This window comes from Rhipicephalus microplus, chromosome 6 (assembly GCF_043290135.1).
Source record: "Rhipicephalus microplus isolate Deutch F79 chromosome 6, USDA_Rmic, whole genome shotgun sequence".
Taxonomy (NCBI): Eukaryota; Metazoa; Arthropoda; class Arachnida; order Ixodida; family Ixodidae; genus Rhipicephalus; species Rhipicephalus microplus.
In genome coordinates, this window is record NC_134705.1 from 35,401,301 (window position 1) to 35,545,479 (window position 144,179).

The 144,179-nt window shown below is 46.1% G+C and overlaps 1 protein-coding gene across 1 annotated transcript; it reads left to right on the forward strand.

Moving 5' to 3' along the window:
* Positions 1–15,380: 15,380 nt before the first annotated feature.
* LOC119185740 (cystatin-2) lies at positions 15,381–74,517 on the forward strand. Its single transcript, XM_037434630.2, has 3 exons — positions 15,381–15,658; positions 70,625–70,732; positions 74,172–74,517. The coding sequence occupies exons 1-3, from the start codon at positions 15,458–15,460 to the stop codon at positions 74,250–74,252; spliced, it is 390 nt and encodes a 129-aa protein (XP_037290527.1). The 5' UTR covers positions 15,381–15,457; the 3' UTR covers positions 74,253–74,517.
* The last annotated feature ends 69,662 nt before the right edge of the window (positions 74,518–144,179 follow it).

A 144,179-nucleotide genomic window follows, 5' to 3' on the forward strand; every position in this document is an offset into this window, starting at 1 on the left:
GTATTGCTCAGCGACCGTGGAAGGGCCTTCCTTTCACAACTAGTGAACGAACTTCTTCGCGCCTCTGGCACAACTCACAAGACTGCCTCTAGTTATCATCCCCAAACTAACGGCCTCACTGAACGATTCCACCGCACTCTTGCTGACATGATCGCCGCCTACATTCAACCAGACCACAAGAACTGGGATGTAGTTCTACCATTCGTCACTTTCGCCTACAATACGGCTATTCAGCGGACAACCGGCTACTCACCATTTTACCTAGTTTATGGATGCTCCCCTACTTCTTTGCTGGACGTCTCCTTCTTTACCTGCCATGCGGATTCATCTCCATCCTCTTCAGAGGAATACGTTTTGCGGCTCGCAGAGAGCCGCCAACGTGCTCGTATAAACACTGAAGCCCGACAGCAAGACAGAAAGCTGGTTTATGATGAATCGCATCGTGCTGTATCCTTTCAACCTGGAGACGAAGTGCTCCTTTTGACGCCTATTCGCACACCTGGTTTGTGCGACAAGTTCCAGCCACGATTTATCGGGCCGTACACAGTTCTTGAAGAAACTTCACCAGTAAATTATCGCGTGACGCCAATTGTAGCCCCAGCAGATCGCCGTTATCGAACTACTGAAGTCGTCCATGTCTCCCGTATGAAGCCCTTCATGTGACGTTCTTTGTCCCCTTGACTTGCCGCGGCCAGGCTGGCCGCTCTCACGTGGGGGGAATCAGTGTGGGCACTTAGTATACCAATCCTCTTCATCTGTACATTATCATCATTATCATGTATTGCTTATGCATCCTCATCGTTGTCACGTATTGGTTCGTGCATCTCCGCTGTCGGCTGCCGGTTCCTCGGGCCTAATAAAGGTCTTCTAAACCAAGACTTCATAATATATATATATATATATATATATATATATATATATATATATATATATATATATATATATAAGCACAAAATGAATACGTTCAATGTAGCGCTTCACTTCATCTCGTCTATTTTCGTTTGTCGCGGTGTTTTCTTCGCTTCGTTTGTAATGTTTTTTTTAAACAGCGCATAATCGACACTTCGCTATTTCTTATAAACAGACGTACAAGATGCACCATTTTTAAGGTTATCATTGCCCCATGTCAAGCCACACCTAGGTTTCCGGCTACCACTTTCTGAGAAAGTGGGGGGAGGGGGGGCGAGCGGCTGTTCTCACCTCTCAAAAATTTTTTGCAGTACAATGTCTTTAATAGGGAGGAAGGGGTGTTGAGATGAACCGTCTGCCCCCCTCCTCCCTGGACGGGAAACCCTGCGCAGGCCTATGCGCACAAAGGACGGAGAATTATAGAGAAAATTGGGGCAATGATTGTTTCTGCACCGAACGAAATGTGACTGCAAGTTTACGGCCTCAGATTTGGCTGAAACGTCGAAAACACCGTATAGCGCTGCCAACATGTAAACATCTCAAGTCCTGTTTGAGGCGCTACGCATGTCGCTATATATATCAGACGCTCAGCGTATCGACGTACACCAGCGGGAAGTGTAAAAAAAAAGTCATACTCCGCATCGCGGGACGTTACAAAGAACCTGTAATTTAATACCTCTTGAGACGTTATGCGGACCCCAGTATCATTACATTCCTCATATCCTCGGGCGTTGCAAGCTATTTGTTCCCATTTTTCGAATAAAAATCACGTTTTCAGCAACGTTCATTCGCTGCTGCGGAACTCTTCGGCATCTATGCATACCTGGCCTCACGCAGAAATCGTATGCTTAAAGACATAACGTAGACACATACTGCAACGAAACATCGAAAAAGGTGTGATATCTCTCCGAGATATTCTGTTTAAATTAACATGTTATTTTTTAAAACAGGCGCGAATGTCAGAGAAGGTGGGTTCTGGAATCGAAAACTAAGCCAATTTAGTTTGGTCCTATTTATAATACAAAAACGATATGGAGTACTAAAAGAATGTCTGCGCCATACGCCAGTTCAAAAAAAAATTTTCCCGTGAGGGACAGGTAAAACCCTTATGCAGTGAACATGGCCTTGGAAAGACAACGTTCTTAGCGTGTTGTTAAACGTTCATAAGAGCAAGTAAATGCCGGAAACTAGAGCGTATACCAGAAGGTAATAAGAAAAAAAAAACGCTGACTCTAAAAGGAAAGGTTGTTGAATAGAAAGTACACTAAATTTGTATGAGCCCGCACAGGCACGTGGCTTTAGCTGTCTGTAGCATAGCCATGGTGTGCGCATAGCAGCGCCGGACCAGCAATGTGTCAACGTAGTCAGCAGAATGAAAATAACGTTTATTCAAAAGTGTATGACGTATTTATAGGCAGCGTAGTGTTAGCCAGATAAGGATGCGCACGTGGTAGTAGCAAAAGTCCGATGTGGTGCAGGCGGCCAGCTGAGGCGTCAACAGGTGCGCGCGCGCACACACACAGAAACCGCGAAGACACAACATTCCTTCCCCCTTAGAACTGAAAGCGTTGTACTGTCTTGCGTTCTCTTGTTTAACGCCTGAGGGCTTGTTGGGCGACACCGGTACTCATCGGGACGACCGTGATCTTCGGTGATGCACGTTGTGCAGAACCAGCATCATTAGGGATGAGCCGAGAAGACATGCCTGCATTCGAGCTTACCGCTTCCGGAGGCGATGGTTCCGTTGCTTGGTCTGACTCGCTGGGACTTGTGGCAGTTGTTACTGGTGGCGAGTCCTGTCGCGAGCGAAGTTGATCAACATGCCGCTGGACGACCCCGTCCGGAGTGTTCACGGTCACCATTCTCGCTCCAGACGTCGCCTTCACATTGCCAGGCGTCCATTTGCTCCCCGCACCATAATTGCGGGCGATTAAGTCACTTCCTGGTAGCGGCAGCCAGTCCTCTTGGTCTTCTTTTGATCCTGTAAGGGCTGGAGGAAAACATGCGTCCTGCCGTGAGCGTATTTGGTAACCCAAGAGCAACTCTGCTGGGGATTTACCGCACTTTTGTGGCGTCCTCCGATAGTTAAACAGCAAGCGTATCAGATTCTCCTCTAGCTTTCCTCTCCTCATTTTTCGAAGGCCATCTTTTATAGTACGCACTGCCCTTTCCGCTGCACCATTAGACTGGGGGTGGTAGGGCGCAGATTGGAGGTGCACTATGTTGTTGTTTGCTACGAATTCCTCAAAATCATGGCTGGAAAACTGAGTCCCGTTGTCGGACACGATTGTGCGTGGTACCCCAAACCTGCTGAAAATGGCACGTAAGCAGTTAATGGTGGTTTCCGTTGAAGCATGTGACAGAGGCACGGCTTCGAGCCATTTCGTGTGGGCGTCAACTATGACGAGTATCATTTTTCCGCCGATCGGCCCCGCGTAGTCAATGTGAATGCGGGACCACCTTTCGCTGGTTTCCGGCCACTTGACAACGGGCGTTGCGGTTGGCATCGGCAAATTTTTAACACAGTTCTGGCACTGAGTAGACACCTCTTCAATATTTCTGTCTAGGCCTGGCCACCAAAACAAAGAGCGCGCGACAGATTTCATTGCCGGCGAACCCTGGTGAGTCTCATGTAAAAGCTGCAGCACTTGCACTCTTGCTTCGGCTGGTATTATGACCCTATTGCCCCAATAAACAAGGTCATGTGCAACGGATAGCTCTAGCTTACGGTCAAAAAATGGCAGTATGTCCCTTGCCAGCCCGTTGGCGTGTCTGGGCCACCCATGTAATATGTACCGTTTGACTTCTGCCAGGACAGGATCCGAAGCGGTGAAAGCCTTCAGCTCACGCGTTGTCACGACACCGTCGTTCAGCTGGTTTAGCGAGAGTACATATTCGGGTGGCTCACCGTCTTCGTCAGTTTCCGTAGTTTGCAGCGGCAGGCGGCTTAAGGCATCAGCATTCAGCATCTGTCGTCCTGGGGCGTACTGCAGCTGGTACCGGTAGGCCCCCAGCTGAAGCGTCCAACGTTGGATCCGGGCAGCGGCTATTGTGGGCGTCTGCCTGTCTGACCTCAACAGGCCCAGCAACGGTTGGTGGTCAGTCACCAAGGTAAATTCCCGACCTAGAAGGTAGTCGCGGAATTTAGTTACGCCAAATACCAGTGCCAGTGCCTCTCGCTCGAGCTGTGAATAGTTGCGCTCCGCCTGTGTTAACGTACGCGAGCGAAAGCCGATCGGCCTGTGGACGTTTCCTATCGTGTGAAACAAGACCGCGCCCACTCCGTATGGTGACGCGTCGCACTCAAGTTTTAGTTCCTTCGAAGGGTCGAAATGGACGAGAACCTTGGCTGCTTTGAGGCTTTGCTTAGCAACCTTAAACGCAAGCTCTTGAGGCTGTTCCCAGTGCCAGCGCGCATTCTTTTCCAGCAACTGATACAAAGGAAAAAGTGTGGTCGACATGTTAGGCAGAAACCTCGCGTAGAACGTGATCATTCCCAAAAAAGACCGCAGTTCACTGACATTACGGGGGCTCTGCGCCTGCATGATAGCATCGAGGTTTTTCTCTGTCGGATGAAGCCCATCTCGTTCGATGCGATGCCCGAGATAGGTAACTGCTGGGCTGCGCAGCTTGCACTTTTCGTGTCTCAACTTTACGCCTCTCTCTCGAAACCGCTCCAAAACGTTTTTCAGCCTTTCACCACTGTCGCTTGATTTTTCAGAAAGGAGCACGTCGTCAAGGTAAGCTTGTGCACCTACCAGACCAGCTAGAACCTCATTCATTTTTCTTTGGAATATCGCGGGTGCAGAGGCTATTCCGAAAGGCAGTTGGTTGTAGCAAAAGAGCCCTTTTGGTGTGTTAATGACGCAAATTTTCTTTGCCGACTCATCCAGTGCCACTTGATTGTATGCGTCCCGTAAATCCAGTGTGCTGAAACAATCCCCATCGTGTAGTTGCGCAAACATATCTTCATTGATAGGCAAGGGATATTGTTCAGTGGCGCATGCGGGATTCACTGTGGCCTTGAAATCACCGCAGGTTCTCACTGCGCCGTCTTTCTTAAGAACTACGACTATAGGTGACGCCCATTCCGAGTGTGCCACCGGTGACAACACGCCTAAGGACACTAACCGATCAAGTTCAAGTGACACGCGGTCGCGTAGCGCATATGGAATGGGTCTGGACTTACAGAACTTAGGTACGGCGCCTTCTTTTAGGTGCAGACTGACCGGAGGGCCTGTGATGAGCCCCAGTTCCTCGGAAAACACGTCGTTGAAGTCGTTGAATATGCTATTCACACTGGACTTGCCCGTTTGTTCTGTGGGCTCAGAGTCTCCTGCAACGCGAACCACCGGAGCACCAGCGGCGTTCAGCAGCTGAATTGAATCTCGACCACAGAGGCTTGGTCCCGCACAGTCTAACACGGTCAGCGCACACTCCGCCGTCACTCCCTTATGAGAAACACTGAGCGCAAGCTCCCCAAGCACTGGCAGTTGTCCTGTGTAGCAGGATAATTTCACACTGGATGGTCTCAGTTTCGGTCATTGGTCGCGGTGGTTCTCGTACAGTTGACGTGGGATAACACAAACGGGCGACCCAGTATCAACTTCCATGGTAAGCTGCACACCACACCAAGAGAACGTTCGGCGAATTGGTGGCACCAGACAACTCTTCCGTTCCGAGGCCAAGGCCCAGATGTGCGCTGCTTCGTGTTCGTCGTCTGTCGAACCTTCCGTCCCCGTGAGAATGTTTGGTTTGTGCCCTGCTTGCTGTTCCTTGCTCGTGAGGACCGCGGCTTCGGCATTTCCTCGCAAGGTGACCGAGTCCTCCACAGCGATAACAGCGAGCGTTAGACCAGGTGCAACCGCTCTCATTGTGCTTTGCACTACCGCACCTTGAGCATTCTTGACGTGTAGCCCTCGGTCTCTCGTCCTGCGGTGTTTTCTGCTGATACGCTTGTACTTTTAACCCTGGTGTCAATCCAGATCCGTTCATGTTTTTCACGCCACTATCTGCAGCTTCAGCTGAAAGGACCATCGCTTCAGCGTCATCTAATGTTAATTCCCGCTTCGCAAGTAGCTGCTTCTGTAGTGCACTTGACCGGACACCACACACAATGCGATCTCGTAGCATGCGATTTAATGCACTGCCAAAATTGCAATTATCAGCTATTCGGCGAATGTCAACCAGGAATTCATTAATGGGCTTACGCTCCGCTTGACACCGACTGAAAAACCTGTAACTTTCTGTGATTTCGTGTCGCTTGGGGTCGTAGTGCTCACTCAACACTGCCACGACTTCATAAGTCAGCGCATTCCGCTTGCGTGGAGCCACCTTCCCTGCCAGCACTTGTATCGTGTGCGTGCTTAAGGCAGCAACCAGCAATGCTCTTTTCTTAGTCGAGTCTTCAATGGCATTCGCTTCAAAGTATGCTTAGACTTTGATAAGGTATGGCGTCCACTTATCTTTGCTCTCTTCGAAGTCCGGAAGCTGGTGGTGAGCCATGATCGCCTTCGTTGCTCGATTTTCGTAGTGTCAGGTTCAGGGTCGTCTTTCACTGCATGGGTGGTGAACATCCTCGTCGCCACTGTAGCATAGCCATGGTGTGCGCATAGCAGCGCCGGACCAGCAATGTGTCAACGTAGTCAGCAGAATGAAAAGAACGTTTATTCAAAAGTGTATAACGTACTTATAGGCAGCGTAGTGTTAGCCAGATAACGATGCGCACGTGGTAGTAGCAAAAGTCCGATGTGGTGCAGGCGGCCAGCTGAGGCGTCAACAGGTGCGCGCGCACACACACACAGAAACCGCGAAGACACAACATAATTTGTGCTGTCTTCGACCAATTTAATTTGGTCTTATTTATATTACAGAAACGATATGGAGTACTAAAAGAATGTCTGCGCCATACGTCACTTCAAAGAAAATTTTTCCCGTGAGGGACAGGTAAAACCCTTATGCAGTGAACATGGCCTTGGAAAGACAACGTTCTTAGCGTGTTGTTAAACGTTCATAAGAGCAAGTAAATGCCGGAAACATGAGCGTATACCAGAAGGTAACAAGAAAAAAAAAACGCTGACTCTAAAAGGAAAGGTTGTTGAATAGAAAGTATACTAAATTTGTATGAGCCCGCACAGGCACGTGGCTTTAGCTGTCCATGCGAGGTTTTACGCTAGAGATCACTGTTTATGCATTCAATTTCTTGTTCACATAAATATGTGCGCTTTAACGTCCCAAAACCGTCATATGATTATGAGAGACGCTGTATTGGAGGACGCCGGAAATCTCCACCACTTGGGGTTCTTCAACATGCGCCCAAATCTGAGCACACGGGCCTACAGCATTTCCACCTCCATCGGAAATGCAGCCGCCGCAGCTGGGATTTGATCCCGCGACCTGCGGGTCAGCAGCCGAGAACCTTAGCCTCTGGACCACCGCGGCGGAGCTTTCTTGTTCACATAAGTGTAATGGAATGAGTGGTTACAGTGCTCGGTTGCTGACTTGAACGGTGGGGTCTCGGTACTGGCCGCAGCAGTTTAAATGCAATGAACGCGTAATGTCAGAGTGCCGTGCACTGTGTGATGTCCTAAAGAAGACTAGATGGCCGGAATTTTCAGGGCCTTCCGCCACGACGTCTCTCGTAATCATGGGACGTAAAATCTCCGTCAATATTATCATTCTTTTTGTAAGAGAAATGCATGCTGACTCGCGCATATGTTTTTCCTAATTTGTATATGCCAGGTTTCAGCCTCTAAAAGTGCTCATTCATGTCTGCGTCTGCATTAAACTGCACGGTCATTGAATTTCGGTATGAATGTACTCTCCTGACAATGTTAAAAAGGATTAGATGCTGAGCCTCTGGCAAACGACCTCTTCAATAGGCTCTGAAACGCTCAGTGTCAAATCTGAAATTGTTAAAACTTATAGTGTTAGCTTAGTTTTCGTGCGCTTAACCACACCGGAAAAAAATTGTGAACAGGAGGTGTTAATGTCACTGGAGTAATCGTTTCGACAAATGATCCTCTCTTCTTATCAAGACCCCCTTTTGACCAGCGGTATCGGCAACCGCTTGTCAAAGAGATGGCTGCAGCAGCACCCCGTGTTCACAAAAAGTTTCATGCCTTCTAGCTTCCATCTTTCTCTGGAGGTTTGTGAATTTCGGGTTTTCACATGTTTAAGAAGGACTGCCTGGAAGCCCCACTGCGTTTACAAATAAGTTACATATCTTTTTTAGCAACCGGCGGCATCTCTATCTATATAGCTTGATACGTACCTCGTGCCCGGTCTGAAAACATCATGCAACCACTTCTGTTTGGATAACCATCAACTATAGGGCAGAGTCGTCTGGCAAACTATTGAAACAATCAGTTGCACAAGCACGAAAGTAACGGCAACTATACAAAGCGCAAGTTTTGAATACAGGGGTTGTGATTTTGCAAGGTTGTACTAGCTAGAAAGTCAACGCATATCATGTTGCTGAATGAACAGCTCGAATAGACCAGTTAGGCGCGGTCTTAGTTTCTTCAAGCAACATGTTGAAAACTCACTGCTTGAGGAGTTGCAAATAATGGTATTTTTATTATTTTTATTAGTGCTTTATAGAACGCGATGACTTGAGCAGAATTTTCCAGTGCACTGCAAGCCACAACGAAAACACTGCACATGTGCTCATGAGAAAAGCACGTAGTGGTGGTATTAAAATTATTGAAATGTGGCTTAGAAAGCCACCCGAACACCAGTATGGCTACTCGCGAAAGGCATGATAACACTCTCTGACGAGGACATGAAAGCGTATGTATTCTCTGATCTCGTGATCTGAGCATCCTTTTCCCCACCTTTTGTGAGGGAACAAGCAATAGTGATTCATTAGCTTAACATGAAAACATAATTTAACAAGACATATTGCTGCTAAAACGGGTGTTGATCGATGTCCGTGCGGCAGCGAATTTCGCTCACACTGATAGGCACGCGCTGTAAAGAGATTTCTGTTCCGTGAACAAAATTACGCCCACTCGGCGCCTTCGTGGTGAAAGATTTTTATGGGGCAAACAAACTTACGAAAACTAAAGTCGAACTGTGAGACATGTGTACGGACGCAAGAACGCGTGATGTTGCTTTCTCCAGGTCCAATTAGAACAAGTATTAACTTTCATTGTTTCCTTTTATTTTATGTACATCTTCCCATTTCCTGACAGGTAGATGTATACAATCTACCTGTCATGTATGTTTGTCTCTTCTCTTCGCCTCGCAATTTTGTGCGCTGTTACTGCCCCTAATGTATCACCAACTAGCCCAACTATCAGTCCTGCTTCAACATCTTCCATGTTGTATAAATGAACGGATATAATTCCACACAAACATACGCGCGTGTTATGGGAGCAGTGATTTACGTAAGTAACGTGACACAGACTGACTGATGTCTTTGCTCTACTCGCACTAGTTAGTCTTATTAGTTCACTTCTTTCTCAAACTATGTCATGTTTCGAAGTAGCTCATCTGAGGCGCAAGCAGGCAAAACTAAAAACGTACCTGGGATCCACGTGCAAACAGTGTGTGGTTCAAATGAAAGATGCAGGTTCTCATGTTAAATATTGGAAACTTTTACGAATTGCTTACGATTTATTTTTTTGTCTTTGTGACCATGCACAGTATTACTATACTGTGAAGTCACATCTAAATGCTTTCGAAGTGTTCATGCCTGAGAAATTTTCCTAGCAATATATGCTTGAGACGAACAAATGTCATTGTGCGGCACATTATACACCAATGATAACTGCGGGCAGCCCAGGCACGTGTGCTTCGCCTGTACTGGCTAAGATTTGGGTCACCATAATCATAAGGCATAATCGTCTACCTCATGGATCCTTGCGGAAGCTGATCGAGCCGGCATCTACGCAAGATACGACGACGCAGCAAGCACTAAGCAGCAGCGCCGAAGCGACAAGAGCGACACCGTCTGGCCAGCACCTGGTTATATAAGCAGGTCGTTACTGGATCTCGGCATAACTGCGGGCAGCCCAGGCACATGTGCATCGCCAGCAATGGCTAAGATTTTGGTCATCGCTATTGCAGGTACGTGCATTGCACATTAACTCTAGTTAGTTTAGTGTCTGGGCTGCCCTGCGGTGTGTGCATTTTATAGAAATGACGACAGTCAAAGAAGTTGCTAAGATGTTGGCGGAACTAAGTAGTAAGTTTGACACATTCAGCTCGAAAGTGTATGCAGATATACAAGAAATCAACAATTCAGTGTCATTTATGAACACACAGTTAGAAGAATTTAAAGCGACACTAGAGAGAGTGAAACATGAACAAACGACACTTAAGGAAGAAAACGGTTACCTAAAAGAGCAGCTACAAAAAACGCGGACTGAGCTTCTTGAAATTAAGCAATACAGTCGTCAACAGAACCTTGAAATCAAAAGCCTTCCCAGGAAGCCTAATGAAAAACTAGCTGATGCAATTGTCGAAGTTGCCAAGAAACTAGATGTTCCACTGACATGCGCAGATGTAGCCGTAATTCACCGGGTAACGAGCAAGGACAGGGAAAGGCCAAACGTGGTCGTAAAGTTTGTATCTCGCTCAGTGCGAGATAACGTTTTGAAAGCTGCTAAAAGGCATAGGCTTGTTCCGTCAGACTTTGGGCATGAAGGAAATGAAACAGTCTATATCAATGAACATCTGTGCATTGAAAACAAGGTGCTTCTTGGTAACGCTACTGCACGCAAAAAGGAGAAAAAATGAAGTATACCTGGGTTGCAAACGGGAAAATTCTTGCAAGGAAAGCAGATAATTCAAGCGTTCTACATATTAAAACTGAGGAAGATCTTTTGAAGATCTGCTAACGCCCACGACGGTGGCTACGAATCAATTATCGAGTGATAACGGTGAAACTTCTATTTGTTCTCTGATGCAATGCAACGTGCGCAGCCTGAACAGAAATATTGACGCACTATGCTCTTTTCTAGAGGTGAATTCTTTTCGATTCAATTTCATAGCTGTTTCGGAGAGCTGGATTAAATCAGGTGAAGTCCAGAATATCCCAGGTTATTCATTCACTTCTATTGCTAGAAATTCTCGCGCACGAGGAGGAGGCATTGGCCTATTTAAGAGAGCAAACATCCAATGCGAACTCGTCCCTCAGTTTTCTTACTCTTATCTCCAGGAATTTGACTTTCTTGTTGTGAATTCAACCTCCATTTTTATTGCTGTTATCTATCGTGCTCCGAACCAAAACATGCAAACTTTCATGCAACATTTCGAGGCATTACTAGCATATTTTACCAGCATCAACTCACAAATAATCATATGTGGTGACTTTAACATTGACTCCTTGAAAAATGAAAACAATGAGTACTTCCATCTTGTGAACTCTTATGGCTTCCATAATGTAATTACAAGACCCACCAGGGCAACTCGTAATTCATCAATTTCAATTGACCATATACTTTGCAATTTCGACCCTACAACCAGTCAGTGCAACATCTATCATACAGTCATCTCAGATCATTATCCAACCGCCATTTTCTTTCCCTTATCTGAAAATATTAGGAACACACCCACGATGTACCGCAATAGGATTAATCTTTGCAGTTTAAAACAACGCTTATTAGAAATTGATGACAGTACACTAGACTCTGGTGACTCTCATCAGCAATATGCCGCACTAAGTGATAAGATAAGGGAAGCGATTACACAATCCAAAATCCCGTACAAAAAAAAAGGTATCACGAAGAGCCAATTTGTCCTTGAATGACCAAGCATATTTTACAATTGGTAAAGAAAAAAACTTCTACTATGAAGAAAAAGTTCGGGTGGCCCGCAACATGGTAACGCAGCTTACCCGTAATCGTAAAAAACAATATTATTCCGAGCTAATTACAAAAAACTCGTGAAATTCAAAGATAACGTGGAAAATTATAAACTCTGTTATAAAACCTATTCCTAATCAATACGTTATGGCTGATACAGATATAATGGGAATATCAGCAGAATTTTCGGTATCGACTTTTACTCAGTTCTTTTGTAACATTGGTAAAGAAATTGCGAATTCCTGCCGTGATGTGTTAGTCGATACGGTTCCGGATAGAGTTGTCAATTCCTTTGGATACATCGACATAACTCCTGCGGAAATCGTAGCTCTCGTTAAAGCTATGCCATGCAAACATAGTGCGGGGTGTGATGAGATATCACCATTCATACTTAAAAACTTCATAGACATTCTATGTACCCCTCTAGCAAAAATTTTTAATCACGCAGTTCACACGTCAACTTACCCAGATTTGCTAAAAATCGCAAAGGTTGTTCCAATTCACAAAAATGGAGACCGTAGCCTTCCCGAAAACTACCGCCCCATACCTGTATTAAGTTCCATAAATATAGTGTTCGAAAAACTTATCTCGAAACGGCTTCTAAATTTTCTCGATCGAGAGTCTGCACTAACAAATAACCAACATGGCTTTCGGAGCAATCGATCCACTTCCACTGCAGTGCTATTTCTTTCAGATAGGGTCAATTCCTACCTAAACAACAACATGATAGTGATTGGTGTCTTCATTGACGTTAGAAAAGCTTTCGACACCGTACATCATGATATACTACTCAACAAATTAGAACGGTATGGCATACGAGGGGGAAGTCTGGAATTTTTTAGAAGCTACCTTACGAACCGACAACAAACGGTTCATTTTTGTAACACTAATTCAGGATTTTTGCCCATTACATCGGGAGTACCGCAGGGATCGGTATTGGGACCTATTTTATTCTCTCTGTACATGAATGACTTCCCTTCAATATTACATAACTTCCCCCCAGTCATGTACGCTGATGACACTGCTCTCATTTGCGCACACGAGTCCATCGATGGAGCCTTAAGCATGGCAAACAAAGAATTGAAACAAATCTGTGATTGTTTTCAAGCCAATAAATTGGCTTTAAACGTAAGTAAAACAAAATATATGGTAATTCATTCCCCATACAAAGTTATTGCTTTGTATTCGTGTGTGCTTCAGGCTGAGGGCGAAACAATAGAAAGAGTAAGTAGCTTAACATACCTTGGAATTGTGTTGGATCATCATTTTAGCTGGAAAATGCATATAGACTCTCTCTGCGAAAAACTCGCGACAGTCTGCTATACTCTGTTCAAATGTCGCCAGTACTTCGATGCGGAAACTTTAAGAACAATATATTTTGCCCTATTTCACAGCCAACTCTCATATTGTATTTAGTCTTGGGGCCATACATACGATTCATACCTAAAGCCACTTATAGTCCTGCAAAAACGTGCTATCCGATTTATATCAAACGCAAACTATATGGCCTCATCTAAACCACTCTTTCGACAGTACCAGGTAATGCCTCTACAACTAGTAATACATTATAAAACAACAATAATGGTGTACAAGTCTCTAACATGCAATATCCCTCTTCACCGCTCCCTTTTTATTCCCTCACAATTGCAAACAAGAGCCCGTCATTGTGGTAACTTCCTAAAACCACTGGTTAAAAATGTTTATGGCAAAAGACGACTTTATAGTGTTGGAACGTCATTGTGGAATAACCTACCAGTGGAAGTGAAACAACATAATGCTTTCACATTAATGCTCAAACGTCATTACAAAGAGCTCTATTAGACTACTGATAAGTTTCGTGAAATGATGAAAAGTGACATGATTTTAAACTAATGTTTTGTATGCTGACCAGGAATGCTATTACCAGATGTACAGAAATATTAGATGTATTACATTAAGTATGCAAACCAAAAACGTGTTCAAAGTGTAGTGTATAAGTTGGATTTTTCCTCTTCAATGTGTTCGGTATCTGTGTATAAGTGATATGTTTATCAAAACAATCTGCATCTTAAACTAAAATGTCGTTCATTATACAACTCTTTCTCCTGCCTCTAATTAATGTATGTTATAATTGCATGGATCCATACTAGCATTCTGCTAAGGATCCAGATGTTGCTAACATGTTTTTCTTTACTGTATGTTGTTTATTCATAATAAAGTTCAAAGTTCAATTGAGAAAACGAAGGGCATTGCTCATAGTAAGACGTCATGCTGGAATGTCTCAGTGCTGAGCACTCAACAACACCATACAAAACTCGATAATGTGCTTGCAGGTGTTCAACAACTGCTGCGTATCTGCTACGAGAGTACAGCACGTGCTCCAATGCAGTACAGCAAAAACAGTATGTCTCGTCAAATCAATCCCGTGACCCGTAAAAGATAGCGAATGAGTATAAAACAAAGGATGTGTCCACTGCTACCTATCTACTGGCAGGGTTCCAATCACGTTATTATGTTCGCAGCTTTATTGGTGCCTGATTTCATGGCTTTCCGCATGCTTGTAATAAAGCTGCTGGGAAGCATTGTGAGCCAAGGGCACCGGAGGCGTAGACATGCTACGCTGCATGCCGACGTACGGCACTGCGTAACTCATAGTAAACGTATAGTTTACAGCACCCGCTGAAACACCAGAAATTGAACCCTGTAGAAGAATTGCATTTTACAAATTGATTAGCCCATATTTTGCTCAGCAACAAGTCAAGTGATTAGCTTATAGCACTGCAAAAATCCTGGTGGCAGCTTGATTCGTAACCATGGCAACCGCACTTGCAATGTGAATAGCAAAAAAAAAACTCACGAATTTAAATTTAGGGACTAATACAATTCATGAATAGTTATAATCATTCCTGAAACTATTGCTAAAGTAAGTGAGGTAATAATGTTATAATTCGCACTTGAGCTGCCTTAGACACAGTTCGCGCTAAACAGAACATCACGTGTTGCGTGCACCACAGACATGAAACCTTTCTCTGCAGCTCGTCGCTGCAGAGAAACTTGTTTTATACCAAAAGTTTTTACTAGAATCTTCCCAAATGCTTCCTGATAATGTACTTACCATGATATGTCAACTTTTCACCATCTCCCCTTTTAACGCTGTAATACCACAGCATAAGTCAATAACAATAATTCATAATAAGGTAAACGGCCACAAAGAAAGGCCATCTTACTAAAAAAAATCGGTACCGCTAGATTGTGGCGCTCTGAGTAGCTTTCAAAATCTATGTTCAGCAATATCTTCTCAGTGTTTTTGGTAATTTACAGTGTACTCAAGTTTCTCGTGTATACCTCGATTATTTTGACTGCATGATTACACCCTTACTAGGGTACGATAAAATTTACTACGAGCGTTCATATTACACAGTAACTCCAAAAACTGCATCGAAATTCAACAGCCGTGAACTCGACGTAGAAAGCTGCGGCTGTTCCTCGTATCACCTGGCAATATCACCAGTTTTGCCTTATCTTGATATCGCTGCGTTTGCCTTTTGTTTTTGCTTTTATGTTCATATCTCTCTTCCGGTCGGCTTATCACCTCTCTGATCGTGGCCTTGTCGTTGTATTATCGAGGTATTGACAAAGCCTGGTAAGTCCCGGCTGATGATAAAAAGGAAGAAGTCTCTGTGCCCACAACAGAGCTGCCACTGGCAGAAACACGCACGGTTGTTGCCTACGAATTTGAAGCTTTGCGCAGAGTAACCATGGCTCGTATGGCAGTTAGCATTGCACTTCTCGTAACAGCACTCATCGCTGTTTCCTTAGCGATTCCTGGAGGTTGGTCGACAAAAGAACCCTCGTCGAGCCCTAAGTATAAGGAACTCGCCCACTTCGTTGTCGCTCAGCGTGTAGAGGGGCTGCAGAAATACGACACGGTTCTCAAATTAACCAAAGTGGAGACTCAGGTAAGCAATATGCTTTGAAATATGCAATTCGAAAACGCTATTAATGTAACTTTTATGCAGCACAAGCGGAGTACATTTAATTTGTTTATACATCTCTTGTAAGCGATTCACAAAGCCACAACAATCGTTCCTTATATTTGAATGAGTTCATCCCAGTTTTTGAATTCTTGGTATGCTGTAATGTAATTGTTAGTTTGCATCAGTTATTGTAGATATATGTTATAAAAGGTTATAGACAGCATACAAAATTACATGCTACCAGACACACGGTACAATAAAGCTGTGTCGTAGAATTCAGCAAGCATAATGTAAAAATGTACGAAGCGTTACTGCAGGACTTCAAATATTTACCCTGCAGGCTTATCGAACATAGCCTGCTTTTCGAGCAAATGCGAAATGGCAGTATAAAGGCAATGTGCGCATTAAGGAAAGACAGTACATTGTATGAATACGTAAAGTTTAGCGAAGCTCCATGGGGCATGATATTTACATTGTCGCGATAACCGCACGGCACTACAGCTTTTCTCTTATGCTTTGTGAAAGATATTGGTTAGTGGTACAACAGAGCATGCGTAATATTAGGCGTTTTTTTTCTAAAAGAGCCAGATTCACTTTTACTAAAACTAAGAAAAACGCACTTTTTTGTACTGACAAAATGGTCGGGCCTGCTCGAACTACTTTTTGCGAGTATGATACTCGCTCTAAATACCACAAATATGCATTGTGGCTGAAACCCACATGGCCCAGTATTGTCAGTATGAAAGAGAAAAATTTGCATTTGGAGGATATATATTGCGCCTTTCCATTCAGGGATGAATTAGCTCAGAATAAAGTGTAAAGTGATTCCAATGTAAGAAGTAGCAATGCTTTGCGATAGAATTAACGTCATCCTTGAGCATCCGTCGGTGCTTCGTCGCATGGGCGTAATGGCGAATACTATACTTAAAGAGCGACAGGACCTTCCTGGAACAAACGCACTATTCTGAACTGTAATCAGTGTTTTATTGTTATTGGCATCTATTGAAGGCCTTAAAAAGTGTTCAAATTTGTTTTAAGCCTTGCTGTTTCGGACACCTTCTTCGGGGAATACATAAATGCGCAATATCTTCGTTTTATGGGTATTTTGTTTCAAATTTATTGTGTTAGAGCAAATGGAGGGCACGATATTGTAGCGCTGAATTCAAAAAGAATCAGTAAGAAACAAAAATAAGTAGAAAAGTCAGCCTTTTATTTTTGAAACCTAGTTATGTTCGGTCATTGAATATCACGCGCTCCAGGAAGTGCCATCTCACCCTTCGAAAACCTAATTGTGGAATGTGAACACGATAACAACGACACTAGGGCACAAATGAAACATTTTGGGCGTGATCATATTGGTTGTCTTGGTCACTATTTTAGGCGTAGTGATCATTTATTGAATGTGACTCAGTTTTATTGAAATAGTTGTAGTACTTGGCTCATTTTGATTAGACACTGCGGTTTGGGTTTATGGTACAATAAGTAATTGCCCCATTTTGATTAAAACTGTAAGAGAATTGAATATACTTAGGCGTGCTTTTCGTTCCCGTGAAATTTAGCCTGAATTATGTCTGTGCATTTGGCTCTTTAAAAAAAACGCCTGATATTTAATTGAGGTGAGAAGTTCACATATATAGTTGTTATCCCAAGAAATAGAGTACAAGAAAATTCAAATTGTGCTGTAATAGTCAGCACTGATAAAAAAGGCTCTCCTCTTCATCCGAAGCTGCCCGAATGCTGTCACTTTGTATTTCAGGCTCGCTAGTATTGCAGAATGGGCCTTTTTGTAATTCGTAAGTGTGCTTTCTAGCACTGCATATTTGCCCAAGCGTCAGAATGTTGCAAAAGAGTACGTCTACTTAGGACAGGTATTAACCGCTGATGCGAACCGCAACACTGAAGTAACTGGATGAATAAGAACGGGGTGAAGCACATTTGGCAAACATTTTTAAATCATGACTAGTAGATTGTCACTATCTCTCTAGAGGTAGGTATTTAACAACTGCATCTGGACGGTACTTACCGATGAAGCAGAAACATGGAGGCTTACAAAGAGGGTTCACCCTAAATTTGGACAAGGCAGCGAGAGATGGAAAGAAAAATGATAGGTGCAACCTTAAAAGACAATAAGAGGGCAGAGTTGGTCTGGAAACAAACAAGGATTAAGGATGTCATAGTGAGAAATCAGAAAGCACATTTGAACATGGGCTGGACACTTAGTGCATAGGCAGGACAACCGCTCGTCACAAAGGTTAAATGACTGGATTCCAAGAGAAAGCAACTGGCTGAGTGGAGACAGAAAGTCAAGTGGGCAGATGACATGAATAGGCTTCAGCACGATTTTGGCGAAGACGAAGGAGAAACACAGACGAGCGCTGTGTTCTGTGTGTCTCCCTGGTCTTCCTCTAAATCGCTCTGAAGCCTATCGAAATATGTACCAACTTGCCCAAGTCAAAGTGCTATTGAGATAAGGAAGCTTGCGGGTATGATGTGGCAGCAGCAAGCACAGGACCGAGTTGCCTGCGTAACATGGGATAGGCCTTTGCCCTGCTGTGGGCGTAGTCACGCTGATGATGAAGCTTTGCCCAAGTAATGGCGGTCCCAGTCATCTTTCGATTAGAGACACGGTTCTGGTTAATCGTGCTGGAGCTTGTCAATTATGAGCGTTTATATCAAGCGAGCCGAACTACGTGTTGGACGCCATTGCGCAAGCTAACCGCGCTAGATAAGGCAGTAAGGAACTAGCCACCATTACTTGTTCAAACTGCATAGCAGAAAAGCTTACTTTGCAATTTCGAAAGCGTCTATCGATTCCTGCACGGGCTCGCACCGGGTACACTGTAAAAGCACATTTGATTTGCTGTTACTTCACTGCAATAAATGTAAGAGAGTAAAATGTTCTTAGTTTGAACTCGAAAGGGGCTATAAAATGTTCTAATGAAGCGGACTTTCCATTACTCGGTTGGCCTTAGAAATATTTGGCATTGTGTGCCGCACAGTGCAGGCAGAATCCAGAGATGTCACCTCGACATATTGGTAGTTTACTTCAGAGAAATACACAGGACTATACAGGTACGAGGACGTCAGTTTTAGGTGACTGTAAGTTCGAATTAGCGGAGTGAAAATTACCGCGTGTTTCGGTGATGTATTGATGTAATAAATTTATATTGTATAGACGCCAGATAAGGACGACGTTCATGTTTCGCGCTCTCGCACTCCTGTTTTTTGTGCTGCAAATGTTCTACTTGCCTTCGCGCGTCTCTTGCTGAAACTCTGCCGAAGAACATGCTTGTGACAATACCTATAACTTATTGCAACAGTGATCACAACCTTAAAAAGTAGGCCAACCATCCTTGAAAGCTCCCACAGTCCACTGAAATGAAAGGCTTGCGGGGAATGTCGTCGCACAGAATCGCTACAAAAACGACTACTTTTGTCGTGGCTCCGTCACCGCTCCAAGTGGTCATGTAGCGTGTCTTGGACACGCACAGCCTAGTTTGTGTAGCCACATTGTTAACGTCTGAGCTTTTGGCGTGTTTCGGTATATTGTGCGAGAACAATACGATAATGCCGCAACGTCATTAGATTGTGCAGAAACAGCATAGGTTCATACAACGAGGTGCGGAGCATAGTATATTGAATGGACGAAATATCTGACTTAAAAAAAACGACACGAAGTCCACTTCAGTGGATAAGGTGCTCGGCTGCCAACCCGAAAATCACGGGTTCGATCCGGACGTGGTGGTTGCGTTTCGATGAAGGCGAATTGGTAGAATCCGCGTACTGTACGATGTCAGTGCACGTTAACCTTTTAGGCCCTGGCGTCCTATAAAAAGCAAATGAAGAACTTTTGCTGCTGAACGTGACAAAATTTAGTCATGACGTGTGGAAACTTAAGCGCGTTGGTAGGACATAACTCAATGTACGGACAGCGCAACCAAAGCCAGCGCTCATTTTTATTCTTGATTTTTGCTTGCATGGTTATGCTCTAACTACTTTCAGGTTGCGTGGTTCCTATATTCATAATTAAATCACAAATTGAAAAACGTGTGTGAACTATGTGCAATGCACCTGCGCAAGCATAGGTAGTTGTTTTCTGGTCGTCGCCTGCTTTCGACCTCTGCGAAGTGGAAAATCACATAGCAAAATGCGATAACAAGGACACTCACCAGAACTAAATGATTAATGACACCTTACTGGTTAACTGTTATATAAGTAGCTATCGTATTTTTTCAAGTTATTTCTAAGACGATTAACTTGCTATTTGCAAAGTGGATATTCCATAACACTAACGTATCACTTGCAGCAGTGGTCGATCTTCATGTCCTAAATATAGAACGTCAAGGCTCAGGGGCTGTCAGATGCCTGAATGGACGCCTGCGGTGGTCTAGTGGCCAAGGTATACTCGGCTGCTGACCCGCAGGTCGTGGGATCAAATTCCGGCTGCGGCGGCTGTAATTTTGGTGGAGGCGAAAATGCTGTAGGCCCGTGCGCTCCAATTTGGGTGCACGTAAAGAACCCCTTGGTGGTAGAAATTTCCGGAGTTCTCCGCTACAGCATCTCTCATAGCCATAGGCTAGTTTTGGGTCGTTAAACATTACATATAAATCAGTCAATCAGACCTCTGAACGTTTTCCGGCTAATCCAGATGTGTATCTCTTGTAACAGCTCCCAATGTCTTGTTATTGTAGTCGAGAAACCTGACCAAATCACTTAGTTATTGTGTAAGGGGTGTCTAATAGCGAAATAGTAAGTATTGCATTTTAACCGTTTTATGAAATTTAGTAATGGTGCGTGAGAAAGATAAAAAATGACGACAGTGAACTTGAAGTGCACTTCGATCAGCTTGCCTTTTTAAATGTGGTAGGAATTAATTCTGGAGCTGCAAAGCAGGTTTCCGCTATCTTTTATGGTGTTGTTTCTTCCAAAGCGTTCAATAATTAGACGATGGCCATTCAATTGCAATGAAGAGCTTTGTATTAAGAGCACAAACACTTGCTATTGGGAAGTTTAGGCTCTGCAGCTAAAACGTGATTGCTGTATGTTAGTTTCCCAATGATAACTTGCACTAACGTAATAAAAATAAATATAAGTACTTAAATTTACCATACTTCACTTCATAACAACTAAGCCCTGGTGTCCTATATATAGGACATGAAGGCATTTTTCTTGTATACTGAAGGGGTTCTAAAAAATCACAGCATGTCTATGGAGGGAATGATGATGGGTGGGGCGAAAAGGCCTTCAGCCTGTCCATTCGTTCGTTCTTGCTTCCGTGCGTCCGCGCGACCATCCGTGCGTCCGTTCGTTTGTCCGCGCGTTCGTCCCTCTGTGCGTACGTTCATCCGTCCGTCCGTCCATTCATGCGTCCATCCTTCCACCCGTACACGCGTCCATCCATGCATCCATTCATCCATCCATCCATCTGTCTGCTAATCTGTCTGTCCATCCGTCAATGTGTCCATCTGTGCGTCCATCTAATGAACGCTCCAAGTAACGCCATCTCGCATACCTTGTCGCACATACCCACTCCGCGCGTCCATCCATCCATCCGTACATCTGGTAGCCTGTCTGTCCGTCCGTTCATGCGTCCATCCGTGCGTTAACTTAGTACCGCCATCTCCCATTTCGCATTCCCTGTTGCACATACCCGTTCCAGAGCGGGTATGCGCCACCAGTGGCTACGTACGACAAAGGAGCATGGACAGACCCATGCCTTAAAGGGCAACTCACCAGGTTTGAGAATTTTGGGCTGGCAAGCACAATGCGTATACGAGGCGTTCATGATCGCGTCTGCCAAAATTTCCAACGCTACGCCCCGCGGAAACGGGTCAAACTTTAAGATGAACGCTGCTCTCCTTTCCTCTGCCGGCACGCGCCCAGAGAATGAGGGCATGACGTGGTCGTATGAATGGCCCTACGTACACGGGAATGCAGAAACGTTGGTTCTCTACGTAGACGACTCTGCTCTTACGTTGCAAACAGGAGCACGTCACATGGCGAAAATTTTTTAACACGGCATGCGTAGTTTATGTAATTGTTGCTTGAAAAGATAAATAAAACTCTAGATAAATAATAAGACGCAATAAGGGAATATGAGCGTCGTTTTTCCATTTTTTCTCAACGAGATGCGGGGTTAATGTGCCAGCGTTTCGCATGCGTTCGTGTCCCCGCGGTCAGCGCATCGAGCAGACAACTGCCGTGGAGCAGGAGGAGGAGAAGGAGAAAAACTTTATTTAGCTCAAGAGGGAAAGGTGCGATGGTGGAGTCTCAGAGAAGCCGTGGAACGCTCCTACGCATTCGCGCAATCATTGTGCCCATCTATTCTACCACGCCTAAGCCAGCGTTTCCAAACCATCCTGCAGAAACAGGCAGAACACCACAAAATAACGCTGGTCAACAAAGCAATGCCGCTGCGTGCTCGGTGGGCTTATTTGGGCACGTCATGCGCACGTGGACTCTTGGTCAGATGCTGGAGAAGGTGGGGAAGCGATTTGACTTGCAAATGCTACGTGGAGCAGCGGCAAGGGTGTCGAGCCCGCCCCCTCTCATCCTCGTTCCGCGCCGCTTCAAAAAACCTGTTTTCTCCATTCGTGATGAACCGATTCAAAAATTTTGTGTGACAAAATTGTCCTCATCAGACATCCAACAACTTCCACTGTTTACCTGAAACTTGGTATGGGGCCTGGTGAGTGGCCCATTAAGGAGCTTTGCCCCTAAAAATTATTTTCATGCTCTTCAAAGTGTAATAACTCCAAATGAAGAAGAAATGAAAATTTCTGTCATTAAAAAATTCAGGGCTGAAAGGGTTGAAGAACACCCGGTGTTCCACATTTCCACAGCCCTCCAGCCGCCACTACGGCGTCTCTCATATTCATATCGTGGTTTTATGGCGCAAAAGTCCAGTTAATAATATTAATATAGTTATTATTACTAAAATAATGATTACTTTAATGATGCCAGGCTGGTGCGGAATGCGCATCACAGTCACAGCAAATGCTCAATAAGCGGCCTTTCACAGCATTTTTAAACATTCTTTAGGTAAATGCAAGAAGCACACTTGCTGGGTACCCAGTACGCCATAAATTTTCCGTATTTTTGTGAAGTAGGCTGGCATTCATTATGCGATCCTTCGACATCCTTCGGAGAAACGTGGTATCCGTTAAAAACCTGCAATAAATTTCATGTTTCGTGCATTAGCTCACGACGTGGAACAATTACGCCTGAAGTGGGTATGTACCGCAGGTAATAGGTGATGAACAACAAGCATTTGTCAGGGGTTGAAGCATTGGGCGACGCACTCGTCACGCAATTCGCATTATGTGACCAGGGTTGTTTTTGCTGTTCTAAAACAATTTATTCCTCATAATAACGTGACTCTTTTCCGACATCAAGCCTGCCAAAGGCAAGCTTGCGAAAGAGTTCCAAGCACCGGCGTGGCTCAGTGGTAGAATACTGGGCTGGCACGCAGTGGACCCGGGTTCAGTTGTCCTTGGTGTTTTTTATTTGAGTTGTTTTTTTATTTCGTGTGGTACTGGTCACACACACAAGTGGTGGTGGTGGTGGCAGCGGACAACCACGGGCCGCGCGTGACTTACGTTGTCATATCATAACAGCTTTTGCTGTAATATAATAAGAATTTTGTTCCGGATGATGTTCCCTTCCCCTATAACATATGCAAGCAATGTGTAAGCTTCGAGAAGCTTATTCACATCTGAATGAGAAAACATAGAAAATAGAACAATATCCGCTGGTCCGCATTCCTCCAGTCTTACGATCGCCACCGACAGCCTGTACGACATCCTGTAGAAAAACATCTAGCATTAGAGTATCAAGAAAAAAAAAAATATGGCATATTGCAAAGCATGCATAGCAACCATGCAACCTGCAACCCACAACTCAGAAACCCTCAAAGTGGAGTTTTATTCTGCAGAAGCCCACATAGACGTCCGAAATTGGCTCGACTGGCGAAGTCCGAAAACCAGGAATGTCGACGCCTTCGATTCGCAAGGCACATTGCGGGTGCCACTGTGACTAGCACAATCAGTTATAGAAACTGCAGGGTGTTAAGATACCGAATACAAGAGAGCATGGTATTCTAAAAGCTCGAATATTTTGATAATATTGTTAGTGGGTCGAGTAAAGCGAAGGAGGAGTTGCGACAACAGCGACACAGGTTTAAAAAAGAGAAGAACGACATGCACTACTGGCTGACACTCGCCGTCCAGCTCATTGTAAATAGACTTCTCTTACAAACCCCATAACAGAGAGGTAGAGGTGCTTTACATTGTACATCCAAGAGGAGAGACAGGGACATTGTACACCGAAGAGATTCTGAAGATGTGCACACCCGTGAAGCCAAGCATATCCGAAGATGTTAAGGCGGCACATCTCCTTGACGGTATAGCCGAAGATGTCTATCAGTTTCTAAGTGTTAAAGAAAACTTGACATCTGCGTCCGTGGTAAAGCAACACTGCCGCACGTTTGGAGCACTCAAAATGCGCAGCACAGCACCGAAAAATTTTCGTCTGTCTGATGCACAAATAGTGGCCAGCGTTAACGCTAGTCCACCGTTCGACCTTTCATCAACAATATGGCAGCTTTTACGGCAGGAACTGATCTGCTGCTATGAAATCAGTCGCTTTGGTGGGTATCACTCCCAAGGTAATGAGCGCGGACTACCACCGGTGTCATGGCAACCATCCGTTTACGCGGCGAACGTGAACAATTACCAGGCCGTGCCCGAAGCCAGAACCCGTAGGCTGACCTCATTTAAACAATGAGTGGCAGCGTCACAACTCTTACTTGACGCCACGTTTTCACCCAGCGGATTCAACGTATCGCAATGTTCATAGACTGTTGCGCCGCCTAGTGGAATTCAGGAACGTCCTCTCAAAGATGATGAGTAGGCAGATGCTCCCAATGCTGCCGTGTTCCACGGTGCTAGCTGCAGTGTTAACGCGTTAGCAAGAAACAAGCACAAACCACTTTGTCTGCTTCGTGCATAAGTGATAATACCGGACCGTCTGTGACACGATAAATCTGATTCGTTCTTGCGAGACGCTAAGCTTTTGTAAAAATACGTGGCAACTCGCGCTTTCGATTATAGCTCACAGAATACACCTCTCAGCTTCGCGAGATTTTCTGCTGCCACTTTGAATATTTAAATGTAATTTTTTAAACTCGCCTTGTTTTACGTGCGTATAGCATTCGCCAGTGATTTTGTAGTGCATGAATCTCATAACATTCATTGTACGCGGAAAGTAGCGCAGGCTCGTGATTTGCGCTTACGAACCTTGGCTTACGGTGCGTCGCTAGTTTTGTACGTTCGTTGATAGATGGCAGCACACTGTGAGCAATCTCTTTCTTGCCGAGTATCGGAGCGAAATGATCTTCGCACCCCCAGATAAACGTTGTGAGTGACGCCACGTGGGTGTTGTGCGTGGTGAATGATGCGTTGTTGGTGCTATTGAAGTCATTTGGTGGAGAGAAATCCCCAGATTACTTTCAGCAGTGATGTTCAAAAAACCGTCTCGACGTCGAAGATTTTTCACTGGACGTCCATAATTGTCGACGCCAGTGACGATGAACGATCAGCTGCTAGCTCACGAGCAGAGAGTTGCACGTCACGTCCCGTCGTGCGCTAATGTTTTTTCACGCTCGTAAGCCACTTTGATTGTATTTGTTGTATACCATCCTTCAGTGAGCTGAAAATAAAAGCATACTTTTTCTTATGCATTGAATTTATCCCAATTGAAGTGGATGTTACAAAGTGCCGCATGCCGCCAACACGCTCGAGCTTGACCAGCGAAGCGAAATGCTTAGAGCACTGAAATATGCATTTACGACTACAGTTCACTCCTAACTTCTCCTGCATTCCACTGGTGCCATCCAAACAACGTTGTTGTTCAACAAACTTTTGCAATTTAGACGTTGCGAAAAGCGTACGCGTGTATTCGTTTCGATATCCTTGTTTCAATCGCGCTGATCAAACCTGCTACATCCAAGTGCAGTGAATTGCGCACTGTTAGAGTCTGATCATGCGTTGACACAAGTGCTACCTAATGTGAAGTTAAATGCTTGTGTTACGTTGCAGAAGCAGCTACACGATGCTTACAACCCAAGTAATGACGACATATTATGTTTCCAAACCATCGTCACGTTAAACATTCGTTCCTGTGCAGCCGCGACGGCGCGCTATTCGCTAGTGGCCTACTACAGCGGCATATCTGCCATACAGGTTCGGCACAAATAATCTCGGAGTGCCGTTCAGTTCATACTTGAATTCTGGTTCGCACCGTTTTCTGTAGCACAGGATTACACAAAGCATCGTTGATACACCGTCGATCATCTGACACCACCACTCTTTGCGCTGCGGCGAGAAATGAGGTAGTGAACATTCAGCAGTTCCTATGGGTTGGGAAAGCACTTTGGTTCGATATACATTCATTTGACGATCAAGAGTTCATCCGGTGAAAGCTGCACAGGGAGTACGTCCGTGCGTCCTATCTTTTCTTATACGAGTTCACGGGTAGATCATTCTTCCGCAGGCATCTTGAATAGCACAGTGTGCCACCTATAGGCCGTGGGCAGTGCGAATGCAGAGATCATGCCAATTGAGATAGATATCTAGCGCTCGCTGACAGAAGTGATGGGTTTCAGCCGCATAGCGCTTTTCGGCCTTTTCCTCGTGTGTGCCATAGTTGTGGCCTCACAGGTCACATCGCCAGGTTTTGCAACCGTCGATGACTATTCCGACAAGGGCCCTCATCAGCATCCTTCTAAACTAATTCTGGGCACTTCACTACGTCGTGGCCAACCAGTCCGCCTACTAGTCGTGGACTCCGTCAAGGTAAATTCCGGAACCCGTCGCCAGCCTCTGACCGCAGCTTAATGCCTCCGCCTGCCCCTCGTACTCCGCGTGCTTCATCGCCACAGCATCGCCTCCCATCACCACCTCCAGAAAACTAAGTAGTGCGGCCGATGAAAGTGAGGTCGCAGGATACTGTGCGCTACCAAACGATATGCTTTCAACTGCCTTCATGCTTAAAGAAAAGTACATATGTGCGTGGAGGGTGTGCCTATGATGGCTCTTGTGAATACTGGGGCATCAATTTCGGTGATGAACCTTAGTTTCAAGGCTCTACTGAGGCAAAAAGTCTTGTTTCATTGAAACAATATATCGACATTTTGTAGTGTTAGGGGTGATACGTTGTGCCCAGTTGGCGTTTGCACTGCTAACGTTTCTTTGTGTGGCAAAGTATTCTGTACTGAATAAGCAGTTGCTCCTAGATCTTCGCACGATGTCATTTTAAATATGCGTAGTTTTCTTGCAAGAGATTGGTGCCACTGTTGACAGTCGAAGTGAGGAGCTGTCACTACACAGCGAAGTTATGGCGGACTCGTGGAGAACTCACCACGTCACCAAGAGTGTACCTTTTGTGTAGCCAAGGATGTCGTCGTGCTCTGACATTGTAGCACCTGTGTCTCGGTCAGTTGCTAAGAGAAAACTACCACACCATTTGATGCCCCAGAGGAACCCCCATTTTCGGCCTGTTTGACGAAGAATGTTTTCATGCCGCATCACCTCGTGTCGGTCATGGAAGGACATTCCGGCTTATGGAGCATAAACTACATGGTCAGCCCATACTTCTGCCGTCCAGCATGAAGCTCGCGTGATGCTGAGAAGAAACCCCGACTTTCCCGGCTGCACTCGAAGATCCTGCAGATCAGTGCCTCAATGCCTACCCTTCGTACTTTAAGCTACTGCAGATCGTCAGCAAGTCAATAAGCACGACAGAGAGCCACACCTTACTGGATATTTTATCGCGCAAGCACGCGCAAGTGTTTGCCTTCTTTCAAAACGACAAAACTACCGCTATTTCAATCTCTCGAGTCCACTATCGTATAAACATAGCGTAAGCGCCCCATATGCGACAAAAGCCATACGGCGTGTTACCTGATGAACGTAAGTTAATTGGTGAGAAACTCCAAGAAATGCTACAAAAAATAACCCACTAGTCCGCGATCCCTTGTGCCGCTCCTGTCATTCTCATCAAAAAGAAAGACGGCAGTTGGCGATTTTGTTTAGATTACCAGCGGCTGAACGACACTACTAAGAAAGATGCCTACACACTGCCGCGTATAGACAGCGCTCTAGGCTGTTTTCATTCGGCATCTTATTTTTTTCTTTTGATCTGAAATACGGATTCTGGAAACTCCCAACGTGTGACAACGACAAAGGAAGAACAGTGTTTGGAACACTCGATAGACTTTTTGATTTAAGGTTTTGCCGTTCGGCTAGTGTAACGGGCCCGCCACCTTCGAACGTTTCATGGACACCATTCTGTGAGGTTTAAAATGAGAGCTAAGTGCTTTCTCGACGATGTTGTGATCTTTGGTAGTACCTTTGACGAGCACAATACGCGTATCTACGCTGTCCTTAGCTGCATGCAGAAGAGTTGTCTTGTGCTGAACTGCAAAAAGTTTCATTTCGGTGAACGTCAAGCTTTGGTGTAGGGACATCTCGTGGACAATGATGGCGGAAAGCCCGATCCTGCAAAAACAGGGGTTGCTGAAGCATTTGAGCCACCTCTGTCCACCAAAGAACTTTGAAGCTTTTTGAGGCTATGCTCCTACTTCAGGTGATTCATTCCTCGCTTCGCTGACGTGGCTTATCCTTCGACAAGCCTCCTGCACAAGAAAGCCAAACTCCAGTTGACACCCAAATGTTCCGATTCCTTTCGACAACTGAAGTTTGTGATGACGTCGCGACCAACTCTCCGACACTTCTATCACTCTGCAGCTAACAGAGGTCCACAAGGGTGCGAGTGGTGTAGGCCTTGGTGCTGTTCTTGTTCAGCCCATCAACAACAAAGAACATGTCATCGCCTGATCAAGCTCGTGGTTAAGCCAACCCAAACAGAAGTACGTGGTTACTGAACAGGAATGTCTAAACATTATTTTCACCGTGCGGTGGTTTTGGTCGTGCCTGCATGAGCGCGAGCTCGCTGTCACCGACCATCACTCTCTATGCTGGCTCGATCTTCGTAATTCGCCTGGATGCCTTGCACGACGGGCGTTATGTTTGCAAGAGTAAAGTTTCACTATCTCCTACAAAAACTGGTGGCGTCTCTTATAATCATATAGTGGTTTTGGGACGTTAAACCCCACAAATCAATCAATCAAATCAATTACAAGAGCTGGTGGAAACTTGCTGACGCCGACTGCCTTTCCAGGATGCCTCTCGATGAATCGATATGCGACGCTGACAATTTTGACCATGTAATTGCAGCCGTGCACCAGGATTTTTCAGATATTGTAGTCTTCACAAAAGAACAGCGTGAAGATCCGAATATAGACCCACTTTTCTCTGCCGCAGAAGAGCTAATAGTGTGCCATTTTTGTGTTCGAGATGGGCTGCAGGTGCACAGTTCCTTCTCGTGGTGCCAGAAAGCCTTCGCTCTTCTGTTTTGAACATCGGGTACAATGACCCAACATCAGGTCCCCTAGGATCTACGTGGTCACTTCATTGTGTTAAAGAAAGATTTTACTAGCCGCATATGCGCAAAGCAATGGAGTCGTATGTAACCAGCTGTTCCTAATGCCAAAGCCACAAGAGGCCTGTAGTTGCCCCAGCCGGTTGCCCAAAGCGTTCGGTGCCACCAAGATCACCTTTATAACTAGTAGGCGTTGATATGATAGGACCGTTTACACGATCATCCAAAAAGAATTGTTGAATCATAGTATGTGCCCACTACCTGATTCGGTCCCGCGAAACGGCGGCGCTACCTCCTGCAACAGCAACAGAAGTGTCGAAGTTTGTGCTGCATTTGATAATACTACGTCATGACCCCCTCGTGTGATCATGAGTGATCGTGGCCGCCAGTTCACAGTTGATATTGTTGAAGAGCTCCTACGTCTGTCTGCTTCAAACCTGCGACAATACACGCCCTATCTCCATCAAAACAATGCTTTGGCTGAGCGTACAATCATAACCCTCATGAACATGATGTCCATGTACACTAGCTCAGACCACAAAAACTGGGACAAAGTACTGCCATTCGTAACTTGCGCATATAATACGGCGCAGTATGAGACGACTGGATACAGTCCGTTTTGTCTTCTGTACGCTCGTCCACCTCGACACATTTTGGACACTATTTCCGCTTTGTCCAGGCACAATGATGCTTGTATCACGGATACGCTGTGCCGCGCGGAGGAGGCTCGGCGCTTCTCCCGATCGTGCACTCTGGCTTCACAGGAGCGCTATCAATCCCGGTATGACAGCCGACACCGGCAGGTCACATACAATCCTGGTGACCTAGTGTGGGTATGGACTGCGGTAAGAAAACGTGGACCCAGTCAAAACTTTGATTTATTATGTGGGGTTTAACGTCCCAAAACCACTATATGATTATGAGAGACGCCGTAGTGGAGGGCTCCGGAAATTTAGACCACCTGGGGTTCTTTAACGTGCACCCAAATCTGAGCACACGGGCCTACAACATGACCCAGTCAAAACTTGATCACTGACTATGCTTCCGTGGTGATAGAGCGTCTCAACGAGCTGAACTATACAATCGCACGCCTCACTACCAGTGGAAGACGGTCATCTAAGACCGACGTCACACATGATGCACACCTGAAGTCTTTTGCTCATCGACGTCTCAACTAACTTCTCCCCTCGTGGGCTTCGTCTGAAAGGGGAGCAATGTTAGTGGGTCTAGTCCATGAGCAGGAGCAGTGACAGCAGCGACAGAGTTTGAAGAAGGAGACGAACGACGTGCAGTACTGGCTGGCACTTGCCGTTCAGCTCATTGTAGATAAACCTCTCTTACAAACCTTGTAAAAATATAACTTTTTGCACAGTAACATATCAAATAGTGCCACAAAAACTAATTTGATACCGTAGCGAATGTGCGACCTTGGAGACCAACAGGATCTCGGTTTTCCCAGAGAAAGAGAATGAGCCCGACACGACCACTGTGATTAGAAGTATTTTATTGACTATCTCAAACGCCCAGAGTGCGCAGGCCTGTGGCAGCGTTTCCTGCCTCGTGCAAGAGCGAGCCTTTCCTCGTCTTCTCCCTGTGACGCCGATGCAGCTGCCGCTACATTACCCTCAAGTTTATTTTATTTGAATATACTGAAGGCTCACTCGGCTCTTGCAGGAGTGGTTACATTAGGCGAAAAAACAGTCATAAACATAAATCAATGGCTTTATAATGAGGCGTTTTAGAGTGGCACTCTTTTATAAAACAGGAGAGCGGTCACGACACGTCAAGTGGTAATGGCGGAACTAGCCTGAGTCCCCAGCCAACCAAACGTCGTCTTCTTCACAACCTGAGTCATACCCCCTGCCTTTCTGAGTAGCCTCATCTTCTGCACTACATTTGCCTCCCCTCCGGAAAAGAGCCATCCTGGCGACTCATGGGCAGGAGACAATAGAGGGATCGTAATACGGTTTTAGGCAGTCTATGTGGATGGTCTCACGTCCACGGCGTCGTTGATCATGGGGCTGCTCCAGCGGCTCCACGATGTAATTGACGGGTGAAGTTTGTTTAACCACACGGTAAGGTCCGTCATACTTGTACGTCAGTTTCGTTGAGAGACCAGGGCTGGTTGAAGGGATGTGAAGCCAGACAAGGTCATCTGATGCTTAAGAAGGTGGAGGCGTCGGGCTATCGCGGTGGTGTTTCTGGCGTTGCTGTTCACTACTTTTGAAGGAACGGGCAAGCTGACGACACTCTTCCGCGTATTTAGCAGCCTGTGACATCGTCGTCGACTCGGAAACATTTGGGTGGTAAGGAAGGATGGTGTCTAGCGTGCAAGAGGGCTCGCGACCGTAAAGGAGGAAATATGGAGAGAAAGCAGTGGTTGTCTGGACAGCAGTATTATGCGCGTAGGTTACAAAAGGGAGAATACTGTCCCAATTGGTGTGATCGGTTGCGACGTACATTGACAGCATATCTCCTAGTGTATGATTGAATCGTTCTGTAATGCCATTAGTTTGAGGCTGATACGCGGTGGTGGTGCAATGAATGACTTGGCGTTGTTTGAGAAGCGATTCGACAGCATCCGACAAAAACGCACGCCCTTGGTCACTCAAGAGTTCACGTGGTGCACCGTGACGTAAAATGATCTGATGCAGTATGAAACGACCGACGTCACTGGCTGACGCAGAAGAGAGTGGTGAAGTTTCTGCGTAGCGCGTAAGGTGATCGATAGCGACAATTACCCAGCGATTTCCAGCCGGTGTAATCGGAAGAGGTCCATACAGATCAATACCAACACGGTCAAACGGTGGAGCAGGACAAGGTAAGGGTTTTAGTGGAGCTGGAGAACTTGGAGTGGTAATCTTCCGGCGTTGACAAGCGAGACAGGAACGTACGTAGCGACGAATGAAGCGATACATTCCACGCCAGTAGTAGCGGTGGGACAGGCGGGTGTAGGTTTTTAACACTCCCGCATGGGCGCATTGTGGGTCGGCGTGAAAGGAGGCGCATATGTCTGAGCGGAGATGTCTGGGAATGACTAGGAGCCATTGGCGTCCTTCGGAGAGATAATTCCGTCTATATAGCAAACCATCTCTGATAACGAAGTGTTGTATTTGACGGCGCATACCTCTAGGGATATTTTGCGAGGGAGTTCGACTCAACAAGTTAATAAGTGAAGCGATCCAAGGATCTTTTCGTTGCTCCTGTAGCATGTCGCTGACACTAAGTGCAGACACGTCGGGGGCAGGCGAAGACGGCGACTTGTCACTACATCGTAGAGGTGATCGGGACAAAGCGTCTGCGTCGGAATGTTTTCAGCCAGATCGGTAAACGACGTGGATGTCGTACTCTTGTAGCCGAAGCGCCCAACGGGCGAGCCGGCTGGTGGGATCTTTTAACGATGAGAGCCAACATAATGCATGATGATCAGTAACGACGCTGAATGGTCGCCCGTAAAGATAGGGTCGAAACTTGCCTATGGCCCATATGATGGCTAGGCACTCTTTTTCGGTGACTGTATAGTTGGCTTCTGCTTTTGTGAGTGCACGGCTGGCGTAAGAGACGACGTACTCATCAAATCCAGGTTTACGCTGGGCGAGCACAGCACCGAGGCCAACTCCGCTAGCATCCGTGCGTATTTCCGTCGGGGCAAGAGGATCAAAATGTCGCAGTATAGGAGGTGACGTAAGAAGGTGGCGGAGTGTGGCAAACGCATCATCACAAGCTGACGACCAACTAGAAAGGTCGTTGTTGCCGGCAAGAAGGTCAGTCAAGGGCGATATGACGGAGGCGAAGTTGCGAATAAAACGACGAAAATAAGAACATAAACCGAGGAAGCTGCGAAGTTGTTTTAAGGTCTTTGGCTTAGGAAATTTGGCAACGGCACGGAGTTTCGTCGGATCCGGAAGAATGCCATCTCTAGATACAACATGGCCCAAAATTAGGACTTTTCGAGCGCCGAAGCAGCACTTCTTCAAGTTGAGCTGTAGACCGGCGGCGGCGAGGCAAGTAAGCACTGTCTCGAGCCGCTGAAGATGCGTTGAAAAGTCGCTTGAAAATATCACGACATCGTCTAAATAAAACAGACATGTCTGCCATTTCAGGCCACGGAGGATGTTGTCGATCATGCGCTCGAAAGTGGCAGGCGCATCGCAGAGCCCGAATGGCATGACGTTAAATTCGTATAAGCCATCAGGTGTAACAAAAGCCGTCTTAGGGCGATCAGCCTCAGCCATGGCAACCTGCCAATAACCTGAACGCAGATCTAGTGACGAGAAGAATTCCGCGCCTTGTAAGCAGTCAAGGGCATCGTCTATGCGAGGTAGCGGGTAAACATCTTTGCGCGTGATCTTATTCAACCGGCGGTAGTCGACGCAGAATCTTATTGAGCCATCCTTTTTCTTGACTAGAACAACTGGGGAGGCCCACGGGCTGTTAGAGGGCTCAATAACACCTCGCTTCAACATGTCAACTTGTTCCGCGATTATGCGACGCTCAGATGCGGATACCCGATACGGACGCTGACGTAAAGGAGCGTGAAGGCCAGTGTCGATTTCGTGAGATACTGTGGAAGCACGGCCCAAGGTCAGTTGCTGGTGGTCGAAGCTGGCGCGGAAGCGCTCGAGGACGGCGATGATGTCGGTGCGCTGCTGAGCCGTAAGGTTGGTGTCGATGCAGCGCGAAATTGCGTCGGTGAATGATGGGGAAGAGGATGACGTGCAACAATCAACAGCGTCAATAGGTAGCGTAGTCGAGTGGTCAGAAACTACACGTGCACTCGAGGGATCAATGTCATCGGCAAAGCCCAGGCAGTCTCCGCACAGTAACTTGGAAGGCGAGGGAAACGGATTTGAAACATAAATTGCACTTGATCCATCGTGAACATTCAGAACGGCGAAAGGAATCAGGAAGCACTTGCGGCGAACAGCGGTTTCATAAGGCGTAAAAAGAACAGTTGAGCTACTAGAGACGTCACAGGAAAGCGGAACTAGAGCGGACGAGAACGGGGGTATTGAAGTGTCGGCGGCAACGAAAACTTTTGCAGGTGAAAGGGACGAGTCGAGTGAAGCAGCGTCGCATAACGGCGCGAATTCCACTTCGGTGCGAGCACAGTCGATGACGGCATGATGAGTGCAGAGAAAGTCCCAGCCCAATATAATGTCATGGGAACACTGCGGGAGCACTACAAACTCGACGACATAAATATTGTCAGCAATAACGACACGTGCTGTGCATGCAGCAAAAGGGCGAATTCGTTGCTCACTCACAGTGCTCAAAACAAAGTCGCGAAGAGGCATTGTGACTTTTTTTAGTCGACGGCAAAGTTTCTCAGTCATTACACACACTGCGGCGCCAGTATCGACCAATGCAAAAACAGGTATACCTTCAACGGAGACAGCAACGACGTTGGACGGCGAAAAACAAGGTCTTGCGGAGTTCGAAAGATCCGCAGTTCTTGCCCCCGGAACTGCAGCTCCTAGTTTTCCTCAGGGACAGGGCGAGGTCGACGTAGCATAGGGGAAAGGGAACGGCGTCGGGGTGAAGGCGACCGGTGTCTGTTGAAGTTCCGGCGAGGTGAAAATGTGTCCATGGTGGCAGTGTCGCCATATACAGCGGGCTCCGATCGTGCTGGGAAATCGTAATTGTTGGGCCTGACGTCGCCACGCAGGAAAAACTCGCGCCGTCGACAAAATCGTGCCACGTGACCCGCAATTCCTCAGGCGAAGCATATGGGGCGGTTGTCTTGAGTGCGCCAAGGGTTCTGAAAGCGTGGAGGTGGTTGTCGGGAGAAAGGATGGGCAGTCTGGTACATAGGTTCAGTCGGTACGACAAAAGGGTGCGTGGACGTAGGCGTTCGTGACAAAGAAACGTGGCCGTTCGTGACAGGCGGACGTCGGGTTCCGTTCAGTGCTTCGGCATAGGTCAATGGAGCAGCCACCAGTGGTGCGTGAGCTGTTGGTAGCGCCTCGGACACTTAGTCCTGGACTACTCGCTGTATTGATGGCGCTAAAGTAGATGGGGCACCTTCGGAGGTATAAGGCACGAGGGACAACTGGCGTGCGACCTCCTCTCGTACAAATTGCTTGATCTCGAGAAGCAAAGTGGTGAGGTCTATAGCAGTGCCAGCCGACGTTAAAGCGGAGATTTTGCACATGGCGTGCTGGCACGACAAGTGGTGTCACGCTGTTTCCAGAGCTCATCATAGCTCTGACAAAGTTGGACCACTTCCGCTACCGTTTGCGGGCTTTTGGCGACAAGCATCTGAAATGCGTCGTCAGTCAAGCCTTTCAAGATGTGTTTGATCTTCTCGGCTTCTGTCATGGCCGAGTTGACACGCCGGCAAAGGTGGACCACATCTTCAATATAACTGGTGTAATTCTCACCATTCTGCTGAGCCCTAGTACTCAAACGCTGTTCGGCCTGTAGTTTGCGAAGCGCTGGACGGCCAAACAAGTCCGCAAACGCCGTTCGGAAGGCCGACCAGGTGGGGAGGTCTCTCTCGTGATTACGGTACCACAGACTGGCGACGTCGGTCAAATAAAATTGGACGACAGTAAGCTTGTGTGCATCGTCCCACTTGTTGTGCTTGCTAACCCGGTCGTATTCGTCAAGCCAGTCTTCCACGTCTTTGTCATCGGTTCCACTGAAGGTAGGCGGATCGCGTTGCCGAAAGGAGCCGAGACAGACAGGAGCTGCAGTAGTTGGAGCCGAGGCGGCCGCCTGCTGATCGTCGTTCGTGGACATCGTAGCAACTGGAGGCAACGTGCGGTTTCGCAATTCCAGGATTAGGCGTTACCCAGCACTCTCCACCAATTATAATGAGGCGTTTTAGAGTGGCACTCTTTTATAAAACAGGAGAGCGGTCACGACACGTCAAGTGGTAATGGCGGAACTAGCCGGAGTCCCCAGCCAACCAAACGTTGTCTTCTTCACCGACTGAGTCATACCCCCTGCCTTTCTGAGTAGCCTCATCTTCTTCACTACAGTTTGTACTTCAGAAACAAAGGATACCACTGTGCTACTTTGCACAACACGATCAGGCAACTTGTTCCACCGAGAAATTGCTGAGGGAAAGAGCGGATGTTTATGTAGGTGGACGCGACTAGAATGCTGTCGAATTGTTTTGCTGTGGTTTGTTCTTGATGATGCAAATAACGTGACTTCGGAATTTCGAAATGGTCGTTGTACAGGAGATAAATGGATTTAATCTTTGAAACAGTTCTTCGTTTTGAAAGTGGTTCAAGCGTTGCTCTCGCTAATAGCTCATAGACGCTAGATTGTCTAGAATAGACAGAATATATGAATCTCGCCGCTAGTTTTTGTATGCGCTCAATTTTTTCTGTTAGATATTTTTGGTAAGGGCTCCAGATTAAGTAGACATACTCTAATGATGGTCTGATGAGTGTTTTATAGGCATTTAATTTGACATTTAATGGAGTGCTGCTCAACGTCCTTCATAAGAATGATAGCTTGCGTTCGGTAGTCTGACAGATGGAGGAGATGTGAGGATCCCAGCTAAGAGTGGAGGTGAGGATAAGGCCCAAGTATTTTACCTGATGACATTTTTCGAGTGCAGTGTTGCCAAGAGTGTTAGTTAAAATAATGGGAATTTTCTTCATGGTGAATGTGATGCACTTAGTTTTTGACGCATTAAGTCTCATACCCCATGTATTGCACCACGAACAGGTAGACTGTAAGGAGTTGTTCAGTTGGATTTGGTCATTCCGATGGCGGGCGACACTATATACAACGCAGTAATCAGCAAACAGACGCATTTGAGTCGTTCCATGAACCTTGAAATGAATATCATTAATGTACATGAGCAACTAAATTGAAGCGAGAAGGGACCCCTGAGGAACACCTGAGTAAACGTCAAGTTGTGTGAAACATGTTTTACAATCTTCACGCGTTGTGTTCGTTTTCTTAGTACACTTGTGATCCAGAAAATTATTTTACTGTCTATTCCAAATGCGAGTAGCTTTGTGAGTAAATCTTCATGCGGAACGACGTGTAATGCCTTCGAAAAGTCTAAAAAATCGCATCTATTTGGTACCCATCGTTAATTGGAGAAGAAATTTCATTTGTCAGTTCAGCGAGCTGTGTTACAGTTGAAAGGCCTGATCTAAACCCATGTTGCCAGCTGTAAAGTAGTTCGTTGTTTTCTTAGAGGAGTATTATGGCTCTAAAGATTACACATTCCAAGAATTTTAATCAAGTGCTCGTTAGTGAGACTGGTCGATAACTATTTATTCCAATTTTGAACCTGATTTGTGGATTGGAATTTTGTTAGCGCTGCGCCGATTGTCTGGTAACGTCGCTGACTCAAGAGAGGTGACAAGTATTTTATGCAGGTATTTAGCTACTCATACGGCATATTGGTTTAAAAATGAATTCGTGATATTGTCGGGACTAGGGGATTTATTCAAATCGAGGTTTTCTACAAGACAAAAGATACCTTCTTCGTTTATGGTGAATTGCGGCATGGGTAATCTCAGTGCATACGGTTCTAGCTAAGCATTGGGAGCAGATTTCGTGAAAACGAATTGAAAAAACACGTTTAGTTCCGGTGCAATATCCTGTGGTTCGGGAAAAATGCGATCGAGAACTTTTATGTGTGAAATGGATTTGGTTTTGTCAGGTAAGTGTCGCCGAAATTTCTGAGGACGGTGCGTCATAAAGGAAGGTAAAGTTACTTCGTGGAAGCATGACTGCGCATCGGTGACCTTGTGTTCTAATTGACTAGAGTATAAAGTTGGGCATGTTGGTAAGACATACCTTCTGTCCCTTCCCTTGTCCTATGTCTAAAAACGCGCTACGTCGATTAAATAAACTTCTGTTGTAAAGTCGAGATAAGGCTGTAGGTGTCAGCGTTGCCTCCTTTTTTAGGCCGGCGCTTTATTTTTCTTTTCAAGTGTGTTATTTCTCGAGTAACCCAAGGGTATTCTCGATTGATACGCTTTTTTCTTTGCGGAATAAAATTAGTTTCACAAAAAGAAATGACGTGTTTGAAACATGACCATAGCTCATTCACATCTTTCAATTCGTTGAAGGCCGCAAAATTCATCTCCAGGAAGCTGAACACGGCAGAATCGTCAGCATGTGCGTAGATTGCTACGTATATTGGCAACGGTTTTTTGTGTTTTCGGGCTGTTTATCGGGGACAGGATAAGATGATCGCTTTGTGATATGAAATGCCATTTGTTGTGGACACTGTGCATCCTTGTAGCGAGCTACTCACATATATTAAGTAAAGCAGCGATGATGAAAATGCAGTTATTCGGGTATGTTCAGTAACCAGTTGATCTAATGAATAACTGAACGCGGTGGACAACAATAGATCCGAGCTTCGTGCGTCCCATCTGTCATGCGAAGGATTGTTCCAGTTTATTCCGGATAAGTTGAAATCCCCCGCAATGATAATTTTAGATCTTGAATTAGTGTGCCTTGAAAGATAGTCGTGCATCTTTTCAATGTATCCTGGTTCTGAATTCGGAGCTCTGTACACGCCCCCTAATATTATGCTGTTGTCACCGTATGTGATTATGCACCAGAGGCATTCGTGGTCCGAAATATCGTCTAATACCGAACATTCTAAGTTATTTTTATCTGCGACTGCCACTCCTCCTCCTCTTGATTCTCTGTCCCTACGAAGCAGTCTGTATGAAAGTGGAACTATTTCAGACTTCTGCACTCCCGGATGCAGCCACGTTTTAGTTATTACTAGAATATACGGTTAGTGCGTTAGGATTAACTGCTCTAGTTGCTCTAGTAATTTATTGACAACACTCCGAGCATTCTGAGAAAGAACTCTGTTTTTTCTGTGCGCTGTCATTACGTGTTATTTTTATTGCGTTCTCCGCACGTGGATGAAGGGGTGCTGGCCGTCCGAGTGGACCGGACGTTTTGCTTTAGTTCGACCCTGACATTTTTTATTGGGTCCCAAGTAAATATTTTTCCGTCAACCTTTAGCTTGTCGAAGATCAATTTAACTTTCGCACCTTTTGCTTTGTCGCTTGCAGAAGACTGCCATAATTGAGCTCTCAGTTCTCTCACTCTTTTAGAAAAATCCTTAGAAATCGAAAACGATGTGCTTTTAAGTTTGGAGCAACTAGAAAAGACTTTAGATTTCTCAGAAAAGTCAAAGAGTCGGATAATTAGCGGACGAGTTCAGTCGTAATTTCTGGTTGCTCTTCTGTGTATTCGTTTGAGGGATTTCACCTCAAGGCCCAATATCTTCTTAAAGATATTATGCGTCATGGTTTGTTCAAGTAATTTCACATCCTCCTCGAGCTCCTCCGGGATACCGTAAATGACTAAGTCATTGCATCGACTCCTATTCTCATAGGAGTCGATGCAATGACTTAGTCATTGCATTGACTCCTATTCTCATAGGTAATCAAGCTTCATAGTTAGTTCGTGAATATGTTTTTCCGTATCGGGGCGATTTCGTTCCAACACGGCTATTTTTTTCCTCCTGTTTTTAAATCGTGAAATTTCATTTTCAATTGTGGTTAGCCTAGTCTCCATACTATCAACAGTTATTTATATTTTTCTAATGTTGCCGGCCGGCTCTTTTAATGTTTTGTTTGCTTTGGCCTGCTCTTTAAGAATCTTTTTCAGAAGCTCGCTGCTAGATTGCGTATCGAAATCCGAGTCTGAGTGGGGGCCTGGGTTGAGTTCGACATCTCCCGATGATAGTAAGAGCATCCTAACCAAGTTATAGCACTCATAAGAGATGAGGATCGAGAAATGTGGACTTGGCACCACCAATAAAGTTACATCATCATCTCGCATAGAATAAGCAGGGATGTTAGCACCAACCTGCACCACGAGAAAAGAAAGGATGAGCATCGTCCTCTGGTCGGTACCACCAAGTCCACTGAAGGGCTCTTGCGTGCGAGCTGTGCCTATATAGCCGAGTGGAGATGGCGTGATCGTCCCGGTGACGTAGAAGCAACGCGGCGGGCATGTGTCATTCTCGATCGTTGGCCATGCTTGCTGTTAGCTTGTCATCTTTATCGCTGTTCTTGTCGGCATGTTCCCCTTCACGGGTGCATTCGTAGCCGTACTCGTAGTGAAGCCATGACAGCGAAAGCACAGCGAAACCTGTATCACGAGAATACAACGGATGAGCATCGTCCTCTGGTAAGTATCGCCAAGTCCACTGAAGGGCTCTTGCGTGCGAGCTGTGCTTATATAGCCGAGTCGAGATTCCGTGATCGTCCGGTGACGTAGAAGCTACGCTGCGGGCATGTGTCATTCTCGATCGTTGGCCATGCTTGATGTTCGCTTGTCATCCTTATTGCGGTTCTTGTCGGCATGTTCCCCTTCACGGGTGCATTCGTAGCCGTACTCGTAGGGAATCCATGACAGCGAAAGCACAGCGAAACCTGTATCACGAGAAAAGAAAGGATGAGCATCGTGCTCTGGTCAGTACTGCCAAGTCCACTGAAGGGCTCTTCCGTGCGAGCTGTGCTTATATAGCCGAGTCGAGATGGCGTGATCGTCCAGGTGACGTAGAAGCTACGCTGCGGGCATGTGTCATCCTCGATCATTGGCCATGCTTGCTGTTTGCTTGTTATCCTTATCTCTGTTCTTGTCGGCATGTTCCCCTTCACGGGTGCATTCGTAGCCGTACTCGTAGGGAATCTATGACAGCGAAAGCACAGCGAAACCTGTATAACGAGAAAAGAAAGGACGAGCATCGTCCTCTGCTCAGTACCGCAAAGTCTACTGAAGGGCTGTTCCGTGCGAGCTGTGCTTCTATAGCCGAGTCGAGATAGCGTGATCGTCCCGGTGACGTAGAAGCTACGCTGCGGGCATGTGTTGTCCTCGATCATTGGCCATCCTTGCTGTTTGCTTGTTATCCTTATCACTGTTCTTGTCCGCATGTTCCCCTTCACGGGTGCATTTGTAGCCGTACTCGTAGAGAAGCCATGAGAGCGAAAGCACAGGGAAACCTGCATCACGAGAAAAGAAAGGATCAGCATCGTCCTCTGGTCGGTACCGCCTAGTCCACTGAAGGGCTCTTGCGTTCGAGCTGTGCTTATATAGCCGAGTCGAGATGGCGTGATCGTCCCGGTGAAGTAGAAGCTACGCTGCGGGCATGTGTCCTTCTCGATCGTTGGCCATGCTTGATGTTCGTTGTCATCCTTATTGCTGTTCTTGTCGGCATGTTCCCTTTCACGGGTGCATTTGTAGCCGTACTCGTAGAGAAGCCATCAGAGCGAAAGCACAGGGAAACCTGTATCACGAGAAAAGAAAGGATCAGCATCGTCCTCTGGTCGGTACCGCCTAGTCCACTGAACGGCTCTTGCGTGCGAGCTGTGCTTATATAGCCGAGTGGAGATGACGTGATCGTCCCGGTGAAGTAGAAGCTACGCTGCGGGCATGTGTCCTTCTCGATCGTTGGCCATGCTTGCTGTTCGCTTGTCGTCCTTATCGCTGTTCTTGTCGGCATGTTCCCCTTCACGGGTGCATTCGTAGCCGTACTCGTAGTGAAGCCATGACAGCGAAAGCACAGCGAAACATGTATCACGAGAAAAGAAAGGATGAGCATCGTCCTCTGGTCGGTATCGCCAAGTCCACTGAAGGGCTCTTCCGTGCGAGCTGTGCTTATATAGCCGAGTCGAGATGGCTGATCGTCCCGGTAACGTAGAAGCTACGCTGCGGGCATGTGTCATTCTCGATCGTTGGCCATGCTTGATGTTCGCTTGTCATCCTTATTGCGGTTCTTGTCGGCATGTTCCCCTTCACGGGTGCATTCGTAGCCGTACTCGTAGGGAAGCCATGACAGAGAAAGCATTGCGAAACCTGTATCACGAGAAAAGAAAGGATGAGCATCCTACTCTGGTCGGTACCGCCAAGTCCACTGAAGGGCTCTTGCGTGCGAGCTGTGCTTATATAGCCGAGTCCAGATGGCGTGATCGTCCCGGTGACGTAGAAGCTACGCGGCGGGCATGTGTCATTCTCGATCGTTGGCCATGCTTGATGTTCGCTTGTCATCCTCATCGCTGTTATTGTCGGCATGTTCCCCTTCACGGGTGCATTCGTAGCCGTACTCGTAGTGAATCCATGACAGTGAAAGCACAGCGAAACATGTATCACGAGAAAAGAAAGGATGAGCATCGTCCTCTGGTTGGTATCGCCAAGTCCACTGAAGGGCTCTTCCGTGCGAGCTGTGCTTATATAGCCGAGTCGAGATGGCGTGATCGTCCCGGTGACGTAGAAGCTACGCTGCGGGCATGTGTCATCCTCGATCACTGGCCATGCTTGCTGTTTGCTTGTTATTCTTATCTCTGTTCTTGTCGGCATGTTCCCCTTCACGGGTGCATTCGTAGCCGTACTCGTAGGGAATCCATGACAGCGAAAGCACAGCGAAACCTGTATCACGAGAAAAGAAAGGATGAGCATCGTCCTCTGGTCAGTACCGCCAAGTCCACTGAAGGGCTCTTCCGTGCGAGCTGTGCTTATATAGCCGAGTCGAGATGGCGTGATCGTCCCGGTGACGTAGAAGCTACGCTGCGGGCATGTGTCATCCTCGATCACTGGCCATGCTTGCTGTTTGCTTGTTATTCTTATCTCTGTTCTTGTCGGCATGTTCCCCTTCAGGGGTGCATTCGTAGCCGTACTCGTAGGGAATCCATGACAGCGAAAGCACAGCGAAACCTGTATCACGAGAAAAGAAAGGATGAGCATCGTCCTCTGGTCAGTACCGCCAAGTCCACTGAAGGGCTCTTCCGTGCGAGCTGTGCTTATATAGCCGAGTCGAGATGGCGTGATCGTCCCGGTGACGAAGAAGCTACGCTGCGGGCATGTGTCATCCTCGATCATTGGCCATGCTTGCTGTTTGCTTGTTATCCTTATCGCTGTTCTTGTCGGCATGTTCCCCTTCACGAGTGCATTTGTAGCCGTATTCGTCGTAGAGAAGCCATGAGAGCGAAAGCACAGGGAAACCTTCATCACGAGAAAAGAAAGGATCAGCATCGTCCTCTGGTCGGTACCACCTAGTCCACTGAAGGGCTCTTGCGTTCGAGCTGTGCTTATATAGCCGAGTCGAGATTCCGTGATCGTCACGGTGACGTAGAAGCTACGCTGCGGGCATGTGTCATTCTCGATCGTTGGCCATGCTTGATGTTCGCTTGTCATCCTTATTGCGGTTCTTGTCGGCATGTTCCCCTTCACGAGTGCATTTGTAGCCGTACTCGTAGAGAAGCCATGAGAGCGAAAGCACAGGGAAACCTGCATCACGAGAAAAGAAAGGATCAGCATCGTCCTCTGGTCGGTACCACCTAGTCCACTGAAGGGCTCTTGCGTTCGAGCTGTGCTTATATAGCCGAGTCGAGATTCCGTGATCGTCACGGTGACGTAGAAGCTACGCTGCGGGCATGTGTCATTCTCGATCGTTGGCCATGCTTGATGTTCGCTTGTCATCCTTATTGCGGTTCTTGTCGGCATGTTCCCCTTCACGGGTGCATTCGTAGCCGTACTCGTAGGGAAGCCATGACAGAGAAAGCATAGCGAAACCTGTATCTCGAGAAAAGAAAGGATGAGCATCGTCCTCTGGTTGGTATCGCCAAGTCCACTGAAGGGCTCTTCCGTGCCAGCTGTGCTTATATAGCCGAGTCGAGATGGCGTGATCGTCCCAGTGACGTAGAAGCTACGCTGCGGGCATGTGTCATCCTCGATCATTGGCCATGCTTGCTGTTTGCTTGTTATCCTTATCTCTGTTCTTGTCGGCATGTTCCCCTTCACGGGTGCATTCGTAGCCGTACTCGTAGGGAATCCATGACAGCGAAAGCACAGCGAAACCTGTATCACTAGAAAAGAAAGGATGAGCTTCGTCCTCTGGTCACTACCGCCAAGTCCACTGAAGGGCTCTTCCATGCGAGCTGTGCTTATATAGCCGAGTCGAGATGGCGTGATCGTCCCGGTGACGTAGAAGCCTTCCTGCGGGCATGTGTCATCCTCGATCATTGGCCATGCTTGCTGTTTGCTTGTTATCCTTATCGCTGTTCTTGTCGGCATGTTCCCCTTCACGGGTGCATTCGTAGCCGTACTCGTAGGGAAGCCATGACAGCGAAAGCATAGCGAAACCTGTATCACGAGAAAAGGAAGGATGAGCATCGTCCTCTGGTCGGTACCGCCAAGTCCACTGAAGGGCTCTTGCGTGCGAGCTGTGCTTATATAGCTGAGTCGAGATTCCGTGATAGTCCAGGTGATGTAGAAGCTACGCTGCGGGCATGTGTCCTTCTCGATCGTTGGCCATGCTTGATGTTCGCTTGTCATCCTTATTGCTGTTCTTGTCGGCATGTTCGCCTTCACGGGTGCATTTGTAGCCGTACTCGTAGAGAAGCCATGAGAGCGAAAGCACAGGGAAACTGGATCACGAGAAAAGAAAGGATGAGCATCGTCCTCTGGCCGGTACCGCCAAGTCCACTGAAGGGCTCTTGCGTGCGAGCTGTGCTTATATAGCTGAGTCGAGATTCCGTGATCGTCCCGGTGACGTAGAAGCTACGCTGCGGGCATGTGTCCTTCTCGATCGTTGGCCATGCTTGATGTTCGCTTGTCATCCTTATTGCTGTTCTTGTCGGCATGTTCCCCTTCACGGGTGCATTTGTAGCCGTACTCGTAGAGAAGCCATGAGAGCGAAAGAACAGGGAAACCTGCATCACGAGAAAAGAAAGGATCAGCATCGTCCTCTGGTCGGTACCGCCTAGTCCACTGAAGGGCTCTTGCGTTCGAGCTGTGCTTATATAGCCGAGTCGAGATGGCGTGATCGTCCCGGTGAAGTAGAAGCTACGGTGCGGGCATGTGTCCTTCTCGATCGTTGGCCATGCTTGATGTTCGCTTGTCATCCTTATTGCTGTTCTTGTCGGCATGTTCCCTTTCACGGGTGCATTTGTAGCCGTACTCGTAGAGAAGCCATGAGAGCGAAAGCACAGGGAAACCTGTATCACGAGAAAAGAAAGGAAGAGCATCGTCCTCTGGTTGGTATCGCCAAGTCCACTGAAGGGCTCTTCCGTGCGAGCTGTGCTTCTATAGCCGAGTCGAGATGGCGTGATCGTCCCGGTGACGTAGAAGCTACGCTGCGGGCATGTGTCATGCTCGATCATTGGCCATGCTTGCTGTTTGCTTGTTATCCTTATCGCTGTTCTTGTCGGCATGTTCCCCTTCACGGGTGCATTCGTAGCCGTACTCGTAGGGTAGCCATGACAGCGAAAGCACAGCGAAACCTGTATCACGAGAATAGAAAGGATGAGCATCGTCCTCTGGTCGGTATTGTCAAGTCCACTGAAGGGCTCCTGCGTGCGAGCTGTGCTTATATAGCCGAGTCGAGATGGCGTGATCGTCCCGGTGACGTAGAAGCTACGCTGTGGGCATTTGTCATTCTCGATCGTCGGCCATTCTTGATGTTCGCTTGTCATCCTCATCGCTGTTGTTGTCGGCATGTTCTCCTTCACGGGTGCATTCGTAGCCGTACTCGTAGTGAATCCATGACAGCGAAAGCACAGCGAAACATGTATCACGAGAAAAGAAAGGATGAGCATCGTCCTATGGTCGGTATCGCCAAGTCCACTGAAGGGCTCTTCCGTGCGAGCTGTGCTTATACAGCCGAGTCGAGATGGCGTGATCGTCCCGGTGACGTAGAAGCTACGCTGCGGGCATGTGTCATCCTCGATCATTGGCCATGCTTGCTGTTTGCTTGTTATCCTTATCTCTGTTCTTGTCGGTATGTTCCCCTTCACGGGTGCATTCGTAGCCGTACTCGTAGGGTAGCCATGACAGCGAAAGCACAGCGAAACCTGTATCACGAGAATAGAAAGGATGAGCATCGTCCTCTGGTCGGTATTGTCAAGTCCACTGAAGGGCTCCTGCGTGCGAGCTGTGCTTATATAGCCGAGTCGAGATGGCGTGATCGTCCCGGTGACGTAGAAGCTACGCTGTGGGCATTTGTCATTCTCGATCGTCGGCCATTCTTGATGTTCGCTTGTCATCCTCATCGCTGTTGTTGTCGGCATGTTCTCCTTCACGGGTGCATTCGTAGCCGTACTCGTAGTGAATCCATGACAGCGAAAGCACAGCGAAACATGTATCACGAGAAAAGAAAGGATGAGCATCGTCCTATGGTCGGTATCGCCAAGTCCACTGAAGGGCTCTTCCGTGCGAGCTGTGCTTATACAGCCGAGTCGAGATGGCGTGATCGTCCCGGTGACGTAGAAGCTACGCTGCGGGCATGTGTCATCCTCGATCATTGGCCATGCTTGCTGTTTGCTTGTTATCCTTATCTCTGTTCTTGTCGGTATGTTCCCCTTCACGGGTGCATTCGTAGCCGTACTCGTAGGGAATCCAGGACAGCGAAAGCACAGCGAAACCTGTATCACGAGAAAAGAAAGGATGAGCATCGTCCTCTGGTCACTACAGCCAAGTCCACTGAAGGGCTCTTCCGTGCGAGCTGTGCTTATATAGCCGAGTCGAGATGGCGTGATCGTCCCGGTGACGTAGAAGCTACGCTGCGGGCATGTGTCCTTCTCGATCGTTGGCCATGCTTGATGTTCGCTTGTCATCCTTATTGCTGTTCTTGTCGGCATGTTCCCCTTCAAGGGTGCATTTGTAGCCGTACTCGTAGAGAAGCCATGAGAGCGAAAGCACAGGGAAACCTGCATCACGAGAAAAGAAAGGATCAGCATCGTCCTCTGGTCGGTACCGCCTAGTCCACTGAAGGGCTCTTGCGTTCGAGCTGTGCTTATATAGCCGAGTCGAGATGGCGTGATCGTCCCGGTGAAGTAGAAGCTACGCTGCGGGCATATGTCCTTCTCGATAGTTGGCCATGCTTGATGTTCGCTTGTCATCCTTATTGCTGTTCTTGTCGGCATGTTCCCCTTCACGAGTGCATTTGTAGCCGTACTCGTAGAGAAGCCATGACAGCGAAAGCACAGGGAAACCTGCATCACGAGAAAAAAAAGGATCAGCATCGTCCTCTGGTCGGTACCGCCTAGTCCACTGAAGGGCTCCTGCGTTCGAGCTGTGCTTATATAGCCGAGTCGAGATTCCGTGATCGTCACGGTGACGTAGAAGCTACGCTGCGGGCATGTGTCATTCTCGATCGTTGGCCATGCTTGATGTTCGCTTGTCATCCTTATTGCGGTTCTTGTCGGCATGTTCCCCTTCAGGGGTGCATTCGTAGCCGTACTCGTAGGGAAGCCATGACAGAGAAAGCATAGCGAAACCTGTATCTCGAGAAAAGATAGGATGAGCATCGTCCTCTGGTTGGTATCGCCAAGTCCACTGAAGGGCTCTTCCGTGCCAGCTGTGCTCATATAGCCGAGTCGAGATGGCGTGATCGTCCCGGTGACGTAGAAGCTACGCTGCGGGCATGTGTCATCCTCGATCATTGGCCATGCTTGCTGTTTGCTTGTTATCCTTATCTCTGTTCTTGTCGGCATGTTCCTCTTCACGAGTGCATTTGTAGCCGTACTCGTAGAGAAGCCATGACAGCGAAAGCACAGGGAAACCTGCATCACGAGAAAAGAAAGGATCAGCATCGTCCTCTGGTCGGTACCGCCTAGTCCACTGAAGGGCTCTTGCGTTCGAGCTGTGCTTATATAGCCGAGTCGAGATTCCGTGATCGTCACGGTGACGTAGAAGCTACGCTGCGGGCATGTGTCATTCGCGATCGTTGGCCATGCTTGATGTTCGCTTGTCATCCTTATTGCGGTTCTTGTCGGCATGTTCCCTTTCACGGGTGCATTCGTAGCCGTACTCGTAGGGAAGCCATGACAGAGAAAGCATAGCGAAACCTGTATCTCGAGAAAAGAAAGGATGAGCATCGTCCTCTGGTTGGTATCGCCAAGTCCACTGAAGGGCTCTTCCGTGCGAGCTGTGCTTATATAGCCGAGTCGAGATGGCGTGATCGTCCCGGTGACGTAGAAGCTACGCTGCGGGCATGTGTCATCCTCGATCATTGGCCATGCTTGCTGTTTGCTTGTTATCCTTATCTCTGTTGTTGTCGGCATGTTCCCCTTCACGGGTGCATTCGTAGCCGTACTCGTAGGGAATCCATGACAGCGCAAGCACAGCGAAACCTGTATCACGAGAAAAGAAAGGATGAGCATCGTCCTCTGGTCACTACCGCCAAGTCCACTGAAGGGCTCTTCCGTGCGAGCTGTGCTGATATAGCCGAGTCGAGATGGCGTGATCGTCCCGGTGACGTAGAAGCTACGCTGCGGGCATGTGTCATCCTCGATCATTGGCCATGCTTGCTGTTTGCTTGTTATCCTTATTGCTGTTCTTGTCGGCATGTTCCCCTTCACGAGTGCATTTGTAGCCGTACTCGTAGAGAAGCCATGACAGCGAAAGCATAGCGAAACCTGTATCACGAGAAAAGAAAGGATGAGCATCGTCCTCTGGTCGGTACCGCCAAGTCCACTGAAGGACTCTTGCGTGCGAGGTGTGCTTATATAGCTGAGTCGAGATTCCGTGATCGTCCCGGTGACGTAGAAGCTACGCTGCGGGCATGTGTCCTTCTCGATCGTTGGCCATGCTTGATGTTCGCTTGTCATCCTTATTGCTGTTCTTGTCGGCATGTTCCCCTTCACGGGTGTATTTGTAGCCGTACTCGTAGAGAAGCGATGAGAGCGAAAGCACAGGCAAACCTGCATCACGAGAAAAGAAAAGATCAGCATCGTCCTCTGGTCGGTACCGCCTAGTCCACTGAAGGGCTCTTGCGTGCGAGCTGTGCTTATATAGCCGAGTCCAGATGGCGTGATCGTCCCAGTGGCGTAGAAGCTACGCTGCGGGCATGTCTCATTCTCGATCATTGGCAATGCTTGCTGTTCGCTTGTCATCCTTATCGCTGTTTCGTCGGCATGTGACCCTTCACGGGTGCATTCGTAGCCGTACTCGTAGGGAAGCCATGACAGAGAAATCATAGCGAAACCTGTATCACGAGAAAAGAAAGGATGAGCATCGTCCTCTGGTCGGTACCACCAAGTCCACTGAAGGGCTCTTGCGTGCGAGCTGTGCTTATATAGCCGAGTCCAGATGGCGTGATCGTCCTGGTGGCGTAGAAGCTACGCTGCGGGCATGTCTCATTCTCGATCATTGGCAATGCTTGCTGTTCGCTTGTCATCCTTATCGCTGTTTCGTCGGCATGTTCCCCTTCACGGGTGCATTCGTAGCCGTACTCGTAGTGAAGCCACGACAGCGAAAGCACAGCGAAACATGTATCACGAGAAAAGAAAGGATGAGCATCGTCCTCTGGTCGGTACCGCCAAGTCCACTGAAGGGCTCTTGCGTGCGAGCTGTGCTTATATAGCCGAGTCCAGATGGCGTGATCGTCACGGTGGCGTAGAAGCTACGCTGTGGGCATGTCTCATTCTCGATCATTGGCAATGCTTGCTGTTCGCTTGTCATCCTTATCGCTGTTTCGTCGGCATGTGACCCTTCACGGGTGCACTCGTAGCCGTACTCGTAGTGAAGCCACGACAGCGAAAGCACAGCGAAACCTGTATCACGAGAATAGAAAGGATGAGCATCGTCCTCTGGTCGGTATCGCCAAGTCCACTGAAGAGCTCTTGCGTGCGAGTTGTGCTTATATAGCCGAGTCGAGATGGCGTGATAGTACCGGTGACGTAGAAGCGACGCTGCGGGCATGTGTCATTCTCGATCGTTGGCCATGCTTGATGTTCGCTTGTCATCTTCATCGCGGTTATTGTCGGCATGTTCCCCTTCACGGGTGCATTCGTAGCCGTACTCGTAGTGAATCCATGACAGTGAAAGCACAGCGAAACATGTATCACGAGAAAAGAAAGGATGAGCATCGTCCTCTGGTTGGTATCGCCAAGTCCACTGAAGGGCTCTTCCGTGCGAGCTGTGCTTATATAGCCGAGTCGAGATGGCGTGATCGTCCCGGTGACGTAGAAGCTACGCTGCGGGCATGTGTCATCCTCGATCATTGGCCATGCTTGCTGTTTGCTTGTTATCCTTATCTCTGTTCTTGTCGGCATGTTCCCCTTCACGGGTGCATTCGTAGCCGTACTCGTAGGGAAGCCATGACAGAGAAATCATAGCGAACCCTGTATCACGAGAAAAGAAAGGATGAGCATCGTCCTCTGGTCGGTACCACCAAGTCCACTGAAGGGCTCTTGCGTGCGAGCTGTGCTTATATAGCCGAGTCCAGATGGCGTGATCGTCCCGGTGACGTAGAAGCTACGCTACGGGCATGTGTCCTTCTCGATCGTTGGCCATGCTTGATGTTCGCTTGTCATCCTTATTGCTGTTCTTGTCGGCATGTTCCCCTTAACGGGTGCATTTGTAGCCGTACTCGTAGAGAAGCCATGAGAGCGAAAGCACAGGGAAACCTGCATCATGAGAAAAGAAAGGATCAGCATCGTCCTCTGGTCAGTACCGCCTAGTCCACTGAAGGGCTCTTGCGTTCGAGCTGTGCTTATATAGCCGAGTCGAGATTCCGTGATCGTCACGGTGACGTAGAAGCTACGCTGCGGGCATGTGTCATTCGCGATCGTTGGCCATGCTTGATGTTCGCTTGTCATCCTTATTGCGGTTCTTGTCGGCATGTTCCCCTTCACGGGTGCATTCGTAGCTGTACTCGTAGGGAAGCCATGACAGAGAAAGCATAGCGAAACCTGTATCTCGAGAAAAGAAAGGATGAGCATCGTCCTCTGGTTGGTATCGCCAAGTCCACTGAAGGGCTCTTCCGTGCGTGCTGTGCTTATATAGCCGAGTCGAGAGGGCGTGATCGTCCCGGTGACGTAGAAGCTGCGCTGCGGGCATGTGTCATCCTCGATCATTGGCCATGCTTGCTGTTTGCTTGTTATCCTTATCTCTGTTCTTGTCGGCATGTTCCCCTTCACGGGTGCATTCGTAGCCGTACTCGTAGGGAATTCATGACAGCGAAAGCACAGCGAAACCTGTATCACGAGAAAAGAAAAGATGAGCATCGTCCTCTGGTCACTACCGCCAAGTCCACTGAAGGGCTCTTCCGTGCGAGCTGTGCTGATATAGCCGAGTCGAGATGGCGTGATCGTCCCGGTGACGTAGAAGCTACGCTGCGGGCATGTGTCATCCTCGATCATTGGCCATGCTTGCTGTTTGCTTGTTATCCTTATTGCTGTTCTTGTCGGCATGTTCCCCTTCACGAGTGCATTTGTAGCCGTACTCGTAGAGAAGCCATGACAGCGAAAGCATAGCGAAACCTGTATCACGAGAAAAGAAAGGATGAGCATCGTCCTCTGGTTGGTATCGCCAAGTCCACTGAAGGGCTCTTCCGTGCGAGCTGTGCTTATATAGCCGAGTCGAGATGGCGTGATCGTCCCGGTGACGTAGAAGCTACGCTGCGGGCATGTGTCATCCTCGATCATTGGCCATGCTTGCTGTTTGCTTGTTATCCTTATCTCTGTTGTTGTCGGCATGTTCCCCTTCACGGGTGCATTCGTAGCCGTACTCGTAGGGAATCCATGACAGCGAAAGCACAGCGAAACCTGTATCACGAGAAAAGAAAGGATGAGCATCGTCCTCTGGTCACTACCGCCAAGTCCACTGAAGGGCTCTTCCGTGCGAGCTGTGCCTATATAGCTGAGTCGAGATTCCGTGATCGTCCCGGTGACGTAGAAGCTACGCTGCGGGCATGTGTCCTTCTCGATCGTTGGCCATGCTTGATGTTCGCTTGTCATCCTTATTGCTGTTCTTGTCGGCATGTTCCCCTTCACGGGTGCATTTGTAGCCGTACTCGTAGAGAAGCCATGAGAGCGAAAGCACAGGGAAACCTTCATCACGAGAAAAGAAAGGATCAGCATCGTCCTCTGGTCGGTACCACCTAGTCCACTGAAGGGCTCTTGCGTTCGAGCTGTGCTTATATAGCCGAGTCGAGATTCCGTGATCGTCACGGTGACGTAGAAGCTACGCTGCGGGCATGTGTCATTCTCGATCGTTGGCCATGCTTGATGTTCGCTTGTCATCCTTATTGCGGTTCTTGTCGGCATGTTCCCCTTCACGAGTGCATTTGTAGCCGTACTCGTAGAGAAGCCATGAGAGCGAAAGCACAGGGAAACCTGCATCACGAGAAAAGAAAGGATCAGCATCGTCCTCTGGTCGGTACCACCTAGTCCACTGAAGGGCTCTTGCGTTCGAGCTGTGCTTATATAGCCGAGTCGAGATTCCGTGATCGTCACGGTGACGTAGAAGCTACGCTGCGGGCATGTGTCATTCTCGATCGTTGGCCATGCTTGATGTTCGCTTGTCATCCTTATTGCGGTTCTTGTCGGCATGTTCCCCTTCACGGGTGCATTCGTAGCCGTACTCGTAGGGAAGCCATGACAGAGAAAGCATAGCGAAACCTGTATCTCGAGAAAAGAAAGGATGAGCATCGTCCTCTGGTTGGTATCGCCAAGTCCACTGAAGGGCTTTTCCGTGCCAGCTGTGCTCATATAGCCGAGTCGAGATGGCGTGATCGTCCCGGTGACGTAGAAGCTACGCTGCGGGCATGTGTCATCCTCGATCATTGGCCATGCTTGCTGTTTGCTTGTTATCCTTATCTCTGTTCTTGTCGGCATGTTCCCCTTCACGAGTGCATTTGTAGCCGTACTCGTAGAGAAGCCATGACAGCGAAAGCACAGGGAAACCTGCATCACGAGAAAAGAAAGGATCAGCATCGTCCTCTGGTCGGTACCGCCTAGTCCACTGAAGGGCTCTTGCGTTCGAGCTGTGCTTATATAGCCGAGTCGAGATTCCGTGATCGTCACGGTGACGTAGAAGCTACGCTGCGGGCATGTGTCATTCGCGATCGTTGGCCATGCTTGATGTTCGCTTGTCATCCTTATTGCGGTTCTTGTCGGCATGTTCCCCTTCACGGGTGCATTCGTAGCCGTACTCGTAGGGAAGCCATGACAGAGAAAGCATAGCGAAACCTGTATCTCGAGAAAAGAAAGGATGAGCATCGTCCTCTGGTTGGTATCGCCAAGTCCACTGAAGGGCTCTTCCGTGCGAGCTGTGCTTATATAGCCGAGTCGAGATGGCGTGATCGTCCCGGTGACGTAGAAGCTACGCTGCGGGCATGTGTCATCCTCGATCATTGGCCATGCTTGCTGTTTGCTTGTTATCCTTATCTCTGTTGTTGTCGGCATGTTCCCCTTCACGGGTGCATTCGTAGCCGTACTCGTAGGGAATCCATGACAGCGAAAGCACAGCGAAACCTGTATCACGAGAAAAGAAAGGATGAGCATCGTCCTCTGGTCACTACCGCCAAGTCCACTGAAGGGCTCTTCCGTGCGAGCTGTGCTGATATAGCCGAGTCGAGATGGCGTGATCGTCCCGGTGACGTAGAAGCTACGCTGCGGGCATGTGTCATCCTCGATCATTGGCCATGCTTGCTGTTTGCTTGTTATCCTTATTGCTGTTCTTGTCGGCATGTTCCCCTTCACGAGTGCATTTGTAGCCGTACTCGTAGAGAAGCCATGACAGCGAAAGCATAGCGAAACCTGTATCACGAGAAAAGAAAGGATGAGCATCGTCCTCTGGTCGGTACCGCCAAGTCCACTGAAGGGCTCTTGCGTGCGAGCTGTGCTTATATAGCTGAGTCGAGATTCCGTGATCGTCCCGGTGACGTAGAAGCTACGCTGCGGGCATGTGTCCTTCTCGATCGTTGGCCATGCTTGATGTTCGCTTGTCATCCTTATTGCTGTTCTTGTCGGCATGTTCCCCTTAACGGGTGCATTTGTAGCCGTACTCGTAGAGAAGCCATGAGAGCGAAAGCACAGGGAAACCTGCATCATGAGAAAAGAAAGGATCAGCATCGTCCTCTGGTCGGTACCGCCTAGTCCACTGAAGGGCTCTTGCGTTCGAGCTGTGCTTATATAGCCGAAGCAATACTTTTTTGCAGACTAGTTGGTTCATACTTGAAAAATTGAATTGCTGCACAAACTTGAAGAAAAAAACAAGAGAGACAGGAAAGAGTGCAGTTTTTTTTTTCACTCTTTCCTGTCTCTCTTGTTTTTTTCTTCAAGTTTGTGCAGCAATTCAATTTTTCACTTATATAGCCGAGTCGAGATTCCGTGATCGTCACGGTGACGTAGAAGCTACGCTGCGGGCATGTGTCATTCGCGATCGTTGGCCATGCTTGATGTTCGCTTGTCATCCTTATTGCGTTTCTTGTCGGCATGTTCCCCTTCACGGGTGCATTCGTAGCCGTACTCGTAGGGAAGCCATGACAGAGAAAGCATAGCGAAACCTGTATCTCGAGAAAAGAAAGGATGAGCATCGTCCTCTGGTTGGTATCGCCAAGTCCACTGAAGGGCTCTTCCATGCGAGCTGTGCTTATATAGCCGAGTCGAGAGGGCGTGATCGTCCCGGTGACGTAGAAGCTACGCTGCGGGCATGTGTCGTCCTCGATCATTGGCCATGCTTGCTGTTTGCTTGTTATCCTTATCTCTGTTCTTGTCGGCATGTTCCCCTTCACGGGTGCATTCGTAGCCGTACTCGTAGGGAATTCATGACAGCGAAAGCACAGCGAAACCTGTATCACGAGAAAAGAAAGGATGAGCATCGTCCTCTGGTCACTACCGCCAAGTCCACTGAAGGGCTCTTCCGTGCGAGCTGTGCTTATATAGCCGAGTCGAGATTCCGTGATCGTCCCGGTGACGTAGAAGCTACGCTGCGGGCATGTGTCATCCTCGATCATTGGCCATGCTTGCTGTTTGCTTGTTATCCTTATTGCTGTTCTTGTCGGCATGTTCCCCTTCACGAGTGCATTTGTAGCCGTACTCGTAGAGAAGCCATGACAGCGAAAGCATAGCGAAACCTGTATCACGAGAAAAGAAAGGATAAGCATCGTCCTTTGGTCGGTACCGCCAAGTCCACTGAAGGGCTCTTGCGTGCGAGCTGTGCTTATATAGCTGAGTCGAGATTCCGTGATCGTCCCGGTGACGTAGAAGCTACGCTGCGGGCATGTGTCCTTCTCGATCGTTGGCCATGCTTGATGTTCGCTTGTCATCCTTATTGCTGTTCTTGTCGGCATGTTCCCCTTCACGGGTGTATTTGTAGCCGTACTCGTAGAGAAGCGATGAGAGCGAAAGCACAGGGAAACCTGCATCACGAGAAAAGAAAAGATCAGCATCGTCCTCTGGTCGGTACCGCCTAGTCCACTGAAGGGCTCTTGCGTGCGAGCTGTGCTTATATAGCCGAGTCCAGATGGCGTGATCGTCCCGGTGGCGTAGAAGCTACGCTGCGGGCATGTCTCATTCTCGATCATTGGCAATGCTTGCTGTTCGCTTGTCATCCTTATCGCTGTTTCGTCGGCATGTGACCCTTCACGGGTGCATTCGTAGCCGTACTCGTAGGGAAGCCATGACAGAGAAATCATAGCGAAACCTGTATCACGAGAAAAGAAAGATGAGCATCGTCCTCTGGTCGGTACCACCAAGTCCACTGAAGGGCTCTTGCGTGCGAGCTGTGCTTATATAGCCGAGTCCAGATGGCGTGATCGTCCTGGGGGCGTAGAAGCTACGCTGCGGGCATGTCTCATTCTCGATCATTGGCAATGCTTGCTGTTCGCTTGTCATCCTTATCGCTGTTTCGTCGGCATGTTCCCCTTCACGGGTGCATTCGTTGCCGTACTCGTAGTGAAGCTACGACAGCGAAAGCACAGCGAAGCCTGTATCACGAGAAAAGAAAGGATGAGCATCGTCCTCTGGTCGGTACCGCCAAGTCCACTGAAGGGCTCTTGCGTGCGAGCTGTGCTTATATAGCCGAGTCCAGATGGCGTGATCGTCCCGGTGGCGTAGAAGCTACGCTGCGGGCATGTCTCATTCTCGATCATTGGCAATGCTTGCTGTTCGCTTGTCATCCTTATCGCTGTTTCGTCGGCATGTGACCCTTCACGGGTGCATTCGCAGCCGTACTCGTAGTGAAGCCATGACAGCGGAAGCACAGCGAAACCTGTATCACGAGAATAGAAAGGATGAGCATCGTCCTCTGGTCGGTATCGCCAAGTCCACTGAAGAGCTCTTGCGTGCGAGCTGTGCTTATATAGCCGAGTCGAGATGGCGTGATAGTACCGGTGACGTAGAAGCGACGCTGCGGGCATGTGTCATTCTCGATCGTTGGTCATGCTTGATGTTCGCTTGTCATCTTCATCGCGGTTATTGTCGGCATGTTCCCCTTCACGGGTGCATTCGTAGCCGTACTCGTAGTGAATCCATGACAGTGAAAGCACAGCGAAACATGTATCACGAGAAAAGAAAGGATGAGCATCGTCCTCTGGTTGGTATCGCCAAGTCCACTGAAGCGCTCTTCCGTGCGAGCTGTGCTTATATAGCCGAGTCGAGATGGCGTGATCGTCCCGGTGACGTAGAAGCTACGCTGCGGGCATGTGTCATCCTCGATCATTGGCCATGCTTGCTGTTTGCTTGTTATCCTTATCTCTGTTCTTGTCGGCATGTTCCCCTTCACGGGTGCATTCGTAGCCGTACTCGTAGGGAAGCCATGACAGAGAAATCATAGCGAACCCTGTATCACGAGAAAAGAAATGATGAGCATCGTCCTCTGGTCGGTACCACCAAGTCCACTGAAGGGCTCTTGCGTGCGAGCTGTGCTTATATAGCCGAGTCCAGATGGCGTGATCGTCCCGGTGACGTAGAAGCTACGCTACGGGCATGTGTCCTTCTCGATCGTTGGCCATGCTTGATGTTCGCTTGTCATCCTTATTGCTGTTCTTGTCGGCATGTTCCCCTTAACGGGTGCATTTGTAGCCGTACTCGTAGAGAAGCCATGAGAGCGAAAGCACAGGGAAACCTGCATCATGAGAAAAGAAAGGATCAGCATCGTCCTCTGGTCGGTACCGCCTAGTCCACTGAAGGGCTCTTGCGTTCGAGCTGTGCTTATATAGCCGAGTCGAGATTCCGTGATCGTCACGGTGACGTAGAAGCTACGCTGCGGGCATGTGTCATTCACGATCGTTGGCCATGCTTGATGTTCGCTTGTCATCCTTATTGCGGTTCTTGTCGGCATGATCCCCTTCACGGGTGCATTCGTAGCCGTACTCGTAGGGAAGCCATGACAGAGAAAGCATAGCGAAACCTGTATCTCGAGAAAAGAAAGGATGAGCATCGTCCTCTGGTTGGTATCGCCAAGTCCACTGAAGGGCTCTTCCGTGCGAGCTGTGCTTATATAGCCGAGTCGAGAGGGCGTGATCGTCCCGGTGACGTAGAAGCTACGCTGCGGGCATGTGTCATCCTCGATCATTGGCCATGCTTGCTGTTTGCTTGTTATCCTTATCTCTGTTCTTGTCGGCATGTTCCCCTTCACGGGTGCATTCGTAGCCGTACTCGTAGGAAATCCATGACAGCGAAAGCACAGCGAAACCCGTATCACGAGAAAAGAAAGGATGAGCATCGTCCTCTGGTCACTACCGCCAAGTCCACTGAAGGGCTCTTCCGTGCGAGCTGTGCTGATATAGCCGAGTCGAGATGGCGTGATCGTCCCGGTGACGTAGAAGCTACGCTGCGGGCATGTGTCATCCTCGATCATTGGCCATGCTTGCTGTTTGCTTGTTATCCTTATTGCTGTTCTTGTCGGCATGTTCCCCTTCACGAGTGCATTTGTAGCCGTACTCGTAGAGAAGCCATGACAGCGAAAGCATAGCGAAACCTGTATCACGAGAAAAGAAAGGATAAGCATCGTCCTTTGGTCGGTACCGCCAAGTCCACTGAAGGGCTCTTGCGTGCGAGCTGTGCTTATATAGCTGAGTCGAGATTCCGTGATCGTCCCGGTGACGTAGAAGCTACGCTGCGGGCATGTGTCCTTCTCGATCGTTGGCCATGCTTGATGTTCGCTTGTCATCCTTATTGCTGTTCTTGTCGGCATGTTCCCCTTCACGGGTGTATTTGTAGCCGTACTCGTAGAGAAGCGATGAGAGCGAAAGCACAGGGAAACCTGCATCACGAGAAAAGAAAAGATCAGCATCGTCCTCTGGTCGGTACCGCCTAGTCCACTGAAGGGCTCTTGCGTGCGAGCTGTGCTTATATAGCCGAGTCCAGATGGCGTGATCGTCCCGGTGGCGTAGAAGCTACGCTGCGGGCATGTCTCATTCTCGATCATTGGCAATGCTTGCTGTTCGCTTGTCATCCTTATCGCTGTTTCGTCGGCATGTGACCCTTCACGGGTGCATTCGTAGCCGTACTCGTAGGGAAGCCATGACAGAGAAATCATAGCGAAACCTGTATCACGAGAAAAGAAAGATGAGCATCGTCCTCTGGTCGGTACCACCAAGTCCACTGAAGGGCTCTTGCGTGCGAGCTGTGCTTATATAGCCGAGTCCAGATGGCGTGATCGTCCTGGTGGCGTAGAAGCTACGCTGCGGGCATGTCTCATTCTCGATCATTGGCAATGCTTGCTGTTCGCTTGTCATCCTTATCGCTGTTTCGTCGGCATGTTCCCCTTCACGGGTGCATTCGTAGCCGTACTCGTAGTGAAGCTACGACAGCGAAAGCACAGCGAAACCTGTATCACGAGAAAAGAAAGGATGAGCATCGTCCTCTGGTCGGTACCGCCAAGTCCACTGAAGGGCTCTTGCGTGCGAGCTGTGCTTATATAGCCGAGTCCAGATGGCGTGATCGTCCCGGTGGCGTAGAAGCTACGCTGCGGGCATGTCTCATTCTCGATCATTGGCAATGCTTGCTGTTCGCTTGTCATCCTTATCGCTGTTTCGTCGGCATGTGACCCTTCACGGGTGCATTCGCAGCCGTACTCGTAGTGAAGCCATGACAGCGGAAGCACAGCGAAACCTGTATCACGAGAATAGAAAGGATGAGCATCGTCCTCTGGTCGGTATCGCCAAGTCCACTGAAGAGCTCTTGCGTGCGAGCTGTGCTTATATAGCCGAGTCGAGATGGCGTGATAGTACCGGTGACGTAGAAGCGACGCTGCGGGCATGTGTCATTCTCGATCGTTGGTCATGCTTGATGTTCGCTTGTCATCTTCATCGCGGTTATTGTCGGCATGTTCCCCTTCACGGGTGCATTCGTAGCCGTACTCGTAGTGAATCCATGACAGTGAAAGCACAGCGAAACATGTATCACGAGAAAAGAAAGGATGAGCATCGTCCTCTGGTTGGTATCGCCAAGTCCACTGAAGCGCTCTTCCGTGCGAGCTGTGCTTATATAGCCGAGTCGAGATGGCGTGATCGTCCCGGTGACGTAGAAGCTACGCTGCGGGCATGTGTCATCCTCGATCATTGGCCATGCTTGCTGTTTGCTTGTTATCCTTATCTCTGTTCTTGTCGGCATGTTCCCCTTCACGGGTGCATTCGTAGCCGTACTCGTAGGGAAGCCATGACAGAGAAATCATAGCGAACCCTGTATCACGAGAAAAGAAAGGATGAGCATCGTCCTCTGGTCGGTACCACCAAGTCCACTGAAGGGCTCTTGCGTGCGAGCTGTGCTTATATAGCCGAGTCCAGATGGCGTGATCGTCCCGGTGACGTAGAAGCTACGCTACGGGCATGTGTCCTTCTCGATCGTTGGCCATGCTTGATGTTCGCTTGTCATCCTTATTGCTGTTCTTGTCGGCATGTTCCCCTTAACGGGTGCATTTGTAGCCGTACTCGTAGAGAAGCCATGAGAGCGAAAGCACAGGGAAACCTGCATCATGAGAAAAGAAAGGATCAGCATCGTCCTCTGGTCGGTACCGCCTAGTCCACTGAAGGGCTCTTGCGTTCGAGCTGTGCTTATATAGCCGAGTCGAGATTCCGTGATCGTCACGGTGACGTAGAAGCTACGCTGCGGGCATGTGTCATTCACGATCGTTGGCCATGCTTGATGTTCGCTTGTCATCCTTATTGCGGTTCTTGTCGGCATGATCCCCTTCACGGGTGCATTCGTAGCCGTACTCGTAGGGAAGCCATGACAGAGAAAGCATAGCGAAACCTGTATCTCGAGAAAAGAAAGGATGAGCATCGTCCTCTGGTTGGTATCGCCAAGTCCACTGAAGGGCTCTTCCGTGCGAGCTGTGCTTATATAGCCGAGTCGAGAGGGCGTGATCGTCCCGGTGACGTAGAAGCTACGCTGCGGGCATGTGTCATCCTCGATCATTGGCCATGCTTGCTGTTTGCTTGTTATCCTTATCTCTGTTCTTGTCGGCATGTTCCCCTTCACGGGTGCATTCGTAGCCGTACTCGTAGGAAATCCATGACAGCGAAAGCACAGCGAAACCTGTATCACGAGAAAAGAAAGGATGAGCATCGTCCTCTGGTCACTACCGCCAAGTCCACTGAAGGGCTCTTCCGTGCGAGCTGTGCTGATATAGCCGAGTCGAGATGGCGTGATCGTCCCGGTGACGTAGAAGCTACGCTGCGGGCATGTGTCATCCTCGATCATTGGCCATTCTTGCTGTTTGCTTGTTATCCTTATTGCTGTTCTTGTCGGCATGTTCCCCTTCACGAGTGCATTTGTAGCCGTACTCGTAGAGAAGCCATGACAGCGAAAGCATAGCGAAACCTGTATCACGAGAAAAGAAAGGATAAGCATCGTCCTTTGGTCGGTACCGCCAAGTCCACTGAAGGGCTCTTGCGTGCGAGCTGTGCTTATATAGCTGAGTCGAGATTCCGTGATCGTCCCGGTGACGTAGAAGCTACGCTGCGGGCATGTGTCCTTCTCGATCGTTGGCCATGCTTGATGTTCGCTTGTCATCCTTATTGCTGTTCTTGTCGGCATGTTCCCCTTCACGGGTGTATTTGTAGCCGTACTCGTAGAGAAGCGATGAGAGCGAAAGCACAGGGAAACCTGCATCACGAGAAAAGAAAAGATCAGCATCGTCCTCTGGTCGGTACCGCCTAGTCCACTGAAGGGCTCTTGCGTGCGAGCTGTGCTTATATAGCCGAGTCCAGATGGCGTGATCGTCCCGGTGGCGTAGAAGCTACGCTGCGGGCATGTCTCATTCTCGATCATTGGCAATGCTTGCTGTTCGCTTGTCATCCTTATCGCTGTTTCGTCGGCATGTGACCCTTCACGGGTGCATTCGTAGCCGTACTCGTAGGGAAGCCATGACAGAGAAATCATAGCGAAACCTGTATCACGAGAAAAGAAAGATGAGCATCGTCCTCTGGTCGGTACCACCAAGTCCACTGAAGGGCTCTTGCGTGCGAGCTGTGCTTATATAGCCGAGTCCAGATGGCGTGATCGTCCTGGTGGCGTAGAAGCTACGCTGCGGGCATGTCTCATTCTCGATCATTGGCAATGCTTGCTGTTCGCTTGTCATCCTTATCGCTGTTTCGTCGGCATGTTCCCCTTCACGGGTGCATTCGTAGCCGTACTCGTAGTGAAGCTACGACAGCGAAAGCACAGCGAAACCTGTATCACGAGAAAAGAAAGGATGAGCATCGTCCTCTGGTCGGTACCGCCAAGTCCACTGAAGGGCTCTTGCGTGCGAGCTGTGCTTATATAGCCGAGTCCAGATGGCGTGATCGTCCCGGTGGCGTAGAAGCTACGCTGCGGGCATGTCTCATTCTCGATCATTGGCAATGCTTGCTGTTCGCTTGTCATCCTTATCGCTGTTTCGTCGGCATGTGACCCTTCACGGGTGCATTCGTAGCCGTACTCGTAGTGAAGCCATGACAGCGGAAGCACAGCGAAACCTGTATCACGAGAATAGAAAGGATGAGCATCGTCCTCTGGTCGGTATCGCCAAGTCCACTGAAGAGCTCTTGCGTGCGAGCTGTGCTTATATAGCCGAGTCGAGATGGCGTGATAGTACCGGTGACGTAGAAGCGACGCTGCGGGCATGTGTCATTCTCGATCGTTGGTCATGCTTGATGTTCGCTTGTCATCTTCATCGCGGTTATTGTCGGCATGTTCCCCTTCACGGGTGCATTCGTAGCCGTACTCGTAGTGAATCCATGACAGTGAAAGCACAGCGAAACCTGTATCACGAGAAAAGAAAGGATGAGCATCGTCCTCTGGTCGGTACCGCCAAGTCCACTGAAGGGCTCTTGCGTGCGAGCTGTGCTTATATAGCCGAGTCCAGATGGCGTGATCGTCCCGGTGGCGTAGAAGCTACGCTGCGGGCATGTCTCATTCTCGATCATTGGCAATGCTTGCTGTTCGCTTGTCATCCTTATCTCTGTTCTTGTCGGCATGTTCCCCTTCACGGGTGCATTCGTAGCCGTACTCGTAGGGAAGCCATGACAGAGAAATCATAGCGAACCCTGTATCACGAGAAAAGAAAGGATGAGCATCGTCCTCTGGTCGGTACCACCAAGTCCACTGAAGGGCTCTTGCGTGCGAGCTGTGCTTATATAGCCGAGTCCAGATGGCGTGATCGTCCCGGTGACGTAGAAGCTACGCTACGGGCATGTGTCCTTCTCGATCGTTGGCCATGCTTGATGTTCGCTTGTCATCCTTATTGCTGTTCTTGTCGGCATGTTCCCCTTAACGGGTGCATTTGTAGCCGTACTCGTAGAGAAGCCATGAGAGCGAAAGCACAGGGAAACCTGCATCATGAGAAAAGAAAGGATCAGCATCGTCCTCTGGTCGGTACCGCCTAGTCCACTGAAGGGCTCTTGCGTTCGAGCTGTGCTTATATAGCCGAGTCGAGATTCCGTGATCGTCACGGTGACGTAGAAGCTACGCTGCGGGCATGTGTCATTCGCGATCGTTGGCCATGCTTGATGTTCGCTTGTCATCCTTATTGCGGTTCTTGTCGGCATGTTCCCCTTCACGGGTGCATTCGTAGCCGTACTCGTAGGGAAGCCATGACAGAGAAATCATAGCGAACCCTGTATCACGAGAAAAGAAAGGATGAGCATCGTCCTCTGGTCGGTACCACCAAGTCCACTGAAGGGCTCTTGCGTGCGAGCTGTGCTTATATAGCCGAGTCCAGATGGCGTGATCGTCCCGGTGACGTAGAAGCTACGCTACGGGCATGTGTCCTTCTCGATCGTTGGCCATGCTTGATGTTCGCTTGTCATCCTTATTGCTGTTCTTGTCGGCATGTTCCCCTTAACGGGTGCATTTGTAGCCGTACTCGTAGAGAAGCCATGAGAGCGAAAGCACAGGGAAACCTGCATCATGAGAAAAGAAAGGATCAGCATCGTCCTCTGGTCGGTACCGCCTAGTCCACTGAAGGGCTCTTGCGTTCGAGCTGTGCTTATAAAGCCGAGTCGAGATTCCGTGATCGTCACGGTGACGTAGAAGCTACGCTGCGGGCATGTGTCATTCGCGATCGTTGGCCATGCTTGATGTTCGCTTGTCATCCTTATTGCGGTTCTTGTCGGCATGTTCCCCTTCACGGGTGCATTCGTAGCCGTACTCGTAGGGAAGCCATGACAGAGAAAGCATAGCGAAACCTGTATCTCGAGAAAAGAAAGGATGAGCATCGTCCTCTGGTTGGTATCGCCAAGTCCACTGAAGGGCTCTTCCGTGCGAGCTGTGCTTATATAGCCGAGTCGAGAGGGCGTGATCGTCCCGGTGACGTAGAAGCTACGCTGCGGGCATGTGTCATCCTCGATCATTGGCCATGCTTGCTGTTTGCTTGTTATCCTTATCTCTGTTCTTGTCGGCATGTTCCCCTTCACGGGTGCATTCGTAGCCGTACTCGTAGGAAATCCATGACAGCGAAAGCACAGCGAAACCTGTATCACGAGAAAAGAAAGGATGAGCATCGTCCTCTGGTCACTACCGCCAAGTCCACTGAAGGGCTCTTCCGAGCGAGCTGTGCTGATATAGCCGAGTCGAGATGGCGTGATTGTCCCGGTGACGTAGAAGCTACGCTGCGGGCATGTGTCATCCTCGATCATTGGCCATGCTTGCTGTTTGCTTGTTATCCTTATTGCTGTTCTTGTCGGCATGTTCCCCTTCACGAGTGCATTTGTAGCCGTACTCGTAGAGAAGCCATGACAGCGAAAGCATAGCGAAACCTGTATCACGAGAAAAGAAAGGATGAGCATCTTCCTCTCGTCGGTACCGCCAAGTCCACTGAAGGGCTCTTGCGTGCGAGCTGTGCTTATATAGCTGAGTCGAGATTCCGTGATCGTCCCGGTGACGTAGAAGCTACGCTGCGGGCATGTGTCCTTCTCGATCGTTGGCCATGCTTGATGTTCGCTTGTCATCCTTATTGCTGTTCTTGTCGGCATGTTCCCCTTAACGGGTGCATTTGTAGCCGTACTCGTAGTGAATCCATGACAGTGAAAGCACAGCGAAACATGTATCACGAGAAAAGAAAGGATGAGCATCGTCCTCTGGTTGGTATCGCCAAGTCCACTGAAGGGCTCTTCCGTGCGAGCTGTGCTTATATAGCCGAGTCGAGATGGCGTAATCGTCCCGGTGACGTAGAAGCTACGCTGCGGGCATGTGTCATCCTCGATCATTGGCCATGCTTGCTGTTTGCTTGTTATCCTTATCTCTGTTCTTGTCGGCATGTTCCCCTTCACGGGTGCATTCGTAGCCGTACTCGTAGGGAAGCCATGACAGAGAAATCATAGCGAACCCTGTATCACGAGAAAAGAAAGGATGAGCATCGTCCTCTGGTCGGTACCACCAAGTCCACTGAAGGGCTCTTGCGTGCGAGCTGTGCTTATATAGCCGAGTCCAGATGGCGTGATCGTCCCGGTGACGTAGAAGCTACGCTACGGGCATGTGTCCTTTTCGATCGTTGGCCATGCTTGATGTTCGCTTGTCATCCTTATTGCTGTTCTTGTCGGCATGTTCCCCTTAACGGGTGCATTTGTAGCCGTACTCGTAGAGAAGCCATGAGAGCGAAAGCACAGGGAAACCTGCATCATGAGAAAAGAAAGGATCAGCATCGTCCTCTGGTCGGTACCGCCTAGTCCACTGAAGGGCTCTTGCGTGCGAGCTTTGCTTATATAGCCGAGTCGAGATGGCGTGATCGTCCCGGTGAAGTAGAAGCTACGCTGCGGGCATGTGTCCTTCTCGATCGTTGGCCATGCTTCATGTTCGCTTGTCATCCTTATTGCTGTTCTTGTCGGCATGTTCCCCTTCACGGGTGCATTTGTAGCCGTACTCGTAGAGAAGCCACGAGAGCGAAAGCACAGGGAAACCTGTATCACGAGATTAGAAGAAAAGAAAGAATCAGCATCGTCCTCTGGTCGGTACCGCCAAGTCCACTGAAGGGCTCTTGCGTGCGAGCTGTGCTTATATAGCCGAGTCGAGATGGCATGATCGGCCCGGTGAAGTAGAAGCTACGCTGCGGGCATGTGTCCTTCTCGATCGTTGGCCATGCTTGATGTTCGCTTGTCATCCTTATTGCTGTTCTTGTCGGCATGTTCCCTTTCACGGGTGCATTTGTAGCCGTACTCGTCGAGAAGCCATGAGAGCGAAAGCACAGGGAAACCTGTATCACGAGAAAAGGAAGGGTCAGCATCGTCCTCTGGTCGGTACCGCCTAGTCCACTGAAGGGCTCTTGCGTGCGAGCTGTGCTTATATAGCCCAGTCGAGATGGCGTGATCGTCCCGGTGAAGTAGAAGCTACGCTGCGGGCATGTGTCCTTCTCGATCGTTGGCCATGCTTGATGTTCGCTTGTCATCCTTATCGCTGTTCTTGCCGGCATGTTCCCCTTCACGGGTGCATTTGTAGCCGTACTCGTAGAGAAGCTATGATAGCGAAAGCACAGGGAAACCTGTATCACGAGAAAAGAAAGGATCAGCATCGTCCTCTGGTCGGTACCGCCAAGTCCACTGAAGGGCTCTTGCGTGCGAGCTGTGCTTATATAGCCGAGTCCAGATGGCGTGATCGTCCCGGTGAAGTAGAAGATACGCTGCGGGCATGTGTGCTTCTCGATCGTTGGCCATGCTTGATGTTCGCTTGTCATCCTTATCGCTGTTCTTGTCGGCATGTTCCCCTTCACGGGTGCATTCGTAGCCGTACTCGTAGGGAAGCCATGACAGAGAAAGCATAGCGAAACCTGTATCACGAGAAAAGAAAGGATGAGCATCGTCCTCTGGTCGGTATCGCCAAGTCCACTGAAGGGCTCTTGCGTGCGAGCTGTGCTTATATAGCTGAGTCGAGATGGCGCGATCCTCCCGGTGAAGTACAAGCTACGCTGCGGGCATGTCTAATTCTCGATAGTTGGCCATGCTTGCTGTTCGCTTGTCGTCCTTATCGCTGTTCTTGTCGGCCTGTTCCCCTTCACGGGTGCATTCGTAGATGTACTTGTAGTGAAGCCATGAGAGCGAAAGCACAGCGAAGCCTGCACCACAAGAAAAGAAGGGATGAGCATCGTCCTCTGTTCGGAGCCGCCAAGTACAGAAGCATCACAGATGAGAGTAAGAAAAAAAGTAAAAAAAATAATTAACATTTCACAAAAACAATAAACAAAGACAAGCTCTTCGCCCTATAGGCTGCCAAAAATACCCGGTGTGAAATACGAAAATAACGCTATCAGAAATATTTATTTCCTTTCGGCTCTTTACACGCATTTCGAAAAGTACACGTGGTGTGCGCGGTTTATTATAGTTTTTATCGAGATTATAATATTCATAAAATTGTTAAACCTTTGTTTTTTCTAGTCATGACAGGTGAGACTGAGCCTAAAATGCCGTGATCGAGGTGCTATATAAATCATGATCTGCGTCGTGTGTGTTATTAGTCTTGCATTCACAAATAAGGTGGTGAAAGTTTAGCTCATTTGGTCAAACACTTCGTTCAAATTGAATATTTTTGTAAACAAGTGAGTGGCCGGAGAGCGGGGCAGTACTGACGTACTCGCAAGCCGTGACGTCACAAGCAGCTAGCTGTGTGTGCAACTTCATTCCGGTAAACTATATTGTTCCGTGATCAGTTGCTCGTGAATTATATCTAGTTAGTTTAGCTTTCGTCAGCGTGGTACTGAAAGTGGACTATTTTCAGCGGCTGAGACTTCGGTACAGTGAACGAGGGCTCCGCTCATAGCTGCACATGACGCCATTTTCCACCGCAACTTCCAGGGCTTGCTTTGCACTGATGTATTATCCTATGGCCTACTTTTCATGTCTGGGTATACATAATAGACCACCAACTTCCGCTTTTCACAGAAAACCAGAAATCGTTGGGTGACCATGTAATGGTCCTTTTATGACAGGCGCTCGCTATCTAGAACGGTTCAAAAATGGATCTGATGGCAGAACATGCTTTTAATTATATAACGAGTGCAATAAAAACAAGTTGAAAATAGAGTTTTGTCCCAAAAATTTGCGCTTGCCGTTGAAACTGAATTCATGCTGCAAATAACCATTCTCGCTACAATGTCTGCTACTTACTGAATTTAACAACTCACATTATACTTTTACACCAATTACGCGCAGTACAGCGTTGTCAAATAACAGTTCATCGTACCCAGTATACTCCTACCCCAGCGAGGCCTTTTTACACGTAGTTACAGTATAGGTTAAACCATACTTGTTAAACCAACAGAACGTAGCATTTGCCACTTGAAGGGACTCCGTAAAACTTTTTCAGTATGGTCACAAAATACTGCCGATCGTTCGTTGAGGCTCTTCAAATCACGCGTGCTATTTAAGTAGTGCAACGAAGCACGTGGTTTGCAATTTTCTATAAATTCTCAAAACCATCTAAACAATATTTTCTTTTCTCTAGACAAAAGATTCTACAAGGTTTCAAATCACTCATCACAGCCATTGTGTCACTAACTGCCTGAAATTGTTGCATGCTCGGTCAGTGCATGCTCGGTCGCTATACTCTATTCTATACATCATGAGCAGCGCTGTGAAGGCTAGCGAGACTTCTTGCAATGAATGCGTTCACAGCAGAAAAAAAAATGGCACATGCCACGTACGGTTGCAGTCGATATGCGAATCAAGAATGAGGAAGGTTGATATGCCACTTTAAAATCAGCAAAACTTTACGAAACAGACGTAAATTATGCCGTACATAATTTTCGTGTCGCGTTTATTTAGTTTGGACGTGTAAGTTACCTTCATCATCTAATCATGTCACCTGATACGAAATTTGTTGTATGGGGAGCTAGCGTAAGGGCAACGAGCATGCTATCAGCATAGCATGTAGTCAAGATCTACATGATACGCGTTTCACGATTATCATGTTTGCGCCAGTCACATACCTTCGTTGTCCATTCACGTTTCGTAATAATACCAAACTTAGTATATGTCAAGTTGGCGTAACGGCCGCGAGCGCATCATGAAGTGCCCGTTGTACTCCGGCGTAATGTTGACGCGCGCGAACGCTGGGCGCAGCGACGCTACATATCAAAACGCGAGCATCGGCGTTCGTCGGCGCGACCCGGCGGCAACAGGCGCGAATCGCGACATGCTGCATTTCGCGGCGACTACGTTACCAGACAGCACCACGTCTGCCTTTCTTCATGACGGAGGAACGCCGGGTGCGCTCAAATGCGCATGCGTCAAAGCGAAGCAGCGCGGCGCACGCCTGCGGGTATATGGCAGGCAGATGTGCCCCTGGCGTGGCATCGCCGGCGTGACACGACGAAATGAACGCCAGCGCGCAACCGCTCCGGGTCACGTAGAAGTGTTGGTGCCTTTAGAGTGACATGTAGTCATGTTCTTACAGGACATGCATCTCATGATTATCACGTTTGCACCAGTCACACACCTTCATCATCTATTCACGTGACGTAATGCCAAATTAGGCTTATGGGAAGCCAGCGAAACGGCCGCGAGCGCATCATGAGTGTGGCATGTAGTCATGTTGTTACATGACCCGCATGCCATGATTATCATGTTTGGATGTGTGATTTACCTATGACATCTGTTCGCTCCACGTAATACCGAAATTGGTACATGTGAAGCTAGCGAAACGGCCGAGAGTGCACTATGAGCGTAGCATGTAGTGATGTTTTACGTGACTTGCATGTCATGATTATCATGTTTGCGCAAGTCACATGCCTTCGTCATCCTTTCACGTCCTGTGATACCAAATCTGGTATATGTGAAGCTAGTGAATGGGCCACGAGCGCATCATGAGTGTGGCATGTAGTCGTGTCGTTACATGACACGTATGTCATGATTTTCATGTTAGGGTCTGTCGTTTGTGTTCGCATGCAGTGATGTCATACCCCATCAGTTTTGCAACTTGTCATCTTAACGAAACCACCGCAAGAGCAGCAAGACCATGGAATGTAAATTGTGACAATAATGACAAACATATCATGATTTTCATGTTATGACTAGTCTCTTAAGCTCGTCATACGGTCATGTCGTGCCATACCAAGTTTGTTATCAATACCATTACCGGCACGGCCAGGAGAGCTAAACGTCGTAAGCGGCTAGATAGATAGATAGATAGATAGATAGATGGATAGATAGATAGATAGATAGATAGATAGATAGATAGATAGATAGATAGATAGAACGCGCATACTCGCTGAAGTTCGCTAAGAAATGCTTCGCATTTCATCGCACGATCATTTGCCCATCTGAGACAAAATTCTCTCCCCCCCCTTTGAGCTTAGCAATAAATGAAGATGCTCTGTGCGTCGCAGATAAAGACGCCCCGTTATACGGCTGTCTGTAAGTTGCTCTGGATTACTTAGCGTCTGCTTATTTTCATTTTTTCATGTGTTATTTGTAGCCTTTCGCAACGCTGCTCGTGCGCGTTCGTGCTCGTCTCGCAGGAGCATTTACAACAATAAAATCCGAGTGCGAGACTCACGTAGTCGCACATATTGCTGACCGAACTCCTTGCGTAGGTTCTACAGCGTTGCACCTGATGTATGAAACAAAGTATACTGAGGCCACCTCAGGATGCCATAGCTTGTCCACGCATGCGCGCGCGATTACACTGAGAAACCGCGTATATGCACAAAAAAAAAATCACGAGGCGCGCGTTACGCATTTTCTTTCCCCGCACATAGCTCAAGCTCAAGCACATAGCTCATAGTTCCGGAGCATTCGTTGGTACGAGAGAAGAGAGAATGAAATTTCAGCGTGCGGCAAGTTCGTAACTTCGCTCTGTTCTCTTCTGTTCTAAATGTTTTGCTGTGGAGAGATTGAGTATCATGTTGCCTCGACTCGTACAGGAAGGATTCGAAGACCTTTCACGGTGGCGAATTTGTGAGGCAATAAGCTACCTTAGTGAATAAATTCCATGGCTACTTGAAAAACTGTTGCAAGGGCTCTTTGCGAGGCATCGTCTACACAAGTTTACAGATTAAAAAGGTCCACAGATTATTGACTAGTACCCACGCCGGGCTGGATCTGCAGTCGAGCTGTGCCGGTCTGGGTAGTTGAAATATTTTTTCGAGTTTTGGCCAGGCTCGGGTGTGACTTTTCAGTCCTTTGGCCATGCTTGAGCGGGGAAGCTTCACCGAGTGCCGGGCTCGTTCAGGGCCTATGGCAAGAATCACGGCGCGCCTAGTGATCTACCAGAGCATACATTTCTCACCTATATTCTTAGAAGGCGGTCGAAAACCACAGGAGCCCTCAAAATGTTTTGTGTTGCCTTTTTTCAGATTGTCGCCGGCGTGAATTACCGTCTAACCTTCACCATTACCACCACTGATTGCATAATAGCCGAAGTAGAGTACAACGCTGAACGTTGCCCACCTAAGAACAATCAGGTAAGCATTTATAGCTTTGCACTTTCTACTGTTCTCAATATAAATGCAATAATGAAGCAATTTTTGAATTGTTAATATGAAGTGTTGTAAAAAATTGCTGAACTTCATGATAGGCAGAAATGTGGAAAGTTCGCGCTGTGTACACTCTATCGTGCGTTCGAACCAGCTATGCGTTACAGCATCCTTGTGGCTACTGCTTGTTACTCAGGTTTATTTTTTCTGAACACATTGTTTTGTGCGCTACGCGAGCAAAGAAAACCTGACATTGTTAGAAACCTGATGAGTCATGTAACTTCCAGAACCAAAATATTGGCTTCACTATTTTTATATGAAAGGATAGTGAGAACTATTCATTTGTTTGTCTGCTGGCACACCAAAGGAGCCGAGTTACACTTATAATAGACCCTTATGACTGCTCTATGTGTGCAAGCAACAACAAAAACAGAAAGCGCTAACACTGTAGAAATATATTGCCACTAGTCATTTTCTATCATTCACACCATCGCAAGACTAACAAACCTAGCATTACTTCTACAGTTTTAATTATCATGTCACTCAATGAAATCGTTTCTCACTAGCATATTCGGATGTTCTAACAAGGCTCACCATCAACTTCTGTATGTCGACTTCTTGTGACGAAGAGGGTAGGGTTGACGAAAAGGTTTTTTCATAACAGAGGATAGAGTGCATTTTCGAAATCTAAAAAAAATGAACTTCGATTAGTCTTTGCGATTCTAGGCAGACATGCTTGGTTAGTATGCGAGATAAACCTCAAAGAATGAAAACTATATATTCTGAAGATGGCGTTAGATATTCCTATCAAAGAAGGATTTATGAAGCCGTATAAAAAAATTGGCCCCGTATATGCATTAAATCTGCAAATGTCACCGAAAGACGATAATCTTGCGTGTGGTGAGAGTGAAAAAAAACATTTATTTGATGTTCTGTGCAAGAAAATCGGTAAATGGTATTATGGAGCAGCAGCGTTAGAGTGCCTATAGCGTGCAAAGGAGGCGGACGAGCGCATGAAGCCACGTCACACTTGAGACATGAGCGCCTTCTGGCAGTTTTCTTGAAAAACGAACCGCGTGGCTTTGAGACGGGTGTGCGCGCCCGTCTCGAAGGTGATAAGGTGTAGAACGCAAGGCGACGGGTAGGGGCCACCACCGTCTCGTCTTAGCAAAGCGTTGGAAACACTCGTCTCTTCGTGCAAGCATTGCATGGTCAGCGCAGCGTGATAAGCGCTACGGTCCTAAAATTACTTATGTATGCCTTTTCTAGTAAAAGACGCACATGCAGATTATATACGAGTTGTTATGGTGCCCCAGACATGCGCAATAATGGATTTTAATTGATAATTTCACATGTACGAACGCTAAAAATTGAGCACCATTGGTGGGTGCTGCGAATAGGGTCGGCCGTTTCCAGTACCCGGTGCTGTTAAGAGTGGACAAACAGACAAATGTACAGACAGACAGACATCAGACGTGACGGACGGACGGATGGACAAACGGACGGATGGACGGACAGACAGACAGACAGACAGACAGACAGACAAACAGACAGACAGACCAATAGTTTTGCGTCAAGGTCGCCAAGAAAGACTATCGCCTTAAAAAAGAAACAAACCATCTAGTCTCTTACACTGCGTAAAATTGTCAAAAGCCGCAGCGCCTGATGAAACTCGCCGAAGAGTGCCCCAAGTTTTATATAACGCAGGCGCGTATTAAACCATGTTCCAATAAATGGCGCTGGTTGACACACACATGTTTACATGCACATAAAGAAAACAGAAATCGGCAACGTACTTCAGTGTATTACAGCAAAGAACGCAGAAAGACCATAGCCTACTGTCTTGAGGTGCTGTGTGAGGTATGGCACCATGTTAATTTATTGTGAAGGAACGAAATTTTTTAGAACGCAGAGCCATAGGTAAGTGACAGCACGAAGTCGTTGTAGGTACAACCCCTGCATTTTTCAGTGAGGCGTCCTACTTTACTGAGTAGGAGACAACCCGCTTTTTCGTTCATGGCGTCGCATTAAATTGTTTGAAACACGAAACGAACACATAGAAAATAAAAACATTGAGAACTAACTACTCCACAGTCAAGTTATCCTACATAGTTCCTACGTTACTTAATAAATATGTGAAAGCTAGCATAGATTTCTTACACGGTATACACAGACTCAACTGCGCGATACACACATGTTTAGTTTTTAATATTTCTTTGCTGTTGCTGTATTAAAATGGTTGCTATTTTTATTTTTTTAAATTTGGACTTGATTTGCTTTAGTGCTTTTCTTTTGTTGTTATGTTCGTATTCCTGACTGTTTGCCACTGCTGTCAAGATAAAAGGCTGCTGTGGGCCTTTGTCAAGCTGCCCCTTTCGGAGTGTAGCTTTTAGCTGTAGTTGTCCTTCATGAAACTATTGATGAAAACTAAAACATTATTATTATTATTATTATTATTATTAATATTATTATTATTATTATTATTATTATTATTATTATTATTGTCGGCGCTGCACAACGCATACTTCGGTCTTTAGAACTACCTATACAAACAGTTTATAAGTAAAAACACACGCTGCCTATCACTTACGTATTGATGTAGCACCTGGTGCATACGTCATGATTGTTTTTTGATTCTCAATGGTCACAAGTTTGAACACAGCCACCATATTAAGATGGGTGGGCTTGGAGCACGGGCTTCAACTTTTGTGGGATTGTTGGGCAGACACGAACAGACAGGGAGACCCACAGGTTTGCATCGAAGTATCCCAATAAAACTGTCATTTTAAAAGGGAACACGAGGGCGCTGTGGCTTAATTGGAAGAACTTTGAAGGTGTACGAAGGTTGTTGGTTTAATTTCAACCAGAATCAATTCTTATTTTCTTCTGCTTTATACCTTGACGTCTACGAGAGAATTCTTATAAAGTAATAAACATACTACAAATAATATCTCCTACACTGTTTTCGGTTTGTTAGTCAGTTGTATTTGTTACCATTGGTACATGGTATGTAGTACGCCTGGCTGTGCCATCCACCTTTCAGTGGAGAGGGCTCTAGTGGCAAATATCAAACAAATTCAATAGGTTCGTATAATGCTGGGAGCAGCTTTTCGACCATAGTACTAATACCACAGTATTAGGAATACGTGACGAATGGTTTCTCAACAGCGTTTTTCGACTGAACAAATTTACAAGAATTAAGTATCTGACCGCGTTATAGGCCTATATAGTGCTGCGTAGTTTATCCAAGAATGAAAGTACCTCGAGCTATACTTACAGCACAGACAATTCTGGCTATGCATGCAATGAAACATTGCATATAAAATGACGGAAACAGATTCATTTCAAAATATTGTTGTCAACGGTAACTATGACCTCTCTGTGGCAGGTATTCAGTTTTTCAATGTGGATGGTATTTTCATTACAGGCGAAGGCGACCTGCACAGCTGTCGTCTACGAGAGGCCCTGGGAAAATGTGCGGTCTCTGACTTCTCTTCGATGCGCTTAGCTTCAATATTTGTGTACGCCTAAAACCAAACCATTCCTACGTAAGGCTGAATCGGTTAAATTGTAGCGCGTAGAAGAAGAAAAGGACAAGTACAATGAAAACTCGTCAGTAGGTCCGACCTTACAAAATATGTGCACATGATGTAGAATGTGCGGTCAGTACGTCAATACCAAAAATGTTTATTAAAAATTGTTGATTGCATGAACAACAGTAGCCGCTACTTGTATCATCAATAATACAAAAATAAATACAAGCCAACAATGAATGACTGTGTAGTGATACTTTTTTGGTAAAGTGTGTATACATACATGCAGAAGGAGCAAAGTGTTTTAGGTCCAATGCAACAGTCTCGTAAAAGTTAGACAACCCGCATGCAAAGCAGTTTTGTTGATGTTTCGCTTTGGTTCTGAGCTGCATCTGGGAAAGCTCGGACAATCTGATATAAATGTATATACAAATTGCAACGGGGAGTATTTAATAAGTTAACGCCGGTTGGGCTAACACTGCACGCAGTGTGCAAGGATGCAGGACAACAGGGCAGTCCAGACACAGCCTCCCAACAACATCGTCGTCTTCACCCCTTCTGCGTCATTTCTGCATCCGTACCTGAGGTACCTTTCTATGCCCGTGACATTACCCCGGGCGGCAAAGCACCATCCCGGTGCCTACTGCTATTAGACGAACAGGTCACTGTGATAGGGCTTCAGGCGTGAAAAATATAATCAGTGGAAAACTTCAGAGTGAGTCCGGTACGTATCAGAAAAGAAGCCTGAAGCTGGTACGTGAAAACAAGCGTAATATATATATATATATATATATATATATATATATATATATATATATATATATATATATATATATATATATATATATATATACACATATTGTATCACAAGGCGAAGGCAGAAAAAAGTCGACGAAGAGGTGCGCGTGCATTAGAATAAATTGATCACATGTAAACCACATCGTATCTCTGTTCTCTAACGTCGCGCAAAACGACAGGATTGACCTGATCAACCGGCCATGGCTGGACCAAAGCCTCCGCTCAAAATATCGAATTACAATGGCACACCAGAAGTTCCCGCCGACAATTGTGGCTACTCTTTTTCGACACGAACGTGACCGAGGCATCACGGACACACCACAATAGAGTCAGTCACTTCAGCGAATACCTCAAAGGTGAAACGTTCAAATGGTACCTCACAGAGGTTTTCGGCAATGACGAGACATAGAATATTCATATAGCGTGACATGCAAGCCCTCTTAGCTCCGACTGACGGAGATGCCTTCCGTCTCTGCATCCACTACCGACTGAAAGGAAGGCAGACTATCAGGGATTACTACGACGACAAAAAAGGACTGCATCCTTGGCCGACGTTAAAGAGTGCTACACCATTTCTGGACTCACTCACAGTGTCTCTCTTGATGTGGAACTGGTGTTCGCCAGACTGTCTTTCAGCTCGTCATCATAGTGGTTCGCCGCTACCAAACGGTCGAGACATCTTAGAATATCCGTTACTCGTACTCTAGTACTGCATCAAGAGCACCACGTCTCGTCAGCAGACCGCAGCAGCGAACATCGACTTCTCAAACGCGTGTCCCGCAAAAGGAATAGAGGTATTGCTCAGCTGCTGGTTTCCCACTACAGTTTGAATGTTACAGCAATTGTGCACGCTGCAGCAACGTGTCCGCTATTGAGACTAGAGCGGGAAAAGAGGACAGTGATCCAGAGTTTCATTATTACAGTTTGGTTTCCTCATCAACGGAACGCCACTGCAATTCTTGATACAGAAGCCACAATTGCTTGTCGTAGTAAAGATGTCTACATACGGCTAAAGATTCAGTTGATGAGAGACTTCTACATAGTGGTGCAGCAAGTTAGTTCAAGCATTTGAACTTTTGGTCGTGTAAGCACTCAATTGATAACTGGGAATTTCACAAAGAAAATTTATGCACACGTTTTGCGAGGTCTGAGAACAGCAATATTTCTTGGCCTGGACAGGACTTTGTATTTCAATCTGTTTGTAAATTTGAAAAGTGAGCCAATTTGTACTTCTGTCTTTCTGGAATTTTGAAAAGCAAGCGAGTAAGACGACTTGAAAAATTTAACATAAAAATCCCAAAACAGGAAAAACACTACAGCACTTCTGATGAGAGCCCTTAATTTAATAAAAAAACTTGTAAGAGCATCAATTTGCAGAGCTCAACTTTCTTTTAAATATGTATGATGGGATTTCCTCGAAACTTTTGGCACATAGTAGATGCATTACTGCTTAGCAACACAGGATCGTACTAACCAGTGCTGTTCCTATTCATTGAGTACCATACAAATGTTCACAGGCAGACAAAGCAAGAATTATCAAGTGGACGCCCTCATTAAGCAAAGTGTTATGAGGTCCTCGTTGTCGCCGTATATTCTGCGTCAGTGGTGTTAGCGGAGAAAAAACAGCAAAGGATGTACTCGTCTATTGTCTACGCACAGACTCTCGAAAGATCAATGCATAACAGTATCCGATAATTCAAAGAATAGCAGGTATAGATGATATTGTAGACCACTGGAGAAAGGTCAGCTTTTTTACAATGCTAGATCTAACATGGGGATACTGGCATGTCCGCATACATCACGACGACGTTCAGAAAACATTGTTTGTCATGACTAAATTTCATTATGAGGGGTTGGTATTGTTGTTCAGGTTAAAGCACACTCAGACTACTTTTTAAAGAACCATGGAAATATTATTATCCAAAGATGAGGTCACTAGTGTTTGCAATTACTTTGACAACGTCATACTTGACAACTTGAAGGCATTTGAAAACCGTGTAGAATACTTTGACGGACTACTGAAAGCTCTTAAAGACGAGAACGTGACACTAAAACGAAAAGAATTGCCAATTTGCAAGAGCTAGCATTGAAAATTCGGGCAACTAAGATTCACAAGGAATAGTGACACCTTAGCAAAGTAATGTGGCTGCAATACTCAAATTTTCAACACGCAAACGGGAAAACCACTTGCAGCGTTTTTTGGACACTGTAAGCACTTAAAGTCTATATATCGCTTATTTTAGCGATATCGCTCTCCCACTCACAAAACTATTTCACAAAAGAAGCAAGTGGACATGGGCAGAAGCATGCGAGAAGGCTTTTATGGATCGGATAACTAAAGAAACGCTGCTTCACATATAGAATCTTTGAGACGATGTTCAGTGTATGGTTCTGAGACGATGTTTTGAGAAGGCATTGTTGAAGTGCTGAAGTAACCCCACCACAACAAGGAACATCTCACTGCCTGTTATTTCCGCAAACTGCTTAGGAACGCGGTAAATTACGCTCTTACAGAAAGAGAATGCCTTGCATTTAAAGATGCCATCGCTCAATGAACTTGCCGTTTCAATGCTTGCTGTTTTCATCGCTCAATGAACTTGCTGCGCTCAATGAACTTGCTCAATGAATTTGCGAAGATGGCTCCAGCCAATGTTGTCCGTCCAACATATCGCCAATAATGGCAAGGATTGCTTAAGCTGATTTGTCTGTCTTACGTGTCGCCAACATTCTATAAATATTACCAGCTCCAATATTTCTTGCCAGTCTCTTTTATCAGCATCTCCACCATTCTTTCTTTTCCAGTGTTTAACACCGGCTGTACCTAGCCTTCTTGTTGGCTAAGCCGATATATTTCCATGGCTTTCCACTGATTGTGCTGTCTACCATAAGGTAGATTTTTGTGTGATTGAAAGCATGCTGCCCACGCTTTTGCTTTGAGAGAAGGAGCAGGAGCGAAAACTTAAAAAAATGTTTGGAGTACGCAGTTTATTTTGAATGCACAGCGCAGATATTGTAACGAGACTGAAATTCACAGAATCGTCTCACACGTGAAATTAAACAAGCTGAAGCCGTAGCAGACATTGGAGACGTGTGTGAGTTCTCCATCAATTGCCAAGACGGGCGAAGAATTGTACTATCTTAGAATGAGACCACGTGCAAGATGAGTTGTGATTTTACGCATGTATATGATGGATGCGAAGAGTATGAAATAAACAGTTGGAAGTTTAGCGGCTACTTTTCTTGACGTCTGTGACGTATTTTCCCTTTTCCTTTGTTCATATGTGCCGCGCTAATACAAGCTTAATATAAAGGCTTAAAGTGCTGAAGAAATTTGAATTTAGCGCTTCGTTCTGCCGATCGCTTGGTTGTAGATAACAGCTACATAAAACTGACACTACTTATTTTTAATAACGAACTTGTATGAGAAATTGCGGTTCAGGCACCACTCACAAGCACCAACAGCCAAAATTTCTGCCAGTCAGGGCTTATTCGAATTTGAAGTACACCGAGGCTTAAAAGAGAATGGAACAAAAAAATGACCGCAGTCCAAGTGGGAACACTGGTTAGCAGTCGGAGCATATATGTTGAACTGCGATAAATGTGGTTTTTAATTTGCGACATGCGTGTGTGTTATGAGTGAACACGAGTGAACACGAGTGAACACGCACGCACGTGTGCTGCGAAAGACGATGTTTATTGATGAGACGCTTTTGGTATTTTCAGCAAGATGGCTTTATTATCCGTAAAGTGAAAGGTGAGTGGGTCGGGTTGCAGCGGTCGAAGGTAGAAATTTGCAAAGACGTGGTCGATGCACCTCCCGCGAACCGTGGTCGGATGATGTTTGACGTCGTGCGTTGCTCGTTTCAGCGAGTGCCGCGACTCCATGTAGTCGACCACCCAATCGTCCTTGATGACGTCGACGTTGAAGTCACCAACTATCACGAAGGGTCGTCGTTGCGGTCGTTGTTTCAGGTATTCTTCAGGGCTTCGTCGGCGTACTTCTCCACAGCGGCACGGGATAGGTTGGGCGCGAGGTACATCGTCATGACGTCGATAACGCAGACGTTAGCGACGCAATGCTCACCGTTGGCGCGTTGTTGAGCGCCGGGCCGCAGTTGGAGGTCTTCGACGCAGTCGACGTCGTCACGCTTGCCGTAAATTCCCACGCCGTCCACAGGTCGTTGGAACTCGTCCGTGCACACAGCCGGAGTGTATCCCACCACGTCGACGTCATCGGTGGCGCTCCACGTCTCGGTGAAGCAAAGCACGTCCACTCTGCGGAGTACAGGGTCTCGCACGACGTCAATTGCGTGAGTGTCTCCCGACACTGGGTTATTTATAGCGAGCGCCGGTCCCCGGCCTGCGCATGCGCGCGTTAGGATACAGCTGGCGCACGTAAAACTTAAGGTCGCGCGGCGCGCGGAGGGCAGAAGCGAGCGCAGCACGCGCTGTGTTGAGAGGAGGAAGGGATCGACAGATGGCTGGTGGAGGTGGAGGGGAGGCTGTGGACGCCGACGGCTCATGACTAACCCCTAGTATAACATGCTCCGCATGTAAAAAAGGTGGAAATTGAATACGTGAACGTCTACACTTGCGAACAGGCATCCTATACAAGTGTAGTTCATATCTGCCTTGAACTATCAGGAAGTACATGGCTTATTCAGTTGTTACACGATGAATGCGGCTACAGTTTAAAAAAGCAATGTATTCACAGCGATTAGAAGCTCTTTCGTTACAAAGCCAGAATTTTCTTGTCCGAAAAGAGTGTTGAAAGGCGATTGAAACAAGAACGCAATAAAAGAGCAAAGTATCATGCGTCAATACCGACAACAACGCTAAGAGATTACTTAACAAACCAACTTCAACGTACACAGCATGGGCATTCACAAACTAACAAAGGTAAAGAAAATAACCAGCATAGTCTCTGTAGTATAAATAAAACACTAAAAGTAGCACGTAGTGAAGGAAATAAACAGCTTACTGAACGCGATCTCAACAGTAATATTCAGTGGAAACTTTGCGAGGTGTAAAAACACATCGTCGCTTATTTCTGAATGGCTTGTCGAAAACTCACAGCATATACACTAAGTGAATGATGATGAGTGGTTGAAGCGCCAAAGGTACATGGGTAAATCGTGAATCCCACTCGCAGCCGTGCCAGATTTTCGAGGAGCCTGTCCTAGTGTATTGCCACGGCAGAAAGCATGAGCGACGTGTGTGGTTTGCGCAGCTGGCAAATCATGGCAAAGAGTTCCTTGAGGCGTTCTTGCCAGTATTGCATGATAATAGGTATGCCACGCATGGATGCTAGATCTCGGTTGAGCACTTCGTCAATCAACTCGCGCCCACCGCTCTCGAGTTGAGGCAGCCTACGTCCTATGGTGTTTCGTCCATAAAAATCACAGAAATTAGGTCAAGGAATGAATAAGGCAGCTGCTTTCTCGCTGTAGCATCACCGTAAAATGTTTCCCTGTCGCAGTATGCCAGTCACTTTCCCCGCGATGACTGCCGACAGAATGCTGGAGGACCCACATCCGCCCATTCCGGGACCCTGAGCGAGTAACCGTCACCGACTAATGATAGCCGTTCGCCAGAATGGGTCGAAATACGTACGCGTCTTCCGAGGTCCCCTTTTAGAGCACTGCACAGGCCTAAACCTGCCCTGGCCGTTAGGGCGGACCGGGTAACAGATTGTTGGATCGTGCCAGGGCCGGGCTTGAGCCTGTAGGCTTCGGGCTATGGTTGGGCTAGGGCTTGAGTCAGGCCCGTATTAGGCCCGGGTCTCATACATATCGGTTTAATGACGTGTGTACGCTGTTCGGCTTTGTTTGAAATTTTTATTCAACGTATTTTGTCGACTGAAAGACTGACACTTACGAAATGACACCTACTGAAGCAATAGAATATGCATCCTTCGCACGGGTGCTTGCTCGGTTGAAAATTGAATTTTTTTTTACATTCAACCTTTTTTTCTCACTAAATAGTTGCTGCTTTGTCCTTTTTGTCACACATTTCTTTCATTGTCGTTGCCGCGAGCTACATGCCTGCAACCACAACCGTGGGGCACATACAGCCAGATTACCCTCCCGTGGCCACAACGAGGCCATCGGCCATCGGCGACTAAGGCATCGCACTCTCGTCTTTTCGGTCCCTGGCGGAATCGCACTCCGGACAGCCGACACGCCCTGTTCCACGGGCCGGCTGGTTCAATTCGGCTCTATATTAGAGAGTTGTTTCGAAAGGCCTTTGTCCTGTCTTGCTTCAAGGCAGAGCGCTTTTAAAGATCGAGGACCGTGGCACGAATACAAGATGTGCGTCTTCAGGGTGCGCCTCGCTAATGGGTGCGCCTCACCTTGGCAGATCACAGATGGCAATGTGGTGGCCGCGACTCAAAAAAGTGTGGCTCAGACAACCACCTTGCTTTAAGTATGAAAACGTAGTGTACGTTGGGGAGCCCGCCGAGTAGTCTACACGACAGCTTTAATTTATGTTACACTGCCTAGCCTGGTGATTTGGTTTGATTTGATTCCTCTTTAGTATAGCACATACCCAGTAGAGAGATTGGCCAAGAAAACGTGGTGTAACCTTCCGATGAGCGCTACACTAGTGCTTATGAATAAGATTACTGAAAGCTATAAAATAATAATACAAATGTTGTAAAAACAGACAGAAAAAAGAAAAAAAATCGCATCATATTCACGGAGGTAATGGAGATGAGTTGGGTGAAGCATTCATGCGTCCATCCGTATTTCTGTGCATCCGTCTGTCCTTGCGTCTGTCTGTGTGTTGGTCCGTGCGTCCATCCATGCGTACGTTCGTGCGTCCATCCGTGAATCCATGCGTCTGTCTGTTTGTATGTTGGTCTGTCTGTGCGTCCATCCGTCCGTTCATGCATCCATGCGTCTGATCGCGTTCGAGAATGCAGACGGTGCGTGGGTAACACCGACGAGACACGAGCCAAAAAAGCTGAGCGCAAGCGTCTTGAACTCACCCGCCGCTTTGCTTTGTCCATACCGCACCGACGATCCGACACGTACGACGACGATCGAGAGACTGAGAGAGGCACTCGTTCCTCGTGCACTCAAGCAAAGCGCGCGCAGCAGCCGATTGGAGAGTAGCGGCACTTCTGAGAGTAGCGGCAGAGTAACGCCATCTGGGAAATCAGACGAGAATGGCTTCTTTCTCGTCTCTTCTTCTCTCTGTTACTCGTGGCGCATGACAAGGTTAGCCTAAATAGCCCAAATAGAGCTTCGCCCCTAAAAACAAAAAGAAAAACTTTCAAATTTTGGCTGACCAGACAGCTACGTTATTTTACCACACCATTCAGAATCCATGCTTAATAATACTGATATTGTTACTTTAACAGTATTTATTACAGTGGAGACTTATGGAGGGATGAGTTTTGTAGCTTGAATAAGGTCGCCAACTGCACTGAATGTGTCACTGTGGCAATGCTTTAAAGCAGAGGCATCAAAGTTTAGCGCAGTTTGCACCATCAAACAAAAAGAAAAAACGCAATGCCTGCGCGGAAGGGGCAGCACTGTCACAGCGAAAGCTAGAAGAGCTGTCTTTCAGAGCCTTTTCTAAACACTTTTGGGTAACTGCAACAAAGACACTTGCTTTAGGCCCACTACGGCATCAATAATAAAAATTTTAGGGTAGTAGGCTGGCATTCACTATTCTATTTTTCATCTTTCTTCTGAGAAGCGCCATGTCCGCTGAACAATTGTGAGGAATTTTGTGCCAGTTGTTCATGCAGTGGCTTACGACGATGATTAATTATGCCGGAAGTGGGTATGCACCACAGTTAATAGCTGAACAAAAATGGCTGCGTATCCACGGAGTGAATGATGGAGAGTGGGGCAAAGCATTCGTCCGTCCATATGTCCGTCTGTGTGACCGTCCATGCGTCTGTTCGTGCGCCCGTCCCTGCGTTCGTTCATGCATCCGCCCCTGCATCCGTTCATGCGTCCATCCATGCATCTGCCTGTGTGTCCGTTCGTCCATCTATTCAATTAACACTCCAAGTCCCACCATCTCGCATCTTTTTATCATATATTCCCCATATAGAAGCACCGCCATTCAGTGGACATTCCAAGGACTAAACGAGAGGTGGCACACGCACACTTTCTTATGGCTTGCGCTTAGGGTCTACTTCCCACCTTCAACCACCTTGAGTTCATGGTATATACTAGTTCACTGTATTCATGGCACTGCGGCCCAATGCTCGCTAAACCTTTCTAAAACCAAGGAGGTTACGCCCAGCGAGTATAACGTAGCAACCTTTTTCTGTCAGATAGTGCTCAATGTGCATGCCAGTGGCTGCTAATGTGAAATGAGAGACCGGAGGATTCAGCTTTTAATTTCTTACGGCTTGCGCTTCGTATCTGCTTCCCCCTTTAACCACCTCGAATTCATTCATGGTATATACTAGTTCATTGTATTCATGGTCCTGCGGCTCAACGCTCGCTAAACCTTTCTAAAACTAAAGAGGTTACACCCAGCGAGTATAATGTAGCAACCCTTCCTTGTCCGATAGTGCTCAATGTACATGCCAATGGCTGCTAATGGGAATCGCAGCGTGCGCGTTGACTAAAAGCCGAATGCTCCTGTCTCTCATCACCCATTAGCAGCCATTGGAATGTACATTGAGCACTATTTTTTATTGTTAAACAACGCACAGATGAAATCTCTCACCGGCACCACCTTGGAGGTCAAATGTTATACCTATTTCGGGTATGTGCCACTGGTGGTTACGTACTACGAGGGACGCACAAGCCCCGCCATAAGGAGCTTCGCCCCTAAAAATTGGCAGATCCCACGTACAGTGGGAATGGATCATATGCGAAGCATGAATGAGAAATGTTTATATGTCATTTTAAAATCAGCACAACGTTATGATGTGGAGGTAAATGATGCCATACACGACTTCTGTGTCATGATTATCATGTTTGGATGCGTCATTTGCCTTCGTCATCTATTTACGTATCGCGATACCAAATTTAGTGTATGTGGAGCTAGAGAAACGGCCGTGCGCACGCTATGAGCGTGGCATGCTGTCATGACCTTACATGACACGCGTGTCAGGATTATCATGTTTGGACCAGTCATATATTTTATCACCGATTGACGTCACGTAACAACAAATTTGGTATGTGTGGAGCTAGCAAAACGGCCGCGAGCGCATCATGAAGGGCCCAATATACTGCAATGTAGCGCTGACGCGAGCGCACGCTGGGCACAGCGACGCTACGTTAGCAAACACGAGCACTCTATAGTCTGACGCCAGACGCGGCCAGCGTTCGTCAGCGACGCCTGATGGCAACCTGCGCGAAATGCGACATGCTGCATTTCGCGCCGATGCTTTACCCAGATAACACTGCGTCTCCCTCTTTTCGTGACGGAAGGACGCTGCACGCGCTGCAACGCGCGTGCGCCAAAGCAACGCAGTGCGCCGCGTGCCTGGGAGTATATGGCAGGACTGGAGCCTGGCGTCGCAACGCCGACGTCACGCGATGCAATGAACGCCGGTGAGCACGCGCACCGCATCACGTCAAAATGTATTGGCACCTCGACTGTGGCATGTAGTCCTGTTCTCATATGACACGCATCTCATGTTTATCATGTTTGCACCAGTATAATAATTGATTGATATGATTGATATGTGGGGTCTAACGTTCCAAAACCACCATAAGATTATGAGAGACGCCGTAGTGGAGGGCTCCGAAAATTTCGACCACCTGGGGTTCTTTAACGTGCACCCAAATCTGAGCACGCGGGCCTACAACATTTCCGCCTCCATCAGAAATGCAGCCGCCGCAGCCGGGATTAGATCCCGCGACCTGCGGGTCAGCAGCCGAGTACCTTAGCCACTAGACCACCGTGGTAGGGCAGTATCATGCCTTCGTCAACCATTCATGTCCCGTCATACGAACTTTGGTAGAAGTCAAGCTAGCGAAACGGCTGCATCATGAGCGGGGCATGTAGATATGTTGTTACATGACACGCATCTCACGATTATCGTGTTTGCACCAGTGGCATACCTCTGCCAACCATTCAGGTGCTGTAATGCCAAATTTGGTACATGTGACGTGAGCGAAACGGCTGTGAGGGAATCATGAGTGCGGCATATAGTCATGTTACACGAGACGCATGTCACGATACTGATGTTAGGGTCTGTCGTTTGTGTTGGCCATACAGTCATGTCATACCATACCAGTTTTGCAATATGCCATGTGAATGAAACCACCGCAAAAGCAGCAGGACCGTGAAAAGTAAATGATGCCATGATTTTCATGTTATGACTAGTCTATTATGTTCTTCATACAGTCATGTTATGCCACGCCAAGTTTGGTATCGATGCCATTATCGAAATGGCCAGGAAAGCTGAAAGTCGTAGGCGGCTACATAGATAGATAGATAGATAAACATATCGATAGATAGATAGATAGATAGATAGATGGATAAATAAATCAATAGATAGATAGATAGATAGATAGATAGATAGATAGAAACACTCAAAATCGCCTAAGTTCACTAAGAAATGCTTCACATTTAAAACAAGCTTTTGCAAAAGTTGTAGCATTAGACGACCCACTCATTACGCTATTCGCATTGTGCGACGACTGCTTGTTCTTTTGCTATTTTAAAACGCTTTATAAGTGGTATTGTAAGTGGTAAGTGGTAATTGGTATTATAAGTAGTAACGCGATTGCTTTCTCGACATGAAGCTTGCTCAAGGCAAGTTTGCCAAGAAGTCCCAAGCACTGGTGTGACTGAGGGGTAGGATACTGGGCTAGCAACCAGCGGACCCGGGTCTGAGCACCACGGTGTCATTAGAATTTTTTCCATAAGTTCGCGCGGTGCGATAACGGACACCAGCGGCGGCGTCGGACAACTACATGCGTGAGACCCGAGTTGTGATCTCATAACAGCTTTCGCTGTAATACCTGTATTAACTTTATTAGTCAGCAAGGCAGGAATAGAATGCCTTTATTCAGCGTCGATGTGCATATATATATATATATATATATATATATATATATATATATATATATATATATATATATATAGGTATGGGATATGGCACAACGGGAGCGTTGTCAACAAGGATGTTGATGATGATGAACAAAATTTATTTAATTAGCAGAAAGGTCCTCTTCCTCTTTCAGGTGCGAGAGGAGAAGGGAGGACCAAACCTAGACGACGGCCATGATCCCATGGGCCCTGGCGGCGTCTTCGGCCTGCCGTAATAAGCGGGCTTGTAATTGAGAGTCAGAGCTGAGAAGCGCGGCATCCCATCCACTCCCGTCTGGAAATTCGCCTCTCATGGGGGCCTGCGGGCATGCCCATAAAATGTGGCTGAAGTCCGCCCTGTTGTGGCAAAATTTACACTTGTCCGAATGAAGTTCCGGCATGCAGCGGTTCATTGTTACCGGACTAGGAAACGTGTGGGTTTGGAGTAGGCGCCACGCCACCTCCTGTCCTTTGTTCAATGACGAGTGTGCGGGAGGATAAATTTTCCTGCTTAGCCTGTTATACAGTGTAATATCTCTGTAAGTGGTCATCCGCTCAAATCTCTCATCGTCCTCCCCGTTCGACCAGGGCAATCCAGAGGCTCGGTCTGTAAGTCCTCGAGCTGTCTGGTGTGCAGCCTCATTGCCGGGCAAGGAGGAGTGAGCGGGTGCCCAGACTATTTCTATTGTTCGTTGGTCTTTGCATCCAACCAATATTCTTGAAGCTATTTGGGATATTCGCCCTCGTGCAAAGTTTCTCACAGCCGTCTGCGAGTCGCTAACAATGAGTGAAGTCGAGGTGGATGCTATGGCCATTGCAATAGCTGCTTCCTCCGCCTCTTCTGCAAAGCTCGTTCTCACCGAGCCGCTGACCTTATGATTTCCTTTGTAGTCCACTACTGCTATATTCATGTTGTCATTTCCTTTGTATTTGGCCGCGTCTACGTATGTTGTTTCCGGTAAATCTTTTACGTTGTTATGTATATTTTTCGCTCTTTCAGCTCTCCTTGCTTTGTGATGTTCGGGGTGCATGTTTTTTGGAATCGGTAAGATTACTAAACATTTCCTGATTTCATACGGGATATCCTTTGATTGATTGATTGATTGATTGATTTGTGGGGTTTAACGTCCCAAAACCACCATACGATTATGAGAGACGCCGTAGTGGAGGGCTCCGGAAATTTTGACCACCTGGGGTTCTTTAACGTGCACCCAAATCTGAGCACACGGGCCTCGACATTTCCGCCTCCATCGGAAATGCAGCCGCCGCAGCCGGGATTTGAGCCCGCGACCTGCGGGTCAGCAGCCGAGTACCTTAGCCACTAGACCACCGCGGCGGGGGGGATATCCTTTTTGGCGCCAAATTGATTTGCGTAGTTTATACCCCGTTCCTCTAGTATAGCTCTACCTGTTTTACTCTGCGTTAGTCTTTCATATTGTGCGATTCTTTGAGCTTCTATAAGCTATTCTGATGTGTTGTGAAGCCCTAATTGAAGAAATTTATCATTAGATGTAGTAATTGGAAGTCCGATCGCCTGTTTGCAAACTCGTCTAATGATTCTGTCAATCTTTTCTCTCTCGGCCACTTGCAGTCTGAGGTACGGAATCACATAAACAATACGACTGCTGACAAAAGCCTGTACCAGTCTTATCATATTATTTTCCTTCATACCATAGTGCCGGTTTGCAATTCGTTTAATTGGGACGTTAAACCCCACAAATCAATCAATTAGTTTAAGTAGACGCATAGTTTGCTCTGCACTGGTTTCAAGTATTCTAATCGCCTCTCCGTTGTGCTCGTTTGAGCTGATTCGGAGTCCCAGAATTCTTATGCTTTCGACCGTCGGTATTGGCGTTTTTCCAACAAAGACTTTAATGTTAGGTTTTTTCTGGATGCTTTTCCGACCCCTACATGTCGCGTTATAGAAGAGAAGTTCCGATTTTTCCGGTGAACATTGTAATCATGTATGGATGGCATATTGTTCTACAACATTCACTGCTGTCTGTAAAGTTTCCTCTATGTATCCGTCACTACCCTCTGCTACCCATAAGGTAATGTCATCTGCATAGAGGCTATGGTGGAGTCCTGGAATTTCCTTCAGTCTGGTAGGGAGATCTATCACGGCCACGTTAAAAAGAAAGGGGGATAGAACTGAGCCTTGCGGCGTACCTCTGCTGCCCAGACTAAACTCTTGGGATTCTGCTTCGCCTAGTATTATTCTTGCAGTCCGGTCAGTTAAAAAGTCTTTTATATAATCGTATACTCTTTTTCCTACCCCTAACGCTTGAAGATTGGCAAGTATAGCTTTATGGGATGTATTATCGAATGACCTTTTAAGATCTAGGCCAACTATTACCTTTGTGTCGTGTGTATTGAAACCCGAATCAATTATTTGGTGTTTAATCTTAAGAATAATGTCCTGTGTAGACAGTTTCGCTCTGAAGCCTACCATCGTATGAGGAAAGAGCTCATTGTCTTCCATATAATTTGACAGGCGAGTTAGGATGACATGCTCTAATAACTTTCCTATGCAGGACGTCAGGGAAATTGGCCTAAGATTATCAAGATATAGTTTCTTGCCTGGCTTGGGAATCATTATGATTGTTGCCGTTTTCCATTGCTTGGGTATCTTACCTTTTTCCCAACACTTGTTCATATATTCGGTAAGGGCTGTGATAGATTTGTCGTCTAAGTTTCTGAGCGTTTTATTCGTGATCCCATCGGGGCCCGGGGCTGATGTTGTGCTCAGTTTCATTAGTTCCGATCGTATCTCGGCCTCTAATATGGGTCGGTCTAGGGAATCAATTTCTTTACCTTTGTACGAGCTTAATTGCTCTTTGGTTGTATCCCCAATGTATCTCTGTCTGATTTCTTCAATCAGTTCTTCCTCCGTGCCTTTGTATTTACGGACAAGTCTAATGAAGTTTTGTTGTTGTGCTGTCTTGCTCGCTTCCGAGTCTATCCGACATCTTAACAGGTTCCATGTTTTAGAGAGACTTATTTGTTTTCTATCGCATCACACTTTTCCTCCCATTGTTGTCTGCATAGTTGCTCCGCGTAATTCTCAATATCTTTACTGAGGGTGGCTATCCTTCTTCTAAGGCGTTTGTTGTGTTTTTGTGTTTTCCACCGTTTTTCTAGGCTCTTTTTTGCCTCCCACATATGTAGGAGCTTACTGTCTGTGCTTTCTAGTCCTTCTGTTTTTGGTATGGTCTTAGTTGCGATTTGAATATTTTGCTTAAGGTTCCCTAGCCATTCATCTAAGTCTTCGATGACATCGCATGCTTCCTTCTCTCTGATTTTGCTTAAGCTATCCCATTCAACCATCCTTAATTCTTTGCCTCCTCTTTTACGTGGACCTGCTTTAAATGCGGTCTCAATTATATAGTGGTCACTGCCCATATTTTCTTGTGTATTAAGCCAATAAGGTTCGATGATATTCTTAGTAAACGTGAGGTCAGGAGACGTGTCTTTGGATACGCTGTTTCCAATCCTAGTTGGGAAAAGGGGGTCGGTTATTAACGTAAGGCCCTCCTGTTGGGCGTCAATTGAGAGATTTCTACCTTTGATGTTTTCTTTGTCATAACCCCATGCCGGATGGATGCAACGCGTTGAAATCTCCTACTACAACCAATGCTTGATTTTTAGAAATGCTGATCGTTTTTCTCAAAAGTGACCTAAATTTGTTTTTTGTCTAGGGCGGCTATAGACATTTAATACGAATAGACTTTCACCACTCTTCTGCGATGGAACTAACTCAACAAGAACATGATCGACATCGCAGATTTCTGTATGATGTTCTATCACCGTGAGATTTCTTCGCACGAGGGTTGTTACGGACGTTTTTTCATCAGGGGTACCATAGGATTTGTAATTCGACAATTTAGCCATTCCTCCAGTTTCCTGTAAGGCGATGACGTCTGGTGCCTCCTTTCCGTTTAGGAACTGTTGTAAGTTACCCCGTTTCCGGCGATACCCACGACAGTTCCACTGCCAAATTTTATACTGATTACGTCGTGCCATGTCTAGTCGTCCCCTGCGATTTAGATTACTTCGGTCGTAGTCGGCCGGTTGTAGGGTTCAGTAGTAGTTTTAACCGGGCCTGCTCCTATAGACCTCAAATCTGTTTGCGTGTTCTCCACCAGCGTTAGTCGATTTTCCATGCTATCTATTCTTTGTTTTATTTCTACGAGCTGCAGCTGCAATCCTGCGAATTGTTGTTGCATTACCTTAGTAAGTTCTCTGAGCATATTCTCGACTTTCTTTTCCAGGGGTTTTGAGAGGTCTTCATTTTCTACAGGAGATATTTCCTCTGCTCTTCGTTTCGCTGCATGCACTCCTGACTCCTGTGCAGGCGCTGGAGTTAAAATTCGACTACACGATGCTACTTGACTCGCGCAGCTGATTTTGCCTGAGTTTAGCGTTCTCTTCCTTTAGTTGTTTCATTTCGTCCCTCTGTTTCGCGTTTTCACAGGTGAGTTGCTCTAGCATTTTCTTAATATAGTTTAGCTCTTGACCTAAGGTGGACCCTTCTGCCACAACCTCAGGCAAACTCCCAGACCGGAGAGACTACCCAGATACCTCGCCCACCCAGCTCACCATTTGTTGACTGCCCCGACCGCCGCCAGGACCCTCGTGGGACTGTCCTTGAGGTGATGTCATTGCCCTTGTCTTGAATTTGGCCCGTGACCTGGATCTTTGTTGACGAGTGGACCTTGATCTGGATGTGGATCTGGGTTCGTATTGAGTCCCTTCTCTTCTCAATTCGGCGAGTCGCGGGAAGGAGCTGGAACGATCTCTGCGTCGTCCCCCTCTGTCCTTGGTGGCGTTGCTACTCTCCTCCATTGGATTTTCTGGTGAATACCCTTCCCTCTATGCGTGTGTTGCTCTAGTGTTCGACAAAATCTTCATTTCTCTTCGTTCATCGCCTTGTTGTTGTTCCTTTTCCCACCATCTTTTCTTCAAAAGGTACGGGGTCCTAAACCGTTCTTTGCATATTTGTCCCCTGTAAGATGACCTTTCCCGCAAAGGGTACACCTAGGGACGCACTGGTGGTTTTCAGTTGGATTTAGCAACCCACAACCATGGCATTTCTTGCTGTCAGGCTGTGGGCAGACATCCGCCCGATGTCCAATTCGACCACTAGTAGTGCATGTTTCATATTGCTTCTTGTATAGGAAGCACCTATATTCGGCACCACGGTGGTATACAAAATACGGCACAAACAACCCTTCGAAAACAATGACCACTGAGTCCGTAAGTCCCATACGTCGTGCATGTAGAATCGTCGGGTTCCTCTGATTGACCAAGCTTTTTTCTATGTCTTCTTGATTATCATACTTCGGTATTCCGTGGATAACCCCTTTGAATGCGTTTTCTGGTGCTTTTACATAAGCGGCTGTAGATTAGCTCTTGTCATTGATCATAATTTTCTTGATGTTGCTGTATTCCTTCGCATTGGCCAGACTAGGTGTGCTCATGATAATGGTAATTTGTCGCATGTTGATTCTGAGAGTATCTTCCCCAGCGATGTCAGGCTGTACTTTTGCCGCTCGTAGAACACAGTCTCTTATGAGCGCTAGACTCTGTCGCGTCAAGTCCAGACCTCCTCTTGGGCGTATTACAACCTTGTAATCGTCTTCTGGTAGTTGCGGTTCTTTTGGCACTGGCCGGCGATGCAAAATTTCCTTCACTCTCCGAGACGCCTCCATGGACGCACCTCCCGCGTTCGTGGCTGGTTCCGCGTTTCTCTTGTCTTTTGCCTTCTTGCGTCGTTCATGGGCCACAACCCATCCTTGAGTGTCATTGTACTCTTCGGGAGACAGCGTCTCCCCCTCAACTTCCACAACATCCATTTCGCAGGCTTCGAACAAGCCGGGGGCCTGGCTTGTCGCCTAGTTGCCAGTGCGTCGATAACACTGCGTCGGCACTGCGTCGGCACTGCGATGGCGTAGCTAGGGCGACGCCGTTGTGGGAACTTAAAAGAAGTGTCACGGCTCAAAAAAAGTAGGCCCACCTGGTATATCCTGGCATCGGACGAATCGGGTGATCGTCTGGTGACAGCTGTGATGGTCTTGAATCCCGTGGTTGTCCTTATTCAGCCGCGAAAGTGAAAAACTGGCAGAGCCCATTCGAGAGGCGTCCGAGTGGCTCAGCCCCTTAGCGGCCTCCTCTTGTCAACAAGGATAAATATATTTATTTCCCAACAGTTTCGGGAGGGGTCCTCCCTTCATCAGGGGATGAGTTATACTGACATGAACTTCCAAACATCGTTGCTGCTGCGTCCCTCTCGCCTTGAAAAATGTTTGCGAGAGTGAGAGGGAAATAAAAAAAGCAAAGAAAAAAAGAAGAAAAAAAAGATGAAAAAGGTGGAAGAAAAAAGACGAAAAAAAAAGAAAAGAAAGAAAAGAAAGAAAGTAAAAAAGAGGAAGAACCACTGTGAACATTGAGAACAAAACCAACTGTCAGTGTACGTCCACATCCGGTTATTACCCCGTGCTGTTTAGTTCTCGACGTGTGTCGGGCCACCCAAGATTGTCGCCGCGGCGGCGGTAGGGGTCCGTGACGACGTGCGTAAAGAAAGAGGTTCCCCTTAATTGGTCCGTCGGCTCTTTACCTTTAATCATCGTCCATTTCCCTTCAATGGTCATCAAGTGGTAGGCGAACATAAACACTTTGTATGTGCATGTGAAAAAAAGAAAAAAAGGAAAAAAGAAGAAAAACAAGAAAGGACAGTGTAAACGTACGAGTCAGAAAAAAAACAAGCATGGTCTCCAGCTATCAATCTTTGTCACCAATTTCCTCCTGGCTTACTTCTCGGAGGCAGGAGAGTTTTCCGGGATCCTCGTTGATGCCGGCTACTAATGTTCGAAATTTGAAAATAAAATATGCCTCACGCTGTTTGCACTCGCGCCTGTTTGAGAAACCGGACGGCAAAATAGTTACGCTGATATTTTGAAAACTGTGGTTTGGCAGGCGCAGATGTCTAGATAAAGGTAGCTTCGGCAGTGAAGTGGCGTGGTACCGGTGATTATTGAACCGCAGCCAAAATGGCGTGTCTGTTTGGCAGATATATTCTTGTCCGCTGATGTTGCAATGTAGCAAGTATATTACGTTACTGCAGTCACAATTAAGGCTTTCAGTTATGCAGAATTTGAAACTCGAGAAGTTCGCTTTGGATTCACGTGTTGAGACCATCTTGGGCATACCTTGCATCGAGCTTTTCCGCAGGAATGGCACCATGATTGAATTTCGGGGCTGTTTGTTTTGCTCTGACAAGAATGTCCTTCAGATTTTTATCCCTGCGGTACACCACGTGAGGTGGCTTCGCGAAAATAGAAGTTAGTCGTTTGCTTTGCCTGATTATGTTGAAATGGCGGGAAAGTATGTTGTTGATTCGTGGCGCTGATGAGGAGTAAGTTAGTACAAGGTTCGTTTGGGAAGTCGTTTTAGATACTCTGTTTGGTCCCTTAATTATATCATTCCTGTTCACGTTGCGAGCACGTAATATGGCATCGTCAATAATATCTTCCGGATAATTTTGTTTCAATAAGGAATGCTTTAGGTGTTCCGCGTGTCTGTCGAATTCCAGCGTATTGGTGCATATTCTTCGGTACCGGTAGGCCTGAGAATATGGAATACCCGTTTTGCAATGCTTTGGGTGGCTGCTGTTGAAATGTAGGTACATTTGACGGTCTGTAGGCTTTTTGTAAAGGTTTGTTGACAAGCGGTCATTTTTGACCGTGACAGTGACGTCCAAAAAGTTAATGCTAGTTTTTTAAATTTCGTTCGTGAATTTATTTGACGGGTGGCACTTGTTAAAATCCTCTATGAAGCGGAAAAGACTTCCCTCATCATGGTTCCATATTATAAAAATATCGTCTAAGTATCTTCTGTAGTAGAAAGGTTTCAAGGTGCATCCCTCAATGAATGAGATTTCAAGTGAAGCCATAAAGGTGCTCGCGAAGTTTTGGGCCATTTTCGTGCCCATTGCAGTGCCACTGACCTGAAGGAAATGCTTGCCATTGAACTCAAAATGGTTATAATTTAGTACAAGTTCAAGAAGTGTAAACAGTACCTCGCCAGTTACACTAGTTGATGAGTCAGATTTTACATATTCAGAAACCATAGCCGCTATTCCGTCATGGTGGGGTATGTTGGTGTACAGTGAGCAGACGTCCATGGTCACCAGAAAACTGCCACCTGGGATGTCGAGACTTGAAGTTTCGCAGATGAAGTGGTTTGTGTCCTTTAGGTAATAGGGAAAATTTGGGGGGATGTTTTTTATTAAGAAATTGATGAATTCAAATATATTTTCTGTTGATGTGCTGTTACGGGATACTATCGGACGTCCCGGATTGCCTGCCTTGTGTATTTTGGGGAGAAAATAGAATCGACCGGGAACAGAATGGGCCGGTAACATTGCTTTTAACATTTTGCCGGTAATTTTCTCGTCCCGGCGGAGATTGTTTAGGGTTACTTTTATCTCCCTTTCAAATTCAGTAATTCGGGAGTCGGGTCCATTGGAAGTTCTTTGTAGAATTTTTGGTCTGATAGTTGTCGTACCCCTTCCTTTAAGTAGTCCGACGTGTTTAGAATGCAGCCTCCTTTATCAGCTGGTTTGATGGTAATTCCAGTGTTTTTTCGTAGCCTGTGCCCTTCGTTGTGACTTTGATATGTTGTTTCGAAATGGCCGATTTTTTTCATACGCTCTGATGATATCTTTTTGAACTGCTGATATATACATATCGAGGGGTTTTTCCCTCTGCTCATCTGGACACCATGATTTGTCACCCCCAATCAATCTATTCTCGTCCGTACAGTCCTTGCGATCATGAAAGTATTCACGGAGGCGGAGATTACGCGCAAAGTTATCGAGGTCTTGGTACAGTTCAAATTCATTGAATCTACCGGATGACGGACAAAAGGTTAAGCCTCTCGACAAAAGTTGAAGCTGAGCGGGTGTGAGTGTTGTGTTTGACAGATTGAGGACATTTTTCTCATAAGTTTGTGGCTGCTCTTGGCTATCGCGTGGCACGGGAGAGTCAGCGTCATATTCGAGAGTAAGGATGTTTTGATTAGGATTGCATTGTAGTTTCGAGTTCCCATTTTTCTCCTCAAAGTTAGGTTGTGGTACGGGTGGTCCCTGGCGTTCTTGTACGGCCTCATTCCTATTTTCCTGTTGCAGAGCAGTGGAGCTTCTGCAGTCCCGCTTGAATTTTCTATCTTTTACTACTGAAATTTCGCCTCTCTTTTTCAGTTCATATCTTTCCAGTTCTCTTGCCTCATGCTCTCCGAGATTAGATACCAATTTCTGCGTAGCCTCCGTGACACTGTATTCGGTGGCCTTACGCTCACTATGGTCCGCAATGACCCGAGTCAGTTGCAAGGATGCTTCTAGTAATATTTTTTCCCACTTCCCCCTTTCTGCTTCAGTTAGTGTAGACATTGAGAGGTTGCAGGCTAGGCGGAGGCCCTTAGGTGCAATTTCGTGAGATAGATATTTGGTTAGTTGTTCCGCGTGTTTTTCGTATTGCACCCGCTTTTCAATGATTTTCCTAATCGATAGAAATGAGTGGGACCATGCGTATTTAAGACTGCCCATAGCTTTTGTTTCCCCGTGTCATTTGGAAGCCGCCGCCTTGGTCTTCGCCGCATTCTTCCGCCTGGTGTTGTAAGGCCTCGCTGGTGGGAGTGGCGACGTCGTCACTGCTGGGACCCTGCATGGCTCTTTGTGTCCCTCGGCTCCTTGTTGTTGAGGGGGCTTGGCACTGGAGCTGTCCGTGCAAGCGATTTCTGCCGATCTCCATGCCGCCGACGTCCATCGCAGCTGCACCCTCGTGTGCTGTGCCAGCAGCGCGACTCCCTCGAAGCTTGCATGTAAGCCGTCAGCAGCCAGGAAGTGGATATATATATATATATATATATATATATATATATATATATATATATATATATATATATATATATATATATATATATATATATATATATATATATTTCTTGAAAGTCTTCCTGGATTCTGGTCGAGTTATAAGTCACCAGAAGAAGCGAACGAGCAAACGAAAAACGATGCTTTATTGCCAACCTTACGGCCGGGGACCGGCCTTCGTCAGGGCATACGTGTGCCCTGACGAAGGCCGGTCCCCGGCCGTAACATTGGCAATAAAGCATCGTTTTTCGTTTGCTCGTTCGCTTCTTCTGGTGACATATATATACATACATACATATATATATATATATATATATATATATATATATATATATATATATATATATATATATATATATATATATATATATATATATATATATATATATATATATATATATATATATATATATATATATATATATATATATATATATATGCATACATGTCACGTCACATCAATTGCATACTTATTGGCATCCAGATATACACGTGGCGCGACATACTGCGCTATCACAACATCTTCCCGCTCGATTAAAAAACAAATTTTAGGCCACAGCTAGTAACCATAAGTAAAAATTAACTTTAACACATAATTATCAAACAAGCAATCAGTTAAAGTTCTTATGTTGAAACCAATCCGGTGAATCGCGCGGAAACACTTCAACGTAGCAATGGGGGTTCCGGTGATTCGGATGCCGGCGGAAGACTCGGCCAAGTCCTTCGGTTCTGTCTGCTGTGCTTTGAGGGTTGTAATTCGTCATGCTCAAGCACGTCGTTGATTTTGGCTTCTGCCGAATGCCAGGCAAACAGGTGCCATCCTGGTCGGTCTGCTGCTGCAATGCTGTCGATGTGGGGTCTGGTGGCACCTCTCCTGTTGTGGGCTGCTTTGCGTGCACTTCGAAGAGTGGTGGCGTTAGAGCAGTGTCAGCATGTCGAGGGCGCAGATGGTCGGCGTGTGTGAAGCGTTGAACATCGCGCACTTTCACCATGTATGTAATCGGACTGACAACCTGGATCACCACACCTTCTTCACAGGAGACACTTTCTCCACGCACAGTTTTCACGAAAACGCGGCCTCCCACAACAAACCTGCGCTCCTGCCCCCGACAAAAATCACGTTGTTCTTTTAATTTTTTGTTTGCTTTGGATGATTTTTGTGAAATCCGGTTTGAGCAGTGAAAATTTCACGCGTGGCTGGCGTTTCAAAAAAAGTTCAGCGGGCGATTGGTGGATCACACTGTTTGGCGTGTTCGGGTAGGCCATTAGAAAGCTGTCAATACTTTCTTGCAGTGTCGGCTTCTTACCCGAGGCCTTATTCTCAAGCACCTGTTTCAGCAAGGAATTTTTTACGGTTTGTACCATTAGTTCAGCAGCACCATTGTATTCAGCATAAGGCGGAATACGAACGTGTTTCACGCCATTGGTACTTAAAAATCAGCAAACTCAGCCGATGTGAACTGTTGCCCGTTGTCACTTACGAAGACTTCTGGCAAGCCGTACGTGGTAAAGGCACCTCGAAGTTTTTGTCGTTTTTTTTTGGCTGACGTTGACGACATAAGCCACACTTCAATCTATTTTGAGAATGAGTCGACCAGAATGAGTCGATTTTGCTCAGAAACACGTTCGCTTGTTTCAGAGCAAAATCTGCATGCACGCGTGACCAACCCTGCGCAGGGTATTGCCACGGCTGAAGCGGTATAGGCCATGTAGCTAGCTGTCATGCGTGACAATTCTTGCACCTCCGCACATACCGTTCAATGGCCAAATCTATTCCTGGCCACCATACAGAACTTCTAGCCAGCATTTTCGTGCGGCTTGTGCAAGGGTGTTCCTCATCTAGCATGGTTAGCAGGTTCTCTCTCAGCTGTTCCAGGATTACGACTCTTGCGCCCCACGTCACACACCCCTGTTCCAGTGATAGCTCCTCGCGGTGAACATAGTATGATTTCAACTCATCTGGATGCGGTCAAGGCCACCAGTGCAGCGTGAATGGGGCCAAACGGCTGAGCGTTAAACTTCGCCTTGAGAACCTTGCAGTCTCGTCCGCGGTCAGCGGGAGACACTAAAAGATTGATAAGCACTCCGATGCCTCATCCTTAGCACGTACTGGTTGAGGTAATCTAGATAAGGCATCTGCTACTTCTAGATTTTTCCGCTTTCTAAATTTCAGGTGGCACCTGTAAGCTGCAAGCGTTAGGGCCCAGCGTTGCATGCGTGCGGCAGCTACAGTTGGCATATGCTTATCGTGTCCTAGTGCACCTAGTAGTGGCTGATGATCTGTATGAGAAATTCTCGGCCATACCGGTACCGCCAAAATTTCTTTAGGACATAGATTATAGCCAAATCTTCAAGTTCACACTGCGCGTACTAATTTTCTGCTTCTGTTAGTGTACGCGACGCGAAGGCGATTGGCTTTTCATCACTCTCGGCTGTCTCATGAAAATTTACGGCGCCTGAGCCGTAAGACGACGCATCGCAAAGCATTGCGAGCTGTTTCTTGATGTCATAGAATGTCAGCACCTTATTGCATATCAGCAAGTGTTTCGTAGCCTTGAACGTCTCGCTACAATCTTTTTCTCACGTCCATTCTTTTTCCTTTTTCAGAAGCCGATAGAGTGGTTCCGCAACCGTCGAGACATTCTTAAGAAACCTGGAATAAAAATTCCACATGCCCGAATATGTATCAAGCTCCGTGACTGTAGTAGGCTCAGGCGCTTGTAATATTGCCCTCTTTTTGGCGTCTGTGTGGTAAATTCCCTGTTCAGTGACCGTGTGACCCAAATATGTAATCGATTTTTGAAGGAACCGACATTTAGCAGTGTTGAGCGTTATGTTGTATTCGCTCAATGTCTGCAAGACACGTTCCAGTGTTTGTTGGCAATCGTCAATGTCAGATCCGGTCACGATCACGTCATCGATATAACATCCAACGTGTGGGATGTCGTAAAGCACCTCATCCATCATAGCCTGAAAGATTGCGGGTGCACTAACCACCGCATAAGGAAGGCGCTGAAACTCAAACAGCCCCAGACTGGTGTTGACTGTCAACAATGCTCGTGACCCCGAAGTAAGTAAGAGTTGTTGATACGCCGAGGACAGGTTTAGCACACTAAACACCTTTTCACCTGCTAATGCCGTGTACAAGTCCTCTGGTCTCGGAAGTGGATAATGATCCGTCTTCAGGGAAGGGTTCACTGTTATTTTGTAGTTTCCACATAACCGGACACTTCCGTCTTCCTTTAGAACAGTGAATAGGGGTGTAGCCCAGTCACTGCGCATTACCGGGTGCAGAATTCCTGTGTCCATATGTTCCCACAGCTGCTGCTCAACTTTCTCCTGCAGTGCAAATGGACTGGCTTAGCGCGGCAAAATACCGGCGTGGTTCCCGGTTTTAAGAATATATCTGTGCTTGAAACTTTTTATTGTGATGACGCAGGATCAGAAAATTATTCCCAATTTTGTTGCGAACACGGCAGGGTAATTTGTTTTAGACGCACAACTCTGTCTTCGACCGCAATCTGGCCACTTTCTAGCCAGTCAAGTTTTAGACGTTCAAGCCAATTTCTCCCGATCAGAGCGGGTAACCTCCTGCCGTTGTCCTTAACAACAATCATGGGTAACGTCATGCTTCGGTCTTTGTACTTCACAGTCACTTCACAGTGCCATTTCAGCTGTATTTGCTCCCCAGTATACGTGCGAAGTGACATTTTTCACGGTTCACATTTCACGTGTGAAAACTGAGATCGGAAAACTGGCTCCAGAATAATAGTGATTGCCGCTCCCCTGTCAATCTGCATATTCAGTGCGCACCCTTGAACCTGTACGCTTGCCTTCATAATAGGATTGGGTTGCATTAACTAGATGGTACAGTACATGCTCCGAGTCCTCGTCAGAACATTCGAGCACATGCGTGTTCTTAGGTTTCGCTCTAAGGTTTGGGCATATGCTTTTCAAATGTCCTACTTCTGAACATTTCCGTTTGATTGAATGATTGATATGTGGGGTTTAACGTCCCGAAACCACCATATGATTATGAGAGATGCCGTAGTGGAGGGCTCCGGAGGCTTCGACCACCTGGGGTTTTTGAACGTGCACCCAAATCGGAGCACATGGGCCTACATTTCCGCCTCCATCTGAAATGCAGCCGCCGCAGCTGGCATTCGAACCCACGACCTGCGGGTCAGCAGCCGAGTACCTTAGCCACTAGACTACCACAACGGGGCAACAGCTCCGACAGACAGAGTTTTTGTACTAACACACTTCAGACGAGTGTCCCCTGCCGCTCCGCTCACAATTTTCGCTCTTGTGGACTTTGCTTCCCTTGGGCTTCTACTACTACTACTACTACTACTACTACTACTACTACTACTACTACTACTACTACTACTACTACTACTGCCAATACTACTACTACTGTTACGGCATACATCAGGGACGCACAACCCAAGGCCTAATAAGCTTCGCCCCTAAAGAAGTCACAGCTTTGCCGCAAAGGCGAAGCAATGAACGTGTTAGCAACAATTTGGAAGGTCACGCGCAGAATTCCAAGCAGATCGAAACTTGCTCCACATTTCTCACGCACAAATGACGCTCGAGAAGTATTTACAGGTACAGATGAACGTGAATAAGAGTCTAAGTTGCTCCTTCACTGTGTCTGAAAAGCATGCCTTTTTCGCAAACGGAGACGGTGCAATGATTGCAGGGACCTTTGGGCGCTCGGTAACTAGAACAGAATCATTCTAGGAAAAGCCCGAGGCCCGCCAAGACGTACGATCCTCTCCACGGCGAAATAAGGGCTCGTGAGTGAGCATCCCCCCCCCCGTTCTCTTCTCCGCGGGGCAAAGTGCGCGTGGGAGATAAGAGCACTCTTCGCTGCGTCGTGACGATGTGGCAACACTCGCTCATCGCAACATCTTGCTGGTAATGCTGAAAACGCAATTGCCCGGCCCCTCCGGAGATGCCTGTGAATTGTAAGTGGTAAGTGGAAGATATAGCTTGCCGTGTGAACGTTCAAGGAGGTGCTTCTCTGTAGGTCAGTGGTTAACGCGTAGCATTCATGATGCGTGGGTCCCACGTTCGATTTCGCGTGCCAGAGTCCCTTGCTCGATTATTTTTCTTTCTTGTGTTAGATTGGGCACGGCGGCTGTACCAGCATGCGGACCGTCTGTAATCCGTTCCTGTTTATTGTACAGATTATCAGCCTACTACCGCCAGTTCGTGCCGGGTGTTCAGGAAGCTGCGGAACGACGCTTGCTGCGCATGTCTGGGATTCTTCTGTTTGGCATGCGCCTGAACTGCGAGCATCGTCGCCCTTGGAGAACCTGAGTCGTCACTCGTCGACAGCATGCGCCATGGATCACTGGCAGACAGCAGCACGAGCACCACTCAGCGCGGCTATTAATTCGCGCCCGGCGGTCATCTCGACCATTGGGCACGGCAGCTGTACCAGCATGCGGACCGTCTGTAATCCGTTTCTGTTTATTGTACAGATTATCAGCCTACTACCGCCAGTTCGTGCCGGGTGTTCAGGAAGCTGCGGAACGACGCTTGCTGCGCATGTCTGGGATTCTTCTGTTTGGCATGCGCCTGAACTGCGAGCATCGTCGCCCTGGGAGAACCTGAGTCGTCACTCGTCGACAGCATGCGCCATGGATCACTGGCAGACGGCAGCACGAGCACCACTCAGCGCGGCTATTAATTCGCGCCCGGCGGTCATTTCGACCATTGGGCACGGCGGCTGTACCAGCATGCGGACCGTCTGTAATCCGTTCCTGTTTATTGTACAGGTAAGAAAGCAGTATGGAAAATGTGTTCGCTCTGATGATCCCTTTTTGCTGGTGCTTCCGTGCCCATGGCTCAGTTGTTTGTTGTGCCACGCTGAAACTGTACTGAGGAAGTTATTGTTACTGTGTGGCGATATTGAGATGAACCCAGGCCCGGGTCTGGAGCAGATTACCAAAATGTTAGCAGACATAGCAACTGATGTTAAAGACATCAAAGAAAAGCGACTATCAGATATTGAGAAGAAGCTTGATTTCTATCTGGGCTTGAAGGGAAGGTAAATGCCTGTCAGGAGCAGCTGTCTTCGTTGGCAAAAACAATAAGTGTTCTAGAAACTAAAATCGATCAACTGGAAAACCATAGTCGCCGGTCAAATCTAATCGTTTATGGTCTTCCCGAGGGAGCAAATGAAAACAACGAAACGCTTGAAAGTGCCGTCAACACAGGCATTCTTAAAGATATCATGAAACTTGAACCTGTCGGTATCGAGCGTATTCATCGTATAGGTAGACCTGAAACTGGCAAAGTTAGGCCAGTCATTTTCAAATTTCTTGATGGGCGAGACAAAGCTAGAATACTTAAAAACGGGTCTAAACCTAAAAATACCACGCTAGCTATCGGGGAAGACTTTTCTCCGAAGATAGAGATATTAGAAGAAAGCTTTGGGCAAATGCAAAAGCTAACCGAGATAACAATGAGAAAGTAAACTTAGCATTTGATAAACTGTATATCAATGACCAGGCGTATGTCTGGGACAGTGATAAAGGCGAAAGAATTCCGGTAAAAAAAAACGACGGAAGCAAAACCCGCCCGAGGACCAGACGGTATGCCCAATCACTGAGTCACAAGTAGGAAAACAACTCGCATTTTCTTCAAAAAATAATTCAACGAAAAGGAAATTTTTTGTTACCGGTCAGCAGGGCGTTAAACAGAAATGCCTTCGCTTGGTTAACATAAATGCCCGAAGTGTCAATAACAAAACTGAACTAATGGAAATTGCCTTACTTCAACACGATCCACATGTAACAGTTGTGACTGAGACATGGTTGCTCCCCGAAATAGCTGATGATGATGTATTTCCGCCCTCGTATAAGGTGTTTAGGAAAGACCGAACTACAAGGGGAGGTGGAATAGCCGTACTTGTGAAAGAAACACTGCAGGCCTCATTAATTGGTTACATTGACGACTTAGCATGTGTATGCATTAAGCTGTCTTGTTGGAGCCACATTTTCATCTTGTATGCACTTTACAGACCCCCCGAGGCTGCGTTTGAATCCATGAAAAAGTTAGCTGAACATATGTCTCAATTTGGCAACAACAAAATTTTGTTAGCAGGTGATTTTAACCTGCCTTCTGTTGACTGGGAACGTTATACGACAGGACCATTGTACAAAAAAGAGACTGAGATTGTGTTTAACATCATGCTAACCCATAACTTGATGCAAGTTGTGAGGGAGCCAACTCGTGTGCATGGATCCTCTAGTTCGATTTTGGATTTAGTATTTATAAGCCGTGAACTCGAGCTGCACTCTGTTTCAGTAGAACAGGGCCTGTCCGATCATAAATTGGTTACAGTTTCTTTTCCTCTTAACAAATTTCCAAGTACTAAAAAATCCTCAGTGCGTACCTTTAAAGATTACTCGCGAGCAGATGACGTATCTGTAATAGAATACATGGAGTCGTGTTTTGCTGCCTTTGAGGTGGGCGATGTCGAGACAATGTGGAATCAATTTAAAGAAATGTGTCATCATTTCATCAATCATTTTATACCAAATAAACAGAAAAAAGTGCACAAAACAACTCCCTGGATAACGCGAGATATAATTCACTTAAAACGAAAGATAAAACGCTTAAAGCAGAAGCATGCGCAGTCTCGTTCCCTCTCAGTCCTCAAAGACAGCCTTGCACGGGCTATACGCTCATCCAGAGATCACTATTTTAAGACGCTGCTGCCCAACTTCATAAAAACTGACCCGACTAAATTCTGGAACTACATTGGTGACAGAAAGAAACCTCTCACCGAAATGGCAATTGATAGCGTGATTGTAACCGATCAAAGAAAGATTGCTGATCATCTTAATGCGTATTTTCAAAGTGTGTTTTTCGGCTCTAGTGTTTATGTTCCAAACGGTAGAGTGCTCGACCCATGCGAAGTCTCTTTCGTGTCTTATTCTGGTATTTTTTCGATGCTTCTGAATCTTAATTCTAAAAAGTCCTGTGGACCTGATAATCTCCCAAATGTGTTCCTAAGAAGATATGCCGAACATGTCGTTAAATTCCTGCATGAAATCTTCCATGTTTCATTGTTGTCATCAAAGCTACCATGCGACTGGAAAGCCGCACGCGTAAGTCCTGTATTTAAGAAAGGTGATCGCTTGTCGACTCAAAATTACCGACCCATATCCTTGACCTCACCCTGCTGCAAATTATTAGAACACATAATTGCTACACAAATTGGAAATTTTTTGACTCAACATTCAACCCTGACCAATTTTCAACACGGCTTTAGAAAGGGATATTCGACAGTGACGCAACTAGTTACAATAATCCACTCATTTGCACTTAACCTGGATAACAATAGGCAAACTGACATAATATTTTTGGATTTCAGTAAGGCATTCGACAGGGTTCCGCACGACAAATTGATCTTGAAACTTAAACGTATTGGCCTTCCCGAAATCCTTGTAAACTGGATTGCTGACTATCTAAATAACCATGAACAGTTTGTTGCTATTAATGACCAGCGTTCGCAGTCTCTACAGGTCACATCAGGTGTACCCCAAGGAAGCGTCCTAGGGCCATTGCTTTTTCTTTTATACATAAATGATATTGTAAATGTCATCACCCCTTCTGTACAAATTAGATTATTTGCAGACGATTCTGTTTTGTTCCGGGATATTAACTCTTTAGATGATCAAAATGAACTTAACTCAAACCTTCATAATATTCATCAGTGGTGCAATGAGTGGGGAATGATCCTTAATGCAGAAAAGAGTGTCTGCATGCGTTTGACACGTAAGAACGTTCCACTAAATAATACGTACCAGCTTGGGTCTTCAACTCTTAGAGAGGTTACAAGCTACAAATATTTGGGCCTAACTATAACTAGTAATTTGTCTTGGAACATGCATGTAGACAACATATGTTCAGCAGCCTTTCGGAAACTTGGTTTTCTAAGACGTAAACTGCGTACCTGTCCTGCCAATGTAAAGCTTCTTAGTTATTATTCTTTTATACGACCTAAACTGGAGTACGCCAGCATTGTATGGGACCCTTACACTAAGCTTAATATTAACAAACTTGAGCGAGTTCAAAGGAAAGCTGCTCGGTTTATATATTCAAAATACTTACCGTCGGATTCACCTTCCGCGCTGATGTCTGCAAACGACATTCAGACCCTTGAATCCCGCAGACGCGAACAACGGCTGGATTTCCTTCAATTATTACTTAATCAAAAACTCGCAATCGATTCATCGCCTTACTTATCTTTTCTGTCAACAAGGAACACACGACATCATCATCCCAATTCGCTAACCCCATTTTTTGCGAGAACCGATGCCTTTATGTATTCTTTTTTTCCGCGAACAGTGTCTGACTGGAACAAGTTATGTGAACCTCATTCATTGTAACGTATGTGTAACGTATTGTAAAGTATGAGGTATGCAATGTATTGTCGTTGTTTGGCGTAAGTTACTACTTGTGTTGTGGAACATAGTGTAATGTAGTGTTGTAGAACCGGGTGTGTTGTTGCTTTGCATATTGAAGTTTATTGTAGTGTATAGAGCGAAGCGTGATGTTGTTACATAACGAAGTGTATTGTAGCGTGTAAAACAAAGTGTGTTTTTCGTATGATGTACGTCATTACGTCTGTGGTATGCGTGACGTGCCCTTTTTGCTTGGACCACTTAGTGTCCGCAGTATGTATTAAATAAATAAATAAATAAATAAATATATATAGCTACGCATGCATATGCGGTCAGTGACGCTGATGGTGACGCTGGCGGCGAAATCCAGCGTAGAATGTCCATATAATTGCTATCGAAATAAAAAGAAAAACATGCCAGGCCTGTGCGGAATGCGCAGCACTGTCACAGCAAAGCTAGAAGAGCGGTTTTTCAGGCCTTTGAAGCACCAACTACGCCATTGACCATCATATTTTGTGAGTTGTAGAAAAGCATGCCATTCTTCACTATTCTTTGGAGATGTGTGGGGCTCGATACACAAGTGCAATCATTTTGTGTAATTTTTGAGGCCGTGGCTGGCGGTGATGAATTACGGCTGAGGCTTTTCGTAATGGCTTGGGGCATTCGACTACCTACTCATTACTCAATTCGCATCACATGACACCATGTTGTTTCTTTGCTGTTCTAAAGCACTTTATTATTTATATTATGAGATATCTTTCCTGACAAGAAGTCTGTCTAGGGGCAGTCTGGAACAAAGTTTCAAGTGGCGAGGTGGCTCAGTGGAAGACTACTGGGCTGGCACGTTAGGAATGATGGTTTGAATCCCATTGTGTCATTAGTGTTTTCTAATCGTGCAATAGTGGTTACGGACACCAGCGGAGGCGGCGGTGGATCACACTGCGCACGTGACCCTTGTGGTCTGAAAACAGATTTCACTGTGAAATAATGTTCGATGGTTTCTGTTTCTTCGCAGAATACACTGATATGATATCGTTTGACGAGCTTTGTGTAAATTGAGATTTAGAGAGGAGACACGGATTCGAAATCTAGTACTCATAACTTTGAGCTTTTTGGGCTGACTCCACAGTGGCCACGATGAAAACTTGAGGTGGTGATATTCTGTCAATTTAGTTATTGTTTATATGAGACCGAATTGCTGAAGTGTCTTGTGATCACAGTTATATGTTCTACTTTTGGGAGTACGGAATTTGTTCCAGCATCATGCGATGCTCGTGCTAAGGAATCAGCTAGCTCACTTAATCTCAAGCAGCAGTGACCTATGAACAACAGTGAATTTAGGTGTTTCATCTGCGGTGGTACTAATGCTGCAAGCGTCCTTAGAGCTTGAGAATTTTTAGAAGTAGAAAAAGCTACACACACTGAATGAATATCTGTCATTATAACTGCCCTAATTTTATTTGAAGGGAGCTTTCAAAGAGCTAAAAGAACCGCCACGAGCTCAGCTTCAAAGAGTGGACTAAAAATGGCCAGCCTACATAAGAAGAACCAGCCAAGCAATTCATAGGCGATTCCTACACCAGATTTTTCAATAATTTGAGAAGCATTTGCGGCTATACATTTGTTTTTCTGTGAACTAGAAAACTTCCTAATCTGTTATACAAAAATGTCAGGGTAGAAATTAAATCTATGGAGGATATTCATCATATTGCATTGTAATATTACCATCCATGCCATTAGTTTCAAATACATTTGCAGGTCCACATTTAAACTTTCTAGTTTATTTATAACAGGCATTATCTGCGGTGTGTGAAACTGCGGCTAATTAGCAAGAAAAAAAGGCGTCTGGGTCTGCGATAGAGGAATATTCCGATCTTGCTGGTGCGCTATCAAATTTTAAAAACGCTTGAACTGCTTAAGTGCAGAATCAGCAAAAAAATGAAGGAAGGTGTGCTTACTGATACAGTATATTGATGGCCAAAAACCTTGAGAGTCCCAGACACATTCTCAGCGCTTCTCGCTCCACAACAACCAGAGGTTTTGATTTCATCCCGAGAATAGCCTGTATCAGAATTCCAGTACTTGGCTTAAGGTAACGGAACGTAGCCGGCAGGAGGGGCAGAACGAAAGAACGTTTATTGCTTGGTGTTACGGGCTTTATAACTACACAGAAAAGGTCACATGGCTCGTCATGATAAGCAAGTGTACGGCACCTGTAAACAGTACTGCTCTTGTTATACATCAGTACGCATGTTTGATAACACTGCATCTCTCCTCCTTAAGCTATAGTCGGCGAGACAATCCGGTGGTTTCCGCTGGTGAGTCGAACGTCGTAGCGGTTGTTGGTCTTCGGCTTCATAGTTGACTTCTCGCACGCCCGTATCTTGACTAGCGTCTGCCTGCTTGGGAGAACATTGAGCTACGTCGTTGACTTGGCTCTGCTTGTTGGGCGACGACCCTGAGTCCAGGCGCGGCCGGAGTTGATTTACGTGGTGCCGCTGTGGTACCTCCGGTATTTCTAGTGTAACCATGCGTGCTCCCGACGTGGACACTACTGTCGCCGGCATCCATCTCTGACCAGACTGATATACTGGTGCGACCATACACGCTTTCCTGGATGGAACCGCGTTTGGGCTTTTGCTTGTACAGGTTCACCGGAACCATCATTTCCGGCCACTTATTTGTCTGTGAGCGAGGCTGTCAGCCTGGTTTGGGGACAAAAGCCCAACAGCAGTCCTGCTGGCGATTTTCCTCCTTCGAAAGGGGTAGTCCTGCAACGTAATAAATATTTCATCAGTCGTTCTTGCAGTGTACCTGTCGGATTCTTTCGAAGCCCTTCCTTTATGGTTCGCACGGACCGTTCCGCCAACCCATTTGACTGCTGATAATTCTGCCTGTTCTCACGTGTTTCACGTAGTTTTTGTGCAAGAAACTTGACATGGTGACACTTGAAAACTGTGGCCCGTTATCTGATACTAAGCAGTACGGGAGAACCAAAACGTGCGAAAATACCCTGAAGTGCATGAATGGTGGCCTCCGCCATGCCGGTCTTCAAACGTATGGCCTCAATCCATTTAGTCTCGGCGTCCACCAACACAAAAACTTGGTAGGCATTGATGGGGACCACAAAATCTATGTGCAACCTGTACTATGGCTTGTTGCTTTCCGGCCAAGGAGACGGAACGTTTGCGGCAGGCATGGGCCAGGACTGTAGACACTGTGGGCAACTTCGAAACAACACTTGGATGTTCCTGTCTAATCTGGGATACCAAAAATGTGCACACACTGTGTGCTTCATCGCGCCGATACAGGGTGACTGTCGTGCATGCACCGTCGTGCCGCATCCGGCAACACTACTCGATGGCCCCAGTGAACCAGATCACGACTAGCCACGAGCTCGTCGCGGCGAGAAAAGTACGGCGTAAGGTGTTGCTGTGCTGCAGATAAGCGCCGTTGCCAGCCGTGCGTTATCCATACCCTGATTTAATGAAGCGTATTGTCCGTAAGGCTCAAGTGCTCAGCGGAAAGTGCCATAGAATACAGGCCTCGTGTGTAGAGCACGTATTCCATTGGTTCTTGCCCTCCTCGATCCCCACCAGCACAGCAATGGAAGATGACTTAGAGCGTCTGCGTTAGCATTTAGCTGTCCTAGCCGGTACTCGTGGTCATATTGGTAAGCTGAGAGTAGCAATGCTTACCGTTGAATTCTCTATACGCGGAATCAACTTCTCCGGGTGAAACAGTCCCGTCAGTGGCTTGTGATCTGTGACCAGAGTAAAATACTTCGCCAACAAGTAATCTCGAAACCGCCGAACACCAAGGCGAACGCTTCTTTCTCTAATTGCGAATAATTTCGCTCAGAAGCTGTTAGGGTTCTCGACCCGAAAGATATGGGATAATCTCGGTTTCCAATATGGTGTGACAGCACCGCACCGACCCTAACCTGTGAAGCATCGCATTCAAGCCGCAACGGCTTTTCAGGATCGTAGTGTACGAGAAGTTCCGCTTCCTCCATAGCGCGCTTGGCAGCCTTGAAGGCTTCCTCGTGTTCGGCCCTCCATTGCCATCGCGCTGCTTTAGCCAGCAGCCGACAGAGTGGATCCAACGTGGTGGCAGTGTTAGGCAAAGACTTGGCGTAATATGTAATAAGACCCAAAAATGATTTCAGCTGGCCCACCGTCTCCGGTCTTGGTGTTGGGTGATGGTTTCTATAATGTCAGGGGGGTGAAGACCCGTCGCGTTGATCTTGTGGCCCAAGAACGATACCTGCTTCTCGCAAAACCCGAATTTGCCGAGGTTGAAAGGGCGACATCTGCCAACGCTTTATGACGCTTCTAGGCTCATTTCATAGATGCGCCCGCGTAATTTATTTGATTGAGTATCGGGATGCTTTTCGCGCAACGTGGAGGGCGGTCGTGCCAGCGCAATGCTGTAGCCTTTTCGCTATAGCAACAACTACATAACGGCTTGACCAAAATGAATGCAGTGGAAACATTACTCTATCATATTGGTTCCCAAAGCATACGAATTGCCACGTCTGAGTTCTCGCATAAAAGCAAGAAAAGTGCCAGCGAGTGCGACCGGCAGCTGTCAGTGAGGGGAGATGTACGTTCTCTGGGAGTGCTTGAATCGCGTCGCATCGATATTTGTTGCTTCTTGAGCGGACACCATACACAATGAAAGATGCTTCATTTAGGGTAATTGATGCCATGGCTGCGCTGTATTGTCATTCTTAATCGTCGAAATCGTGTATTCTGAAGCCCAGAAGCACAGATAACACACTTGTACGGGCTCGGTCGATAGGCCCAACCTTTGGTGGAAATGATGGTGGTAGAACATGTAGTGTACCGATCCCAGCTTGGTACACTATAGAAATTGCCTGCCATTATAAGCCCACCCATCATCCCCTTAGTGTTTTCCCGCATTATCGCAATGGTGGGAAGAGTTTCTCAGCTTGGTACACTATGTGGCCTCCATAATAAGCACCACCCACCATATGCTTAGGGCTTCCCAGCATTATCGCAATGATGGGCAGAGTGTCCCATGATTGCCCAATATCTAACCTCCACTTTCCACCATCATTTCCACTTTACCCATCTTCTGTACACCCTACCAACCAGTATGTCCCAGCATATCCACCATAATTTACAGTACGTCCCACCATATCCATCATAATTTCCACCATGCCCACTATTATTTCCACTACGCCCACCATGTTTTCCAGTTTCCACCATGGGAATTTTTCCGATAGAGTACCTATTCAAACAAAATCTTTGTTGTAATACAACTTTAAATGTAGTACTTTGAGCAGCACTTATCACCGCGTACCTACAGGTATTTTTCTTCGATGAAAATGCAAGCTGGACAAGTTCGATTTTGAACCAAAGAGCGATCGTGCTACACAAAAACCCGACCTAACTTATCGGATAAAACATAAGCGACAAAGTGAAACACTTCAAAACTGAGGTTTTCAGTCGCCTACATGTTTGCCCTAATAAAGCAATAGGATGATGTCTATTGATCCAGATTCCTGTGCTCCACAGTTACAAGTGACTTGGTCTAACGCGAACGCATTGGTTTCTCGGCTGTGCACCGTAAATTTCGATGCACTGGCGCAATCTAAAGATGTACTCGCGAGATCACACATGTCTAGTATTACTTCCTGGGCTCCTTAAGGCATACGTTTGAAGAATTTATCTGCGACAGGTGCCTCTAGACAAATTTACGAAAATGGGTATCTGTAAGGTAGCTTTCGAGGTACCTAGTATTAACCATGCGTGGCAATGTGCGTATCGGCGCACAAACAACGACATCCACCGCAATACTAATAATTTTATTAAAAAGCACCGAAGCATTATGTGAGCTATCACACTTGTCCTTTTCGATCGAGAGCACATATCACGCGTGACGAGGCCACAAAGCTGGTACCATAGAGACACATTTTGAACAATTATCAAGGGTTGAGCTTCTGTAATACTCGGCGATTTGCCGCTGTCTTCGATGCCCGAAAATATAATAATGCTAAAACGGCGCTCAATTGTCGTTAACACTTCCGTTTGATCGGCCTTCTCATAACTTTGAAATAATTCAAGAATCTCCGCAGTTGGACGTCAGTACGTGCGTAGATTCAGCGGCAAAAGTGCTAACACAAGCCGATGTAAACACACGTATGGAAATGTGAGAACCTTACCAATTTATTAGGGTAAAACCGAATAAGAACACATTCAGACGGAGTTATTAATCAGCCTACATGCACACACCGTTCACGCGCATTCACTCCGGTTCGCACACTTTGTCCGTTTCTCTACCGCCGTCACCCTTTTGGTGGCCGCCAGAACACGGCAACACAACACAACGCACGGGGAGAATACTGGAAATCCACCTCATGACGCTAGCCTAATGGAAAGAACCTGCAAGACCCCCAACCTGAACTAGGATACTGCACACAAGGCCCTTGGCCGAGATCTCGCTCGCAAGCGCACATGTAACGCACAACCACCACAAACCACGTGGAAACGACGTGAAATTTGGGAGGCATGTTATTCTGACAGCTACTGTTGAGCCGAAAAAAAGTTGTCTACAAAAGTCAGCAACATGAAACCTTCTTGTCGAATACTAGCCGTACTTGTTTTTTGGCAATATAAATGTGCAGTTGTGCACATTTGTTGTGCGAATAAGTTATGCGCACACTAGTGAATTATTCAAGCTTAAAAACGTGCGTACTTCGCTCCCATGACTGTCATATCGTGCCCTTGGTCATACCAGGTCATATTATGCTTACACGGATAAGGACGCCTTTCGTTGGGTGCCCTTAAAACGCCCTAAGGTGTATTTTTGAAAGGTCTCTTTTATTTAGCTCTACCTAATATTTCTTCTACTAAAGGCTGCCTTTACTCGCAAAAAAAAAAAGGTTATTTGTAAATACGGGCCCAAGCTTTTTGTCTAACCCAATTGATGACTGCAAAATACCAGCAAAGAACATATTCACTTTAATCATGCTGTTACCTTTAGTATTCTGAGCGCGATCTCAGATTGTTCCAAAGCAATGAAAGAATTAGGTTGACATAAAATTATTTAAAGGCAATTACGTAGAGGGGCACGTCGTGTGCGTGTCAGCATTAGTGAAATGTTGAAGCGGCAGACTTATGATATTTACCCGAACTTCACTGCGAACACACTTCTGCTAAGTTAATGCAGCCGGTAGCGATGTCACGACTTCCTAATCACGCTGCACAAACGGTGATCTCGCATTAACTAAGGAACGCGCCTGAAAAATTCATGCGTATTTGAGCAGTACATTTGCTACGCGGACGACGTGTACATCGAGATGAACACGTTTTCGTGTCTTTTGAACGCTGTATACAACACTCGGAAAAGCAATCATGAACATTTAATTGTTGCATCATGCGTTTACTCGTGATAGAAACGCAATGTACACGTCATGCGATAGAGCACAACGCGTCGAGCGGTACCAAGCGTGAAGTAATAAACCACATGGTTCAAGACAAACTCGCTTAATATTGATTAAAACATTGGCTTTGCTGCTAAACATTACAAGCGGTGCCATTCGCTGAAAACAACAAGGGAGATGTATTAAGAAATGCAGTAAAGGCTGAAGGGATGAAAAAAAAAACGTTTATGAATGCATGATGTGCGCTATTAAATCGCAATCATCGCCGTGCACGGGAGGAGAGAAGGTGAGGGTGGCACAAAGTCTACCCTTTTTATTGACTTACTAGTAAGGGGGACACTGTAATGAATCTACCTTCACCGTCCCATACCCCCGCCCCGTATCATTCAAGACGAACACTAGGCACGCTTGTGATTACAAGTCAAAGGCAAACGTCACCTGAACAACTTGACAAACTGTTGCAGATATTTTGCTGAATTACTATATTGTTCGGTCAATTTTAATAACAGATACAAATAGAAGCGTATAAGATAGCTCATTTGTGTATGACGGCGTTATCACGCGTGTTTAAGCTATTTCTAGCAGCAGAAATACCATTTCCTAATTGAGAACAACACCGAAACTGAAACTGATTGGGTGGTGGCGTTCAATCGCCCCTTCTCTCTCTCTCTCTTTTCGGACATGGTGGCGTTGAAAAAACGTGTGATGATTTAGTGGTGCAGTTTTCTTCTTGTCATCGATTTTTACTGCCCTGAATCGCGTTGCGTGCTGTGTATTGCAGTTACTGACGTAAGCACAAGTTCTTCGTTGAGTATTATTAGCGCTGCCAGGCAAATATTTGCCAAATACTGGCCGTGCGACACCGTCCTCTGTGACTTCTTTGTTCAGTGTCATCGACGGACGTGAAATATTTTACCTCGATACATTAATGCACAATAATGACAGCTTTCTTCAAATCAACGCTGTCATCAAGGCACCCTACACATCAGTGAGTAGCAGCACCGCAATCCTTTCTCGATGACGCTCTCTGAGGCCCTGAAAAATGCTTTGACACGTGATGCGGCGGAGGGGATCAGTGGCCGTTCCTCACTTGGCGCATCGCTTGAATACCGGCGGTCAGCCGACAGCGTGCTTTCTTGCCAGTGGTACGTAATTTTGGTGGTCACGCTTCATATATTGTGAGTTGTTCTTATTGTAATAGTAGTCGCCTAAAGAGATCGCATATTGCGTTGGTACTGCGTGCTGTTATAGTTGCGTACACTGTGCTCTCGCGCGACGTTTTTTAAGACTGGGATTGATAGTTTTATAAAGTTCTGCCAGTTAGCTCCTGCACACGCACTGCTCTGCGCTATTCTTTATTTAGGTATGAATTTTGTGTGTTATTGAGTAATGCGACCTGCGAAAGCTTCAGAAGATCACTCTGACATTGTTTTACGTCTTTCCAGCTATAGCGAGCGAAGTAAATTTCTAAAGATGCATTTTTAAGCATAAGACTGTGCTTAGTACAAATTATGTGCTAAATTTTGACCTTGATGCATGTTGACCAAATTTGAGCCACACTCTCGGCTGAATTTTAAGTCCGCTGAGGTGGAGCAGGGGTTATGGTGCTCCGCTGCAGACTTGAAGATTGCGGGTTCAATCCCCATTGTGGCGGTCACATTTCAGTAAACGTAAAATGCCACAGGTCCATGTTCTGTGGTTTGTGCGAAACCCCAAATTGATATTTCTGGATCCCTCCACTACAGCGTCTCTCATAAACAAAACATGGGTTTGGGACGTAAAACTTTAGTTAATGTATTATATTATTATCAGCTGAATTTTAGATTGATTTCGGCGCTCTTCTTTCTTAATTTCACCGGCTAAAGAAGGTGGGAGGGACATATGGTGCAAATGCTGTCTTTACAGCTGCCAATGAGCTGGAGAAGATTTGCACCCCGACGACATTCATATTTATATTGTGCTTTGGAGCCCAAGCCTGAGATATTACCAGAGTCTTTCAATGCTTTAACTGGTCTTGAAGCTTCGCCGTAACTCTATGGGAGAACTTTGTGCACTGGGAGGAGAGGCCGCAAGGCATCGGGCAGAACAGAGGGAACGTCGCTGCTGGTGCTGCTATGGGGTCAATGCATATTATCGTAATGTGCCATCCCGTAGTTTTTGACCTTATGATTACTATTGTGCACAGTGTGCTGAGCCTGAAGATAAGGTAGAATACCGTATACCTGCTGTTTACTTGGTTGTTGATCCGGTTACAAAAAATTGGACCGAATCTACACGTTAGACTGTAGATGTCGTCAAAAGACGATAGCCTTGCGTCTGGAGGGAGTGAACAAAATGTGTATTTGATGTTTTGCGCAAGAAAATTGGTGAATGGTATTCTGAAAGCGCTGCGTTAGAGTGCCTCGAGCGTGTAGCGGAGGCGCGCAAGCGCATCTAGGCACGTTAGACACGAGCGCCATCTGGCAGTTATCTTCGAAAACGAAGGCGTGTGCGACCGCGGAGAAAGATGCGCGCCAGTCTCGGAGGTGATAAGGTGTAGAATGGAAAAGTGACGGTCAGGTGCCACCACCGTGTCGTCGTAGCAAGGTGTTGGAAACACCTTCCAGGGCTGCACTGTCAGCGCAGTGCGATAAACGCTACAGCCTTTATAGTTACTTGTGTGTGCCTCTTCTAGTATAAAGGCAGACATACAAAACATAGACGTGTTTTTATGGCACCTCAGATATGCGCAATAGTTGCTTTTTTAATTGACAATCGCCCAACTATGAACGCTAAACCTTGAGCAATAATTGTGGACGCTGCGGATGGGGTTGGTCGTTTGGTGGCGCTTGAAGTATTGTTAGGGCGGACAAACAGACAAATGTACAGACAGACGGCCAGCCACACAAACAGACAGACCTAAATTTTTCCGTGGAATGCCCCCAAGAAACACTATCGTCTTTAAAAAAACAAAAAAAGTCTCAGAGTTCTCGCTGCCAACAGTGATCGGCGAGAAAAGTGGAAGTGTGAAACACCGCAACAAGAAACTGGTCATTTCACATTTGTTTCCCGGAATGTGCACGTGTGCGAAAAGCACTTCGTTGAGAGTGGCATTGTACACGTGGACCAGTGGTAAATGGGAGATGTTGTCAAGTTATCGCCTGAAGTTTTGAAACTTTGGCCCATGCTGTGCCGAGAATTTTCCACGACCTCACGACGGATTTGATGAATTGCAGAAAGATGCAGAGCTCACTCGCCTACCAAGCGTCGACAGGAAGCATAAGCGAGCTGGAGAACATTTACGAGACATTAAGGTATTCAAAGCAAATCACAAATAATAGGTTGCAAACACAAACGCTTCTCATAATGAAATCACTGTTCAGGAAAAAAGGGAGAGGAGAGGTTTGAACTGTACTGCACTTACCAACAATAAAAGACCGAAAGCAAATGCTCCTTCTCACTCATAACACATTCTACAAGGAAAAAAAATTATTATTATCATGAAACGATTGTCTATGGCCATCTACTGTCAAACTAAAATTGGTCAAACTATTGTGTTTAGAAGTATGTAAAAACAATGCACAAAAAAAGGAGAAGAGCACAAGAAAAAGAAAAAAAAGGAGAAAAAACTAGAGAGAATTGATGAAGAAAAAAAAGAACAAATAAAAAGAAACATGCAGAAGAAAACAGACTTTAGCATTTCGCTTTATGAAAAGAAAAAAGATAATAGCACGACAACAGAAAAAAAAGGAAAAAAGAAAACAACAAAAACTGAGAGCGGAAAAAAAAGCTTGAAAAAGAAGGAGAAAAATGAAAACGAAAAATTAAGACAGAAAAAGTTGAAGCAAGAATAGTGAAAACTATATTTATTGCACTCACGAAGAGTAAATTTCCAACAACTATCAAGGACGGTCTGTCACAATTCAAAATTTTCTTCCTGAGACTTGGAATCATGCAGCTATATGTCTGAAGTTTAACAAAAAAGTACAGTAAATGCTTAGAGGTCAACCAATAATATTGTCAGCAATTCCACAATTCGTTGCAGTATAAATCCGCTAAATATCATTACATATAAAAGCTGAAAAAAATTTAGAATAATTTCAAGTCTACGTACCTACTCTGCAACAGATACTAGAAAAAAGTAATGAAACTAATATGACACTAACCAACGTGACAATAACGGGGTGGGAGAGGGAGGCATTAATAAAAAGTCTTAGCTTTGCAGAGCGCTCATATAGAAGGAGAAGTTTAAATCAACAGGCATCTCCTACTCTCACAACAAACAAGGAAAGCAAGAACTCTAAGACAGCCCCAATAAGCGGCGCATCGCAATAATTCGTCACTGACGATTAACTTGGCCAAACATCTTAGCAGCAAGAACAACACTGTAAACTAAAACAATAGCTTTTTTTTGTCCGGTTCGACTGGGGTGGAGTCCACTTCTCGTGCACATCCTTCCCTCTGAAAATTTCACTTGGCTCTGCCATGTTCATTTTTCTTTTCTAATTGCCATTGCCTGCTATATGTTTATGATGTGGGCTCAGGATTTGTTTTTTAATACCTCACAATAAATAATGTTCATTCTTCATCAGGCTGTGCATGAGCCCTCTTTACATAGCTGCAATGAATAATGATGCATTTCAAAAAAAGGTGAGCATAGCGGTCACCTTTTTCTCGTTCCATGCAAGTAGGTAATACAGAAGCCCTGAATCATTCACTGTTTCCGTTTTAAAGGTACTGAAGTTACCGAAGGTGTAGAGGTAATATGTAAAGCAGACAGAGCTACATGCAGCTCCTCACAACTTAGAAAAATCAAAGGACATATTCGTTGCATGCAACAGAGACTTCAGCGCTTCAATCGATGTTTGCTAGGATGACGGCGCAAGAGCAGTTTCACCCCAATGCTGTGCAAAACTTGTGCAAGCTATAAAAGCGTGCAAAGTTCATTTTGATATTTATGCATCATGAGCACGAGAATATAACTTTTTCTGTCACATGTTGACGCCTTCTGCGGGGGTAGCAGTTAGTCAATTTTCGCGTTTGAGGTGTCATGTAAGGCTTTCGACTTTATATTTGTTATTGTGAGGTAAAAAACAACACGTCCTTGGCCAGCACCATAAACATATGGCCGGCAATGCCCATTAGAAAAGACAAGTGAACAGAGCTGAGCCAAGTGAAATTTTGAGAGGGAAGAATGTGCAGGAGAAGCCGACTCCACCGCAAGTTGAACCTAAAAAAAGCTCTTGATTTGGTGCAATGTTGGTCTCACTGCTAACATGTTTGACCGAGTTATTCTTCAGTGACGAATTCTCGCAATGTACGCTTAATTGAACTGTCTTGAACATCCTGTTTTTCTTGTTTGTTGATAGAGTAGGATTTACCTGTTGATTTAAAGTTCTCTTCCTAAATAAGTGCTTTGCAGAACTTAAAGGCTTTTGATTACGGCCCCCACTCCACCCACCCCGTTAGTGTCAAGTTGGTTTGCATATTGGTTTCAATAATTTTTTCTAGAAGCAGATGCAGAGTAGGTACGTAGAGTTCAAATTATTCTTGGCTGTTTGTTTCATTTCTTGATGTAGAATAATAATTTGCGGATTGAAATTGCTCCAGAATGTTGAGTTGCTTACAATATTAGCGTTGAATTTTTCCCTTTACACTAAAAAGAATAAAGAAGGACAGGGAAAACACAGCATACGTAAGCTACACAGCAGAGTAAAGGACCGACAAACTATATAGCATGGCCAACCGAACGTACAACGCTCTACGGCACTGTAGTGATAAATTAACGCTAAAAAGAGAAAAACGAAGTATTGCTTGATTCACATCACTTGACAAATTACAGCACTCATTTGTTCAAAGTGGAGTTGGTGTGATAAATGCGAGGAAATTTTAATATATATATATATTTTGTATATAAAAACACCGAGTTTATATATAGCCTGGAAGGTTAAATATGCGCTGTGAAAAGTTGCAAGCACGCGGTAAAACCATCGTAGTCTTTGAAGAACTCTAGATCGTACGCAATTTTTCGATAGATGATTCAGAAAAAAATAATCACATTTTTATAATGGTAGCATATCTTACAGTGGAATCAGCATGCCATCGAATTTCTAGCTTCAAGAACTCATTTGATGCTAAATTTCACTATATTAGATCTGTCGCGAATTTACTTTGAGCTAACAACATTCTGAAGACGTATTCAACCTTCATGGCTATATTTAATAACGTTTCACAGCTCCGGCGCATGCCGTATAATTGTAGCGCCGTGGCCACTCTGATGACCCACCGTGGGAGCCCCTAGCAACTGCTCCTGTCTCTATATCAAACTTTCGCCGAAGCTCCATGACCGGTAAAAGTATTCAAGGACAAATATTACTACTTTTTGTAGAACACACCCACCAATTCTTTGATTTTGTACAGGTGTGGTATAAAGGTGCCCTGAGCCATTGCTGCTTAATAGGGCAAATGTGCCTCTATGTTTATAAGGAACATCAAGAGTCATAAACTGGAGGTCAACTATATAATCTATCCATACATAGTCAGAAGTGTAAATGCACAATGAAATTTAATAATCTGGTCAGTAGCACACTTTGCTTGGCTGACTGGTCTATGTTCAGGTAAAAGCCATAAACGTAGGCCTGTTTTTGCGTGAATTAATATTGAGGGAAGGGGTTGAAGGGGGCAAGAGTTTTTTAGTGTTTATTCATCATACACTGCAAAAAAGTATGAACTATATGCACAGACATGCACAGCAAGCTTGGCATACATCAAGCGCATAGCACTCTTATGACAACCTGGGATCTAAAAACTTACTTTTCCTCCTGGGAGAGAAACAATAAATTAATAATGATTTATAAGGATCCCCATGCTATCAAATGAAGTGATTAAAAATTTTAATGAAACATGATGTCCCGGATTTTACTGAAAATGTCAACCCTATTCAGCCACAGCTCACTCTGTGAATTACAGTGGGTCACAAATGTGGACGTGTTGTATATTCTGTATTAAAAGCCTTTGTTCCTGTGCGCTCTCATTCGTGGATCTTCCCGTCTGACTACCACGCATCTTGCCGCAGGATAGCAGGAATACCTTAGCACAAGTGCCAAATTTTGCACACCATTTGGTGTGCGTTTTGCCACAATCATATTAGTTGCTCCCGTGAGATTGTATAGGTGGGCGTAGCTTTTCTCTACGGTAAACCATACAACAATTTTCTCTAGGTAAACCATACAACAATACGGAGCATGTGAGGGGAGCTATTTGATTACAACCAATTCAATTGGCTTTGAAAAAGCTTTCTGTATGTTGTATTGCATCACTTTTCAAGTACAGACTTGAAGTGTTGTGGAGCTGCGCTCCTTTTTGCAGTTGTTTAATACGATGGCTTGTAAGGCAGCAATCTTTTTGTAAACCTAGGTAATGCAAACAGGTGTGCTGGCTCTGTAAGGTAATGCGTAGGCTTATAAATTTCAACAAGCCACAACCCTGCAACTCTCGCGTAAACACCAATCCCTTCCAAAGACAGCAAATGACCACTAAAACATTTTAACAGTGCGATTAGTAGCGAAAGTTTGTTACTCTACAATAAAAAAAATGTCAACATAGCTCAAAACGTTTAAATTTACCACTATTAAAATGGCGTTGCAAGGCACATTCAATAGAAATAAGAACAAACTGCTCAGAATATGAGTTACACATAAAGCCTATGCAGATGCTTTGTCTTTGTACATGAGAATCTACATTGGAACTGACGGACTTCTCTAAAAGCTCAAGAAGATACAATCATGTCTGCAGCATTCCGGAAAGCAACACCACCACTCTCGTCTAGGCAACTTCTTGCACAGGAAAACAGTTCATTGTACGAAGCAGAATAAAACAGGTGCTCAACATTAACTGAAAAGAAGTACCCTATCGAAAAATTCACTTGAAGAAAATGAGTGATATACAAGGAATTATCAGTCTGAAATGAGTTTTTCACGCAACAGCCGAGCCACTTCTTTAGAAATTGACTAATCACAATCTACCACATACCTTTTTCACTCACAGTGGATCTGCAAGGAACAAACTGCTTATGCTTCTTGGCCGTGAAAAACGGAGAAAGGGCATTGTCCTTGATAGCTGCAATAGATCGTGCAAGTTCTGCAGGTTCCATGTTTTTACACAGAGCCACCACCTTGCTTTTTGCTCTTGTTTTATTGGCTTTTATCTTTAGGTTCTCGTTGACTGTCCGTCGTGACATGAAATTATACGAATATGTATCTTTGCCACAAAACCACTGCTTTGAAGCTGTAACAAATGCACTTGTGCAATGACATGACAGCTGCGATGGGATCTTTGTGACATTGAATAAAATTTTTTTCTGGTTCTTGCTAATCTTTCCACACCTTCATATAAGCAATGAGGCCTTCTTTCCACATCAGCTTTTCTGGTAACTCATCGGTACAAGGCCAGTAATTTTCGAGCTGGCAAATAGTTTGGGCTCAATTTTGGGCCGTTGATGACTACACAGCTTCTATTTTTCTGGAATGGGATTATTTCCTAGCACCACAAGGCCTTTTTGGGCGTTACCAGGAGGCTCTTGGGGAATAATCAACATGCTGCAAAATGTTCGCATTCCAGAAAATCTATGCCAAGTACCCAACAAAGGTCCGTAATTCAGCTACAAATCATCTGTGATAGGTTACAAGTTACTTATCATGAACCAGTAGGTTGTAGAATAAGCCAGTGTAGACGTTAGGGTCCGCTTCATAAAAGAGGGCATAAAAGTTTGATAACCAGAAATAAACCGGCCATTTTGCGTCACAGAATTTTATGGCAGCTGTTGTGTTGTATGTGCTTCTTCATGTTTCTGGTGCTTCAAGCGGATAAGAGCGCTGATTTTTTGGCGATAAATGCAGTTTCGTACAACGTCAAGAAAAAGTAGGAAGTCTACAAGAACTTCGTTGAGGTAAAAGCCAGCCAAAAAAGAGTAATGTAATGCAGTGGTCCTGCGTTAAAAATTGAGCTTGTGAAACTCCCACAATTTATTGCAGCAAGAAAGAACAGAGCTGTTTCGTCTGCTTCATTGTGAAGATGCACAAGCCAAATGTTCCTTTTACGACGATTTTAGTGAATCAGTTTTAGTGAGTCAGTTTTTAAGATGGGACTTGGAAATTAGGATCATCTTTGTTATTTATGAAGCTAAAGGGATGAAATTTGGCATGTAGATGTCATTTGTTGTGCACGTATCACAACTAAAACCAGTGTGGAGCTATCTAATGTAAGTTTTGAGTTACAACGCTTCGTAGACTCGCATTGTCACCTCAAAAGTACTTAACTGATTAGACACAAGGTCACTGTAATTTCTGCATAGGGATATTTTCAAGGGTCCATTTTGTGCCGTAATGCTATTGGTTTATCTTTAATATTTAGGTAAGCACACAATTGTTTTTCTGAAATGCCTTGGACATATTGCGTTACGAACAACTTTTACAGAAAGCTTGTTACAAAAGTCTGTGTGATGTGCACACAAATATCGACAGTTTCGCTGCAATAACCTATGTCTCACAATCTAAGTGCAGAAAACGAAATGGCTATATTTTAATTTGTTGTGAAATTACACAAGGATGACTTACAGCAACTGCTCGACAAATGAAAGCTGAGAAAATGAAGCTCAAGGAAATCGCAGCAAGGAGCTCATAAAACGAAACTCGGAAGGAAGGTGGCTTTATTTTTCATTGAAGAAATGCGTCTTTGTGGCTATCTTGAGCTCAATCTGTCCTCTGTATGATTATGGCCACATGGTGGCATTTTGTCAAGGAAAAGCTGAAGATTTGCATTTTTGTTTTGCCAAACTTTCAGAAAGCTTTTGATGACAGTCGAACAGTAAAAGGTTTCTTTCTCAACTTCTACTTATTTTGACCGAAAATTACACAATGAAGTAAAACACGGTCTCAGGATTACAAAAAAATTAGTTTAAAAACTGAACATTTCGACCAAATATACCTTTCCCATTGCGACGTCCCTCAGTGAAACAGCTAACCTCCTTTGCCTTAAAAGACCAGTTTATGGCTGTAAAATTGCCGTATGTTACCAACTTCAAGTAGATTTTTTGGTATAATATATACTTAATCCGAGTTGACGTTGAGTACCTACTTTATTTGTCCTGTACAGTGAATTGTTTTTCTGTGTGAGAAGCGGCATGGGCGATAGTGAAGGTGTTGCCTTCTGAAATGCCACTGGCATGGTGTCGAAGCTCTTATGACCCTTCTCAAGTTGCTTGTGACAGTCATTCATCAATTTTAATGGACATTATATCCAAAGACAAAACATTTGTAGAGGCTCTTGTGTCTATCCTGTTTTGTGCAATTTGTTCTCATGTTCTATTAACCGTGCCTTGCACAAGCATTTTATTGGCAGAAGTATTAAAATACTTTAGATATGCTGATGTTCCTTTTTTGTTATATAAAAGCAACTAACTACTGCTGCATAACAGCCCCTTCCTACCAATGTCTTTATACATTTTCTAACTCCGAATTTAGTCTGCACATTAGTTTACAACTTGTAACTCTTCGGGAATCGCTAGATTTGATTATTACCTTGTAGAGCTGCCACACCTGCTGGCTTTACTCACCTAGGTCAGCAAAAAGATTGCTGCCGTGTGACTTGTCTTAAATCTGCACTTTCAAGGTAATGCATAAACGAGATATGCAGAAATCTTTTCAAAACTATTTGGATAGGTTGTGCATGGCTGGCTTCCCTCACACGCTCAGCAGAAGTTCTGAACGGTGAAACCTGAGCATGAACCTTATTTGCACCGGGTTGTACACAAGCTAAAAAAGGTTGCAAACTGACATCGCTTGCAGATTGTTCTTTTAGAAGGGTAGAGGGGTGTTTGAAATCTGCCCACATATAGTATCTGGTGGCAGCAACAAAGGTGGTTACTGCAAGAAACGCTATATTGTGCACAAAATGTGCCACCAGTGTTCATAAACGTATGCTATTCTGAGTCAAAACGCTTGTCAGCCAGAAAGGATGGTACGCAATTGAGCATGCATAAGAACATGAAGTTTTGCGAACATGTGAAGATGGGGCATATTTGCTGGCTCACTGCAATTCATCAAATTGTGAGCCGCGCCTGAATAAGATACAGATTTTCAGTAGAAGCAGCGATACTACCACTTACACATTCTTGACAGCATCCCATTAAAGCACAGTGTTTCTTACTTATCACTGTTACTTTATTGTTTCTCGTCGCATGCAGAGGGCAAGTTCTTGAACACAGGTTGTTATTAGGTTGGTATGCGCTCGACCTTGCTGCAAATGTCTGTGCGCATATGATGAATAAACAGTTGAAATTTGCGGCCCCCTTCACCACTTTCTTCGTAATTGTTCATGTAAAAACAGCCATATTCTTGTAATTTCTACACATTCAATGAATACAGTTTTCTGAAAGTGTATAAGTGTAAAACCACCCCGCCACAAAGGCTTAGTGGCTAAGGTACACGGCTGCTGACCCGCAGGTCGCGGGATCAAATCCCCGCTGTGGCGGCTGCATTTTCGATGGAGGTGGAAATGTTGTAGGCCCGTGTGCTCAGGTTTGGGTGCACGTTAAAGAACCCCAGGTGGTCGAAAATTTGCGGAGCCCTCTACTACGCGCCTCTCATATTCATATGATGGTTTTGAGACGTTAAACCCCACAAATCAATCAATCAGAATATGTAAAAACGTGTGGTGGTAGGAGCCTGGCTTTATAACTAGTAGTGGAAGGGCATGTGTGAGTCAGATGCCAGTTAACTTGCCTGAAGAAAAAATCATGTCCTGAACTGTTTTCTCGCGTTAAGCCCCAAGTTTGTTTGTTCAATAAGTGTTACACTAAAGGTATTCTTGTGCACTTTCTTTTTCATTACTGTTTGCCTTTTCAGTTATTGGCATTTGTGTTGATGCCACTTATCTTTTTGTCTGTGGTTGCATGCCAGGGAAAATATCAGTGCTCCTGCAGTGCTCAGTTTACCTATACCAGTTCTGATGTCACAAACACAAATGAGCACTTTTGCTTACTTTATAAGAAATTTAAAATATATTGGCTGACTTCTGGTACAGAAAATTGTTCAAAAGTGTTTCGGGGTTCAACTTTTATGTCAGAGATAATTTAGGCTTTCATTGAACTGATTGTGACTAACTTAAAATAAGTTATAGCTCCATGTTTCAGCAAAAGCAGTTCAATTGTTTTATTTCTATTTTGTTATAGCATGTTTGCAAAATGAGCTTCAAGCACACCACATGGGGCCAGCTGTGCATCTTCAAGAAAACTGCTTCATTCTCATCTGCAAGCTCCAAAGAAGTTACTTTTGAAGCAAGCAAGTGGGCATATAAGTTAGGCAGCACTTCCAGAGGAATAAATAAACACAATTCTTTTTTGCAAGAACCTTCATTGATTTCATGTTGCAGCAACATGAGGCTACATGCTTCGCCACATATACAAAGACAAGAACAGTTGTTAACATCAGTGGTAGGAGGTAATCTAAAATCAAGTTGTGAAGTGCGATGTCTTTTAATTTAATTCATGAATCTGGCTTCCAACACTCATCATTATCTACCAGCTCTTCCTTGGCATACACCCAGGGTCGTCCACCCGTCATGTGCCCACCACTCCCATCGTCCTCCGTCTTTCCGTCATCTACCTACCGTCTGTCCCGCCTCACCATCTGCCCATTACTCCCACCATTCACAATCTGTCCATCATTACCCATTACTATAATCCATAAAGATGGTGGGTTCCATTATGCCCACTATCCGTCCACCATTCCCACTATCCACCATCTGTCCCATTATGCCCACCAGCTGTCCACCTCTCCCACCATCCACCATCTGCCCACCATCCGTCTATCATTATCCATTACCATAATCCAACAAGATAATGTGTGGTGGGTCCCATCATGCCCACCATTGGGCAAATTTTTAAGAGATATGCTTCGTCGACGCCCTGATTCTGCAGTGTCAGCATAACTGCTGATATTTCTACTTAATCAACTGCCTTCTTGTAATATATGAAGGCTATGTATAGTGGTTGGCAATATTTTGAGCATTTCTGTATTACCTGACTGATAGTATGATTGTGGTTGATTGTTCAGTAGCCTGTTCGAATTGCTGCATGTTCGAAATGCTGCAGATTGATTTTAAGACCCACCTTTCTGTTCTCCTTGTCTAACTTCATAGACATAGTCATGAGTTGCAATTCGTCGAGTGAGTTCCTCAGAAATGCATTGTCATCGGCGAAGCACAGGTTACTAAGGTACTCTCCATATACTCTTATTCCTAACTGTTCCCATTCTAGGCTTCTGAAAACCTCCTGGAAGCGCGCGGTAAATAGCATTGGGGATATTGTGTCCCCCTGCCTTACACCCTTTTCGATTCTATGTATAGTGGTTGGCTATATTCTGAGCGTTTCTCTGTTACCTGATTGATAGTATGAATGTGGTCGATTGTTGAGTAGCCTGTTCGGAATCTTGCTTAATCCTTTGGTTGAATAAATTCCATTGTTTTATTTACTCTGTTAGCAATTACCTTTGGAAATAGCTTGTACACTACAGAGAGCAAGCTGATCGGCCTGCAACTCTTCAAGTCCTTAGCATCTTCTATCTTATGTATTAAGATAATGTTAGCATTTTTCCAAGACTCTGGTACTCCTCCCGTCAGAAGACACCTCCTAAACAGGGTGGCTAGTTTTTTCAACACAATCTGTCCTCCATCTTTCAGCAGATCTGATGTTACCTGATCCTCGCCAGCAGCTTTGTCTCTTTGCATGCTCTCCAAAGCTTTTCTGACTTCTTCTATCATTACTGGAGGGGTGTCATCTGGGTTGATGCCAGTTTATATACTAAGGTCGTGGTTGTGCTGTCTCCTGTACAGATCTCTGTAAAATTTCCCCGCTAATTTTACTATCCTCTACATAATGGTAGTTACTTTGTCTTCCTTGTTCCTTACTGCATACACCTTGTTTTTGCTTATCCCAAGTTCTACATTCACTGCTTCCACGCTTCCTTCGTTCTTCAGAGCGTGTTTAATTCTCTCCATGTTATACCTTCTTACATCGCATAATTTAAGCTCATAAATCAACTTTGAAAGCTCTACAAACTCTATTTCGTCTGTTGTAGGTAAGGCTTTCATGCTTTGACACTTCTTAATGAGATTCTTTGTTTCTTGGGACAGCTTGCCAGTGTCCTGTCTAACTACAGTACCTACAACTTCCACAGCACACTCTGTAATGGTACTCGTCAGATTATCATTCATTGCGTCGACGCTAAGGCTGTTTTCCTTGTTAAGAGCCAATTACCTGTTTTGAAGCGGGACTCCGAATCCCTGTACTTTCCCTCTCAGTGCTAGCTCAATGATTGGCTTCTTGCGCATCAGTTTCTGTCGTTCCTTCTTCAAGTCTAGGCACACTTGGGACCGTACCATTCTATGGTCACTGCATCGTACCTCTCCAAGCGCTTGCACATCCTGCACAATATCCTGCACGATGTCTGGGAGTTCCCTCAGTATAAAGTGTATTCGCTCCTATTTTCACCATTAGGGCTCCTTCATGTCCACTTACGGTTCTCTCGGTTTCTGTAGAAGGTATTGAAAATCCAGGTGATATCAAAACTTGGGAAATAAAACGTGGCAATATATTCGACTACCAACCATCCCTGGAGCTCCAGTCGGGTCGCCATCTGCGCAGTCAGCCCACGGTCATGTCGCAAGACGAGCACAACAACACAGCTCCATCCACCCCGCCTACACCCCAGGGCATGCCTTTTTGGACTGTCACCGCCCCTTAAAAAGATCCTCTGATGTTCGTTGGTCTTCGCGGTGAAAACGTTGAAAACTGGTTGGATGAGTACGACCGTGTGAGTGCGCTTAATTATTGGCATGATTCTGTGAAGCTGTCCCGCGTACCGTTCTATCTGACAGCGGTCGCTAAGGCCGCGTTCACACTGAGCATTCCGGCCGCCGGAAGTGCTCCAGATCTGGTTCGGCGACGGGGAAATTCGCCGAAAGGGCCCTCTCCACGCCGATCGTTCTAGGACCCATTTTCGCGGCGTCTGCCGCTGAATTGGTCACCGCGGACCAATAGGAGCGCTAGCAAAGGAATTTTGAAAAATGGCGGCCAAGTCCTACTCACTTGTTATGCCGCAGTGCACGCAACTGAATGTTGAAACCAATGGGTGTTTAACCTACTTTGTGCCTACTTCGCGTCCGTATTTCGTGGAAGAGGCGCCCAAGCTTGTTGTTGGCGTGACTGAGCTTGTTGCGGTGTTGCAGAGCAAAACGAACCCGCCAATGGCGCTGGCGTCGATGGTTTTTTCTGCTCTTCGTGCATTACAAGACAGCCACTTGCCAGCAAAGTAGGCCGCACTGTCTTTTCTTGCTTCCTGCGTACGAGAATCATCGAAGTATACGCCACAGGATAGCGTAGTGGCGTTTGCGAGCTGCGACAACAACCGGGTGACAGCGCATCCATCCCGCGTTCGCTCCATAGTAGACGGCATATTCGGCTGCGCGAGTGCGCCCAGTGCGAACGACGCTGCGTTTCGGCGGCAGGGGAATTTCGGTCGCTGTAGAAAGCGGATGTTTCAGGGTAAACTAGGCATAAGACATGGTTTCTCAACCATCAACTGGATTTCCCGGACTGACCTACCTTTAAGCAGCAGCCCCGTCAGATATTTGCCATCTCTGTTCGTGTAGGCATAGCCAAACGGAAGCTTGCTGAACGTGTTCAGCACTCCGGCGAGTCTTATACCTCGTACATTGAAGATGTCCTCGCCCTAGGCCGTCGCGTCGACAGCTCGATGGCGGAACATGACCGCGTTCGCCACCTGCTCAAGGGCATAGGCGCCGTCGCATTTAACGCTTTAGCGACAAAGAACCCCACCACGGTCGCGGATATTATCATTACGTGTCAGCGACTCACTGACCATCTACTTATACGTTTACAATTGGACACAGGAAATCTCAGGCCAACGCATGACAATAAGCCCCTTGCGCTGATACGGTCCATGATCCGCGAGGAGCTGCATCTCCAGGCCACCTCGTCGTCTTATGAGCTCTGCATAACGCCTTCTGCTGGCAGCCTCTGCAACATCGTCAGGGAGGAACTGGCATCCATGACGTGTGAGCAAGTCAAGAGCTCGCATACCACTCATAAGCCTACATACACTCAGGTGGTTGTAGCGTCACCTTCTCAGCAATCACCGCAGTATGTGTCAACTACGCAGCCTTCACTGAATGTCCTCGACCCAAGGGCACAGCCTCCTTTCCATGCCTGGCGTCCATTTCGACCGATTTGCTATTATTGCGGAATACGTGGCCACATCTCACGGTTCTGTCGTCGACGTCAACAAGACGAAAGGCGGGGCTATGGTCACTTCGAGAGAGATGAGGTAGCCCCTGCTCCACAACATCACCACCCATACCAACTGTACCAGCGCCGCTCACCATCTCCACAGCACTTCGATGCAGCCAGTACCTTCCGCTCCTCGCGCCGTCATTCCCCGTCGCCTATGCGCCATTCCTCGTCACCACTTCGTCCGGCTATCACGGCGTCTGATCATCATCCGGAAAAATAAACAGTGCAGCTTCAGGAGGGAAAACTGCATTTGGCGGACTGCATCGAAATCTCCGGAACGCCCTTCAAATCTACTTTCAGTGTGTGTTGAGGGTATATAGACTGAAGCCTTGGTAGACACAGGTGCATTGCTCTCAGTTATTAGTGTGAACTTGTGTTCCCGTTTGCGCAAAGTGAAGACACCATATGAGGGCCCTCCCCTTCGCTGTGCTAATGCGGTTTTTGTTGATCCTTCTGGTGTTTGCACAACACGAGTTTTTATTCAGGGCATCCTCCACCATATACAGTTCCTCGTTCGGTCATCGTGTACGAATGCGCTCATTTTAGAGTGGGACGTTCTCTGCTCAGCTTCAGCTGTGATATCTTGCCGTCAGAGGGTCATTCGCATGTCAGATGCTGCGCTTTCGTCCGATAAAGATGCTCATAGCCAGCGCTTCGTCACCGATGATGACTGTTTTATTCCTCCAGGTAATGAGCATATTCTGACCCTGACATCAGATAAGGTCAGTACTGGTGATGTATTCCTAGCACCGTCTGGACGCTACATCTCTGGTGGGTTTACCATCACTCCTAGCCGGGTGCTTTTTCATGGTGGCAGAGCATTAGTTACGGCAGTCAACCCCATTTCTTTGCCTGTTGCACTGCCCCAGGGCACCAGGGTGGTTTGCTTCACAGATACTGAACAACTTTCTCTGGTGCCCCTTCGTGCAGACGCGCCATCTTTCGCTACGAGTACTGATGACGATGCTACACGGCTGCTTTAACAGCCACAATAGATCTCGATCTCACGTCAGCTCAAAAGCAAGAACTTTTGGGTATCCTTCAAAAACACAGCGCTTCATTTGATGTCAATTCCAAGCTTTTGTGTCGCACTTCCATCGCCGTGCATCGAATTGAAACGGAAGGCAATACAATTGTTCTCCGCCGCCCATATCGAGTGTCATCCGCAGAGTGGAAGATCATCGAGAACAACGTTGCTGATATGCTCAAACAAGATGTTATCCAACCTTCGTCCAGCTCGTGGTCATTACCTGTAGTGCTAGTCCGAAAGAAGGATAGTTCAGAGCGATTCTGCGTCGATTATTGAGCACCTAATAAGATCATGCGCAAAGACACGTACCCGATCCTATAAGTCGACGACGCACTTGACCCTCTGCAAGGCGCTCAAATTTTTCTCCAGCCTTGATTTGCGGTCTGGATATTGGCAAATACTATGCACGAAGCGGACAAAAAAACTGCGTTTGCAACACCAGATGGGCTGTATGAATTGAACGTGATGCCATTTGGTTTATGTAATGCTCCGGCCACGTTTGAACGCATGATTGACACAGTTCAACGCCGCCTGAAATGGAAAACATGCCTCTGTTATCTAGATGACATCGTCGTTTTCTCCTCTTCTTTTCATCAGCATCTTGGTCATTTGGATGAAGTTTTGACGTGCATTTCTAATGCATGGACTTCAGCTAAACACAAAGAAATGCCATTTCGCCAACAAGAACATCAAGGTGTTGGGCCACTTTGTCAGCAAAGATGGCCTTTGCCCGCATCCTGACAAGCTTGCTGCTGTGATATGTTTCCCTCGGTCAGAAAATCAGAAACACATATGAAGTTTCCTGGGCCTGGTGTCCGACTCCCGCCGCTTCATCAGCCATTTTGCTGCCATCGCGTCGCCACTGCATAAGCTGCTGACATCCAGATAAACTTTCGCTTGGAACGACGACTGCGAGCATGCCTTTCAAGCCCTCAAGCATGCTTTAACATCCGACTCTGTTCTGTGCCATTTCGACGAGAACGCACCTACATGTGTCCACACCAACGCAAGTGGCCGCGGCATTGGTGCAGTTCTTCTACAGCGGGATGCCACTTTACCGGAAAGAGTTATTGCGTATGCTATTCGTGCTCTTGCGGCTGCTGAACAGAAGTACTTCAGAACGGAGCAGGAGTGCCTTGCTGTCGTTTGAGTCATGCAAAAATTTCGACCGTATCTTTACGAACGCCACTTCACAGTTATTACAGACCATCGTGCCTCGTGCTGGCTATCGACACTGAGAAACTTGTCTGGTCGCCTCGGTCGTTGGGTGCTCCGCCTACAAGAGTACGATTTTGATGTCATCTATAAGTCTGGCAAAAGACACCAAGATGCAAATGCTCTCTCTCGCTGCCCCCTTCCACTGTCATCATCGAGTACATCAGGTGATTGCTCGTCTGGTGGGCAAAACACTGCGTCAACCCTCACATTATCACAACTTGCGGTTATCGACACGCCGGCTTCAAATCGCTACACCCAGTTCGCCACACGCCGGCGTGATGATCCATATTTCAATAGCAATATTCAACGCCGAAATGGTATATCACCTAATCCTAATGCTACATTGCGCCGACAACTACGGCAAATTAAGCTCGATAACAATGTGCTTCATCATTACGTTTACACTACTGATGTACACCCCTGGGTTCCAGTACTTCCGCGTTTTCTACGTCACCAAGTCCTTGAAACCTTACACGACGACCCATGTGCAGGCCACTTGGGATTTCACAAAACACAAAGCCGCATCAGGACACGTTTCTTCTGGCCTAGCATCTCTACCTTTGTGGCCAAGTACGTTGCATCTTGCCATCTGTGTCAACGGCAGAAGCGACCAACTTCGTCTCCAGCTGGCCTTCTGCAACCCATCGCGTGTCCCGAGACTCCTTTCGCCATCGTTGGCATAGACATACTAGGACCTCTTCCCATCACGCCAGCAGGTAATCGTTCGATTGTGACTGCTGTCGGTCACCAGACACGGTACGCAGAAACTGCTACATTACGCAGAAGTTCTGCTTCAGACGTCACAGACTTTTTTCTCAACGCCATTGTATTGCGTCACAGTGCACCTCGCGTCCTCCTGAGTGACCGCGGCAAGACGTTCTTGTCCAACATAATCGAAACCCTGCTCACAGCCTGTGGTACAGTACGTAAGACGACAGCAGCCTACCACCCCCAACCTTATGGGCAGACCGAGAGATTTCATCGGACACTAACAGACATGGTATCGATGTACATCTCACCAAACCACGACAACTGGGATACGATTTTGCCTTTTGTGACGTTTGCCCACAACACTGCTGCTCAAAGAACTACTGGCTACTCGCTATTCTACCTCGTGTACGACCGTTCACCGACATTCACCATCGACGTCTCTTTTTTAAATGTTCCAACTGACGCCTCGGCAACCGTATCAGAGCAGTTCATCAAAGGCTCGAAGAATGTCGGCAACGGGCTCGCCTTAATACAGAAAGATCGCAAGCAACGCTATGACAGCTCTCATGGCGACGCCTTCTTCAGTCTGGGGGATGAAGTGTTGCTTTGGACGCCCATTCGTATTCCAGGATTGTGCGATAAATTTCACTCACGCTTCATTAGACCCTAGACAATCAATGAGCAAACGTCAACAGTGAACTACCGTGTCACTCCCGAAAACATTTCTTCGGATTGTCGTTGTCGTGGTTTGGAGATGATCCACGTATCGCGTCTCAAGCCATTCGTTCCGTTTCCGTCTAAGACGTGTCCGGGCTAGCCGCTCACGCGTCGGGGGGGGGGGGGAATAAGTGTGAACATTATTCATGCGCGTAAATTTATGTTGTCATCAGTACATACTCATCCTCATCAGTCTGACCTGTGATGTGGGGCAGAGGCTCGGCAAGTAAAAAAAAGTGTCGTGCAGCCCAAACGTTGCGTTACAATATATATATATATATATATATATATATATATATATATATATATATATATATATATATATATATATATATATATATATTCAATTTTTTACTGTTTAACCTGATTGTACTGTGAGTACCTAGTGTCTCTTTCTTGGCCAGAGACCTTTCCACTGGACGGCCCTTCTTTCCACTAAAAACGGGCCCATAGAGGCCTTCTTGCGCAGTGGTATTCATCGCGTTCCTGTTGCCCTACTGCCAAACAATAGGAAACTATTCCGGGTCAAGAATCCGAAGTTTATTCGAGAGGAGCTGAGGAAAGCGACGCTATCTACCAGAATATCACTAATGTCTGACAGTTTGGCAGGGAGGCATTCCGTGCTGCTCTCTGGACCAGGCCCGCATTTCTGACCTTTTAAAGTGCACCGCGATTGCACTGACTTATCTTTATTTATTCTGACTTATCTCGCTTGGGTGAAAGACTTAGTTCGTGGTCGAGATTCGAGCCTGTGCGCCTCATAAGTCCTCAAGATGTTTTCAGCTGCAGGGTCCCTATTAGTGTACTTTTGCTCACGAGTTTGGGAAAAGAAGAGAGTCCCTACAAAGTCGGTCGCTGGAACTTTTGCAGGCGTAAGCAAACCAACAGAGATTGTGTCATGGCCTTTATTTATAGAGTTCAGACTCTCACAACCGCTCGCTTCAATGCACCTGTGCTGGCGATATGGCAATATCATCAAGAGCTGCCGATCGTCTTTTCGATGTCGCATATGCGGCGAAGAGCATGACCTACAAACATGTCCCTCGCAAAATGAACGATGCTGTCTTGCAAAGGCGCTCACCCTGATGATAATTCAAACAGCTCTCCGAAAGATCAAGAGCTCAAATTTTCGGAGAATATAGAAAGGAAGCAATGCTCAGGACGTCAAGCTCTAGCCACAGTACTATATAGATCGTGTGGGCAGGCTGATGCTGATGCTCGATATTCTAAAGCTTTAGAAACCTCTATAGGTGAAATTTTGGCAAATGATGTCGAAAAGGCCATGTCAAAAGCAATCAACACCCTGTTTTCAACCCTGTCAGAAAATATCGGGCAAGATTTGACGACACAGCTGACCGAAATCTTTCATAGTGCCGGAAATCATGATCTTGATGCGCGTATCGCGCTTACCTGCAAAGGAATAGACAAAAACACGCCAGAAACTGTGTCTGCTGCAAAAACTGCGCGTGAGTACACTGATATTCTTCCATATCCTTGCAAACAGGATGGTGGGAATGGTTCTGAGACCACTTCACATGGCGTGGAAATTATGGGCTTCAACAATAAAGCCTTCAAACGCCTGACTACTTCTCACTCACCGAAATCAACTCTTCTTCATTGCTTGAAGTAAAAAATGCCTATACAGCAGTTCGCTGGCGAAGGATGATTTCTTAAAGGACAACATCATCCAGAAGGCAGTTGAGGCTGATGGTCTATCTTCAATATAGGGTCATTAAAAGTGCTTCAGTGGAATCATCGCTCAATTCTTGCTGCAGCTACCAATATTTTATATACTTGTAGTTAATTTGCTCCTCAATTATTATCTGCAAGAAACATGCTTATCTGCGGAAAAAAGTTTTATAATTAGACACTATCTCCACTTTTTTAGATCGCCGTTATAGCAGAGGAGGCTTAGCGATTTGCATCTTGAGGGGATTTGCTCATAGAGTGAAGATATCTAATCAGTCCACATTGACAGAGAGTTAAAATTTAGCAGTACATATATAAATCCTTGGTTGTACACCATTTTCAATATTCAATCCTTATTTCCCCACAGGTGTTGTGAATACTTGTTTACTTGATTCCGCAGTAGCAGCAGGCAAAAAGAATATAATCATCGCAGAAGATTTTAATACACACCACATATCTTTGGGTTATAAGTATGATGCCTGTGACTATCGATTAATAAATTGTCCAGTCTGAATGGCGTTCAGTGTGTGAATTGGAGATCCCCACTTATGTATCTGGTCTATCACCTTCTGTAATAGACCTGACTATTACCAACTCAGGTTATATTATTTCATACTGGTCCACCATCACACTGGCCACAAATAGTGATCACCTTCCAATATTGTTTGAAACATTATGCCCGCTTGCTCCGAGAAACAAATATTTCCCAAATTGTGTTAAATACACCAAATTTAAAGATACAATACGATTAGGTGTAAATGAACAGGCAGGAAAAAATGAGCAAGTGATTGCCCTAATTGATGCCAGCTGTAAGGTGACACTGTGAATAAAGCGAAATTCAGTAAGCAGTCAACTAGAAGTAGTACTCATTCACCATGATGGAAGACTGACTGTGATCGCGACTATAAGCGACGAAAGGCAGCATGGAGAAAACTAATCAACATCTAGTGTCCACTTGATAGGAAAGACCATGAATATGTTGCTGCTACATTCAGACAAACGGTGGAGAGCAATAAAAGAGCAGAACTCCAGACAATACAGTTATATGTCGGAGACAATAAATAGGAAAGCCCTACTTTGGTTTCTACGGTACAGAAAGATTGCTCCGTCACCAATGAATATAGATTCAATTTGTTTACCACCCACAGAATGGTCGCAGTCATTGGAAGGAATCGCAAAAGGCTGAGAAGAGGTTCTCACATCGGTGCTACTCCACCCAATGCAGGTCACAGAAAAAGCTAATGAATACAAGGAAACAACACTAGAAGAGATATAAGAGGTAGTACAATCACTGTTAGCTTCATCTCTAGGTCGTGATAATATAACTACAGCGATGATAAAAAGTATGCTTGCTTTTGCTTCCAGCTATCATGTTATATTTTAAAAGTTTTCTATAGAAAATGCCTGGGTGCATCCCTACTGTAAAGTTGCTTAAGTAACACCTATATTCAAAAGATAGGGATATAGTTATTCTATAGACAACATTAGGCCTTTTCCCCTCACCTCGAATCTTGTAAAACTAATAGAACGAGTTTATATGAACTTATTCGAAGATGAATAGAGTATATTATTTATTGATTGAATCTCAAATCGGATTTTCACGAGTTTATTTGAGCCTATTCAAAGATGAATAGAGTATAATAATTTATTGATTGAATCTCAAATCGGATTTTGACGTTTGTGTTATATGTAGTGTGCGCATGTTGACATGGAAGATGGAAAACTTGCTCGGCTCAGATAGCAATATGTCACTCTGGTTACCTTCGATATTGCTAAGACGTATGACAGTGTGCAGCAAGACGTGTTGATTAGTAAACTTCGAAATGTCAACGTTCCCGAATATATTGCATGAATTCAAAACTTTTTAGGTGGGTGTACATTTCATTGTTTGCAGAATGACCTATCTTCACAACAATACCAACGGACAGGAGGAGGTCCTCAGGGATCCGTTCTTTCGCCAATTTTCTTAATGATAATAAGCTCTATCTCTACGCACGATAAAGAGCAAGTGTATGTTTACGCAGGCGATATAGCGTTCTTTTCAGCTTCCAACGACATACACTCGTCGTACAATATTTTGCGATCATATTTAATTGCTTTTGAAGTGTGGCTTAGTGACCTGCGCATGTCCCTTATTGGTAAAAAATGTGCTCTTGCATGCTCATTGAGATCTGTGCGAATCGCACTGATGTACGGCCAGGACTTTATTAGAAGAGCTTTGTTGATGACATATTGCATGACTGTCCGTCGAATATTAGAGTTTTGATGTGTGTTGTTCTGTTGAAGACCCACTTATGAATTATGTCCTCCTCTGTCTATCGAGCGTGCGGCATTGCTTCTATGTTCAGGCCTCCCTAAGTTTGACGCTACTATTGTTCTTTATTATGAAGCATATCTGCCCTCTCTACAAACCAGGTTTCGCATATTGACTGTTCAAACATTTTTAAACATCTATGCCTCCCGAGAGACACGCTCCCAATATGTATTTGTAAGCGAGCCATCCATATTTTTTATTGTGAGTGGTAACGACTACATTGACCTCAAATAGTTTACGTGCAAAACTGTTAAAGGCATCAGCGGTAAAATCCTCGATGCGAGTTTCTTACAGGTGCGGAATCCAACGGCAAGAATAGAATTTGACGATATATTTCCAAGTAATACTAAACTTTTTTCGAATCAAATATTTGACTGGATTGCTCGAAGACCACCCCAGTAGCCTACAGATAAGTTCAGTTACAGTCTCAGATGCTTCCGTCATTGCCGGAAAAGCAGGAGTAGGCATTTACTCAACAGCATTAGATTGGTCTTATTCACTGCGACTGCCCAATTTTACGCCGACATTCCAAGCAGAATTATTGGCATTATTTCTGCCCATACGCAAGCTCCCAATATATAACGTTTCCGTTGTTATGCTGACTGATTCTTTGTTCGTTTGCACTGCTCTGACAGTAGCCAAGACACCAGCTTGTTTATTAGAATTTTATATATTATACACCCAATCTTGTTCGTGTTGTTCGTTTAGGTTGAATGCCAGGTCACAACGGACTAACACTAGCTGAAGCGGTGGACACCCTGGTGGCAGAATCAATTCAAAGCCCCGTCCTCAATATTCTAAGATCCTTTGGGCTTGATACAATCGCGCGATTTCGAAATTTCTGCATACGGCAAGGACACACCAACTCATCTGTTCTAAACGGCGCAGATTTCCAGCGCCTTAACTTTCAGTGATACAGCTCATGATGGATAACAAGATAATTTGATGAGACACCAAGTAAAAACCCACCAGTATGTCTAGTGTGCTCTGGTGTGTTCTGGTGTATAATTCAGAACACTGTGGTGTGTCCTGAAGAGTACGCAAGCTTGGTGATGACCCACACTGGTGTGTCTTGGTGGGAAGTTTTTTGGTGGAGTGTGTTCTGGTGTGAACGTTGGCCCAGTGCGGTGTGTCCTGGTAGGAACGCCGGCCCAGACTGGTGTGTTCTGGTGAGATGTGTTCTGGTGAAAGAACCATACTGGTGTGGTGTGTTCTGGTGGACTCAAGAATTATATTTTATGCTTGGGGCTTGGACTAAGTATTTTCTTCAACCAAATGCATTCAAACACATACTCTGTAATAGTTTCCTCAGCCAGACTCACTTGTACTAAAGCTCACCAAAATATTACTCAGCTGATTGCCCTCAGACTCGCGGCTTATTCATTTTCAGTTAGTTGACCGATGAGTACGTTGACATATAATTAGCTTTTCCAATCATGGTGTCAATGCTCTTTATTTTCCTTGGAATTTAGTGCTAACACACACAATTAACACTGAAACCAAGGAAGACGTATTACAAAATTTGGTTTCATTTTGAAGTTTTCCTTGTTCTGAAGAGTGTCTGCTAGGCCCATGACAAATAACGAAGTCATCCTTGCACATGGAGTTTATTGAAGCCGCCGCATTACGGAAAGCATAATGTCGTGCTTCTAGCCGTACTATTTTAATGTATTGTAGCATGCCTGTATTGTTTCCCAAGCCTTGTTAAAATGCCCGCATCGGTAAGACAACACTCAGAATAGAGCTTTTCACATGGAGATAGAACAGCTCACTTTATTTGCAAACTCTGTGTCTGTACGTGTGCAATCAAAATTGTTCATGGATCACCTGCCTGACCATTCACCCTTCACTGTTTACATGCAACAGATACAACCTACAGCAATCTATTCAGTGCTTGTGACAATCTATCGCCTTGTGACTTATTCATGCACCACACTGTTTGCGTATCACAATAATACCGCCACCTCGATATCAATACCTAATACAATTTTTAGGAAGTGGTATTAAAAATATATTGTCTGTACTTCTAACAATTATACATTTTGGGCACTTCAACTTTTTTTAGAAGCAGCAATACAAAAAACTGTTGAAATTCATAGTAATCCTTCAATGCTAATATTTACCAGAATTGGTACCCTCCTTCGCTCATTTTGACCTCGTATCTTTCAATATGAGTTACCAGTGGCAATTCACTAAGCACATATTTATTGAAAGGCAACTCACACAAGATATTTTTATCAATAACGCCCTGTGAAAGAGATTGTGAACTGAGGCCAAAGCGACCCGCTTCCGTAACTAATGCCTCTGATCAACAAGTATTTAGATGGAGTATAAACGGCCATGCACTGAAGCGTGTGGGTAGGCGCAAGCATGAACATGAGCTGACATAAGGCTGATAGTAATGAAGTTGAGTAGATAGGACCATAAGTCAGCAACAAGTGAAGCTCATGCATTCTCACTCAAAAAATAAATCTTGTGCTTATGGCTGACAGGAACGCATACCCGAAATTTTTGTGAGCTTAACTCTTGGACTAAAACATTGGAAAATGTTACTCACACAAACATAATCCGACTAAGATATGCTGGTCGATCTGAATATGAGTTGGTTGACTCATGAGTAAGCTTGCTGATGAATGTGTATCCCTCTATGGTATGTCACATTATTCTGCACAACCACAGCGTCAAGTGGACAAAGATAGCTAGCCTGGCCAGGTGATTTCCAGATCGTGAACGAACACAATACAGTCCTACAATTTACTGTCATTACCGAATATGTACACATTGTGGAACTGATGACCGACAAAAGGCACAGATACCGAAGCCGTGAAGTAGTGTGTATAATTTAGTTCAGAAGACATAGTTAATTACACCAACCTGAAGCTTTTCTACGACATTTATGTGCAAGATACTACATAAACTGTCGTAGCTCACTTGCCTAACAGATAATAATATTACAGAATTATTCAAAACTTCACCAGAACGCTGTTGAAATTAGGTACTTGAATACGAGAATTCTCAAATTCTGCTTTGTATGGTATTGTTTCGTAGCATTCATATAGCAATAAATCGAAATTGGCTTTAAAGTGGTCATTATTACCATGCTTGTGTGCATGTCTGGTGCACGGCTACACATATATGTATATATGCGTGAGGGACAACTTGACATGGCATCCTAGGTGATATTGCAGCCTTAGATATGATGTTCGCCAGTGCAGCACATTTCAAAAGTCGAAGAGCCACACATTTATTGTAAAAATGTATGAGTTTCTTTCTCTACGTGAAGATTTGGCATCCATGAGCACAAGCTCCTACTGACTGAAATGTTGACAGGTGATGCAGATTACAAACAGCTTAACGTTATACATTTCATCCACTCATACGTGGATTCAAAGGCTTGCCAATACTCCAAAATTAGCACAAATGATATGGCTCAGAGTTTGTGAAATCTGTATTCAAAGGTAATGATGCAAAAATTACCAGTTGATTTTTTGGCATCAAATGCAAGGTCACGCCTTCAAAGGCCCTAGATAGTGCACATCTAATTATCACTACACCTTCAAAAATAAGTACAAGTTACTATCAGTTACTACAGTGCCCGGATTTAACAACATAATGCAAGCTTTTCATCACACCTGAGCTCAAGATATTGTCACATTTTTATGGCTGGCTCTGTTGGTGACGTACAAGCAACCATTTTATTTGTTATGGTACCAGACATCATCAGCACTGCCCATACTGGCACACGCGGCCACGAGAAGCACTCTATATGGCCAACATCACAAGGTGCACCAAGCTAAGTTTCAATTCTCTACCTTTTTCATGTTTCACACTAGCTCATACCTCTTTACGTGTAAAAGATATTTGCATGACAGAGGCAAATCAGCTTTGAAAATTGGAGTTTGTACTACTTTTATTAGATGCAAAAGTATTTTTACTTCAAAATACTGCAATATCTTCAGCAAGCCATCCACCTGTGTCCATTGCAATCTAATTGTTAAAACAAAATCTACAACTAGAACATAGCTTGCAATCTGCTTACAGAGAGGCCAGAAGGCATCACTGCTGAATTTATTAATGGAAAATCTAAGAACAGCATCACCATCGATGACTTCAGCATGTTGAGGAGATTTTTGACTACTTTACGAATCACCGTGCACTTTGCTGACTGTTGAAAAAAATCATCCCATAGACTTGGTTTACCTTCGAGCGCAACAATGTCTTCAGCTAACTCGATAATATACGGTAATGAGGACAAAAGACATGAAGAAGAGAAGTCACATTCAATACAACTTGAGTGTGCCTTCTCTTGTCCATATACTTTGCTGCGCTACCATGTATTATAACGCTACCATACCAACAAGCCTAAATCGACACCCTCATAGACTCAGCTAGCTCATTTGAACTTGCCTGTAAAAAAGAGAAACAATACAGCTGTAAGACAATATTAAGGATTTTTTATTCATATGTTAGATCATGAAGTGTAAGCACATACGCGAATTTGCAGACAAAGCAACAAAAGACATGAGAGCAGCATGACAGAGTTAGCTGTCACCTAGAAGCTGAAACTCACGACACCAACAGCTGTCGAATGTTGTCGGCATGATGACAGGAGAACACACTGAAGCTGGCATGACACATGCTTTCACAAGTCAACTATATTTGTTTTTTTTTCGCTCCTTTCATTTGACAACCAGTATAGCATGTTAATAAAAAGTACGTACAATTCAAACTTCGTGCCACTGAATGGTCTGTTACAGCAACTCTGGACAACGAGCAATGTATTCTTGATTTCTGCAACTGAGCAATCTAGCGAGGGAAATGGGGGATAGGGTAATGTACTAGTGCATTTCGTTGCATGCCACTTTTTCATTCAAAATAGCACTCCGGAAATTTGGGCTTCAATTGCACTCACAGCATGACTGCCGATGTGAAACTGAAAGTGATGACAGCAAATTGATGCAGTCTTAAAGAAATTACAGAATCAGTATTACGAGACAGCTTATTAGAACATACCATTTATGTTTCTGGCAAGAAGAAGTATTATAGGTCTTATACAGAGATATTACTCAATTGCTAGCTGTCTTTTCGACAGCTGCTAAGCATTTTCAACAACTAGCAACTCTGAATAAAATAAATGCCATAACAGCACAGCTAATTTACTAGTCGCAAGCTTCGCAGACTGTCACGCCGCCCCGCGGCCACCAGTGTAATTTTTTCAAAGAGTATGGGAGTTGAGGTGGCGCAGCGGCTCTCATAGCATGTGCATGCAGTGATGTTCCGTGCTGGGAGTTTGTCATTTTGGGGGGAATTTTCGAGTGTCATTTGGAGCCAAAGGGAATCATCGTAATATTGCACGGAGTTTCAAGAATAGTTAAATTTTTCTATGACATCTGATAGTTAGGCACAATGCGCCTTCACCAGCTCTAATTGGTTCTGACACATAGACCACGAGAGCATGACCTCTGGTATTTCTGATATTTACGTGGAGCACTTTCTAGTTCACTAGTGGTTTTAGGCATGGAATCTACAATGTGCAGTGTACTAGCAGTATATAAATATTTAAAGTCATGCTTTTGTTGTGAGCCAGTGGAGAGGCTAGTCATTATTTCAAAAGTCGCCAGTACCTGAGAAACTTGTAATTCTATTAAATGTGTGCGTGAATGACAGCGGAAATCAGTACTGTTGCGCAGGGAAATAAGCTAAGAATTTTGTGAAAGTTTGTAGGGAGAAATCCCTGGAATGGGGAATTTTCTTGTCTCTGCATGGGAATTCGCCGGTGTAGTACGAAACATATACTACTTGGCCGGCGTTGGGCTTTCACTAGAACGTTTTTGTTGTAGTTACCGGGTGCACAAATGTCACTGCAATCGTTCCACAGCCTCCGTTCGCGAAAAGGGTGCGCTTTTCAGACACAGCGAAGTAACAACTGAGACGCTAGTTCGCCTTTATTTGTACCTATGTGTACGTTTTGTGCGTCATTTGCGCTTGAGAAACGCGGGGCATGTCTCTATCTGCTTGCTATTCGGCGGGTGAACTTCTGATTTGTTGCTATCGCGTTCGTTTTCTTTTTTTTCCTTTGTAATACCTTGTATGATACCCCGCGAGGAGTCTTCAAGGATAATAACGTTATGAAAGCTGAGACTTTCAAAATTTTTTTCTAAAAGATGGACATTGCGATAACTTTGCAAAACTTTACATCGGTGAGAATCGACTCAAAACTTAGGACGTGAAAGTAAATACCAAATGCTTTAACTTTATTTGGGGTTGTGCGTACAGCAACAACCTCGCAATAGACCAGCGCTTCGAGATAGGTAATAGTGCACTTGAAGTTATAAATAACTATGTCTACTTAGGACAGGTAATAACCGCAGAACCGAACCACGAGATTTAAGTAACTAGAAGAATAAGAATGAGGCGGAGCACATTTTTCTAGCACTCTCAAATCATGACAGGTAGTTTGCCACTATCCCTCAAAAGGAAGGTATATAACGGCTGTATTTTGCATGTACTTAGCTACAGAGCGGAAAGCTGGAGATTGCAAAGAGGGTTCAGCTAAAATTGAGGACGACGCAGCGAGCAACGGAAAGGAAAGCGGTAGGTGTAACCTTAAGAGACAAGAAGAGAGCAGAGTATATTAGAGAACAAACCGGTGTTAAGGACATCATTGTTGTAATCAAGAAGAGGGAATAGACATGGGCCGGGCATGTAGCACTTAGACAGGATAAACGCTGGTCATTAAGGGTAACTAACTGGATTCTTGGATAAAGCAAGCGGGTTAGGCGGAAACAGAAGGTTAGGTGGCAGATGAGATTAAGAAGTTTGCGGGTATATATTGGCCGCAGCAAGCACAGGACCGAATTGACTGGCGGAACATGGGAAAGGCCTTTGTCCTGCTGCGGACGTAGTTAGGATGATGATGATGATGATGATGTGAGAAAACACGTAATGATCGTAAGGCATGCCTTTAGTGGAGGGCAACTTGCATGTACATCGCACGCCGCAACAAGTGATGTGTTCAAGACGTCTTCGCCTTCAATGAGGCATCATATCCGAGTTTCTAAAGCGTCTAGGTGGCGCGCATAATATGTGACTGCAAAGAGGGTAAAGCCATCGCGATGCAACAAAAACTACACTGCACTGCAGGCTGCACATGTGCTCGGCGACTCCGATACTCTCAGTGGGTGCCATATTGAACCCCCCTAAGCACCCCCTATAGGCGATGAAACTTGCGAATTCTTTAAAATGATTTCTGATTAGGTGGGATTTTTTACATGAAAAGTACTCAGTAGTT

Excerpts from the sequence above, each read along its gene's own strand:
- LOC119185740 (XM_037434630.2), top strand. The coding sequence starts at position 15,458 with ATGGCTCGTATGGCAGTTAGCATTGCACTTCTCGTAACAGCACTCATC. Across the intron at positions 15,659-70,624 it reads TAACCAAAGTGGAGACTCAG|ATTGTCGCCGGCGTGAATTA; the intron begins GTAAGCAATATG and ends GCCTTTTTTCAG. Across the intron at positions 70,733-74,171 it reads GCCCACCTAAGAACAATCAG|GCGAAGGCGACCTGCACAGC; the intron begins GTAAGCATTTAT and ends TTTTCATTACAG.